Source organism: Maylandia zebra, linkage group LG8 (assembly GCF_041146795.1).
Source record: "Maylandia zebra isolate NMK-2024a linkage group LG8, Mzebra_GT3a, whole genome shotgun sequence".
Classification (NCBI taxonomy): domain Eukaryota; kingdom Metazoa; phylum Chordata; class Actinopteri; order Cichliformes; family Cichlidae; genus Maylandia; species Maylandia zebra.
Window position 1 is genome coordinate 17,010,405 of NC_135174.1, and position 114,190 is coordinate 17,124,594.

The window sequence follows — 114,190 nt, forward strand, 5'->3', positions numbered from 1 at the left end:
AAAGTTTTATAGCATTACAGTGTGTAGAAGGTGAAATAAAAGCCTTTCAAACTGAATTCGCACACATATACAAACACACTTGTATAAATGTAGAGTACATAATCAGCTAAAAGTCTGACTTCTCAAACAATTTGCTCTGCTCATGAATTTATTTTATTTATTTACTTTGCTAAAAGTACAAATCCACCTCCCCTTTCTTTTGTCAATTCAGTTTCAAACAGACTGAAACCAAGGCGACCTGATTACCAGATTTATCAAAATATGCCAGAAAACACAAACCAGAGGGAGGTGCTCGTCGCTGAAGGCAGCCTCAAAGCTAAAAACGTTCTTTAGCATATCTGTGCCCATGGCATGACTCGGATACCCTAGCATCAAGCTATACTGGGTCCTAGTTATAGCCATTTCAATAAATCAGGACAGATTCTTCAAGATCAGGCAGTCCATCAATGAAACAAATGATCTTGATGTCTCTGATAAGGGTAAAAGAATAAAGCCCTCTGGAAGGCGATCTGCCTCAATCTGCCGGGATCATGGAGGGCCTGTGGAGATGAGCAGATGATTCCCTTCACAGGCTGGCGTCATGTTCTGAAGTTTGTGCCAGATCCCCCAACTTAGCCTACACAATACTTATCCTTAATGAACTCCAGGTGTTGTTGTTTTGCGCCAGCTTGTGCTCCTCAAAAGCCAGTATGTCCTCCTGACCTTTCACTTTCCTGCTCTACTGTCTGGCCCACCTTGACTTTATCTCCTGATAAGTGTGACTAAGTCAGTCCTTTCTCACTGACTCAGCCCTCTGTCATCAATGTTAATGGATCTAACAGCCTAATTATGGTGACCATTTGGTGTGCAGGGAGCAGTTGAATCAAAAAGCTCGCCTACGACAAGTTATTTGTTAAAATCATCTTTAGGTATTCAGATGTGTTTCCTTCATTTAACTGTTTCTTTCAAACACAATACTTAAATTAGCTATGAAATGAGATGGCAAATCTAAACATGTTAGTCTAGTTAATATAAGTACACTGGGTTGGGTCAACCACGCTTTTGCCTTCAGATCTGCCCAGATGATTTGTGGCCCAGATTCAGGATGATGCTGGAAACATTCCTCTGAGATGTTGGTCCATATTGACATCTTTACATCACACAGTTGCTGCTTATTTGTCAGCTGCACATCCATGTCATGAATCTCCCATTGCATCACATACCAAAGGTGCTCTACTGGATTAAGATCTGGTGGCGGTTAGTTGAGTACAGTAAACTCACTGCAGCCTTTGAGAAGGCAGGGCATAAAAGGATGCACATTATTAGCAACAACTCTCAGGTATATTGTGACATTTCAATGATGCTCATTTGACAAAGTCTGCATGTCTAAATGCACTGATCCATGTTATTGGGTGATTACATAGGCATGTTAACAGCAGCTGAAACACTATACCCAAAAAAGTGGCCAGTGAGTCGTTTGTTAGTACTCTGTGTGACTCAATAAAATTGCAAAACAATGAGTGCCACTGTTTGGCTCGTATCTCAGTTAGAGTTGGCAGTATGTTATCTTAGGCGGGACCAAGATCCGATAAAAATCCTGCCAAAGTAAAGGTCCAAAGCCAAAAATTCACTTATCTCATTCTTTTTATAATAATTATTATTATTATTATTTCACCTCTTTTTCATCCATTCCTTATCTGCGCAAGAATTTGCTCTACTAAAAGTTTACTTTACTAAAAGTGCTAAAGTTTGAGAGCTGCATCCGTGCTGTATTTCTTCCTTGCTGGTGGGGAAAGTGGATGGGAAGGCATGTACTTTAATTAAGCTATTATAGTATGTAGTGTTCTCTGGCCTACTCTGCTCCTACAATAAGATCTTTAAATAGATAATTAGGGGGTTGTTTGGGGGGGGGGGGGGGGGGGGGGGGGGGGTGTTTAAGACTTTTGCACAGAATAATTTATAATCCCTGTTTTATATAGTGAATATGTTCTATATAGGATCAGCACACTCAAACTGGGTGGATATTTGTTACTGTAAAAGATGGCAGAGCAGTCCTTGACTAGAAAGAGAGAGCATATTTCTCCCATACTGGCTTCTCTTTGTTGGCTCCCTGTTAAATCCAGAACTGAATTTAAAATCCTTCTTCTCACATACAAGGTCTTCAATAATCAGGCCCATCTTATCTTAAAGACCACTTCATTCTCAGACTGCAGGCTTACTTGTTGTTCTAGAGTATTTAAAAGTAGAATGGGAGGCAGAGCCTATAGCTTTCAGGACATTCTTCTGTGAAATCAACTCCCAGTTTGGATTTGCGAGACAGAGACCCACTCTTCTTTCAAGAACTTGCATTTTTTGATAAAGCATATAGTTGGGGCACTGAATGCTCTTTTAATAATGCTGTAATAGACCTGGGCTGCTGGGGGCTTCCCAAGATGCACTTTACCTTTCCCCCCCCCACTGAATATGTGTTAATAGACCTCTCAGCAGTTAATCTTTAGTTATTATTAATCTCTGGATCTGTTCCACAACATGTTTGTCCATTACCCCAGACCAGGTTGTGGCAGATGACCTCGCCCCTCCCAGGTTCTGCTGGAAGTTTCTTCCTGTTAAAAGGTAGTTTTTCCTTCTCACTGTCGCCAAGTGAATGCTCATAGGAGCTCTTCTGATTGCTGGGGTTTTCTCTATAATAATTTAGGATCTTTATCTCAAACTATAAAGCACCGTGAGGTGAGATAAAATTCAGTTGAAATGGCAATGCAGGTAAATGCTGCATATGCGTTTGCCTGCTCTCGTCATGACTGTTTTTTTTAACACATCAAGCCAAACCGCAGTATTTCCCGTAACTGCAATATGGCCAATAGCACCTGAAGGCAGCATTGCTTTCCCTCATTTAGCCAACTGAGCCGTAGACAGGAGGACAATAACACTTCTCCTCTGTAGCAGGCCTACTGTGTGTGTGTGTGTGTGTGTGTGTGTGTCACTCTATTGGAATGTCTGGCAGCAGTTCCTTACCGTAGCCAGTCATTCACTTATTTATGCCGCATGCCCTATACATTGTTGCTACTAGCCCAGAATGATTCACTCCAGTCAAACGTTTGCAAAGCTCTTTACGACCATTTGGTTTAACTCAGGGGGCAATCGCAGAAATCATTTTGACAGCCGACTCCGGTAAATAGCTGCCCCGGTGCAGCGTCCGCATGCTCCATCAGCTGCCATCCTTTTTTTGTGTCTCACACACAGAGATCTCACCTCGGCGAAACAGCCGGATCACTGTGAGGCACTAGTTCAATCAAAAGACGAATAGTTTTGGAATCGCGCAATGCTTTCTTCCGACAGATAAAGGCGGGATTCATGGGAGTGTCTTGATTGTGTCATTGTTTTAAACGATTATCGTCGCCCGGGACTTGAAATGAGCGGTGGCCCGAAAAGCACGTGCTCAGCGTATTACTGCATCTATTTCAACTTGGAAAATGAGGAATTTTTTCCCAATCCCCCCCTCTCCTCACCCACTCCATTGATGGGAAATCTGATGCCATCCGACAGGAATGTGCAACCCTTCCATCCCTCCAACTCTCCTCCACCCAGGAGCGTGCAAAGTGCAAAACCTTTGGGAATCCCTGGTTCCCTGATGATTAAAAAAAAAAAGGGGAGAAAACAAAGGAGAGCGGGTAGCTCTTCCAACAAGTCAAATGTGACTTAAAGCTTCCCCACACTACTTTAAAATCTGATAAAAAATCTTTATCCTTTTGAAAATTAAAATCGGAAATCTAACTGAAGCATTAAATGCAATGCAGGATTTCTTGGGGAGAATATTATCTCCCGTATTTTTGTGGAATATAAGGAATATAAAAAAATGAATAAATAATAAGAAGCAGATAAAGGAAAGACGCACCACTCTTTTCATATTTACATATGTTTCAGATATCTTAAAAAAAGAAAAGAAAAGAAAAAGAAAACAGTTTTTATGCTTAACTGAAGCGACAGTCAGTACATACACATATCCCAGAGGGCACAGTCTCACTTTGCTGTGGAAAAGTCCTCCCATTTCTCACGGAGTTATCCAGGAAACCTTAGCACGTGGGCAAAAAAGCCTCTAGGCCTCGACAAACTCAGGCATGCTTTGAGTGTCATGACTGCCCGGAACAAACAGCGACAATTTTTTTTTTTTTTTAAGCACTGTTTTTCCTGGATTCTGTTGCAGGCGCAGGGCTGCTCCATTCTTCCACAGGTGCTGGAACTTTGTAGATACATCTCATCTGCAGTGCTGGACCAGGTGTTTCGTGGAAGATGACTTTTGAAACATAGGTCTGAAGATACCATGTAGGGAGGAATGGATTATGTTACTGACTTGATGCCTGTGAGACACTAGAAAACACAAGTGAAATCGTACTCCACAACCATTGCTTTTCTTTTTAATCACTCTCTCACAATGTGAAGCCCGTACTATGCGCCTGTGGCACTTTTACTTTAACTGTTGTTTATTCACTGTAGAGTGGACTACTTTTATTCCTCATCCTCGTCTACCAATCCACAGTTTTAAAGTGGCACTACTGATGCGTTCAAGGGCACGTCCTTATTTTTGTGGATCCTGCCCTCTGCCGTCAGAACATAACCGTTACATATGCATGACCGTCTTGCTGTCCCGGTGATGTCATAATGAAGAGACTGATTGTAGCTGAAGCACAAACGCAACTAATAGCAGAGTGGAAACGGAGCCATCTGCTGCTGTGATGAAACATATTTATCCAGATGCTGGATCTCTCCAGATATCTTGCTGGATGACACTGCCTCTTTGGGGCGTTTTTTGCCTTTAATTTGCCAATTTATTCTTTACCTCAAAAACAAAGAGCTACTCTGTTTTAGTTCAGCCTTTTCACACTTCACCTAGCTCGGTGCCTGGCTGAAGAATTACCCTGCAACTGTGCCTAAACCCAAGGCACAAGTCTTTGCTTTTTGCAAGATATGAATTCTACTGTGGTACCAATGCAACTCTGTTATTATGCATGGAAAAACACAGCCCTCACAACTGTGTGTTGTGTGATAAACAAAAGCCACAGTATGAACACACAAGTGTTCACTCAGCCAGGTGCTATTCTGAGCAGTACAGCTACCTGACTCAGTGGTTTGTTGAAAGCTTCTTTGCCCGTGGCCTGGTTTGTACCATTGTCGCCTATTGAGCCGTTAGTGGAGCATCATGGCTAACACCACGGGTGTTTGGACAATAGTTTAAGTAGAAACAAAACCTCTACACAGTTTGGGTGCATTCCGCAAACTTCTGTCATATTTAAATGATTTAATAAGAAGTGATGATCAAGTGCTTTATGAGAGAAAAGACAGGAGGCAGAGGGTAAGACTTATAAATTTAAATAAGATTTATTTTCAAGTTATAATATACTAAAAAGTTATTCATCACTGTGTGGAAATACATACATCTGAGCTTCTGTAAAACATTGCAGAAATAATAATAATAATAATAATAATAATAATAATAATAATAATAGTATAAAAACAGCTTCAGTAGGTTTTTAAGGCTTGTAGGTCCTGAGACTGTTCACCTTACCAGCTCATGAAAAACAACACATTGTGCTCACACTACCAGCATTCATGCCATTTAAACTAATAATAATAATAATAATAATAATAAATTCAATGTAAAACCAAAACACACTTAAGAAAATTAACTTGTGGACATTTGATGTGACCGTCACATGCATGAACAACTGACAAATGTCACAGTGCCTTTATTTTCTACTAGTTCCTTAAAAAAAAAACAAAAAAAAACAAAAACAGAGTGAGACAGCTAATATGTTTTTTTGAATCAGTAATTAATTTTGGCAATAAAACTGAGTTCTTCTTCTTTACATAATATCTCAGAGCACGGCTGGGATTTACTTCAACCACAGCAAATTCTGTAGATAAAATGCATTTTTATATTGCACACAAAGTTTGTTGCTTTAGTCTTCTACAGCTCACTGTGTCATGTCCTACAGGACCAACATGAGCCAGCTGGACTTCTTATACAACACAAGGAAATAGTTGTCGCATTGCATAGAAGCAACAGTGTGCACACTAACATTTACTGCATAAGTGGAATAATTATAGCAGGAACGGGTGTTGACTGTGCAAGTTGTGCTGCAGACACAGTTCTCCACAAGTTGAGAAAAAAAAAAAAAATCCAGAAAGAGGAGAGTGTGAAAAACAGCAAAGACAGCACCGCAGGATATAGCGTAGCAGTCTAGCACCACTAATTGCTTTCCCTTTCCAGCTGTATTGGACCCAATTAAATTGTGTCAAATACGGGACTGCAGTTGCGAAAATGACCTCACTGGTCGTGCCACTGGGAAACTTGTTGTTAAATGTTAGAAATACCAAAATAATTTCTACCAGATACAAAACATAGAGACAGCTGTGCTGGAGAGCCAGATTTCTAGACATAAATCATACATCAGAGGCAGAAAAAACACTCTTTAAGCGTGAAAGAAAAAAACAAACTACTGCTTTTAGCAGAGAAGCTTTTATATTTGTGCTTTAAAATATTTAAAGTCTCTAGAACTTTTGCTGGAATTTTATAAATCAACTAAAAATCCCAAAACTGCTTTACCAGCTGAACGCCTCTGGACTGAAGATACAATGTATCCACTTATAATCACAGGGCGAGTGCAAACGTCCAGAATCTTAGATGCTAGTATTGAGTTGCTAAGGCTATCATTAAAATAAAACAAAGAAACGAAAAAGAAAAAACCCTACTAGGCCAAAACCAGAACATGTGCCTTTATATAGAAGACTGAGTCTAACTGTTTGCAGATATTCACCTGAGTAATGAGGGGTTGAGCACGGTTATATTAACAAAACTGCACTTCATTGTGCTGTTTTACTTCTCATTATTTAGCTTTACCTCCTTGAAATAAATGAGCAAGATTTCATTGTAAGACACTTGAAGCGATCTTTGTGCGCAGTTGTTTACCAGCTGATTTGCTGAATTATTGTGACAGCTTACTCACACTTGCTCTGCGCTCTGGCAGAGACAAAGCGCAAATGACATCCCACTTCGAGCATCACAGAAAATATATTTTTGAACTGATTATGCACTAATTTCCTGCTAAAATGGCACAAGGTGATGACAGGATCTGACTCTCGTGTTGATAAAGAAATCAGTGCAGCCTATCGCAGGGGTGGGGCTTAGTGTTTTAGCTACAAAATTCTCTTAGCACCCTAATTCTTATTCATTTTCATGTGTATTTGCACAGTTATCTGAGAGTATCTTAGGACATGCTACTGGTTACTGAGCCGCTCTATTAAGGAAAGCTTTCCTACATAAGGCACTTTAAATATTGCACAGTGCACAGCTAGAGGTTGGGCTGCAAAGTTGAAGACAGGGAACCTGGAGAAAAATGCACAGGGAGGACATACAAGTGGTCCACTGACTAGCACTAGGAGTGCTAACCAACATCACACCCTGCTGAGAAATCCCTGAGAAAATAGTACAGCATGACAGTGTTGGAATTTATTGTATTGTTTGTAGTGACTAACTGCATTAAAGTGCTTTTCTTGAGTTTGTGGTTTTTTTGTTGTCATTGTCGATGGCAGAGCGATCATAGTCGTAGTCTTAGCATGAACAGATTCAAACATTTTTCTTTTTTTTGAGTAAAATCATAATAAAAATCTAAATTTGCACACTTTTTAGTACAATATGGTTATGCCATCCTCTCTTTGGCTATTTTATTCAGGTTAAAGTAAAAGGGGAGTAAATGGGATGTCCTTCATTGTATTTATACTGTGTACATATACACACAAGTTCCAGGGATCAGCGTACAGTTTTTAGGAGAAGTCTTTTTTCTCGTTTCTTTAAAAAAACCTAAACCTGTTGATTAATTTAAAAAAAGATACAAGCATTAAATTGCACAGGTTGACTCTTAGAATCAATGTGTATAGATGCACTGACTTCATTTCTGAATACATCACAAGCCAAAACAGCCCCATATTAGATTGGGTCTGATCTATTTCTGCTTCTAACTCTATAAAGAGCTTAAACTTCCACTCAGGTTTGCATATAAATAACAAGTAAAATAAGAAGTAAATTAAGACCATATGATGGTAAAGAGAAAAAAAAAATCAATACTTAAACTGACGATACGTCTGCTCATCAGTTCCTACAGGAACTATTATACCACTTCCTTATTGCTACTCCACTGGTGCTCACCGCTATGCACAGCGCTCCGCCGAGGCTCCACCATGTTGGTGCGCGGCTAAAGAAAATGAACTGGTAGATGAACGCCAGCACCACATCCACAGTTTTCATCAGGGCTACGGGTCCGGCCTTCTCAACCTGCAGAGCCTTTATGAGGAAGGTCTGGCCTGCGATACCCAGGATGGCGATCAACATCAGCAACCAGCGGTCGCGGCCACAGAATGGGATTTTCCATTCACCCAGGACGGATACGGTGATGATGCACTCGATTAACCCGATGACAGCATAATACCACACGGAGACGTAGTAGTGGACACTCTTGCCCAGCTTGCGAAGAATAACAAATGTACACGCAGCTCCAATTGCTCCTATACATAAATTAACCATTGAGAGAGACACAGAATGAATCAATCAATCTGCAGGATAATAAGAATGAACAAATCCATAAGAACCACTTTAGACTTGAAGGACAGCTAAAGGGTATGTTCGGCTCTATTGCTTCAGAGCTACAAAGCTATTATTAAACTGATAGAATTACTTGAATTAATGAGGTTAAATGCTGTCCTAAACCCGTATGTTTCAGGTTCATCGTGTGACATTTTGGATCACATTATTACTTATTGTTATGTAGTATTAACATCTATGCATTTCTAATCATTCCTGCTGATTCAAAGATTTAAATTTCGAAATGAATGAGTCCATAAAAAGTTTGCCAAACTGTTAGTCAGTGAGAATCCAATATGGGTATCATGCTTTGAAACCTAATGGACCTCTTTTACAGAAACTAATAAGCTGCTACAAAAGAAAGGAGACAGCTTTGAGCCCAGCCACAATTGACTGGAAACAATTTATCACCCATGTTTAGCATTCAGTCGAGCAGCAACGTGCTGGCTCTTAAAAAACATACCATATAAAGCCAACATGGAAGTGCCAAAAATGGCAGTTCCTTGAGTGGCCACTTGAGGCGGACTCTAATAAAAGTCCATCCACACAGACCCCAGTGTAACTTCACTGGTATGAAAACAAACAATTTTCATCAACATGGCCAATTTTTCCCTTCACTTTCATGTTTAAATCACTTCAGGGTTTCTTTTCATGCATTATGCCACTAGAGCATAGGTGTCAAACTCTGGCCCGCGGGCCAAATTTGGCCCGCAGCCTAATTACATTTGGCCCGCGAAGCCATACCAAATTACTATTAGAGCTGGCCTACTGGTATTATACAGCTAATATATATATATATATATCGTTTAGTGTTAGGCTTTGCTTGTTCCATATTCAGTTTTTCAGCAAAACTTGTTCGAGTCCATAACAAAAGATTCATTCTTATATCTGGAGGAAGATTTTTCAATAAATATTAATGTTAGCCCGTGACTTTGTTCCAGTTTTGAATTTTGGCCCACTGTGTATTTGAGTTTGACACCCCTGCACTAGAGAGTGGCATAGGAGGCTCTTGTGTAATTTGGAAAACCTTTTCACTCTGCAACTGAGTGTCAGTAAACAGTAGATGGATAATCCTAAGGTCCAGATACATCTCTCAGGTCTTATGTCAAGTCTTTGCCAAAATGTTTCCTGTTTCATTAGGACGTGACTTTCAGATACTGTTCATCTTATCTACCACATATCCATTTGTCCTCCATTCATTTTGCACTCCACCCTCTCATCCAAATGTGGTTCAGTTCCCCTGGTTGCCATGGTCAACTTGACCATGAGAGCAAACAAAATCCTCAGCAAAATACTCAGTGTAAATGTTTGGATAAATCATATCACCTCCAAATGCAGCAAAAGTCCCCTTGATGTGGTTCGTGTAGTCGCCCTCAATGCCATGAACATTCTCGCCGAAGAGAAATGGCGGTCGGGCAATGAGGATGACTCCGGTGAGGGTAAAAACAGTGAAAACACAGTCCCAGATTGTACATTTCTCCTTCAGGAAGATCCATGCCAAGAGGGAGGTAAAGACTGGATTACTGGAGGCAGGGTTCAATGAGAGAAAGAGTTAAAAAGGAAAAAAAAAAAGCATGGAAAAAGTGTAAATGTAGCTGATGAATTCAAGGAGGATGCAATGCATCTGTAGTGTTAACATAATCTGAAGTGATCTGTAATAAATGAGCTTTGAAGCAGCTCTCACCTGAATGTGATAACGGTGGCATCTGCCAGCGGCATCAGCTGAACTGCATAGAAGAGCAGTATCATGGCATTGGAACCAAGGAAACCCCGAAGCATCAAAACTAAACGTTTATCTCTGGGACCAAGAAAACCTGTCCTGGAGGAGCACAGATATGAGGATGATGGATGAAGGGATGGCTGAATGGAAGGATGACTACAATGACTGATAGAGGAAGTAATAAACTGAAATTTCAGGGAGGGACAGATGGAGAAAATGCAAGTACCGTAGGGAGTTAAGGGATGACAAATTAGTGGATGGCTAAGGAAAATGATACATTTAGGTAATGTGGGAATGACAGTGATGGATGCATGAGTGGATGCTGCTGAAAACAGGGAAGAGAGACAGATCTGTAAATGATAAATCAAAGTTAAAATGTATGTGGAGGATGAACAGAAGGATGGGTGAGAAGGTTCAATGCCTTTTTTAAGTTATATTTCTCAGTATTAAAGGAATCAAGCCAAGCTAGTGGAATAAATTGACAGGGGGAAAAAAAGAATTCAATTTTATTTATACGCCTCCAAATAACAACAACAGTTGCCTCAAGGCACTATATATTGTAAGGTACCCTACAATAATACATACAGAGAAAAACCCAACAATCATATGACTCCCTATGAGCAAGCACTGTTCCTGTTAAAACTCCCTTTTAACAGGAAGAAACCTACGGCAGGACCAGGCAGTCATCTGCCGTGACTGGTTGGGGTGAGAGGAGGAAGACAGGACAAAAGATATGCTGTGGAAGAGAGCCAGAGATTAATAACAAGTATGGGCACAAGCTAGATTTACTCTTTCCCCAAAGGGAGGGAGCATTTAATCGTTTCTGTTTGTCTGTCTGTCTATTAGTAGTCTAGGGTCCACAGTTTTTAAGATATCAGTTTCAAATTTTCTCTGATGACAGACACCAATAACTGCTTGAGATTAATTCCCTTTGGCCAAAAATCGGGCCAAGGTTAAGGTAACACCAAATGTGAAAAAAATCTGTTTGATTATATTTTGTTTGCCTGTTGGCATATTAGTCTATGTATGTGTAAAAATTACACCTCAAGTGGTTTGTTTAATATACTTGACTATACTTAAGCTCTGATTATGAAATGGGGAGTTAATTTTAGGTGGCTATATAACTTGATGTGGGAGTATTATTCAAAACCCTTTCCCACACTGAATTTAAATGCACATTTTTCCATCAACAACAGTGAGGGGAATAAAACAAATCTCTAACAATATTTTGTAAACCTCATGTTTGGACCGTGAAGTCAGTAAATCTGGTTAAAGGCGATAAAATGACAGATAAATTACAGGTGAGGATATGCGCCATCTCTTTGACTGTATCCTATTATAATCTGCTCAAACCAAAAAGATTGTTGGTTTGAAAATGTACAAACAAATACTGGCCTTAATTATTTCATATAGTATACAGCGTGTGTAAATCTTAAACCAGCTATTGTGCTTACTTGTGATAGATGATTACTGGTGCGACAAACAGCATCTGAAAGAAGCATCGTATGGCACTGATCTCTATAGCATGAATTCCCTCTATAGTTTTCACCAAGAGGGTGATGATGGAGAAGAAAACTGTGGACAGGAAAGCATAGAACAAGCCAAGACCTGGGCATCTATTTGGTTTCTCTGGGCCTGTGGAAAAAGAGAAAAGAAGGCATTAGTTTAAGTAAGTCTTAAGACAAAAGAATGTAAGAGAAGGGCCATGAGAGGAAAATCACTTACATTTTTAATTATAAAAATGTATTATGTTGTTCTTAATACAGCACTCCATATTGGATGGCGAAGCGAGGAGCAGAATATGTTATTGAACCCCATGTGGCCTGGGTAATTCAGCTGCAAAGATCACAAACAAAAGATATGCCAAATTGTGGGCTGTGGTGTTTGCAAACCCTGACTGTGAAACAACTGATACGTGTGCAGGGATAGACTTTCAGCCCGAGGTTAAACAAGTATTTTTATTTGTACTCACCAGTCCGTTTGCTTTCCAAACTTTGTACCAAGCCACAGGCGAGGAAGAAGATTGACAATGTTTAGTCACAGTAAAGCAGTACTGTAAGACTTGTTGTCATAGAATCATTTTATGTTAGGAATTTTCTTTGATTTTAACTACATAATAGTTTAATTACATACTTTAAGTCAACCTCTGTAGAAACTTAAGTGTACAGCTGGACCAGATGGGAGTTCAATTTTATACCCTGTGCTGTTCTACCCTAGCAATTATGCATCAAATACAAAAGTAACCAAAAAGTAATAAACTAAAACTGGTATGTAAAGGTCCTGAGGAAATGTCTTACTTCCTTGTCAATTTCTAATATAAACCCCCTTCTTCCTTGTACAGGATTATACCAGAGGGAAGACAGGACCAAGCCCTATACAAGTTAAACTAGTTTTAGAAAATTGACATCAGCAGCCATATGTATAAACCACCTCCTGTTTAAAAATAGGCACGTTTTTGGTTAGTTTTTTTTCTTTTGGAAAAGTGCACAGTCATGCATCCGTTTTATAGCACGATGGAAAATGTTAAGCTGGCTTATGAAACAACTGAGCCACCAGCTTCACCAGTCAACTAGGTTCACTACTGGGCAGAATCACTGTAAGGGGAACATTTTTCTTAATCATATTTTAAGTATAATTTGGTGTACAACTTTATTTAACATTACCGTTTTATTCTGAAATAAATAACATACAATGAAAATGGGCTGTTTTAACGGATGTTTTATTATCAAATACCCCCCCCCCCCCTCCCAAAAAAAAGATGTTATAAGTTTATATAAAAATTGCGCGTAATCCAATTTGACTGTATTACAGTTTATAGGCCAATAGCATACACGTGATATCGCCGCTATCACCGATACGTGACGTTGAACGATTGTATAACGTGGTGCTACGCAGGAAGTCACTGTTTGTGTATTAGTATATTATTTATTCACACGACGAAGTTTATCTGCAGGAGAAAGTCGTAAAAACGGGGGATGCTGACTACTTTATGCTAACTGTAAGTGCATGCGCGTGCGCTTCTACCTTCTGGGGATGGGGACTTGTTTCTGACGCAAAACGCCGGTGGGCACGACGTTTTCTCCTCGCCGCTGCTTTCCAGTGAATTTCCTCTTGCGCCCTCCAGTTGCTCATCATCATCATCTTCTTCTTCTTCATCATACTCGCACGAAGCTCGGCCCTTGCTCCGCAGATGAATCCTCTCTGGTGCCCGGTCGTTTGTGCCGGGCTCTTGTCGGTCGTAGGCGCTGTTTTTGTCATGGCTGTCATCTTTGTAAAACGCCACCGTAACGTCGTCCTCTACGGATAAAGCCCGCTCGTGCGTGCAGTGGTTACAGTCTGCCATGCTAAGATGCGACGGCTGAGCGGTAGCATGCCTCAGTGAGAGTACCGCGCGACTTCCCCGGTGTCCTGAGTGACTGAGAAGACGAGTAATCTTATCTCAGGGGGCAGGTTGCTAACGACTGTGTGGTGTTCAGTTTAGCCACAGGGGGGCAGAAGTGGACTCAAACCAAGTCTCCTACCTAGGCAACTAAAATGTTCCTAAAAGTCCATGCCCATTTCATACACTTACATTTTTGATTAAAGAAGTTCTGCATACTGGTGAACTAACCATTACAGAAATATAGATTTTGTCATTTCCGATACTGTTATTGTAATGGCAGCTGTGGCATAAACCGTGCAATGGTTGGCGATCTCTCTCTCCACACAAGCAAAAGTTTACAAGTTCTATTTGTTTGTATGTCTGTATTTATTTTATTACTTGCATCCTCGAACAGAAAAATGAGTTTTAGTGTTTGTCATTCATTTCTGAATGTGAGCCTAGTTCACAATAATAATGAGATTTCAGGATTTTATTTATTTAGCTTGAATTAATTTTGACAATATTTTTTTTTTATCAAGAAACACACATTTTACTCAGTAATAGATTGGTATCCTTGTGAAAACAGTAATGTTAAATCCTTTATTCCCACCACCATGTGGTGCCCCAATACAGTTTTCACCTCAGGACTGGATGCCACTGTGGTTAAAAAAAAAAAAAAAAAAAGGAACACTTTTTTATTATCAAGTGAAGAGAATCAGCTGAATACAAATCAAATCATAAAGACTAAATTCATTCAGTTTGTAAGTACAATTGAACAAAAAACAATACGAGAAGTTGCTTGCTGATTTAGTATTTTATTACCACTGTACATAAAATAAAATGCGAAAAGAAGGCAAAGGGACATGTAATATCCTCTATCCTTACTCAACTAGATAAAAGTGACACAAGTAAGTCTACAGCAGAAGTATCACGTTACACCAAATCTTATCACTATATCTACACCAAAAAAAGAAGCATCGAGTGTGGTCCCCTCTACATACAAAAGTAACATAATTTACACAATATTGTAAAAACGTAAACATTATTTTTTTGGCAAATTGTTCTCAGTGAAGTTTTTAATTGTCATCAAACTTCTTTTGTGTCAGAATAAGAGGCGCACGTGAAAGCATAGGTAGTATGTGCGGCACAGTGGTTGGCTTTTCGTTGCAGAGTAAAGACAACAATGGCTTTGTCAACGGGGGAGAAAAGGGGTAAGGTTGCAGTGAAAGAGAAAGGGCTGGGTGACACAGTGGGATGCTTCTAGCGAGGCATTCATCAGAAATCAACGCCATGAGTGTGTTGCGCACACAGTCTTGTTCAACTGAGAGCAGAGAGGAAGCAGTTCTTTTTTTTTTAAACTCAGTTTCTCACAGTGTTTAGCAGATTTGTCGTTCCATTTATTGAAGTGAAATAATTACAAGCTGCCAACTAGCTGCCATGGAAAAGACACGGTTCTCAGCAAGTAGTCCAATTTTTACCTGCATTTGGTTGAAAGTAGTATTATTATGAAGCTCAGGTGTCAAATACTGACAAAATGCTTTATTGCCAAGTACAGCACTACATCTATAATCATAGATTTAAAGGTGAAAAGGGGGTTTTGTACATTTGTCAGATTGTCTGTTTTCTGTAAGGTATCTGTCAAGCCTGTCAGTTGAATGGCTCATGTGACAGGATGAATGAGACTAACCTACACAAGCAAATAAATCAAGTACTTAAACACAACACACCTATTAGTATTGTAGGTTAATGTCCCATAGTCTATAATGTATTTTCCATTATAGACCCCATTTCCAAAAACAAAAACAACAACAACAAAACATGAATGGTAATCAGCACTATCAAAATCCTATAGGAGAAACAAAACTGTATGTAGATTAATAGCAAACTCATGTGTGAATGTCTTCTGCCTTTGGAGTTGAATAATAGACAAAGAAGATCACTGACTTCACAACTTTAAATGGAAAATAAGGCATTTCCAAATATTAAGGGATTGAGATATAAATACAGGACTTGCAGACCACTGCAGCTGATCACAAAATATTTATAAGTTTAGCTACAAACTAATCTACCAGGATTTTGACAAATCTCTCTTTTTGTTTGAGCAAAGGTGGAAATTGTTGATTGATTAAAATGGGACTGACGAGAGCGACAATCTCGGGGGAAAGGCATTTAGACGATGGGCCTAATTGCTCAGATCGATCATGAGGTGCTCGTATATCTGAGTTTTTCCCTTGAAGCTGGATGCCAGTAGGAACACCCGGTCGTCAATGGAAACCAGAGAAAATCCCCGAGGCGCCTGGATATTCAGCTCCTGAGATGGGACAAACTGGCCCCTCTTGGTGTCCCATTGGTAGACCTGCGTCAGTGAGTAATCGCTGCCCAAGATGGCATACTGCCAGTTGCCGGTGGAGACGGGCTGGAACACCATAGAGCCACGGGAAGGAAATGTCTGGACCTCTTTGAACATGGCACCGTCCCAGCGCATCACCTTGGAGTCCCCGATGAATCTTGTCAAGCATATAAACAGATCACCTTTGAAAAGGACAAAGATTTCAAGAGGCCGTTTAGTTTAGACATTCAGCCACTAAATGCGGATCTGACACAGGAAAGCTCACAAAAAAAACAGATTATGTAAACCCAAATATAATTCATTGTTTGCTACAAATATATATTCAGCTGTGGGAGACATTTCGAGCTACATTATTCATGCACATTCACTCATTTTATATTCACACATTGTGTGCTGTGATCTTGAGTCGTGTCTTCCCTGTCTGCTCACATAGCAGAGTTGGGCTGATCTCAGCCTTATGCACTGTTTTGGGAGAAAGAAGAAGTGGATGCAGATGTTACTCTGGGAATGGTGCTATTTGTTTTTGATGACAGATAAAGCTTTCTCTCAGTTTTTCTTTCAGCCCTAACTAGGCTAGCTGTTATGGCAAACCCATAATATTCTCATAATATTATGTATACACCCCAGATTGCCTGTTTAGAGAAGGCTGAGAGTGTCTCCTGGTAGGCAGAGCGCCTGGTGTACCACATTTCTCTCTGCTGGGAGGTCTAAGGTGAGGGAGAAACCATAAAGTTGGAATTGCAAATTAATTCCCTGTCATTTGTCTTTGGAGACCTGTGTCCAGTACGCATACGGAAGCTGTTGTAAACCTCGAAAGAAAACTGCTTTCCTTGAACTAACTTTTCCCTGACATCAGCTAATAGCCACTAATAGGTAACCTGTTAATATGAGAGAGAAACCCCCACCCCACACTATCATAATGTTTTACAGTCTGATTTGTGTGCAGGTTTTATGGCAGTGACATTGCCTCTTATCGCCTTCAAAATAAATGCCGACGATATGCAGCGGGAAAATAAAGAGTAATAAATCAAGTCTAAGAAAGTAGGTCATAAATGTTTTTATTAACCACACTTAAAAAAAAAAAGTTGAGTCCAATATTAAGCATGTGGTGCACTAAACTTAATGGATGCAACTAGAAGTTTGCACAGTGTCCTTTTGCTTGCATGGATCTCACCTTGAACTCGGAAGTGTTTGATGGAGAAGACGTCCTCCATGTCCGGTATGTCAGTCCTGCGGTCAAACTTTTTCTGGCTCCTGTTCCACTGGTACACGACAGGCCTCTGGGAGCTACTTGACAAAATCAGGTGGGGTTTGTTGGAGATCTCTAGATATTCTACATCTGTATCCCTGTACCAAGGGTGGAGTGACTGGTGGGAATAAAATCCATTGCCGTTCCATTTGTACACCGTTGTGGAGCCCGCCTACAGGAAGAACATGTACAAAACATCAGCTCAAGCCAACTACATTCAAAACCTGAACAAGCATTTTAATTAAGTACTCAATAGTGATTTACAGTTGAAAACAATTATAGCTCAACATGAAAAAAAATTAGGCAACAAACTTCAAATTTTGCATGAAGCCAAACACCAGAGTGTGGTGGTGTGTCTGTGCTTGTGTGCCTGAGTTGTCCCCAAGCATATGTGAGAGCATATGTGAACATTTGGCAATACAAGCTAATCAGCAGGAGCAGACACAGACCGACATGCTGCAGAGAAGGACGCCCGGGGAAGGACTGGCTGACGTGGTGGGAAGAGTAGATTAGATGATATTTATTCATACAGGGGCTGGATGCAGTAATAAGGACATGTCTACAGTATTGTTGTTGTTTTTAAGTCAAGTCAAAATTGATATCTGTTTGCACATTTTAACAACCCCAGCTGACCAAAGTACTGTACAAGTTATATAGAATATACAGTATATACAATGATGGCTAAATCAACAATAACTATGCACTAAAAATCAAATAAAAGAAGTAAATAACACTGTGTTTGCACACTAAAAGCCAGGATACTCTGCTCAACTAGATTTGAAAGCAAGCGAGAACAAATAGATTTTAAAAGGTGTTTTAAAATGATTGAGGGACGTGGCAGTTCTTAAGTAAAAAGGTAAGTTGTTCCAAAGATTAGGAGCCACCACTGAAAAGGCCCTAACGCCTCTGCTTTGAAGCCTGATTCTAGGAGAGTTCAAGAGCCGCTGGTTCAAAGCCCTCTGTGCTCCAGTAGGACTGTAGGGTTTCAAAAGTTCTGTTAAGTAAGGGAGTGCTAACCCACTGAGACTTTAAAAATCAAGTAATGCAATTTTAAATTGAACCCTGAAATAGATTCATTTAAAAAATAAACCGTCACTAGCGAAATGCAAATTTATGCCACCTGCCATGAAATACTTTGTTGATTTTGAGTGACAGTGAAAGAAAACAGAAAACAGGCCCAACCTTAGAGCTGTCAGCGATGACAAAGAAAGACTCTCCGTCGATCATGAAGGTCTCGATGTCGTTGGGTTTGCGAATTTTTAGGATGTCAATGTCCTGGATCTTGATGAACTTGCTGGCGGAGGTATCATGCTTGTAAATGTGTGAGCCCCCAAACAACTGGGCCACAATGACAAAGAGGTGGTTCTCAATTAGCATGGGCTTGCAGACGACAGTTGAGGTGCCTAAAGAGTAAAAGAGAGAACAAAATACACATTCAGTACATGCACAGAACCCAAGCAACTGTTTGTACTAGAATGTAAGAACAATTAGGCTCACTAACCTTTTTTTCATCCAATAAAGAGTGTCTAACTACAAATACTACATGAAACCCGTAGTTCCTTTTTTCAAGTACATCTATCTAAACCTTATCAAAACCATTTAATGACGCAATGTGGTAACTCTGAGGTTAAAGTAAATCTCTGTGACTGATAAAAATATTATGTGCATCACTGTTGGCAAAGATCTGACTGACACAAAGTAGTGCTAGGATCTGATATCTTTCTCCATCCAGGCACTCCATTTATGCCTGGATGCAGAGGAAATTTTCTGCATTAGCGGGTATGCTGTGTCAAACATCTCTTATTATACTGCTGGCTTAAACGGGTAATTATTTTGAATGGGAACTAGTAATTACATCAATCAGATATATACTCAACTGCAGTCACCTGAAAAAATGTATTGTGAAGTTCTACAGGGAAGCCAACTCTGACTGAGACCAATATAATCCATACAGGGTTTCTTATACATTTACATACTACACATTGAGGTCATTCCAGGTGAGAATATTTACACATTCCCGTACTGACTTGAGAAAAAACTCACTTTCAATGGTGTCATATGTTCTGAAGGTCATCTCCACGTGATCCCATTCTAAGAAGCTGCATGTCCCAGCAAAAGGCTGGGCAAACACGACATACTGTTCATTACCAAGAGTGAAGGCATCCACCGAAATGGACTCAAACTTCAGTGACTGATAGGTGGCAAACTCTGAAAGGTGGGACATAACAATTAAATAGACATGAAAGAAAGATGCTGTAGATGCTGTGATACAAGGAGATGTGCAAGAGGAAGGTACCTGCTGCGATGCAGTCAAAAGAGTGAGGCAGCAGGTCGTTGATCTTCTTCCCCTGGTGAATGGGTGGGCCACTGCAGTAGATTTGGTCTAGAGTGGCATTGGTGTGGTGCATCCACTCCACCAACCACTTGAGCTTGCAGTCACAGATCAAATTGTTGCCTCGCAGATCCCTACATGAATGGATCACAAGTAAAATACAGTTCAATTTTCTTTATACAGTTTCCTCAAGGTGCTTTACATTGTAAGGTTAAGACCCTCCAATAACACAAACAAAACCCCAACAACCAGATGGGCTCAATCAGCAATCAGTGGGAAGGAAAACTCCACAGAACCAGAACCTGCCATGACAATCAAGTAAAACACTAACGTTACAACATGAAATCGTTAATATTTATTCTTTATTTCTTGCTTTCTTTATTCTTTTTAAAACTTACAGGCCTCTTATTTCCAAGAACTGTTCAGTTTGCTAAACCACAGCACGTGTCCCATCTCCTGGGTAGTCTCTGCTTATCACACACTCTCAGTTTGAATAGCTATTAAGCTTGAATGTGGAGTCTAGTGAATCTAGAGACACAGGAATTAATCTAGCTGATTGTGTCAGTGTGACCTAAGCCAGTATCTAGTTCTTTTGTTGTGTAATTGACTTGCTGACCATTTACCCTGACATTGTAGCATCTTAACCCAGCCTTTCCTTTCTCTAGATTTCTCAACCGCAGTATGTAATAGCTTCCTCTATAATGATTTACTTTCTCAGACTATTCTCTCATTTTCCTTCTTGCACAGTTATTGTTTCTTTCTTTGAAAAGGAGGAGAAATACTAATATTGTTAGGTGACGGCTGTGTGCAGACAGGAATAGGACCCAAGGTGCAGACTCCGGAGACAGAACGTAAACCAAAACAGCTTTAATGCTGAACGCAAACATAACATAACTGGAACAAAACTCAAAATAAACTAACACCAGTGGATGGGCAAAACACACAGCAAAATAAACGGTAGATCGCAACACGGACACAGAGAAACACAGGGCTTAAATACACAGAGGGAGCAATCAGGGAATGAGTAACAGGAGGGAAACACAGCTGGGGCAAATCAGAACTGACGAGACCAAAGAAGCGTAAACTGAACACACTGAGAAAAGACAGAGACCTTCAAAGTAAAACAGGAAATACAACACAGACTCACATGCAGGCACTACAGAGGGAACAGAGACGTGGGACCAGGGCAGACACAAACACTGACTGAACACGGGGATATAGGAACTAAGGATACACATAGACGCGAACTAGACAAGGGGATACAGGTGATAGGGGAGACAGAGCAACTAAAGAAGACAGAGACATAAACCATAAGACAGAACTCAAAGAAACCAAAAACTAGAAAGTATAAATAATATAATAAACTCAAAAACCCTGAGTCAACGACCCAGGCATCCTAACAGTACCCCCCCCCCCCCCCCTTAAGGGCTGGCTTCCAGACAGCCCAAACCAAAACATCAAAACAAAAAAAACAAAAACAACCCAACCAGGGTGGGCGGCGGGGGAAACAGGATGGAGGGCTCGAAACAAACCAAACAAGGAGCCAGAAACAAAAAAAGAACAAACAACGGAGCCCGGAAAGCAACAGAACAAAACACAGGAACAAAGTCCAAAACAACAGCACCAAGGCCCAGGCATAGTCCAAAAGCAAACAAACAAAAGGGCTCACGAAAGGCGCATAGGCCCAGGCAACAGTGTCGAAAAAGTTCAGGGGGCCGGCCCGGAGGCTGACGGCACAACAGTCCAAACCCGGGCAGGTCAGGGGGGCGGCCCGGAGGCTGATGGTCCAAGAGCCCAGAAAACAGGTCAGGAGGCCGGCCAGGCGGGAGGCACCGACGGCGACCGAGCAGATCAGGAGGCCGGCCGGGCGGGAGGCACCGACGGCGACGTAGTTCAGGGGGCCGTCCATGACGGCGGCGTAGGTCAAGGAGCCGGCCATGACGGCAACAACATCCAGTCATCGGCCGAGCAGGACGCGCAGGCCGGACAAGACGGGCAGGACGCGCAGGCCGGGCAGGACGCGCAGGCCGGGCAGGACGCGCAGGCCGGGCAGCATGGAGACCTCAGGACCAGGCGGAGCTGCCGACTCGGAGGCCGGCCCAGGCGGAGCTGCCGACTCGGAGGCCGGACCAGGCGGAGCTGCAGATGCAGGACCAGACGGAGCTGGTGGTGGCTGAATGGCCTCGCCAGAACCATCAGCAGACACTGGGACGTGCTGGCTGGGTCCTCCCGGACCCCCAGCTGACGAGGCAAGAGGCTGAACGGGCCCCTCGGATCCTCCAGCAGGAAGAGATGGCTGAAGCGGTTCCCCGGGCCCTCCGGCTGACGTGGCGTGAGGCTGAACGGGCTCCCCGGGCCCTCCGGCTGACGTGGCGTGAGGCTGAACGGGCTCCCCGGGCCCTCCGGCTGACGTGGCGTGAGGCTGAACGGGCTCCCCGGGCCCTCCGGCTGACGTGGCGTGAGGCTGAACGGGCTCCCCGGGCCCTCCGGCTGACGTGGCGTGAGGCTGAACGGGCTCCCCGGGCCCTCCGGCTGACGTGGCGTGAGGCTGAACGGGCTCCCCGGGCCCTCCGGCTGACGTGGCGTGAGGCTGAACGGGCTCCCCGGGCCCTCCGGCTGACGTGGCGTGAGGCTGAACGGGCCCCTCGGACCCTCCGGCTGACGAGGCGTGAGGCTGAACGGGCCCCTCGGACCCTCCAGCGAAGACAGGAAGCTGAACGGGCCCCACGGACCCTCCAGCGAAGACAGGAAGCTGAACGGATGACCGAGGAGAGGAGCGACGGTGGCGTCGCTTCCTTTTAGATGAGGGAACAGGAACCCGTGGAGAAACGGAGACCTCCTCCTCATCCTCCGACCACACAGCCGCCAGAAAAAAGGCAGGCGAACGGACAGGCGAACAAGGTCCCGGCTGGCGTGAGGAAGGGGAGGAAGCCTGCAGTGACGATGAGGCAGAGTGTGCGTTGTCCTGCGGCAGCGGTGGGGAAGATGTAGTGAGGGAGAGAGCAAGCTCACTCGCCCTGACTTGCTCTCTCCAGGCAGTTATGGTGTTCCCCAACTCAGTGTCCTTAGCAAACTGGCTAAGCCGGGGATTATGCCGAACGATGGCCTCCACCGCGCTCAGCCCCACTGCCATGGTCCTTAAATCCGGGGACTGGGCGATGCGGTCGAGCAGGCTCACCAGCCGCTCCATCTCGCCGTTGAACTCTGAGAAAAAGGAGTCTGCAGGGTCCATGTTCTGGTCGCGATCTTCTGTTAGGTGACGGCTGTGTGCAGACAGGAATAGGACCCAAGGTGCAGACTCCGGAGACAGAACGTAAACCAAAACAGCTTTAATGCTGAACGCAAACATAACATAACTGGAACAAAACTCAAAATAAACTAACACCAGTGGATGGGCAAACCACACAGCAAAATAAACGGTAGATCGCAACACGGACACAGAGAAACACAGGGCTTAAATACACAGAGGGAGCAATCAGGGAATGAGTAACAGGAGGGAAACACAGCTGGGGCAAATCAGAACTGACGAGACCAAAGAAGCGTAAACTGAACACACTGAGAAAAGACAGAGACCTTCAAAGTAAAACAGGAAACACATAACACAGACTCACATGCAGGCACTACAGAGGGAACAGAGACGTGGGACCAGGGCAGACACAAACACTGACTGAACACGGGGATATAGGAACTAAGGATACACATAGACGCGAACTAGACAAGGGGATACAGGTGATAGGGGAGACAGAGCAACTAAAGAAGACAGAGACATAAACCATAAGACAGAACTCAAAGAAACCAAAAACTAGAAAGTATAAATAATATAATAAACTCAAAAACCCTGAGTCAACGACCCAGGCATCCTAACAAATATAGATTTAGTAACTACTTATGTTTTTCAAACTGTGTGAAAAGGACTAAACATACAGCATATAAATAGTAATCAAACACAAATACAATGAACCCTTGATGACCATATTAGTAATAACTAAAGTGTATATTTGCATTGTGAGGATGGATTAAGGAAAAACAGACTCACACTTTGGTCAAAGCATCCATGCCCTTAAAAACATCTTTGGGCAGTGTCTCAAGGTTGTTGTAAGCCAGACTCCTAATCAGCAAAAAGGAAAAAAATAATAAACAAAGTGATTACATTAGATGTAGAGTGCAACTCTTCTGACATATCCATTTCCCTTAATGTATTTTTCATTGGTTGGTGGAACAGAATGACTTGAGAAACAGAATAAAACCAAGGACATTACAAACAAATAAACATGTCACAAAACCTGACTACTTCTAGATTCCTCTCATGACATGTAACAGGTGCTTGAAATGGAAGGCAGTAAAAAACACATAAACGAATTAAGATGCAATATGTTTACTTTACTATACTATTTGTCCCAGATGTGGGATTTTTCTTTTGATACAGCAGTTTGTTTGTTTTTTAAATGTAAAAATTTAAATTAAAAAAGAGCAATCACACCGATCTGTCCTTCACATACCTGAATTGTGCATTACTGTTCTGCGTATTTTGTTCTGTTAACACTGGTCACACTTGTGTTCAATTTATTTTAAATCTTCTAAAAATATACAGGAGTTCATTTAGCAAAGAAAAGAAAAAAAGTACTATACAAAATAAAACAAAATACATTTCAATATTGCTTCACCTGTTCTGATTCACTTACATATTAAAAAGGAATGGGAAGAAGTGCACACTTATTTAATCCCGCCTCCTCGCCATAAGTTATCAGTTAATATTTATTTAGCTTCCTTACTGATACAAACCGCAGTAATAACAATGAAAATATTTCTAATATAACGTATATGACACATACAGTACAAATTATCAGAGCATTATGTTTTTGTAGCTCTATAAGCCTCCACACAACAAAGCCAATACTTCCAGTTTTGAAAAGTTAATTATACAAATATAAAATCATATCTTTATAACTATCTTTGAACTGCTTTATGTTTGGCCAACTCCACACTCAAATTGTTCCACAGTTTCACTCCATGCATAGAAAAACAAAAACTTGTTGTTTTTTTGTTCCTGGTATTACACAAACTCACAGCTTTCAAGAAGAAATCCATTAAATTACGGTATAGCTTCCTTGTCTCAAAAAACAAAAAGAAAAAACATGTGTTGAATGTCACCTGGTAGTTCTGAACTGCTTTTTTTTTTTGAAGAATAAAAAGAGAATCTAATGTACTTTTATAGTCATTGCCCCAGACCTCTGCACAACAGCTTATAGAATATGGAGTGATACAGTCTAATGCCTCCTTTGTCTTGTTCAGTATTGCAATGTTTCTTAATACTTTGGAATGAATATATCTTATCTGTGCTCTCTAATTAAGTATCTCATCTATTATTACCCCAAGAAATCTATTATATTGACTCTTTCAAAATGAACACCATTTATTTGAGTTTTTACATTTATACTTAATCTGCTCTTTCCAAAGAACAGTTTTATTAGGTAGTTTTATTCAAATGTAACAGTAATTTGTTTTTAATCATGCCCAAGCTTTAATTTAATTATTTCATTAGTTACCTCATCAAATAAATGCAGCAGATCCTCACCAGTGCAGAAAATGTTTATATCATCAGGAACAGTACCATTTTAACACTCTGGACACTTCACACATGTCATTGATAAATTAAAGAATCTAGGGCCCAAAACTGACCCCTGGGGTACACCACAGGCAATGTCCATGCATACAGAGCAACAACCATTTAATTTCACAAACTGCTTCCTGTCTCTTAAATAACTCCCAACCCAATTTAAAACTACCCCCCGACACTATAATGATACAGTTTTCTTACTAATATATCCCGATCTATTGTGTCAAATGCTTAAATCTATGAATTATCCAGCCACATATTGCTTTTTGTCTATAGAATTTGTGATGTATTCTATTGAATCTAATAGTGCCAGTGATGTTGATCTGCTTGATCTGAGCCCTCAGGCTCTCGGTGAGCAGTTTATGTTTATCTATATGTTTTTCCAGTCGATTGTTATACAGTTTTTCAAGATTTTCTAAGAATTGACATAGTAAAGAAACAGACCTGTAGTTTTTGAAATGGTGTTTGTTGTCAGATTTGTATAAAGGTTTATCTCTTGCTATTTTCATTCTGTCTGAAAATATACCAGTTTGAAATGATAAATTCCAAATTAAATCTTAAAATAGCCTTAAGAGCTTTCTTAACTACTGACTTATCAATATCATTAAAATCCAAGGATTTCTTATTTTTACATGTTTTAACCATTTCAAAAACAACAGCTACATGGACCATTGAATAATGATTTCTGTCTATCAAGGTATCCAGTTTTTCCTCTGTTATCCCAGGTTCAGTGATGGTGTAGACCTACGTTATACAACGCTGGTCAGTATTTCTCATATTCTTTTAATATTATTTTTATTTACTCATGTTTTCTATTATATTGCATTATTGGACAGTTTGTATTATACAGTAATGTAAATAATCTAAGGAATTCATCATACTTACTTGGCATCTTGTTTTTGATATATTTCACCTGTTTCTGTTTCATGAAATGGTTTTTAAAAGCATTTATTGATTCCTCTGTTCTGAATCGTGTGTACTTTTTTTCTGTCCATATTTTTAATCTTGTAATTCCTATCACAGACTGTAAAAACAGGAAGATGGTCACTGATGTCATTAATCAGAAGTGCGCTTACTGTCTTATTTTCAGTGTCATTTGTAAAAATGTTGTCTATGAGAGTGGCTCAATGTGATGTGATTCTAGTAGATCTGGTTACTTTAGGGACCAGGTTCATGCAGTACATTGTGTTAATAAAGTATATACGTGAATTCATAACCCTTCAGTTCAAAGTCCATTCCTTTATCCATGTTAATACAAGTTTCAGATATGGTAATGACACTGAATTGATGTAAAAACTGGTTTAGATAATCCTTGTTATTAATAAAATTTGTATATAGACTTCTACAGTTAAACTAGATAATTGACCATCTCACCCCAGCCCCCTGGTTGTACTGTTGATTTGTATAGTAGCAGCAGTTGTTATTGATAGAAGAGAAGAAGTTGCCTGGGTCTATTTCATATTCCAAGTTCTGTGTTAATTAAATGTTTTGACTTCAAGTTGATCATGTTCTGCACGTATGTATCTGACTGATGCAGTTGTTTTTTTTCCCCCAGATGTAGCCGAGTTGTTCCTTTCAGAGTATGTCATAAGTGAGTGTGTGGTTGTTTGTTACCTTGTATATAGTCTAGCTTCTCCGGTGCTGTCAAATGCAGGGTATTTTTTTGGCCAACAGTACAAAAAAACCTCCAACAAAAACAAACCCTGGAGCTAGAGACTGAACTTCAAAACACACAGAGAGATGTGAATGAAATGAAATGTTGGCGTAATCCATGAACACTGCATTATTTATATGAAAGTTGGTTCTCCAAGGAAGAGAGACCTTTTAACTTTACAGTTTATGCAAGAATGCACTAAGCAAACACATGAGGTTAGAGCAGAGTGGAAAGGATTCCAATATAACTCCTTGCAGATGCCCTTTAATAATGTATTTACTGTGTGTGATGCTCTTAAAGTGTCCTCTGATACTGCATGTGGTATCAGCGTTTGTTTACTTTTTTCTAGAAGGGAACATCTTCACTGACATGCTATGGCACTTTCTGAGTCATGTTAGCAATATAAAAAAATCTTAGCTGACAGTTTTAGCGCTTCATATTTTATTGCATACATTGTTATTGGAAAATGATTTAATTCTAGAGCAGTGATCCCCTACTGGAGCTTGGATCTGACCTTCCCTTTGCAGTGAATTATCTTGCCTACAGGAAAACTCCATTTGTAAAGTTATAACTTTGACAAAAGCAATTAAACTCGTTACCTAGATAATTATTCTTATATAGACAAGGTTTTATTATGTTGCTTTTATCAGAATATCTGTTGGTCTACAGTACCACACCATGGATTTGTTAACTCTGGCCTGATTCAGGTATTACTGTTTTTGAAGAGGGCTGGTGGACAATGTATCCTCTGTTTGATTGGTTTAAGTTTATTCATGTGTCTGAGTTTCCCAATTGTTATTCCCTGTTGTATTTTTCTATTCATTTTTCTGATGTCTTGTCTTTAGTTTTACTTCCCCTCTTGTCTCACTGTTATTGATTGTCTTTCTTTTTCTTCCCCCAGCTGTTTGCACTCCCCTGATTACCTTCACGTGTATAAATAGTCCTGCCTTTCCACTCAGTCTTTGTTGCAGTATCTGTTTACCTTTCTTGCATGTTTGCTGCCTGTTTTGTAGAAGTTTGGTAAAACTTGATTCTTAATTCTTCATCCATAGCACATTGAAGTGGATTCACTTTCAGTGTAAATCTTTTTAAAAACCATTTGCTTGTGATTTCTTGTAGATCAAACTATTTTCTATACTTTGCTGATGTTGGGATAAATGTTTTAATCTCTCCTATTTGACTTTTATTCCTCTTCATAACAATATATAGTTTAAAAGATGGTGGTGATCATAAGGATGATGAAGGGATGACAAGGAAGACCAATATGCTAAAATCTTGTTTGCCCTGTGCTGCATGATGTTAAAGGGAAAACATGTTGGAGAGTCACAGAGTGATAGGTCACCCAGTTTAAGGTTACAGCACAGTTATATTTAACTTGACCGATAAGTCACTCGCGCTCTCACCTACCTTTAGTTCTGGCAGGCTTTGAGGTGACATTGTCACTGTGTTTAGAAAAAACACTGTTAAGAATGTGTTAGCATATTTCGTATAGTTTTGTTCTACAGGACAGAATAGTGGTTTTATAAATTGTCTAGGCAGATTTTGAGCAGTTGTATCCAATATTCACACTAATAGCTTCTTTTTTTGGTTTTAGAAAAATCAAACTTTGACAAAATCAAGTCTATTTTACTGTCTAAAATATATGAACAGCTTATCTGCAATGAAACATCCAGACCTGCCCTTCTGCAACCTGATCCAGCTGATATCTTCAGTCACCTTGAGAAATGATTACTGGCAGCAGCGCTTTTGCCTACCTTTTCATTCCAGACAGTGACAAAGTGAAACGGGGACAGAAAAGGCAAACTGATGGAGGGTATGTCAGGATACCTCGAAAAATAATGTTCAGTTACTTTTTACCTCAGATTACTCGAAAAGTGAAACAGACGTGTGAAAGGGACAATGCAGATGTTAATGTGAAGAAAGGAAAAAGCCACAAGTTCTAAGAAAATAGAAAGGAACAAACGAGAGATGGGACTATTCCCTGGACAGGGATTAAGGAGAAGATAAGTAAAGACTGGAGGAAGAAAGAGGATAACAAGAACTGAGTTAAAGTTTTTTCAAACCAAAATACTTACAGATGTACTAGAGCTTTCAGGCCCCGGAAAGCATATGGGGATATTTCAGCAATTTTGTTGTTTTCAATAAATCTGTGAATGAGAAGCAGAATGAATGAGAGTAAGTCATGAAATCCTACACACAATGAATACTGACATCTATTGTGGTCCTGTAAGAAGATGAGATGTTTACTGCAATCAGGCTATGGAGAGTTTTACATGATCGCTAAGGCTAGTAAAACACTGGGAAAACATGTCAAAGTAAATTATACTGTAAACACATTCAAAATGCAAACAAGTGTTTTCAGCCATTTAACTAGCTGTGGTTGTAGTTGGATGGAGCACCCAAACAGGGAACATTAGTGTAAACATGCTTATGGGTAAAGCCTCATCGTTCAGATAGATTTATATGCCATCATGTAACCAAGCATGCACTACAGTAAGGTTTTGAGTGCAATATTTCCGCACAGGTTCACATAGTGCTGTTATTAATCAGCATGTGCCTCATATTTGTTTAATACAAAAAATATGCAATTATGATACAGTGTTTCATACAACAGCACACAAATGTTTTCTGCACATGAATTAAAAACAGTTACTTACAGGTATTCAAGATGTGGTAAACCTTGAAATGCATCCTCATCAATCAGGTCAAATGAGTTTGCTGTGAACAATCTGTGAAGGAAAAACAAACCAAAAAAGACATAGATAGATAGATAGATAGATAGATAGATAGATAGATAGATAGATAGATAGATAGATAGATAGATAGCTCTCATAAGAATAACATCAAAATTTGATATCACTTTTCTGCGTTCATACTTCAATAGATTTTTGACAACACCGCTGGCTGAAATGCAATAATATGACATTATATGAGATAATATTTCTCATAAAAAATGGCAAATATGACAGTCTTTTACAGACAGTTTCAAACACTCACTGTTGCACCTCTCTCCTGACCTCCTCCATACATGAATAGAGATGAATGAAACATTTCAAATTTAGATTCATCACTCTGTAACACAGATCGCTGCGGTTTTTCAGTTCATTTCTTGTGTAATTTGGCATACCTGAATCTTTTTCTGTTTCCCTATGAAATGCTCTTGACAGCCACCCTTCCATGACATTTCTGATGAGGCTTCAGTGAACAGTAGACGGATCAACTAAAGGGCCAGATGCATTTTTCAGGTTCTGTCAGGTCTTGGCACACTGTGCAGTGTGTCCTTTACAAAGTGTGTCCACAGGAAACAAATTATGCACCTTTGTGGCAGGCTAGTATAACAGTGCCTAAAAATGAAATTTAAAAGTAGCTCAACAACAAAAGAAACATTCCTCTGAAAAGGGTCAGGTAGAATGACTGGAATGAAAATGAGTGAAAAAGCAGCCAATCTCCAACGTAAACTTTTGAAAGGTCTTCGGAAAGCCTGGAAAACTGTTGATGAAGACCACTTTAAAAATTATAAAGATATTATATAGATAAAGTCTGGTTCTTTGGAAGCAAAATATAAAGGATGGAAGCGTTTAGACTAATGCAAATTGCCATATTTAAAGCAACTGTACCTAGATTTTTCTTAACAGCTGGTTGTTTGTGTTTCACAACTTAACTGAGATGAACTCCAACAAGATATTGATTTGTGTGGGCTGTGCACAATAAGAAAAGGTCATGGATGTTTACGTAATGTCAATGGCAGTAAGTCTATTGCAAAAAGCAGAGAAATTGGATGGGGGACTGGGATACTGTAATAGACAACACTCATTCACCACTTCTACCCACTGTGTATGTGGTCAATGAATGACTCAGATTAAACAGAGAAACAACCACTCACTCCTACATATTTCTCATAAGAAATGGCAAAGAATCAAGATTCTTACCCCCCCCCCCCCCCAACTTGTTTTTGAGTCACTTTTTAAATAACTAACATAAGAATCGTGTCCATCGGCAACATATTGTACACCTCATCTCCACCAGATTATTAAAAATCTTAAAGGGTTTTCGTTTATTATTAAGCTGGCATTTGGTTACTGTACAGAGCGGCTCTTTTCTTTTAAATATTGAACAAAAGTACCATCAGTATTATTTATTATTATGTCAAGGTTGAAATATTACAATCCTAAGATGTTAAAGTCTTTAAAATGAGGAAGCCAGTTACCCTGACATTTGGCTAATGCAGACTACAAAACAGTGGCACTGATCAAGCATGCCTTAATGGAGGTTAAGATGCTTCAAGTCACCTTTGCAGGGAAAAATAACAGATGAGGCAGTCCACTTATTCACTCATCTTCAGTTACCTCTCTCCTAACAGTCACGAGCTCGGTCTTCAGATGCGTGATGCTACGTCCTCCTACGTTTGAGGCTCCGTGCACATTTAGCCTCGACTTCACCGTCATCTGAGAGAATGAAGGAACCGGTGCCAGGAAAGCTAGACTGACGCTTGACAGCATGTTATTATGTGTGGCGTAGAGTACAGTTAAGTCTGACCTTGCTGTTAATTTGTGGATTTGCAAGAACGCATTTGCTCAATAGACTCAAGTCCTGTCAAGATACTAAATAATGAAGGCCATTAATCAACAGCACTGTTAGGAGAAGGTGAACACTCATGTGCACGCCTGTTATTTGACTACAGATTAGGGCTGAATTCTTCAGGAGAATAAGAGAACATGCTCATTGTTTATCTCAGCCACCCTGTTTCTAAAGAAGATACGCACACACACACACTGTTCCTCTTGCTGTTAGTTGCTCTAGCCATGTGGTCTATTGCATAATCCAGACACCATTACAGAGAATTCCCCCTTTAAAGCTGAATCTAAGCCTGTGTGCAAGTTGCCTGTTAAGACACAACCTTACTTTTAAATCAAGGAAGCAGTGAGACAGACAGGCAGACATAAATTATAAATAGACAGATAAATAAATAGGCAGACAGATTGACAGATACATAAATTGATAGATACATAGATAAATAGATAGATTAAAAGCTATTACTCACAGCAGGTGTAGGGTAGGTGTGTGCGCAAAGCTTCCTCCAGTAATTTCATTAAATCCAGACTTGACAAAAGATCTGATTAAAAGGAGAAACAAATCAAAGTGGAAATATGACACAGAATGTATTAAGCTTTCTGACACTTCACCACTTCATGCAGCATCACTTACAGTGAAACGACGTCGGATGGGAAAGTGTGGGGCACAGATCGGACACTCTCACATAGGGCATTATCTTTTGTGCAGGTGCATCCGTGGGGGCATCTGGGCTGCCTCACTCTCCGTCCGTCAGCTAAAGCCAAGCTGACAACAACGACCCAAACCAAGAGCGTCCATCCTTTCCGTCTTCTCCATCCCCTCACTTCTCTGCTCGGGTATCCCATTCCTTCTGTCCCGAGCCGAGTACTTCCACTCACGAACATGCAACTTACAAGCAAAATCTGCGACGTGTAAAGCCAATCGGGAAATATTAACTTGACGCTTTCAGATTGTTTTCTCGTTTTGCTTTTAAAAGCCGAGGTCCTCTGTCTTGTTTGCTCTTAATGATAGAGCGCTCTGAGGCTGTCTTCTATGCTTCTAGCGTCTCAATAGGAAGGCACCAGTCCAGTGGATTTGTTCTGCAAGGGGCAGGATTACAAATGCGGGGCAGATGGGACATAATAGCAGAAAACATCTCAGATTTTTGTCGTGCCTAAGTAACAGGCAAGGGTAAAAATCTGGCTTTTTGGAGTTGTCCCGTAGCCTAAATGCTTTGCTAAAAGAAAAAAAAGAAAAAAAGAAGAAGAAGATGACCTTAGAGAGAGAAAGCGAGTGGAAGAAAGAAAGAAAGAGAGATGGAGGGGGGGAGAGGGGGAGAGAGGCCCCAAGGTGCGCTTTTTTTTTTTTTTTTTTTTATCAGCGGTGCCAGCTATTATTTATGCGCGCTTCAGAGCCGTGCATGGCTAATGGGGGAGCAGCTATTCATGAGGCGCTCTGTGCAAATGCACCTGCCCCACTCATTCAAATGCTGCCTCTTTTCTTTCCTTCTCTGGCATAATAATGACATTAAATGTGAAAATATACGGTTAAATATACATCAAAAAGACTACTCAATCAGATATTTGTGCATAAGAAATGGCTGGTAAAGTCTGATCTCCAGACTATCATTACACAGGGGGGAAAAATGTAGAGCAGTATTTTATATTATGTTCATTAAAATGAATGTCGTGGAATAGCATACACGGGGAAACATATCATAGGATTTCATGAATAAAATATTTTCAAATAAAAATTTCCATCCGTTTGGATTGCGTGGTTTTTAAACTCGTTTTAAATCCTTATTAAAACAGACTGTTTGCCTGACATGTATGCAAAAAGCCTTTTGTGTTGTTTATCCAACTGGATGAGTACGCCTATGTGTGTTTAAATAGCTAATAGGACGACATATTTTTTCAGTAATAAATGACGAGAGCTGTGCCGTTTCTTTCCTGGATGAGGTCCTTTGATGGGTTCGGTGGGTTACATGGGAAGTCAGGGAACACTGCATTTTTGTTCCCGGATTGACTCATAACCCCGAGTCCGAATTAAACTCAAAACATTCACACAGTACAATGCCCTCTTTATTTTCCGTCCACAATTCAAATACATCCTTCAGTGTCACTCAGCGGAAGTGAACGATATGAATCAATTGCCGGTTGATCCGTGTAACTGGGCCATTTGTTCTAAAATGAATGTCGATGCTCGATGTTGTACTGCACCCCCTTTCATCCCCAATAGATTATTCATCTCACCTGGTGACGCTGACTTGCCCCCTGATAAATGGCTAATTAGATAAATTGGGTGATGGACAAACTGATAAATTAGAAAAGAATTAGATGCCCGATTAAAGAAACTGTTATCAGCCAATTACACTTACACAGAATTAGACTTTAGAGCCTCGTTATTGACTACAAACCAATGTAAGCTTTAAAATCATAGAAAAAAAGGAAATGATAAATTATTCTTGGACTTATTTCTTGATTTTTCTCAGATTCTTCTAAATATAATTCGTGTAGGTCTGCGTCATCATACCGCGACTTACTTCCTACGTCATCACATGGCGATTACATTTTGTAAACAGTCAGCGGCAGTTCATAGGGAGTTAAAAAAGAAGCCATGGATGATCTTGTGAAGGTAAACTTTTATACATGCGATATAGTCGCGTCTCTTCTTTTGCAAACAAGGCTGTGAGGACGCGTTCGCGTAGTTGTTAGCAGCCAGTTATCCCCCTCACAGATACGTGTGTCGGTGCTGCCTACTAACGCCGTGTTGGTTCCTGACTGCTTCACTGGTCACAGTCAGGGATGAGCGGTGTCTGTGGCGCGTGACAGGTCCAAAGCGGTCAAAGCACGAGCTAAAGCGCGTGCCTGCGTGAAATTCACAGCAGTCAGAGTCGCCGTGCACCTGCTACAGTGTCATAGCTCGTTTCTGATGACGGGACCTCCAAAATATCTCACTTTATTCACTATTTCATCCATCATTGAGCACTTGCTCTGCCACACCGAGTGAGGGAAAGCTATAGTCTCTCGTTGTAACAGTTACTCCATTTGTCTTCTTTTAGCCAGACATTTGGTGACTTTGAGAGATAAATTACACAAAAACAATTTTTTTTACATCATTAAAATGTGATTTCCGATTTCTGGGTGTGTTCTATGGGTAATATCGTTGCTTATATTGATAAATAGGCTTCAGCCAAATAGATTTCTGAAGGGGTTACATATAACATAAAGAAATGACCTGTTTTGAAAGTATTTTTATGACTCTGCATTATTGTACCAACCTTTTGTTCAACATTATTATCAGTACAGACCGTTCTGGCCACTTTAAATGTCTCTATAGAGGTATTTTGTTATATTTGTTGCACTTTTATTGCTACACCCAAGGCAGGATCTTTCTTGACAAAGACATTTTTAATGTCAAGGAAACTTTTCACATGGATAAATAAAGGCTATATAAAATTTACATTTCCAAATATTGATTGCAGCTTCTACTTGTGACAGGAATGTGTTTTCTGGGTAGAAATGACTTGATATCATCGAGCTATGCAGACATGTTTGACAGATTACAGGCCAACCGGATATTATTTTTTTCAGCAGACAATCACTTTTGGGGCGAGACACTGGGTCAAATTCATCCCATATCCATTAAGATGGACTTTTAGATCAACCAGTCTGGGTTAAATAAATGAAGAGATGATTTTATGGAAGCTCGAAACATTCATGAGACATGAGAACTGTCTGTGTTCCCACTAAATTTGGAGGCCGGCACTTGTGGAATAAAATAGAATGGGATCATTCTAGTTTTTATGTTTTCATGTCTTAATTATATCGGACAATTATGTGATAATAGATGCTTTTCTCCAAAAAACAGTGTTGTGAATACCTAAAAACCTAACAATAAAATCTCTCTCCTACTCTCTGTTTATTCATGTCAGACAGGAAACTTGTAGACACTTATTATAAAGGAATGCTTGGCCTGAGACAAAATTGACCTGGATCAAACTATAAAGGCATAGAATATGTTCTAGTTAACTTAAACCTGACCTGTTATGCTTCCTGTTTTCTTTATTTTCTGTTATATTTATACCCTTACAGTATTAAACATGATTAATGTTTGAAAGAATGAGGTGAGACTGCTGCAGCTGAGTTTCTGTTTTATGTTTTTTCCCCCACCTTTGGGTCTCTATGGTGTGAAAGTGAGGAGCCATCTATAATATGGTTAATTTAAGCACATAGGAGCTCAGTCCACCTGCTGTTTGAACCCATTCTTTATCAACAATCAAAAGAAAGTTGACTTAAACTGATGGGGTCTGTTTTGTTTCAGACACAGAAAGCACTGATCAGAGGAAATATGCAAAAATGCCCTCCCTCATTCAGAAATGCATACTTTAATGGTTTTATATATATGTGTGTGTGTATATGTGTGCAGCAGATGTTAATACATAGTGTCATGTTTACTCTAAGATCAGTCATTACCCTATTTGTGTCACAAGTTGCAATACATGTCTCACAGTTAGGATGTACAGTACAAGTGTACGCATGCATTTTTTAACTAATATGCCTAATTTTGCCAGAAAGTGTGTGGATGATTCACAAATCATCAGATATGATTCACAAATCACTTCCTGTGTTTCCTCAGGTTCACGGGGGCGGCGGTTATGACTCTGACTTCAGTGATGAAGATGGACAGGGAGAGTCCTCACAGAGAGGCCTTAAAAGGTCAAATGAAGGCTACAGAATTATTTAGGCTCAATGATACTTTTTCGCTTTATTCACATTTGGCTCAACTGAACTCCTGGTACTGTATCTGTGCTGACCAAATGAGATGGGATTGTACAGATGATAATATGAATAAACACAAGTGTTTTTAATCCATTTTTTTCACAAGCTTTCTGCTATTATGTGTACCTTCTACAGGAAACATGAGGAGGAAATCTTACAGAAGCCGTTTCAGAAAGGTCGCCACTCTAAGGTGGCTCACCGCAGCTTGCACTCAAATGAAGTGGACAGGTATGGTGACTAATAGCAGATCGAAGAAGTGCTAATAGCTTTTAGCTGCTCGCATTTTACCTATGCACACTACAGTTAATGTCACTTCTTATGGGCCAATCTGATTAAATGCTCTCAGTGGATTGTTTTTTCTTTGCAAGCTATCACACATGATCTTGTTTAGTTTTTTTGTCTTTTTTTGATTAAAAATGCATCATTTATATTTATATATATTTTTTTGTTTTGTTTAGAGAAGAAGCCCGGAACAGACGAGCCCATCTGATATCCATGAACGCCGTATCCTTTCTCAATTTATCATTTCTTTCGGCTGTGAGTAGACGACGAAGAGGCTGATGAAACGTAACTTTTTAAGATATTAAAATGTGATGCGGTGGGAAATTTTAGGCTGTTTACAGTTGCAAAAGTTAACATTGAACAACAGAATGACCTTAAGCAGATGTCTCCAGTTTGAGCGGCACAAGAAGTTTGTCGGTGATTACATACTGTACTACGGGGGACAGATGGTTGACTTCAAGCGCTCAGTGTGAGTAATCTTACTCACAGTCAACTCTGGGGAACAGTCAGCTTCTGTCACTCCAGGCAAAATAATGGCAATATGTCTATACATCACTGCAATCCAGTTAATCATTTCATTAAAATTGATAGTTGCAGAAGTTGTTTTTCGGTTTATGCGCGCTCATAAACGTTGTCATTTTACATTTATTCCCCGTAGAGCCAAGGACAAAACAGATCTAGACGTGCTGCGTGAAAACCATCGTTTCCTCTGGAGGGATGAGGACGAGGAGGACATGACATGGTGATCAACTTAGTGGCATCAGTAATAATGAATTAGTTTTTTACCTGTTCAGTTCTCTTCCGAAAAGTCTATACGTTACATTAGAAGTTAGTTAATGATGTGTGTGCTGATTTTCTTAGTTGCTTGTGGGGTTTTTTCTGTGGCAGGGAGAAAGAATTGGCCAAAAAGTATTATGACAAGCTGTTTAAAGAATACTGCATAGCTGACCTCAGCAGATACAAGGAAAACAAGGTGAGAGGAATGGAAATATAATTGATTTCTTATTCATTTTTAAACAGTAATACAGCTTATGTAAAGCAGTTTCTGTATGATATGATAGCATTTTTGAATATTTGAAAGCATTTAAAAATTGTCATATAAAAAAAGGCAGTTTCACACAAGGTGCAGGAATTAAAACCTGAAGGTAGCACTTCATGATACCATGCTTAACCCCTGGGGGGTCTTGGGTCGATTTGTGGCTCTAGGTCCGATAGTGTATGCATTTTTCTAAGACCCCCCAGGGGTTAATAAATTATACATTTATAGTTAAATAAACTTTAGTATAAAGTTGATATAAAGTGAATGCTAATGTTAGCTAATCATGAGTAATATTCATGTTACTTATGTAGTTTTATTTATTGCATTATGTCAACGAATGGATTATAATTACAGTCTGACAACTTAAGCACACATGACATTTACTATACTGTAGTAAACTACATGTGTCAGTTATTACCAAAAGGTAATAACTCAAGTTTAGCCCCCTATAGCATGTCTTAGTAACACACTTGGGCCATTATTTTCCCCAAAATCTAACCAAGCAGCCAGTTAAAATCAAAGTAAACAGAAGGTAAAACAGGGAAAGGATCAGGACACATCTCCAGGTTCACAATGTTGTGACTGCTTGCACAGTTAGGTTCAGAATCTGTTGGAGAGACAGAGGCTTTCCTCTGAACGTCACAGCAGTTGCCTTTAAATCAAACACTCAAGATGTGATGGAAGTGCCGACTTCAGCTTTAATTCGGAGGCTTTTACACAAATGTTTTCATTTCTTTTATGCAGAGTCTCTCATATTTGGAGGATCAAAATTAATTGGACAAACTGACATCATTTTAAATATAAATATTGTTTTTAATACTTGGACGAAACTCCTTTAGAGTCCATGACTGCCTGAAGCCTAGAACCCACTGATGTCACCAAATGCTGTTTCTATTCTTGAGATGCTCTCCCAGGATTTTACTGTAGCCTCCACGGTTTGCTGCTTGTTTGTGAGTCTCTCTGCGTTCAGCTTTATCTTCATTAAACTGAAAAACATGCTGCATTGAGTTGAGATCAGATGAAACTCTCAGGGTGCTTTTGCACCATACTTTGGGTCATTATCCATTTGTACTGTGAAGCACTGTCAAAGCCATCTTCTGTGGGTCTTTCAGGCTTTTTAGTGTTGCTGAGCTGTCCACTACTCCTAAACTTTCTACTGTCCCCCTGATAGGTTAATGTTATTTTTTGTCAATTAAAATAAGTCCACAGATCAGTCGCATCTCGATTGTTTGATTTCAAATCCACTCTGGTGGTATACGGAGTCAAAACTACAAAAATTATGAACCAATTTCTAAATCCTAGAAATCGATTTATCACTAACGCACCTACATGCGCTATAAGATAACATTACAGTGCCTGTAGATACCTCAGCAATCAGCGTTACAAGGACCTGCTCCAGTATTCCAAAAAAGATTACACTAATTATCCCTGCAGTGTTGCCATGTGTAAAGGTTAATATTACCTAAGTCTCACTAATCTCCATAATAGCGAGCCCATTTTAGCCTGAAGTTGGGGGTATGATGTGTTCTGGCGCTCTGCTCTGTCTCCAGTGATCGCTGAGCCTTTTTGGAGCGAGGCCAATGTTTAAAACTGATGAAAAGTGGCACACGTGTGGCCCAACTCAGTATCTCCTGCATTTGTGCTGATGAGTTTTCTGTGCACACATCTCTTTTACGCTTACACCTCCGACATGGCGCACAATACACAATACCTGGAATTATCTATGTTTATCGGAGGCACTGTAGGTAAATTGAAACATTTCAATTTAAAAAGTCCAAGCCGCTAAACACTAAAAGGTTGTGCACTTGATTTATTCACTAGTTATTCTAAAACGCCTACGAATAAAAATATAAAGGGCGAGTTGCAATACGTGGGGTCAAAAGGACACCACTTACTATAGATGTGTTTACATTAACAAGTTAATGTGCATGCACAGCATTTAATAATAAGAGTGCATGGGTGAATAAACACAAATATATGCAGTCCTTATATTCTCAGTTGTTTTTCTGATCCAACTGCCTTCGAAAACTAATAAGCATTAAAAGGTGGGAACAACACAGCTATGGCTTGCAAGCTATATGGATGGAAATGGATCTGATGCTTTAGTTGGTTTCGTGTATATGATTTTGCTCATTTATGCTCATTTAAAAAAATCTGTGCCCAACAGTTTGGATTTCGATGGCGGACAGAGAATGAAGTCGTCTCTGGAAAAGGTATGGCATACACCTGTTATATGCTTGCATGGTCCTGCTAATGTTGCTGTGTCGAGCACTTGCATTTGATTCGTAGTGAGAATAAGGAAGAGAATAAGCTGGAAAACAGCCTGGAGAGGTGGAGGTATGCTGCGGGGAGAGGAGGGATGCAAGTCAGTTGAAGCAACACAGAGTAGGTGTGTGTGTGTGTGTGTGTGTGTGTGTGTGTGTGTGTGTGTGTGTGTGTGTGTGTGTGTGTGTGTGTGTGTGTGTGTGAAAAGGGGACGGGTGCAACAGTCATGCTGCAAGGAGCAAAGGTAGTGAAGGTAGAATAAAATACCTGGGGTCAACCATCCAAAATAATGCAGAGCTCACAGGGTGGAGTGGGTGGAGACGAGTGTCAGGGGTGATTTGTGACAGAAGGAAGAACAAAAGGTAGAAAGAAGCCAAGCTGGAGATGCTTATATTTTTAAATGGGAGTGATCATGATGGACAAGATTAGAAATTAGGCACTTTATATTGTAAGGTAAAGACCCTACAATAATACAGTAATACGCAATATTAGCCTCCTAAGACCCGAACTCTTCCACGTCATGCATTTTTAATTTCTCTTTGGTATTTGGGCTGATTGGGGCCCGATGAGTGTAAAAACAAAGAATTACCAGATTATTATTTTTTTACCTTATTTTTGTTTTTAAGAAAAATAAGAGCCACATATGAGGATATTCATTTAAAATTTTGATAGAACAGTAGCAGTATAATGTCCTTGTAAGTGGATATCAGGCCCTTGTAGAGCAAAATTGAGTATTTTGGTCTAAATAACCCACATATGTAGGTCCTAGGAGGTTAATAATGAACCCCAGTAATCAGACTACCCCCTTTGAGCAAGGCGACGGTGGGACGGGAAAAACTCCCGCTTAACAGGAAGAAACCTCCAGCAGAACCAGGCTGAGGGAGGGGAAGCCATCTGCCACGACTGGTTGAGTGAGGGGAGGAAGACAGGAAAGGCAGCATGTAGGATATGCAGGGCGGTGGTGGTGATAGGGTGAAGGGAGGAAGATGATCTGCTGTGACGAGCCCTAAGGGGAGAAGTGATCTTAAATTGCAGTAAAAAGCATACTTGTTGAGCAAAGAGATCCGATTTAATCAAGAGGCTGGAACCGAATCCTTATTGCATAATATTCTATGTAATGCTGACATAAAGTCCGGATTCAGGGAGGTGTTGGAGATATTTTAATCACTATTTGTTACGTTTTTGCTTGCAGTGATGCTCTAAATTCACATTTTAGTGAACCTCAGTGAACCATAGTGAAGTGGGATTATAGCTTTCTCACCCACACCTCACATCCTTCTCCACTAGATGGAGACAGAGATAAAGACAATTCACACAGCAGTACATCAGCTATGATTGGTGCTTCCCTTCAGGAGTCTCTCCACATGTCAGGCTCTTTAAAAAAATCTGCCTGCTGCAATTTGGTTTGACTTTATGGCTCTCCAGAATGGCGTCATAAATCTTTAAACGATTTGACCTTTCATCTGAATTTTCTTTCCGTGTTTGCTTGTGGCTTCCCATCTTAAGCAGCCGCGGATTAATCTGTCCATTGATACCCAACACTGTAGCTTTCTGATAGCGCTGGACTAGCTTGATGGTTTGGCAGTGGTTCCATGATTACTGTTGCTATTATTGCTCAGGATTAGTACAACACCTCTCTGTCTACCGCTGCGTTTGTGTGACAGTGGTATTTATAAGTTTACCTGGAAGGACAATAGCTGCTGCTCAGCAAGGGAGCCTGCCTTGACAGCTCATTAATAAAGTGAGCTTCACACACATACACAATCTCATATACACACATACACATATGCAGAGTCATTTAACATTTAAATTATTATTATAATTATGTTTATACCAGTACAACCTCACAAACACACAAACAGCGTGTCTGGGAAAGCTGACTAAACCAATATGTTGTTCCGGATTAAGACAGTGTAATCTTGGACTCTGACAGTTCAAGCCATGTAGCAGTACTCTACAGGAAGTGGGATTAGATTAGGTCAGATGCACTGCACTTTAGCTGCCTCAGCTGTGATTTGTGGACATTAATAATTACTAGAGACATGCTCCTTAAGTACTGTTTAGAGCATGGGACTCTAAACCCTCTCCAGTGAGATCAATACTAAATAAATTCTGTAAGTTGGGCCTGACGCCCCCGTTCAGACGTGAAGAATACACTGGTGCAAATCTTTGTCATGGATTGAGTGTAACATGAGTTTGATTTGATTTGTAAGCTGATATAGGGTGTCATCAATCACAGACACTTGAATCTTGGCAACAATCTGTTGGCGAGTCATCAACGTGAATGTTTTTGATTTATTGTTCAATTACCAGCAGTTCCACTTGGACTAAGTGTTGCTAGTCCGAGCTCGTGTAGTACTGCTTCCCGTCAATTAAACTGATCTTGTACCACCTCCGATGGCCACTTTTTACTTTTGCTCTGGCATGAATACCTTTTTTGGAAACCATCCCCTTATCATCGCTGCTTTCTGTGCACCTCAGATCATGCTGGTGGATAATGCTGACTAGTCTCCATCCAATAAGGTTGGATCACGAAGAACACTGACCTTTCTTTTCATTGCTATAGTGTTATATTGGATCAAGGAGTGCACAGTACCAAAAGGTTTCATTCTCTCTTCTTTTTGGGGGGGATCACAGGTTATCCTCCCACTGGAATCTTGCTGCCGATTTTTTTGAAGAATGAGATGTACTTCTAGTCCTTGCTGATAACTTTCTTTCTCTCATCTCAGTGCCTTTATACTTCTGAAAGTTCCACATGAATTCCTGTAGTTGAATATAACAGAAAGCTACAAATGTCTCATATTAACAGATCTTAAAGGTACTTTCTTGGTTTTCTTTTTTTTTTCTAAACAGAAGTTGTCATTTGTGTTTGGGAGAGTAGCATGAAAACTTCTAGAGTTATACTTGGTTGCATACAAGCGAGTATAACTGTGGACTGTGGCTTTCCATGGAGGGTACATGGACATGTATTCACCCTCTGCCTATGAGATAGATATGGATAGCATTGCAATAGTGACATATTCATATAAACAATGAGCAAAGTTTCAGAAAATGAGTCGAGACTGCTATGAACATCTTTTTTTTTTTTCGTGCTCTTGACTGCAAACACACAAGCATGAACCACTTGCTGTTCATTTTTAAATATGCGGGGCAGCCAATCAGAAGACAGTTACTTTAAAGTTCAAGAATAAAAACATAAACAAAATAGCTGAGGCTAGGTTGTTGTAGGTGGGCCTCCTGTCAGGGTACACACTGACACAGCAGGAGTTAGGTTTGACCCAGCTTCTGCTGCCTTGGAATAAATGCCACTGGTAGCCGAAATGTGAAGCCACTTTTAGCAATATACTACTGTCACACTTCAATGAGTGGTTGAAGACTGGCAAAACAAAATTAGGGCCAGGTCTGCGACTGCTTGCAATCACTGGCGTTAAAACCACATTAAGATGTTATTAGTTTGCAATTGATTGCATGCAACTGCTAACTTGACCCCAATCTGTTTATGATAATAGGGCAATGAACTGTGTTGTATTGCAAAAATCTGCTGTTTAGACACAGAAATTGATGTTTCTAACATTCAGAGTTTAGCCAGAAATTCCTCTACAAGTGTTATATAATATCAAATTAAAATTACTGCTGGGATCTGCTAAGTCAAGTCAACTACTGTAAAGCTGTTCTCACTGGCGCACATTGCCAATAATCAGCTGGGGTCAATCTGTGTGCGTTTGTAAATGAGATTATTTGCAAACCTTCACCAATCTGTCACAGAGAGTCACAATCAGTCGCAGTCAGTCTGCAACTGTTTTGAGACAAGTTGCCTCCCAACTGGCAACCTATGCAACTGTTTTGCGTTTGAAAGCTGTCGACCACACGCTGTGGGTGTTGCAGGCTCAAACTGTGGGCGACCAACTGATCACTGCAGCAACTTGCAGTGAAAAAATTCAGTGCAGTTACCAGGCAACCACAGATTGGTTGATTTAATTATTTTACGGTCGCAAAAAGGGTGCCATGACATGCTGATTTAGTTGATATGATAATCAGTTTCCTTTTTTTGGCTTTTCATTGTTTGGTGTCACATTTTTACTTATTTCATTTTGCTCTGTCCTGGATTTTCTACTGTTTGCTTATCTAAACGTTTGATCCTGCCTCTGCTCCATCTACATTTATTTGTTGTTGTCAGGTTCATATAAAGCAACTACTCCACCCTTAAATGAGCAAATTCAAATAATGTTATATACTATCCTACATCCTGGTGGTTTCCTTTCAATTTAAATAAAACAAAAGTGACAAGCCAATTTAATTTAAGGGGTGAGATCGTTTCTGTTGCTTTAAATGATTCCTTCGGCTCGGCCTGTGTTCTAGGCAGGCTTTGCACATAGTAAGTATATCCTGCTGGGCTCTCATTTGCCAGACAAAATACATCAGCTCCAGAGAAGTAACTGAGTGTATTTTAAGTGTGAGAAGTGGAAGCTCATTATCCGACAGTGCTCAAAGCTTTCAGAGTTTCCCAGTCTAACAGCGGCCAGTGTCACTGTCTCCATTCCTATTGTTTCAAAGTGTGAGTGTCAGAGTGTACCCTACAAATGTCAAAATTTGAATATTTCTCTGTGTTTTAAAGAGGGACACATAGATGTAACACAGATATTCTTGTGCAGATAGAGTATAGAATGCTTTCATAGTACTTTGTAATGCTATTTAGTCTGAGCAGTGAACTCAAAGTCATTGTGGAAGACAGACCCCATAAAAACAAAAAGCAGGCTAAACCTGATCAAGCATCAGAGGTGGGAGTGGGTGGTCAGAGAAGCATCCATCTGATTCCTAGTTACATTTCCAATATTTGAAAAGTCTGCCTGAGGGAACCATATATTTTCCACAGGCTGCACTTTTATTGAAGGCATTTTACTTTGGGAATAGGCAAGGTTAGAGTCCTGGTGAGTATCAAGATTTAGCTGAAAAACAACAGCGGATGCAGACACTCACAGTGACCACCTGAAGTCTGCATCCTCACAGGCTTTTCAGTCACTAAATGATCTGAAGGGTCATTTTGAGTTATTTAAGAGTACAGTACAGTCCATGTACCTTTGAACAGAGTCAGCTCACTGTGCAGCAGTAGAAGCTGTTGCATGTGACAAGCAGTTTTGTGATGATCGTGATATTAAACAAACAGGTCAGCATTATGGGAAACTTGCGTATTTGCTTTTGCTTACAGCCCTGACCCTAAGAAACAGGAGTTGACGTGTATCATCTCTCTGTCTGTTTGTCTTATGGCAATAAAGTCCGCCTGCCAGCATCTCTTCATCTCTATTCATCAGTCTGTTTGCTGCCTCTTAGGAGTAGCAGTCTAAGCAGCCTCTCTCTCTGTCTCTCTGCTAACATCCTCCAGCTCATCTGGGTGGGGGGGACACAAAGGTGTTCCCAAGCCAGCCGAGAGAGCATGTCCTAGGTGTGCCCTCGCCTAGGAGGCGTCCAAGATGCCAAACGACCTCGACTGGCTCCATTTAATAATGAGAAGTACCGGCTCTACTCCAAACCTTTGCCGAATGACTGAGCTCCTTACCTTATTTCTAAGGGAGAACTCAGCCACCCTTTAAAGCCAATTACTCGATCTCATTCTTTTGGTCACTACCCAGAGCTCGTAGCCATAGGTGAGGGTGTGAACATAGCTCAACCAGTAAATCGACAGCGTCGCTGTTTTCACCACGAGCGACTGCTACAGTGCCCGCATCACTGCTGGCACCACACCAGTCCGTCTGTCAATCTCCCGCTCCACCCTCCCCTCGCTTGGGAACAACTCCTCCGCTTGGGGCACCAATTCGTCCAGACCCAGAGTGGGCACTCCACCTTTATCTGGCGTCACACTTGGAGGTGCTAATTCTCATTCCCACTGTCCTCACAAGTGACCTCGAACCGTTCCGCTGCGAGTTTCACGCCACCTTCTCATGAAGCCAACATAGCCAGATAGTCCACAAAACACAGAGATGAGATCCTGAGCCCACAAACGCAGAGACGCTCCGCAACCTGGCTGCGCCTAGAAATTCTGTCCATAGAAAATCAAAATCCCTTCATCTTACTAATTAAAAAGTAAAAGAAAACAAACTACAAGCATTGGTATTTGTGATTTTAAGAAAAAGTTTTTATGGGATTGATGTGTTAGACTTTTAAGTGTGTTCAGTGACTTCGCTCAGCTGGATGCCTGCCAAGCCCTTATAAGAAGAGAAAAACTGTCCATGTTTGTGCTCGGTTGGTTGTGTCCTGTAAATAGTTTTTCATAATAGTGGTCTTTGGCCTTTTCTGGCTGCAGGGGATTTTTAATGAATTATTTTTTTTATTTTTTACTGCAGCACCGCTAGTGACCACAGGGAAAAATGAACAGCAAGACTAAGGTGTGGTTCTGTGTGCAGCTCTGCTAATGTGTGTTTCCAGAAGTTCCACACGGTGCTAATCTAAGTTAATTGGCTCCCTTGTTGTAGCTTTACATGAAAGTGGATTGGATCTTTTTTGTCTAACCCAGCGCGGCACGTCCGGTCTGATAGCAATCCCTTTGATAGAAGGGGGGAAAAACCCAGACAAATGTGTCATTTCGCATCATCGTGTGGACTTGGCAGTTATCCAAGAGTGAATAAAAAGTGAATGCACGCTAGTTCAGGTCACTCCCTTTGACATCATTAAGTTAGTGTTAATCGTGCACCCATCTGTCCTGTGGTAATTATCCGTCTTGATCTCGGGTCGCTGGCTGGTGGCATTATTAACCAATGACGTAGGAGGACCGGAGTTTCCTCTCCTAACTGGATTCATCGGCTTTTTTCTTTTTCTCTTTCATGTGGCACGTGAGGCTCACCTGATGTGTAAAAAAAAAATACCTGGCGCCTCTCAACAGTTGAAATCCTTCTTTTCTTTCACCAGAAAATCCGATATAGCTCGCATCCATCCGTCAGTTATTTTTAAAAGCTTACCGCAGTTGGCTTTGGGTAAAAAGAAGCGGTGTGCCACCCCGGTCAGGCCACCACTCCATCACTGTGTATAAAACTTGTTTTATAAAGCAGCAATTCTCTCTGCATCCCAGTTTTTTGTTTTAAACCAGTTTTCCAAATACAGTACCAGGGACTTGTTGTAAGGTTTCAAGTGTGAAATTTCTGGGCCCAGGGACTGAAAACTATCAGAAATACGTTGACAAACTACTTCCTGGCCTTGATTGTATTTAGTTTTTGACATTTATTTGTCAAAGAAATTGCCTGGAAACAGATTTATATTGGCTCCACTCTCCCAGGGTCACATTTGTGTGTAGCTGGAGGGCTCCACACATTCGAACGCTCCATGTTGTAACCTTCGAATAAATCACATTCTTCTCTGTTTTACACTGAGCTGCTTCTCAAAGGGAGCAAGGGGAATCAGAATGATTTTCAAGGGCGCTTCTTTATTTTTAATATGCAAAGCAGAACCTTTTAGAGACTTTCTTTACACATGTTACGTCCGGCTTTAACAACAGATAAGAAAATCATTTTTTTCCATAGGCATCGTGATCGTCATTGAGGTCACAGGAACAGGATATGCTGACATTTTCGAGTAATATAAATACTTTTAGTGACATCCTGACGTTCTCTGTGACATCACCGAGGAGTTGATATTTGTGTTTTGACTGGAAATTGTTGGATTCTTTCACGGGTCTCTTTTGTAAGTACAGTGTCTTCCCCTGACACATAAACTCAAGTAAACCTCATTTGAACCGTAGCCAGAAGTGTCTTCTTCTAAGCTGACGTCACTGGATCTTAATCTCATACAGCACGTGAAGAGAGAGTCCGCCCTACGGCTCAAAGTGGCCCGAGTCGACGAGCCCTGCGTCATCTCACCTGAATGTTTACAGAGTCGCAATCCTTTCCAGGTGAGGGCAGGCATCACTTTCCTTTCACGGAGTTAGGAATTCGTGCCAAGACTGGATGGCTCTGACGCATTCGCTCCCTCTGCTGCAATCTGGAGGAACCCCGGAGACCAGATCAATGCCACCTTAAGCTCTTCTGGGGATAACAGGCAGCCTGTACAGCGGCTGGAGGGAGGCCTGAAGGGATGAGACGAGGGGAAGAAAGGGAGATGAGAAGGAGAAAGGGGATAAGGAGGAAGGGGTGTAGAGATAGACTGCGGTGGGTAAAAGTGAGCAGCAGGGTTTGAAGGTTGTCTGACAGAATCTTTTTGGAGATTCTTAGTCTGTCACTACTAAAACACATCCTTCTTATTCTGTTCGCTTTTCTAGTGTAAAGGTTAGAATTTCACACGATAATTCACAAGTTGCCTGCAGTTTGTTCGAGCCCTCACTCAGTAATTATATCAATTAAAAATGCATTTCTTTGCTTCATGAATTGGTGTTAACAAGAGAGCTTACAGAAAAAAGCGGGCATGAGTGTAAACATGTGAAATATTCAGATTTGTACATGTGAGCTTCTTCACGTTCCAGGTCAGTTCCAGTGTGGAAACAAGCACTGCGAGAAGGAGGAAGGCCTCAAAAGCTGGGAGGTGAATTTTGCCTACGTTGAACACGGGGAGAAGAGAAACGCACTGGTCAAACTCAGTAAGGAAAAAAAGAAGAGAATTATCTCTTTATTTTATAGCCTCATTTTTTGGAAAAGGTGTGGCTGTGGCCCAGCAAATGGTCCCTATCTATGACCTTAGTCATAATGATCCCCCTTCAGGTTATTATACTGCTGAAAATAATTACTGTAGTTGGAGGAGTCAGTTAAGCAGGAAATGAAAGACTTTTAACAAGCTGGTCTTACAGGTCACGTCCAGGTTCTTTCTCCTCACAAGAAAAAATAAATCCCACTTTGTGCCAAATTAAAATTCATTCTTTAGACAGTCCCTATTGTTTAAACAGTAATGAAACGTGATTTGGCAACCCCAGTGCCTCAGCTTTACTGGAAAAATATGATCCATAAGGATGATGATGCATTGGTTCATGAGCAGAGTTATTAGGAATCTTTTTTTGTGTTTTGGGAGAAAAACATGAGCTCCACCGGGTTCTTTCGTGCTTTCTTCTCTGTAGTTTATACACAGATGATTCATTTTTATCAACAGCATTCCCTTTGTATTAGAGGTGGGAATCACCATACAACTCGCGATACGATATTATCACAATACTTAACGCATGATACGATATTATTGCGATTTTTTAAAAATATTTTGCGATATTTAAATTCTGCACATAAAGGTAAACTTTATCAATATTCATTTTATCTAATATCAAAGTCTCACACTCAGTCTTTCTCTCATTTCAGTCAGTTTTATTGTTGACAAACTGAACAGTTTGTATTACAGTCTATTCCAACTTAACTGAATGCAACCATCTGGTACAATTATAGCTATTCTGAACTATGCAATTTATGAAAACTATGCAGCCCCTTCAGCAACTGAAGAATTTGAAAGTAAATTAAAAAAAATATATAATTTTACATTAAATAAAAAAGTTTTAAACTTAATTAAAATTAAACATGTCTTAAATTAAAATAAGTAAACTGTCATGTTTATTGCTGCCCAAAAAAAAAGTTAAACACATTTGGACAGTGAAGGAATGTCAGGACTCTTGCTCAGAAAAAGGATCAACATGCTCTGAAGTCAACATGCTCTGACTCCAGAGCATGTTGACTTCAGAGAAAAAATTGTTTGTAACAAAATATCGATTTCTGCTGTCCCTGTATCGATACATTATTAGCAAACAAAATATCACGATACTACACAGTATCGATTTTTTTCCCCCACCCCTACTTTGTATGTGCGCAATACTGTTATAGACTGCTGAGCAAAAATCTTGAGCCACCGCTATTTTCTTTATATGTAGCGAGGAAAATGGGTCCATAGATCTATTAAAAATGTGCAAAAAAGAGAGAGTTTGTACAGTTCTAACAAGCTTGAAAGTCAATATTTGGTGTGACCACCTTTATTCTTCAACACAGCCTGAACTCTCTTATTCGGGCTTTCTTCTCTTTTCTTTAAGTAGTCTTCACGAATAGTTCCCCAGGCTTCTTGAAGGACATTCAAGGCTCTTCTTCAGATGTTGGCTGCTTTTGTTCTGTTCTCTGTCCAGATCATCCCTTTCCTTTTGTCCAGTTTGATTGAATTTTTTTTTTAAGGACACATTGCATAACATGCTGGGATATGCCAAGGTTTAAGCTAATAGCTTCCAGCAAAAATATTACTACTTAATGACTCTTAACATTTTTTTATTAGATAGCGATGGTGGAGACAGAGGAGGGAAGACACGCAGCAAAGGGCCACAGGTCAGATTCGAACCCAGGCTCAAGTTACTGCGTCTTGAACGGTGTTAGCTTTGATCAAATTGTGTCATTTTTGCTTTTTTTCATCAATTCGACTAAGGAAATGACAATTAGTTATGTGTTTTTGCGACGGGATACATATTTAACAATTTTAAATCTGTCCTTTGATAAAGCTGTGTGTCATGTATAGGTACTAATATTGGTCCATCGGTTGGGTGAGGTGACTTTTCCCACATGGGAATTATTCAGAGTTCAGTGTTAAATTGCTTGAAAAAAAACAAACGTTCCTCTGGAAATGGAAGCTTCTTGGAAGCCAAATATAAAGAAATGAAGGGTGACTCAAGACTTTTGAAGACTCAGCACTGCATATGAATCAGGTTGAACATTTTCTAAGTGTACACCGGGGTGATGCTGCAGTTACTGTATCTTCTATAGAAGCATCATTTTCAACCACTAGTAGTTACAAAAAGTGTGAGCATTAACACAGAAGCACCCTGACACTGTCACTATAATAACAATCGCAGGAGTAACAGTGGATCTATTTTTAGAGCCGCTACAATAGATGTGAATATGTCGTGTTGTTTCTGTTCTAGGACTTTGCCCTGAATGTTCTTTCAAACTCAACTACCATCACAAGTAAGCCGACTTTCACTTCGCCTTTTTCATGAACATGTAGCTCTGTTTGCCCGTGAAGACTGATTTCTGAGAGTGCGCTCGTCTGCTAAAAGTAGGCCAGGTCACCATGGACAGTCAGCACGTGTTGTTTTGTTGCTTGCAGAGGTTTAGAATTCAAAACATGATTCATATCTCCTGTCTGACCTTACCAGAGTGTCATGATTTTATCACAGTTTTTTGAATCTGGAAGCAGCTGTGTGCATTATAGCGTCGCTTTAGCTGCTGAAGGATGGCTGGAAGTCTTGTATTAGATGTTTTCATTAAAGCCGCAGTTTACTCGTGTTTTGGATGTGCCATTCAACCCACACGAAGGGTTTCACGTAATAGCATTTGAAACAGTGACTTGGCTGACGGTTTGGTCAATTTGTGATTCTGTTCAGGAGGAAGGAGGTGAAAGCAAAACCAAAGACTGAAATGCTCTTGGATCAGAACCAGAAGCCAGCGAAAGCAAAAGCAAAGAAGAAAAAGAGATCGTCGTCACATTCGAAGAAGCACAAACACAAGAAGCACCGAGGTAAAACTCCTCTGCTCTTCTTTCTAAATAAACGTTCCTTTAGAACAGTAATAGGATGAAAAAAATACCCTTGGGAGCAACCTTGTTTGCATTATGTTCTTCGAAATTATGTAATACCAACTTTTCTTTTGTGTTTGACATTTAGTTTTTTTTGTTGTTGCCATAATTTCCATTTGATCTCATCTTATTTTATTACAAGAGCTCCAAGCTTTAAAACTGCTATTATTTGTTCTGTTTTTTCCTCTTTCACTAAATTGTTTGTGCAGCAAAAACATTCATAACTAAAAACATACAGTTTATCCTCCCCCACCACATTAAACTGGAAGTACTGCACCCATAGGTGGTGCTGTAGGAGTCAGGTTTATGTTTTTAGCAATTATGCAAAATGTGTTGCCAGCAGGGAAGTTGCATGCAGAGTGCCCTCTGGTGGACAGAATGTGCAATGTTAACGCTCATAACACAGTTGAAGGGTGTCTCTCCACTGTGGGGCCAACAGTGTGTCAAGTCATGCACATAGTATTTTTAAAGTGTTCATTAAGGTCAGCAAAGGCCGGTAGCTGTGACTCTGATCGTTGCCTCTCTGTGTTTCTCTATAGATCGCTCCACCTCTTCCAGCAGCTCAGAGGAATTGCAAAACTCGGATAAAGGTAATGTCACGATGGCCTGATGCACACAGACCCACAAACGCATTTTTAAAAAGATGTAGGGATGCACAGATCCCTAAACCTTTAGGTGAAATTTGCCATTTTGACATTATGATAGGTCACCTATCTTACATATCTTTTAATTTTTTCCAAATTTTCAAATTTCAAATAGCTCTTCAATGTTGGAATCTGAGTTTATGATCTCCTTCATCTGAGCGCTGAACTGAAACTCTCCTCCAAACTTCTGCAGTGAAAGCACCCTGACACTCCCATAATTCCTGTAGTTAATGTTGTAACAGATAGCAGATCCGTGTTTTTCTCAGCATGCTTTTTGTCTCCGTTCTTTCTTTCTTTTTTCTTTTTCTTGTTTTTTTTTTTTTAACTTTACTGGAAACAGCATGAAGTGAGGTATGACTTTGCCCCCTTGTCCCTGTTCTGTTTGTTCAGCCAAGGTCTGGCTGGATAAATGTGTTGGTAGGTGGAGGTGTACACTCTGAGGTTATGTCACTGAGTTCCACATGCAGGTCCATACACAAAAACTCTTATGCTTTCTTTCTGCATCACACATGCTCAAAGCAATTGTATAAGGTTGGAGAAGATTAAATTTCCGACTCTGGTATTTAGTGTAATGTATAAGCAGCACTTTCAAAGAGGGGGGAGAGATTTTTAATATCAGGGAAGCACTTTGTGCCCTAGAAACTTTATATTAATGCCAGGGAAAATGAATGGAAAAATATGCTGCTTTGGCCCAGTATAGCATCACATAATTAGTGGCTTATGCTGATAACATATTTGTCTACTACAACCTGCCAAAACTTGTTTCTGAATAAATTTGTGAAGGAGGAAATAGGCCACGTTCTTGAAGAAGAACTATTTTGTTTCTGCAGGGTTTAGAGTTTACTTCCTAAACATTCACTGGTTGATCAGAGTGACAAATTAAAGGAAAACATCAACTCTTTATATTTTATATTTATATTTATATTAATAAAGGGTTTCAGTGGGTGTGTTATGCGCATGATGGAGGTGATTTGGGTCAAAACACTCCATCCACTCCTCTAACTGAGGTCTTTCTCTATTTAAAGACCTAAAGAGGTGATCGTGGCTCAAGAGTTTGGAGTTCGCCTTGTAATCGGAAGGTTGCCGGTTCGAGCCCCGGCTCAGACAGTCTCGGTCGTTGTGTCCTTGGGCAAGACACTTCACCCGTTGCCTACTGGTGGTCAGAGTGTCCAAAGGTGCAAAGGTTACCGGTTGACCCAGTTTTTCTTTGCTGTGAGTGCGACTGACTGCTCTCTGAAACTCTCCTACTAGACTCTGACGCTGGGGATGAGCCAGAGGACCAATCAGAAGGCGACCACTGGCGAGGACCTGCCCCTGCAGTGGAGGAAAAGTCGAGGTGAGGTTAACAGTTAGTGCTCGTTTTAAGCTTCCCGTTTGTCACAGTTACATGGGTTACTGCTGTCTATATAGCACTATGAGAGCTGCTTGCACACACTGCGTAAAGCTGCTCACAAAATCTTGAACACGTTTATGTCAACTTCCACCGAGCTTTGATAGGATAATGATGGTAATGCTTCTGAGCCATTTCACTGGCAGCAAATGGCTTATTACTCGAAATATTGGCTGTGCTAGTTTGGGTTTTATAATCCGTGTAATGAATATTATTGATGTTATTATAAAATAACGTCAGGGAGAACATAAAGACCTGCCTCTTACAAATCTGACATTCGTATAGATTGGGTTCTACTTTCAGTCAAGAAAGCGATAGTGAGTAACTTAAGTGCATTTCAGGTCTGTTTGCTTTGTTTAAAAATGTTCAGTCTCTCTTGCTTCTGCCCCTCACTGTGTATTTGTTTGTGTTCTGGATCAGTGTTGTCAACATCATTTTATGCTGTATAGAGAACTGACACTGACCGAGTTATGCTGGGGTCCCCCCATAAGAAGCATCTCACAGTTTGTGTCAGTATCATGCATGACAGGAACTTACATTTCTGTGTTTTGCTTGTTGTGTCTCTTCAGGGAGGAAGAGTTTGATGAGTACTTTGAAGACATGTTTCTTTGAATCCGCTGGAATCAGTGGCTTCCCTGCTGCGACTACACTTCTGTGTCTTCTGAATACTTAAAGGTGTTCTGTTTGAGTCTTGACTGTATGTAGGTTTATTTCACTGCGAGTTCCATTACTGCCAATGAAATAAACATCGTGTTTACATGGCCTGTCCCTGTCACCTTCTCTTTATATCTGTTTTTGTTTTTAATGTTGCAAATTTTACCATTTTAATGTCCCTTTTTACGACCCAGCACATACAGGAAATGCTCTTTTTCTTTCCAGCCGTGGAGCTTGCCCCTTGCTTATGATGCATAACTTAATTAAGTCTTAATTCAATAACCTTGTCCCTAAGTCCCATTTGCAACTAAACCTGCATATATGATTGTTTTGTGAAGTGTTGCATAAGAGTCAAACCTTCTGCTCCTTAAAAAAAAAAGGATTATCTTTAACTGCAGAGGGGAACTACATGTTGCTGGGGATTAAAGACCTTGGCTTAAATAAAGACAATTACCACATACTGCTCTGTCTGTGTCCTTTTTTACTTTCTGCTTTCTCGAGAGCACTCTTTCACTGTGTGATTCATGGCAATGTAAGCTAACAGGTAGTTAAGTACAGTCCACTGAGCAATTACAGCTTGTATTGGAGTTTAGGCAGGATGCGATTCAGCCTGCAGCTACACTTGTACACCTTTTCAGCTGATCAATTGTGCTGTCAAAGTCCGTTTTCTTGGATATGTTGCTTATGTTTTTCCCTCGTGATTTAGAAGTTGAAAAGTAGCACCAATTTTTCGCTCTCATTGAAGAACCCAGAAAAAGTCCAGTCTGTATTCAAGTCCAAGTTTCCACAAAATAGATTCTCCTCAAACTAGATATTGGTTACTTGTGTCTTAACATCAGCTGAATCTCAGCCATCCGAGTTATAATAAGACACTAACTTTTTATTCCAGTAGAGGTGGACTGTGAAGAGAGTTGCACTCGCCGACCTCTAAACTCTCCGGGGATCGAAGGGTCGCGTTGGCGCAGAAGCGTGCGGCGAAATGATAAATTACTGCTCTGTGTTTCATGTCACATATTTCACATTGTCAGTGGAGGCCTCAGCAGCATCCTGTCCTCTCTATGCAACGCACACGCTGGATTGCACTGCTGCAGCCGCTTTTAATTGTGTTATTTTCCTACACTTCAATGTGCAATTTCCAGCTTTCTCCAGGCGGAATTTGCACACAGCAGGTCACAGGCACAACACTGAGCAGAAAAGTGAGATGGTACTGAATCGGGCAGGGATCACAACCAATCCACTGATCCTCTTTCCCCAATGGCTCATCCAGCTTTGGAGCCTCTAAGATCCCCCGGTGATATATGGCTTTCCGACGAGCACTGTCGCAGCTAAGCCCAGAGGATCTCAGGTTCACTCTCTGCCTGTGTTTAATTTTAATCGGCATAACTCAACTTGCGAAGAAGAGAGAAAACGTCGCCTCTGCACGTGCTGTCCTATTTTCAAGCCCAAAAAAGCGATGCTCTTTACTCTTTTGCATCCATAATATCCTTTATTTGCTTACACATATTACATCTCATGACTCATACAGAGGTCATTTCATACATCAAATGATAGAGCTCTAATGTCTGAATGACAGTTGATGGATTAAGTAGAAAGTATATAGTGCTTTTTTGTGTCACACAAATGATCCAAAAGAAAAGCCAAGGGGCTGTTTTTTTTTTTTTACATAACTGGAGACAGAACTGATGGTGTAAGATTTCATATAAAATGTGTGCAGCAAGATAAGATTATGAAATCACTGAAACATATCTCTCACATTTCGTAAATGTTTGTTTTCTTGCACAGTTTTGGATCCAGGGATTACAACGGCTCCTCGCTTCACCTCAAGCAGCAGACAAGGTAGTTTCCAGGTACTCCCAAAGCCCTTCTGATAGGATCAAGTGCCTCTGATTGATGCCACATTGATTAGAGGAGACATTGCGTAACAGGGAGATGAAAGCCACAGCCGCAGTGCTAACAAGAAAGTGCACTCTGCTTGCACTGTAAACTCTTACGTTTTCAGCCCAGATCGGTTCAATTTGGTTTTACGTGGGTGGCATAGATTTACACTGAGTTGAGCAGTTATTGCCTTATTTGTCTCACGGTTACATCAATGAAGAAAGAAGGAGACGACTTTGGCCTGTACCACCGTACAATCAATGATGCTCTAGCTGCATCTTCACAAAAACAAGTCTCTGCACATATATATGATAAGCCTTTTTTTTTTACCTCCTCAGTAAGACGGTTATTTAAAGCTGTGTGGATCGCAAACACTGGCAGGCAATCAAATCCTCTTACAGAAGAGGTAGATCTACTGCAACGCTCGCCTGCTTACAAGAAGCAAAAGTTGCCTTTACAACCTTCAATAAGTTTATACAATTTACATTTTACAATTCCTATGCCATAAACTATAAACATGTGAAATCATTCACATTTAAAAAGACTTTTAAATGGAATCGATAAGAAATTGTAAGTTCAATCTTAATACCCGTGTAGTAAAATTGTGTCTTTTCCCAGTTCAGCGCAGCTCAGAGGAATTCATCAAAGCTGACGATAAAGTTCAAAACACAGACTCGACGTCTGGATGTGATTCTAGTGATAATTTGTCCTCTTTCAAAGCTCCCCTCCATCCTCCTTCCAAGACAGTCCAAGTACAAAATACTCAAATAATCAAAAAAAAAAATATAAGTATATATAGATATAGTTGCATATTAAAATACAAACACCTTCACACAGCTTCTTAGTGCCTTTTGAGGTAAGAGACATCGGTCTTTATTTCAAGACAGTGCGTTTCTCACTATTACATGCATTCCTTGCTTTTCACCACTAAAGCATTAACAGATCCCTCAGATTGCAGCTTTCCTACTCTTAATGTGAAGGAATTCATTTCATACATTCCCTTTAGCCCCTTTCCTCAGGTCCGTAGCCATGACGTTACATTACCCTCACTTTATCACGTCTGCCACTGTCAAAATAGCAGCAGCTAAGTGCGTTGTGCGACCTACAGTATTAAAATATACTGCGTGTTAACTGACTGCCAACAGGAGCGCTCTCTGAATTGTCTACTGCAGCACTGTACATGCTTTGGCATGTGTACACCCCACACGCTGCACCCTATCTGAACTACACATAACTAGTTTTTCCTTCCTGAATATTTAAGTTTATCCAGCCACACTTTTAAAACATGTCAGAAATATTTTTGGTTAACGCTAAGGAATTTTTGCGACAGTATGATTTTTCTTTAAAAATGTCCACAGCATTGTTCAGCAGGAAGGAGAAACGTGTCTTTCAAAGTCGAACAGCTTCTCTTCCAGGTTTCACGGTGAAGTCTCTGACTCTTCCCTCCTTGAAGAAAAGGTTAGGTGGGTCTATTCCAAACTGCAGTGCAGACCAGACCTGGCAGGCTACACAGAACCAGACTAGACCATACAGGGCTGGACCGGACTACATGAATGAAACAGCGAATAACCAGAACTATAGCGGTGTAGGCGAGACCACACCGAGGAAAAAGCTTCGATGAGATGAGCTTTCAGACCAGGAAAGACTAGTGTTGTCTAGATTAGTCCTAAACAGACTGTATCAGTTCAGATCCAAGCACTGGTGGAACTTAACAGATGGTGCACGTCTTTGATTTCCCTCCTTCGCCGCCGCCACCACCAGCTAAATATACAAAGAAGAAAAAAAGAAAAAAGAAAGATGAACTCTTCTGTCGAGCCAACAGATTAATGATCGCACAAAGATATTCTTACCTTTCTTGGCTTCCTCTTCTTCTAGTTTCTTCTTCTCATCCTCAATGGCCTTCATCTTCGCGTTGTATACTTCAGCCAGCTCGTTCCAGTGTGCCCTGTTATTGTTCAGGCCGTCAAACATAGGCTGGATCTCTTTGTGGAACCTTGAGAATTCCTGGGAAAAGAAAAACAAATGAAATGTAAGTATGTGTTACTTATGTTATATAATAACTGGAAGAATGCAGTTTTTTCCCCCCTCTTGCACTAATATGTTCTGCCTCTTACAGCACCGGCCTGCAAGGACAGCAGATTCATGGATGTAGCCTTTGTGTTTATTCTAGTGTAAATACCATCTGGTGACAAATTAACAGCAACACTAATTACTTATACACGCTTTCCAGTGATGTAGAACTGGTGCCCAAACTTGAACCGAGAAAGAAATGGCTGGGCTTAAAGTCAGAACCAGAAAGCATGCTGGGTATTTGAAGGACGCCTGCTATAAATTTACTGATCAGGTACAGACAGAGTCCTTTGTTTCTTTGTGCCATGATTAGGAAAAATCCCAAAGGTGATCACTCAGAACATGCCTGTGTCTCTTCTCTGTGGACAAACAGACCCAAACCACACCAGCACGGTGTCCCCAAAGGTCCTGTAGTTTCTTTAAATTTCTTCACCTGTCGTGTAGCTGGCCTTCTGGGCTCAACAGGTAATCTCAATACATCCTGTTACACAACCTAAGATGGTTGATGCTGCTGTGCTGCTTTCTGTAAAGCTAATAATGACACTGCGTGTGAAATTGCCAGTTTGCAATCGGCACCAATGTTTTTGCTCCTGCGCTGTGCAGTGACGTTTTGGTGTATCGTTTTGGTGTTCAACTTTATCACCACAGAGTCCTCTCTGTTCTAATTATTATTTATGAAATATGGGAACACTTACACCTGGCTTTTCATCGAGCTGTTCAGGAGGGCTTGAAAATAAATATTATTGCCTTGGAAACACTATAAAGGCTCCGAGTAAAATTAATGACTGTGCTAAGTTATTTTTGTTTGGCTCTGCCTTTCTTAAAGGCCCCTCACAGTAGGATTACACAGTTGCAGTAGTATTAGCGCTTGTTTAAAAATACAGATAAACTACTGCAACATAGACCAGACTTCCTTTCTTGTCTGTTTCACTACCAGCCTCCACTAGTCATCTTTTGGCACGGCGGCACAGTGTAAAAAAAAAAAAGAAGTTTTCACCTTGTACACAAATGAGCACACAAAGTCGATGAAACCACACTGCATCTTGGGGAGCTGTTCGGCACAGTTTCTGTCCATCATGGGCTGAGAGAGACAAGAGGAAGAGTTTTCAGGTGAAAGAGGGTCAAACAGTTGCTCTGTAATGCTAAAAAACAAACCAAAACGTGAACGGACAAGAAGAAAGCCACAGGAGGGGGTGCGGCTCTTACAATTGGTTGCTGGTCCAAAACACTTCTCTCCAAATCGCCCTGTTCCCAGAACTCAGCAGCCACCATCAGAGCCACCTGCAGACAAAACAGGGCGACAAACAGAACAAAGCGTGATGATGCAGGGAAATCAAAGGCACGCAGTGGCGGAAATACAGCATGAGCGCGTCGAGTTATTTTCAGTACTCTTCAAACTACACATGGGATTTCACCGGCTCAGGTCAGGATGTCTTCTAGCAGCTATAAATATGGAACTTTTTTTACTGATATCAAACAGAATAACACAAATAGCTTATTTCTTCCCGTATTAGTGAGAGTTTTTATTTTCTTGTGAACTTCACCTGATATTTTGAAATCAGGCCATGTCAGCGCTGCAAAGGTCACCCACCTTGCTCTGTACCTCCCAGGGCTTGGTGATGGCTGACAAGTCACAACCTGTCATCATCATGGCCCTGAAGGTGTGAGACAAACACACAGTCAGAGGGACAAAGAAAAAAAAACAGGACGTGCAACACGCTGATGATTTGCCGTGGCCTGCTGTCTCAGAAATCTCCTCATCTTTCTAAAATCAACTTGACAGACTTTTCTCAGCACGTTAAATCAGTTTACATACATGACGATTTCCTTCCTGATGGGGTTGGTGGAAACAAAAGCCGTGGCCTCTTTTTCGTCTGTCATTGGCTCCGTGGCATTCACGATGTTTTGGAACATGGTTCTCTTTCTGTGTGGAGAGAAACAGGTCACATCAACTGGGCTGCTTTTTTACAGCTTTTGCGATCACGTCTTCGACTAGCCGTTGTTTTACGTCTCGCATTAACTGTGGCTGCAAAACGGCCGATCTGCAGCAAACCTACTTGAAGTAAAGCGCCAGATCTGTGGCGATGATGCAGACGTCGAACAAGTGCTGCACATTCTCAAACTGACGCTTCTGGAGGTTGCAGAAGATGTTCAAGCTCTGCGGGAGATCATAAATAGTGATCAAACGCGTGTGTTTTTCCTTTTTAAATATCACAACTGAAATTACTGGACAAGAAAAAATGTCGTACCTCCTCCCCCATTAGAGTCTTGCTGTACTCCAAATGGTGTCTCTCCATGATGGAGGAGCCATGAAGTCTGGCCAGAGGAGATGAACTCCTACAGGGGGAAAAAAGAGACAGTTTAGACACTGGTCCATATATTGCCAAACACGATCATAAAAGAGTCGGTTTGACTTGCTTTGTCTGGTAGAGGTTGTTGGTTCCTCTGTGGTCGATATCATGGCAGAAAGCAGCGGCCACCATGGCAAAGGCATCGAGATCAGTGTAGTATTTCCTTAGCTTTCCTGTCTGTAGTAAAAGAAAGAGTCAAATAAGAGCTTAGAAAAGTTTAAAAGGCTTGTGCTTAATCTATGTAGCAAGAACTGGATGTTGTGCAGGCCTTACCTGCAGCAGGCAGAACATAGTGTGGCCTACGTTGAAACCGTGCCTCCAGTTGTGGTAGGTAATGGCACGATAACCCTTCCTCACGGTGTACATCCACCTGGTCAGTGTCTGAGGGGGAAAGGGAGGGTTCGGATTTAAAAACAAAGCAAAAAGGAGAGGAAATTGTATAGCTGGTGCACTTTCTTTTCATGCCTAAGGAAAGCAACTCTTGCCCTACAGCACTACAGAGAATCACTCATATTTGTAACTGCAGTACAGCATGGCACGCTTCGACAGTCTAATTAAGGATCGCATCCACTTCTTTGTTCCCAGTGAAACAGAGCCATGGCAGCTTGCCTGTTGCCAAAAAAGATTCACAGATGATGGCACGAACATTCTGTGTCCCCAAGGCTCGTCTCTTCTCTCATTATTAATAAAATAGCAGCAGTTTTAAGTTCCAAAGGATTTGGAACATGATGATCATCTTTATGTTTGCATCAGAACTTTGCTTCGGGAGCATTTAAGGACAAGAACGCCACGTCGAGAAATGATAAAAGAACTGGGAGAGCAGTTCGAGCGCGTCTTGTTTGAACAGGTTTATCAAAGCAAGCGTCTGATTATAGGACTCACTTCTGCGGGAACTTTAAACTTCTCGACGACTCCGAGTTCGAAGAACATGCGAATGCCGGCTTTGATGAGGTCGAACTCGGTCACGGGGAAGTCGCTGAAGGAGAACAGGTACAGATTCTCGCCGTTGACGTTGTCTGCCACCGGGATGTTTGCCCTCTGAACAGAAACACATGACATGCGTGGCTTATTCCCTGAAATGCTTACAGTGTCTTTCTTGTGGACCAACTTTATTTTGGTTCAAACTAAATGAAACGATTGACTGATGAGCAGCTCACCAACAGTTTGTACATCTCTTTCTGGTCGCAGTCTTCAGGATCAGCATCAAACTTCTCCTTGGTGTTCTGGTTGTAAACGAGAGAACAAGCATTTCAGCTGATATTTACATTGCATGTTATGTTATACTTTCAGAGATTTCAGACAAGTACTCCCAGAAGTACCCTTGTAAACTCTTGTCAAATCTTCTCTTGCCAAGTGGATATATCATCCATTAGACCTCCTATCAGTTCCCTAATAGCTGGTAATGTAGGACTGCTACTCAATAAGCTTTTCACAGTGCATTACCTTTTGACTACTTTAAATCCCTGCTTAAATTGCTTCTCGAACAAATGCGGAGAGGTCAGAGGTAAGTTTCGGGAAAGAAAAAGGCAAGGTGACGCTAACCAGAATGGACTGCAGCTCATCCGTGGTACATCTGGTCTGGTACATGAGCATCTCCTGGGCGATATCCTTCCTCCACTCCATACGGTTCAGCTTGTCATAGGTGTCACAGTTCAGCACTGACCAGCCGAGGAACTGTGTCAGGGCCTGGTGCAAACAACGAGATCAAGAAAGCATGAGAAAAAAGAAGCAGGATCTACTGAGCTGTGACCCCGCATAACCCTGATTTACATCAAACTCCTGTAAAAACACTTTCCCTCGTGTAATATATGCGTAGTAATACAGCCAACATGCAAATTCATGCAGTTTTCTGCTACAGAGAAGGAGTGCTAAAGATTTACATACAAACAACAACATGACATTGTGTGTGAGGGTCACAGCGAGGGTGAGAGAGGACGCCAACCTCAGTGATCTGTTCGTCATATTCATCGAACGGTTTGCCGTCTTTCCTGTTGAAGAACGTGGCGATGCCCACGATTTCTTCCTTCTTGTTGACGATGGGCAGCGACAGGACGTTTTTGATGACAAACCCCGTCTCGTCCACAGCCTCTTTCTGAAAGACACGGCGATGTGTTTTATACGTTTTATGTTTTCGTGTAATGTGCATTAACCATCCAAGCACAAAGAGAGGAAAAAGTCCCGCACCTGGAAAGTGAAGTAGTCGTCTGCAGCCACATTCATCATGTTGCAAATCTGCAAGCAGTCACAAAAAAATATTTTCACATGTATCAACAGTTTTAATCAATCTATCTTTGATTGTTGCATGTGGCCTTTAAAGTTTGCAGATTGTATTCCACATAAATGCACCGGTTATATGCACAACTGGTTTTTAATCAGACCGCATCAGTTGTTGTTGGGTACACAGGTTACTTTCATTCTTTGCTCGTTTTGGTAATTCAGCTAAAAAGAAAATGTACTTACAAAGCCATTCTCTGCCACATAGGTTGGTAGGCCGCTAACCAAAGCCCAGTGATCGGCTGGGGGACCACTGCAAAAAGAAGCACACGCAGCAAGGTGAATTTGAGTGAGACACATATTAAACAGTGGGCACTCTTTCAAAGCAGACTTACTCATATACACCTTCTTGTTAGTCTTCAAATAACATTCATCAGACCCCCCCCCAGAATTACTTCTTATCTAAATAGAAGATTAATGTTGTGGGCAAGCGTGACTGCTTCATCTATTTTAAAATGTACTGACTACCTGCAATTTTGACCATTTTGTACATGGACTAGCTAGGACTTTTATTTTGAAAAATATAGCCTCTCAAATTTATAATGTTCTCAATTACAAGTCAAGGACACATACTCGCAAAAAAATTATTTGCTCCCATAAACATGAGGTAATAGTTTTGAGTAAAATGCAACTGAAATATAAAAATGAAATGTTTATTTCTTAAAATAATTCATTCTTGTGGTAAACTGACTCAAGTACGTTTTATTTGACCAGATTCCAGTCGATTTAAAGTTGTAGTTTGCACTTATGTAACACAATTACCAGGACAATTCACATGTAATCAAATTGTTTATTAAAGTAATTGTACTCAATTTAATTAGTAGTTTGACTTGTTGTTAAATTACTAATTAAATTACAAATGAATATCATGATCCTAACGCACTGCTGTGCCAAGACGAGCTCTTTAAACTCTCTATAGGCTCCTCGTTAGTGACTTTATTTTTTTTTATTATTCATTTTGGGTAATGTAGTGATGCCAGAGCTGACAGGCGGGAAGGAGAAGAAGTGATAAAGAGCAGAAAATTACTTACTTAAAGTCAGCGGTTTTGGGAAGTGCACTTTGGCTTTTATGTTGTATATTGAAATGAAATGTTTGAGTGCATTTGTATGTAGCCGGTGTTGCTCACGGTATGACTTTGATTTCTTCTTTGCCTTCCAGGAGGTAGTCAATGATCTTGTAAAAGTTGACTTCCTGTACAAAAAGCAAATGATCTTGATGATGATCTTTGCAAAAAAAAATGTAATTAGGTAAAAATGCCACATGGAAAAAGAGAGCTGATTTAATGAAGATATAAATGAAAGTCTTACCCTGCCGTCTGGTGTTTTGGGTCCTTTATAAGGTTCCACATCTCCAAGTTTCACCGGCCATTCATCATAAAATTCCTGGAGGAAAATAAAACCCAGGAAATGACTGCATCGGGTTATTTATGTGTGCAGCTACCTAACTGCATAACTGAATCAATTCTGCAAAACCAACCTTCTCTTTGGTCATGTCCAACAGACAGACTGAGTATCTTTCACACTGTAGATAGGTCCTTACGGTGTACAGTGCTTTGTGGAACTGTCTCTCAATGTCTGTCAACTCCTCAAACACTTTACTGGCTGACCAGAGCAGCACCTAAAGTCAGAAGTAAAAACGTGAATGCAGGAAAGCATGTGGGGGAAATGCTTGTTTTTGTTTTTTCTTTAAATACAGATTTTAAAGGAGACAGAATCATCAGTGATTTTAGACTGAACACACGGCACAGTTGGGTTTACCTGACTTCTCCTGGATTCCACATTCCACATGTAGGCTGTGTAGTGCTGCAGGGCGATGACTTGAGCAAAGTTCATGTACTTGTGGAAGAGCTAAGGACCAAATCAGATTAGACAGCAGGTTCAAAGCTGTGACACATGAGAACCTTTACTGCTACAGTGCAACTTCGCAACACGATTTTGCGTATAACGGTAACTGTGTAGGAATAATATGATAGAAAGCAGGTGAAATCTCATTTCACTTTGATCCTAAGTGCGTGGGTTTTTTTTTTTCTTAAATGCTGGAAATTACTTTTGTATGGTGCAAGATTTTCATCTTAGGAGTTAAAGGCTTTGCCCTGCACATCATCAACCAATTCTCTCCTTCTGAAAATCATCACTGTTACCAGACACTATCGCCAGACTCCCAAGAGTCTGTAAAAAAACCACAATTTCCTTCTGACCCAGTTTAATCTTCCAGTAATTGTACCTCATTGTGAGCGTATGGCTTCAGAGGCAGTAGTGAATGGTCTCTGATGCAGACTACAGAGATAACAGAATCATACTTAAATCTTTATGCCTTACTTAAACGTTAGTGCTCGAAAGCAATCGCACCGAGTCACTCAGGTCTGATTGGCTCCCACTGACATAATTGAAGTGTTTTGCACCCCACTGGTAAGATGTAATTACGCCAATAACCTTTATTTAGCTGCACAGTTCAAACGGCTTGAGCGCAGGGTTTTGAAAGTAAAAGAAGAGCAACTATGCATGTGTTTAACACAATTACTGCCAAATAAGATGCAGTTTAGACGTTAAGACAAAGAGGGCGTAATAATCGTTTGATGACACTCTAATAACATTATGTAATGCCACACGCTGAAAGCCATTAGGGATAAACCCATATATATGTATGTATATATATATATATATATATATATACACACACACTTAAGCTTGTATCCTTACCGCCTCATCTTCTGGAGTGAAATGCTCTGCTCCTATTTTGTTTAGCGCCATGACGACTCCAAGGCACTCTTTTTCAGCCATCAGAGGGAAGGTCATCATGCATTTGGTCTTGTATCCAGTCTGTTTGTCCACGAAGTCAGAGAACTTGTTATTCTGAGGGGAGAGAAAAAGCAAATAACTTTCAGCACGTCTTATTAAACCAAACTATTTATTTGAAACTACAAAGGCCGTGAAATTTTCATATGTTCATCAACTACCAAAACCTTTCATTTTCAAACAAACAACTACATTACATTTTTATATAATTAGTAACTGTCTTCAGTTAGAAGATGAAAACAATCAGTGCTGCAGGCACATTTTTGCAGTAGATGCAGACACATGACAAATAATTCTGATATTTACCTGGTTTAGAAAAAACATGGCACGATGTGAAAAATATGTGAAAAATATATGTTTCCTCTCTGTTATTAGCTTATTTCGGTATTTACTATAGCAGGACCCTTATTAAATATAAATAATACAGGGAAGATGAATATAAATGTAGGAAATAGATACAAACTATGATATTGCCTCTTTTATATAGTAGCTGATTTCTGTATGAAAGCCTTTATTTAAAAAAAAGAAAAAAATATTTTATTTAGTCATTATTGTTATTATTTATTTATTTTTAACCTAGATTATTACTTTTTCTTTGAGTTTGTTTTGTTTATTTATTTTAGCACAAAACGTCACAACTCCTCACCTTTGACACATCAGGAACATTCTGCGTTTTTTTGGAGGTGGCGGTAAAACCGACAACACCGATCTCCAGAGGAAACACGATTTCGGTCTGCGGATCGACCAGGTTAGCCTCATACTTGGAGGTCGGAGTCACGTCAAAGAGGCTGGTGGCGAGCTCAAGTGTTCCGTTTCTGCCTCGACACATGTAGAAACTGAGCCTGTCAGCCTGTATGATGAGGGCCACTCTCTGCAGCACTTTGTGGAGGGCCTGCTCCATGTTCTCCGGCTTCTGCAGCTCCTTGACGAGCTCGAAAATGATGGCGGATTCTAGCACGGCGTTAACATCCTTGAACGAAGCGGTGTCTTTGATGTCCACGTTGGCCTCAAAGGAGGCGGTGAGAGCTTCAGCGCGCAGCTTCTTATCAAAGTACTCCTTTGCAAACTGCGGGTTGTTTTCCAGATATTTTTCCACACTATCCTTGTCTGCCATTTTTTCTTTCTTTTTTATGCCACAGTCCCCCCCTTTTTTGTTTTTGTTTCTTTTAAAAAAGCATCACCTGCAGGGAAAAAAGTGCCAAGCTGGAGGGTAGGAGCTGTGCTGGGGCCTGCAGGGGTGGATGGATCAATAGTGTCCGTTTGAGCCTCTGTGCATCCTCCTCCGCGGTCCCCAAAGGGAGTAACGCATCTCGTGGCAACCGACAGACAGAACAGGGCAGAGTGCGGCTAAGAGGCTGAAAGGATCAAAGTGGCGCTAATTAACGTGACGTCATGACATTAAACCTCCTGCTTTAAGCGTCCTTAGGCCGCAAATCCCAGCCTGATCATTTTATATTGGGCAATCCTTGCTATGTGAAGCTGGAGGGAGGAGAAACAGATTGTTGTCAGGTCAGATGTCAGACTGGGCATGGTGGAGAGGTAAAGAATAACAAAAGGGAGCTGTCACTGAAGAAACAGGGTGTCAGGCATTTTGGCGAGAAACTAAAGTCCACAGACCTTAGTTACCTTTAGGACAGGAAATAGCAACACAGGTGTTACCAATAATGCTAATTTATCCCCTGCGGTTCAATAGGACAGAAGCTTCATTAACGTCTTAGTAAGATGCTGTTACCTGTATTTATCTGATTCGGTTAAAAATAGCTGCCATGAAATTGGTTGATACTTGCATCCCTGCAGCTGTAGGGGGATTAAATAGCTGGCCAGCACCCCAACTAAAAATTTGCCCCCAAAATAAGTGTTTTTTTTGCCCTAATATTCATTTCTAGCTGTATATAAGAGTCACATCAGTGAGGATCCATCGTCTAGTGGTTTACACATTCAGCAAACAGGTGAAAGGTTGCTGGTTTGATTCCAGCCTGAGACACAAATCCCCTGTGGGGTTGTGTCAGGAAGGGCATCCGGCGTCCAACTCTGCCAAAACAAAACATGCAGAGCTGCATGCTGTGGTGACCCCGTGTGACAGCGAGCAGCTGAAAGTAGCTTTCTACGAGATACACAGCAGTATTCTATCACTTCCTCCACCAACCTACAGGCAAGCCATTCCCAAATTCAGTTTTATTTATACGGCACCAAATTACTACAACCGTCTCACCTCAAGGTGCTTTGAGATATAGACCCTATGATGATACAGAGACAACAAAAAACAGTCAGATCAAGTCACATCAAGAGTGCTGTGGCCCACTCAAAAACCACAAACTCTCATGGGGCCCACTCAATCTTAAATCTTCACTCTAATCAAAATACAAGACAAAGTGATGTTTTACCTTGAAAATATTATTTAATAAGCATAAACAACACAGACTGTTGGCTATAAATTACTGGCTAGTGCTACCCAGTAGTAATGTTGATATCAATGCAACACCAAGCAAATGCAGAGCCAGTATTGCTGATATCAATACTGATAGTAAAACCTTTAACTTCAAAAGGCAGCTTGTGTAACTGTGTTATGATCTATTACATGAATCATCAGCAGTTCGCACATTTTGAACACATTTTAAATGACCATCAAATCAATGTGACTTTTACTTTCCACAACAATTAGTTAACACAACAAAACAGCTTTTTCGGTGCTTATTATATTTTGAAACTGTGTTTTTTGGGTTGGGAGTTTTTTGGTTTTGTCTCTTAAGCACTTTGGGTCATTTTTCATAGTGAGTGTTTGAGGTATATTATTGTAATTTCCAAATAAAATAATTAATTCAACACAACTCAGTGGCCTACATCCTGAAATAATAGGATAGAGACTGGTATCCTATTATATTGATTGATACTATTGTGCTAGTATCACTACTACCAATACCTGCATCGGTATTGATACTATCAATATTTAAATAGATCTGCCCAGCTATACTACCCAATGCATGAACCACTCACCACTGGGACACAAACTCCAATAAATCTAGGTCAGAGTAATGAGTAATATCAAAAACTAAACATCTCCAATTACCAGTTTTAATTCACTTTTTATATAAATAAATACATTTATGTAAATATGTAACGGTGCATACTAAGTAAGCAGTTTTGAACTAAATTTATGTTTTTCTGCAGTCCACCAGGAGCCCGGCCCACACTTTGGGAATCCCTGCTACAGGCTAATGTGCAGTCACTGTTAACTGTAGTTATGAATTAAATTGAGGGCTTTCCTAGCGAGCCAACCTTGCTTTAGGTTTGTCACTGTTGTGTTATTGTGGTTGCTGCTACAGTGGAGGAAGTAGTTTACTTAAATAGCATCAGTCTCTGGCAGCGATTGTGTCCCTGGCCATAATCGTCTATTTAAAGCTCACAGTGTGTGGGCAGCCTACCTGCGCTCTAATGAAACCTTCGTGGAGGCATCAGTGCTGGAACTGGAAATTGGTCAATTAGCTGAACTTGGATGGGTACAAAACAACCATGGCTGGCTATTATTAACCGAACGCCACTGTCTGGTTAGCTGCTGGCAGGTCTTTGAGAAAAGGAGTGTCCCATTTTTTTTTCTACTTATTTATTTATTTTTTTGTTTCTGCTGTAAGGATTAAGGAGACAAGCCTATCAAAAGTGAGAACTACAAAAGGTGTGTGTGTGGGCGTGCGGATTTAGCAGGGTTTGTGGAAATAAATTAGACTAGTCAATTTCACAGCGGGAGGAGGTGGTTGGCTTCTAGTGTGTGGAGGAGGAAGGACAGGCAGACAGAAAATCAGCTATCAGATGGGTATTTTCTTGGTTGTGTATTCATATGTGTTTTCTACAAATATATAAAAAAACATTTTTATTATATTTTGTGTGTTTTGAGTACTTTTCAGGATATGACACTATGGACAAAAGGACCAGTTATTTTGATCTCTCTGCAATTCCATTCATTCAGTAGTAGTTCAGTAGCTGAACATTTGATACCAACATAATTCAGGTCCTGTCGGAATGTATTTGCACATTTATTAGACGAAGCACTGTGAGATCAAACATGTCCAAACACAAATTTTCTAACCATTGCACTTTATCTGCCCACCAGCACGGACGGAAAGCAGCTAGCTAGTACAGGCCTCAGGTGCATAAGCATTATTAGGAATTGTTTCTTTCTGGATACAAAGACACCAAATTTGCCAGTCTAATATACTTTTTCTTTCAAATATGCCCTCATTTTATTCATTATCCTTTCTTTTATTTCCTTTTTTGTAAGATTTTTTCACCTTTGATTAATAAGCACACACTACTCAGGTGTTTGTTTGTTACTTTTACATGATCCATGCATACTAGCAAACAGAAGGAGATGTTTTTATGTGCAGTGCATGCTACTGTAATAAATCTTTTTGATCTTTCTGATAGTAGTAGGATATCAATGAGGAGGTAAAGTTGTGTTTAAAGGAGTCATTCTTCGTGACATGGCAGTATGCATTGCCAGCGGATTATCATTTAAGCACATTTTTATCTATTAAAGCCATCCGTCTTTTTAGTCAGTTCAGGTTTGCATCTTGGCTGGAGCCTATCCCAGATGTCATAGGGCGAAAGGTGGTGTACACCTTTGACAAGTTGCCCATCTATCATAAGGGCTAACACAGAGAGACAGAAAAGCACTCACACCTACAGCTAATTTATAATCACCAATTAACCCAACAGCATGTTTTGGACTGTGGGAGGAAGCTGGAGAACCTGGAGAGAACCCACACAGGTACAGAGAGAACACGCAAATGCCAAACAGAAAACCCACCTGGCAGCTCAATGGATTCACATCCAGGATCTTCTCAATGTTCTTCATCCATTGGTGCTAACCATGCCCTCTATTAAACATAAACCTATATTTAGAAAAGGATCGGCCATGGCAAATTATGCACACACCAGGCAGCTCAGCTGTCACACATGAAGTCACACTGTCAAAGTTAAATCAGTTTTGATTAACACCAGGTATCTTCAGGAGTCCTGAATTTGTCACAGCTTTTATTTTATTATTAGCTCATCTAGCCAAAGGACCCATGAGCTTGTGGAATCCATTGTGTGTCAAGAGAACGAAACAGTATTAGTTTGAATTTAATCAAAATTACATACAAGGATCTTATACAGAGTCTTCAGCCAAATTGTGCCCAAAGTCCAGGTCATATTGTTATTTTACAGACACATTTTCACTCCTCAGACTATTGGCTTGTATGTTTATATGTGTCTATGTGCTATCTCCATACAATCTGGGGCATGGTTAACATTAGATTCTTGATGTTAATAAAATGTGGATACCATAACTGCATATCGTGATCATGGAGTGTTTTTACTACCACTTCTAAAGACCCTAATGATATCACACATAGATGATATTCTTAATGTAACACTAACTATTACCTTTTGTTAATGTCCACATATGGTAACATTACCAATAACAAATAAATCATGAACAGAATTTGTAGCAAAATCAGAATGATTTTATAAATAATGCAGACAGCCGATTTGTGTTGATAATTATTCATTCACTGTTTGACATCATTGTGTTTTTGGACCTTAAGCTTCACAGATGTGAACTTGTTTTACCTTGGTTACACAATGTGTCCTCTCCCCCCAACCCCCACGTGCACTATCCTTTATATATCCCAAAAGGTTGATTATGTACATCTGGACGTAGCGTTTTCAGTGGGAGAAATGTTTCGTCACTCATCCGAGTGACTTCTTCAGTCTCTGTGCTCAGTATCCTTTATACGCTTACATAGGTTCAAGCTTCAAGGTTCTTTATTTGTCACATGCATAGTTATACAAGTATAACACACGCTCCTCGACATGTGCAAAAATGGGGGGTGGGGGTGGTAGAGGAAGAACATTATATATATAGTATATACATTAGGTGAATGTGCAGTAGTAGCAGCAAGCAGGTGAATTCTGTACATATGTAGAGGAATAGAATAATAACAGAAAAGACAGCAATTAAAAAAAAGATACTATAAAATAATTATGAATGCCAGTAATTGGAACATAAGAAAGTTGTAAGCATTTTGCTAAATAGGTCGATTAATGATTAAAAACCACTGCACTTAATGGATCCTTGTGAATGATTGATCTGTTTGGATAAGATGAGATGAGATTTGCAAATTGCACTCCTAATCATTTAATCGTGATCAAATCTGTACAATGTATATCCAATACATCTTGACATTGTCAGTCCTACATTTTGGCCCTTAAGGGCACAGGTAGGGGTGGAATTTGATTGGATTATGTTACAAGGGGACATACTACTCTACCCAAATTCAATCGGCGCGTGTTCAGTGCTTTTGCCCTCTTCAAAGCTCCAAAGTTCAGATGGGGACTGTGGATGTAGCCATGAGGTGTTTTACTCAAGTTCCAATTTTATACAGGGATTTTTACTAACTTACTTTTCCATGAGAAAAAAGAAACTCGCTCTTACTTCAAGCACTACATTCCTATTCACCAGCACACAATAAATGTTTAACGCACAGACAAATCTGGCAGTGCAATGTATATAGCTTCTTGGCCAGCGTTCACAACTGTGAAATGTTACAGCACCTCTGGCCAAATTCCAGGAGCTATTATTTCTACTCAAGAGTGATTGCCCTGTTTTTCAGCTGGCCAGCTCTTTGGTTATGCAATCTGCAGATGTTTGGCTTCACTTTTGCTCTTCTTTATTCAGCTGAGCTCTCAGAAGACCGGTTTTACGATCTTAGTGAAAAACAACAGCATCGATGTATTTAAAAGAAAAAGCCCCAGCAGACGAAAAACAGACCTGTCTTAGAGAGTAGAGTAGGTATTTCTTTTTTATGCCAAAGTGTATTTTAACTGTGCAAACCTTTCAAAAAAACAAAATAATGCAAGCGTGAAACATTTGGGAAACATTGTTCATGCCTGATGGCAATCGAGCACGATCCACTTTCTTCAGCACAAGAACCGATCGATAAGCTTCTTTTGTGTTCAGCTATGATCGACAGCATTAAGCGCTCTGGATTTCATTGACATGGATTAATCCCAAAGGTTAAAATACATAAAGATCAGCTTCCATATATGTTGTGCTAACAGTTCCTATCATTATTGACCTCCGTTTGAAACTTCAGACTTTGCTTTGAGAAAAGACGTAATCACCTTTCTTTCGCATTGATTATTTTCTGCCGAGCGTGGACTCTGAGCTCCAGTTACACAAACACGGAGCTGGAAGATGAAAACAACTGATGCAATAACACAGATGCTGGTCAAAGCGTGCTTTATGATTTCTTTGGCAAATACAGAAAGAACCCTCCCCCCTCAAAAAAAGATATACATGTAGATCCGATCTTTCTGGTTCTACCAGTCATTGCATTGATAAAAATAGGAGATTGGGAGGGGTGGTCCACCAAATGTGCAGAACACATAAATCAATAGGAGTGGGGTCTGCGGTTATGTAAATGTTTGTCCAATGGAAGGCAAACTCGCTGTGGGGAAAGCAGGGGCGCTCTGGGTCTCCAGAAGTTATTATGTAATACTGGCCAGCTGTATTTAAGGCCAGTCCAGACTGAAAATCAGAGGATTTCTTTGGAGTCTTTGTGGTATCAAGGTACACACTCATATGGATTGTTTTTTGGGGGGTTTTGCTTTTACATTTTCAGTCAAATATTTAAAGATATATCATTTTTTCTGGTATTGGTTTTATTTTTTAAACACTATTGTAGCCCTGTGGAAGTACTTTTTGGAGTTTCATCACATTCTGCTCGTCTTGAGGACTTGCAGTGCAGTGTGCATGTCTGTATTTCTGTTGTTGTTCTCCATTATGCCTCCTTTTTTTCTCTAACTGTCTGTGGTCTGTGCCTTCTTTCTCTTCTTCTTTCCTCGGAGGTAGAATGCTTCGGTACGTTGTAGCCCTCTCTCTCCTGGCACTGTCCTGGGCACAGGACTGCCAGGTAGCCAACATCAACGTCATGCAGAATTTCGACAAAACTAGGGTGAGTTGAAAAATATTAACTACGTTGTTATTTAAAAAAAATGTTTTACATAATTTCTGAGTAGTACTATTCCACCGTGATTTTTCTTTAATGTGTTCTTCTACTCGTAGTATGCAGGGACATGGTATGCTGTAGGGAAGAAGGATCCAGAAGGCCTGTTCTTGCTTGATAACGTCGTAGCCCAGATAAATATTGAAGAAGATGGCAAAATGAGTGCCACCGCCCAAGGCAGAGTCATCATCCTCAAGTAGGCTCTGTTCTGTGGAGGCTTTTGCTTTGAACGTGTGCAATTTGCAATATGAGATTTTTTTTGTCTCGCATTTTTTGTAATGACTTATTCTCTCTGTTTGACCTCTAGCAACTGGGAGATGTGTGCCCACATGTTTGCCACATTCGAGGAGACTGCTGACCCTGCAAAGTTTAAGATGAAGTATTGGGGAGCTGCATCCTACTTGCAGACAGGAAGTAAGTTATGAAGTGAAAAGCACCTTTAACTTTCATGTTGAATCAAATTTGTCTTTGTTCAGACTTTAAAAAGAAATCCTTTCAACAATGAACGACCAGACACTGTAATTGTTACTTGATAGTCACCACCAAGGGGGTTTTGACCTTAAGCCAACTGATAATATAACATAATTATCAACTGCTGCACTTAATTCGTGACCCCGGACACTGGAAAATGAATAGTGTTTTGTTGAGTTCAATTTTAACGTCAGGGGGTATGACTATGTATTTACTGTGTTATTAAAGAAAAAGGAGGTTAAGTAATAATTTTAGACACGGGATGCAATCACTAAAACATCAGTATCCACCACTGGATCAAACAGCTGTATTATTAATATTACTTTAATGTTTTTTTAAGTGAAAAAATATACATATATATATTTTTTTTTTTCTGTTATTTTGGCTTCATACTTTCTTTGTTGTTTTTTGTTTTTCTCAGTATGTAAGTTGAAAATTTGTAAATGAATGGTTTTGCAAAAGTAACCTCTCCTCCACACTCTCCGTGCTCTTAGATGATGACCACTGGGTTATTGACACTGACTATGACAACTACGCAGTCCACTACTCCTGCAGACTAGTGGACGCTGATGGCACTTGCCTAGATGGGTACTCCTTCATATTCTCTCGTCACTCAACTGGCCTAAGGCCAGAAGACCAGCCAGTTGTCCTCCAGAAGAAGACAGACCTCTGTCTGTTGGGTAAATACAGACGGGTTGCACACACCGGTGAGTTGACTATGCTTTGATTCTTTGATCTGTGGCTTTTATCAGTCCGTCATTCAATAGGGTAAAAGACCAAGTGAATAATTGACTAAATTAAAAGGTGAAAATTCTTGTGGTCAGTGTCTGCCTGGCCTATATTGCCAATATTTTCAGAAATATAGGAAAATAAAATGCTCAGTACTAACGCATGCAGGAGATAAAGATGTTTAAGCTACCATATAGTTAATAATGCTACTTATCTCCCTTGTGTTGCAGGCTTCTGTGAGAGTGGCACATCTCTTGACCCACAGTGACACTTTGCTGATCTTGGATTGAATCCCACTGCTTAGTCACCTCTTCTGTCTCCATCTCTATTATAAAAAAGCAGCACATTCTTCTTTAAAAATGAACCAAAATTGAACTATGAACAGCCACATTTATATAGCTGCAATCTCAAATTAAAAGGAAAGATGGTTGTTATTGTTCTCTTCCTATATTCCCTCATGAGTACCATTAAAACAAACAAACAATCAGAATGACAGAATTATGCAATCAGCCCTCTCTCAATGTGACAAACAATTATCTGTTAACCTGGATTTTTAGCAGTACTGCAGCTCTGGGTAAGAACCACTATGTTTATTATAAAGAAAACACTGGTTCAGTGTTCTAATGAATGCACAGTATCTTGTAGTCCTCGAGGAGATATTGTTTTTTAACTATACATACACAGATACACATTAGCTCATGTGCTATATATTTATAGGGTCATAAAAGAGCAGTTAAGTTGTTTCTTTTTCATATGACGTTTGCTTCTTGATCCAGTTTTTGAAATAAAACATTCATACCACTGTGGCTCACTTCATTCTTTATTGCCCTTTAAATATTTATCTACGTTCCTGGATCGCAAATAATGAATTCGTGTCGTTGCTTTTGGATTCTGTCAGACAAAACACATCAAAAGTACAGCCAAGTAGAATTTTTTGCTTTTTTAAATCTTTTATAATTGCGCTACAAGAAAACAAAGCAAAAGGGGAAAAACACAATGGTACAAATTAAGCTTCTAGCTATGGCTTCTTATATGTTTGTTAAGCAACTAGCATGGAAAAGTGGGAAAATATATTTATAATTTACACATACTGCACATTCTGATCAGTGGTGAACATCAGTTTATTTAATATGATTTTTGTGGAAAACAAGAAAATGATGCTACCATCTTTTTTTTTTTTTGTAAATGGGTACGAATTGCTAAATTAGTAAGCATGGGGTGTGAACTTCTTTATGCTTCTGCAAGTGAAGTTGCCATAAAAAGAAATAACACAAGAATCCCTGCTTTAGCTGATAAGCTTTGTGAACACTGTACATGCAAAATAGCAACATGCTAGCTGACATTTGCATAGGTTAAAGTTTGCCTGGAAAACAACTGATCTTGTTGTATAGATTGATATGAACCCCTCCAAAATATCAACAACTAAATAAAAGAAAGAAAAACTAAACAGGGGAAGATGTGCTGGGAAGAGATTTACATCTTTATTGCACATTTTTTGTACAGTACAGTACAGATCATGGCAAAACTACTTTGGTGTACATGATTGAAATAAATCAGGTTTAAAACAAAAAAACAAAAACAAAAAACAGGTAAACTTATTGATAAAAGTTGGACTCTTGGATCTTCTATGAGAGCTAGCCCAAATAAAAACAACCACATATAAGATGCACAGCAGTGTTCGTTTCATGTCAACTGGTCACACTGCCAAGGCTGCAAGAATAGACACCTTAACCTCTTTTTCCCCCTACCGGGAGGACCTTTGGTAGTCCCTGCCTTAAATAGTTTAGTACAAGGAATTAACTCATGCAATCTAATTCCAGCTTTAAATGGCCGCAGGCTTGAAAAGTCAAGGTGGAGATGGAAGTGAGCTTCACTTGAACAGGAAAGAATACAGGGACAACCACCCACATGTGACTAGATAAGCTCCCGACTGCTGTACATTTTAAGTCTGGTTCAGTTCAGGCAAATAAAAACTTGGTCATGGTTTGGGATACTTTACACAGCTGTTTACACGTTAAACAGAGAAATGCTTTAGCAATTGCACAAACATCACTGACATAACCGAAAACACATGGCTAATTAGGTAACATAACACTTTCGCATAAAGCCAGGCAAAAAGAAACACGACTACTGCTGCCGATGATGATGGAGGGAAAAGAAGAGGAGTTTAGAAAGTGTGTGTTTAGCCGTTTCATCAGTGGAGTATATTAGACAGGCTTGTAAACTTTTATGCAAAATAACATAAACAATAGTCCCTCGATAGAAAGAAGGCCATTACAAAAGCAAAACATTGTCTGGTGATACACACTGAAGCAAAATAAAACTAAATCACTGAAAAGAGACAGTAGTTCACCAATTAAAAACAAAAACAAGAATAAATACTGTGATATACACACACACACACACACACATTTACACACCAAAACAACACTGATTCACCAAGAGTTTAACAAACAGCAAAATCTAAACAGAGACCCCAGATGTAACTATATGGATGGAGTATTAAAGTTTTTAAAAAAAAAAAAAAAAAAAAAAAAAAAAAAAAAAAAACTGTAAATAAGAAGATGTTTGGTGATTTTCTAATGGCAAAAAGAGCTGAAGTACATGTTCGAGCGATTTGCATGTTAAGAGTATCCTGCAAATCCCTTCTATTTAAAAAAAACGTATCTACACAAGCATTCAAGTATCGGACCTGTTTGGATATTGAATGAGAAAAAAAAAAACAGAGTAAAAAAGCCAAAATACTGTTATAAAATAAATTTAAAAATCATTTTTTAATGGACACCGTAGACCCCATCATTCTTGGAAAATAATGCACAATATGTCCCATGATTTCTTACATAAATGAATATTTTATACATTTATGTTAAATGATCATTAAGGCGGTATTTCTAACTTTGCGATAAAAGAACAGGATCGAATGCAAGTGGTCTCCAGTGACTTCAAGAAATATCTTATACTCTGTTATCAGTGCTATGTTTGTAGAGTCAGTGTCTAAAACTGCCTGTTCATTGTTTTATTTTACCTAGATTCAAAAACACAAATTTCCTGAATGAATCAGAAATCTTGTAGAGTGATCTTGTGTTTGTTTTTACCCCTTTGAGTAAGCGGAGGTCCGGACATGCACACTGAGAATCACTCATCTATGCTGATGTGTTAGCTTACGCAAAGCAGTAATCGATGTGAGTCAGCAGCTCCCTGTGACGACTGGTGGGATAAGGGGCCCGACACTTTGGGCACTCCAGGAAACTCTCGTCCAGGAGGTTGGTGACTTTAGATGGGGATGTAGGGCCAAGAGGGTTTTCAATAGTGAGACGCTCAAACTCGAGGCTATTATACGAGCTGGGCTCTGAAAAGCGAGCATTTGGCTGCTTCTGAAACACAAAACATGACAATACATTCATTTAGCAGAAGCCCTGGTGCTTTAATTGGATACAAAAATGGGACTGAAGTCTTGCATGCCAGTGTTCAACAAGAGCCATCACATTTCTTCCCCATTATTAAAGTCTAACACTTACAGCAGATTCCAGCTTTGCAATCTGATCACGGGCCTTGCGAAGTTCCTTCAGCACCTTATGTAACTGGTGCTGCATGCTCTGACGATCAATTTTTTCATTCTCAAAGTCCTTGGCAGAGAGTTGGATCTTAGGAGGGGCAGAAATAAACAGGAAGTAGAGACAAGTGGGAACGGTTTGGATTGCAACTCTTAAAAAACACAGCTCAAAACTGTTACAACTCCACATCACATACTACCCAGAAGGGCCGTGCTGACAGAATTTCCACTCATAAGTGGGTGGTGAACATTAAGGTTGTGCAATCAGTAATTACTGATCTCAGTTTTTTTGACTTCTCACAGTTCCTAGTGATTATATATTTGTTTTAATAAATCCAGCCACTCAATTACAAAACAAAGACTTCTATTAATAGGAACAATTTGGGTAACATATAAACACAGAGTGTTACCTGTTGCTCCAGTGCTGCAATTCTTCTCTGCTCTTCCTTCTGGCTCAGGACGGACTTCTGCAGCATATTTACCTGTGAAGCACATGATCAAGGCAAGGCAAACACACTTGTATAGCACCATTAAAGAGTAACACACATGCTATCATTCAGTTCTTTTCTTTTCAGATAACCCTGGAGCTGTATTTTATTTAAATATGCTGGTACATCTATTGTGCTCTTGCACTTTACTTATTAAATATAATTGCTAATGGATGAGGTCTTTCCATTTTATATGCAACCCTATAAATGCAGACTTTTTTATGCATTACAAATGTTTTGAAAGAAAAACTTTGATAAATAAGTAAATATTACTGAATACTGACTAAAGGAGACAAATCACTGAATGGGAATCTCACCTGCAACAGAAGCTCAGCAGATCTCTTCTTCTCCTCCTCCAATCTGATATCCATAGTCTCCAGTTCCACCCTCATTCTGTCTGCACGCTCAGACGACACCTTTCTCTCCTCACAGACTGCATGTCTGGATGAATGGTTTATTTATTCCATAAAAGTATCAACAATATTCATATTTGTAGTACTTAGCAGCAGTTAAAGCCATTAACAGTCACTATGTGTGGATTCTTAAGGGCTCTTCAGTGTCACCCCTCTGTATTCAAGAACCTGGGCTTGTAAAGTACTTTGCATAAATTGCAAAGCCAGTTGGAATCCATAAATAAACCAACCAACTGTTTATTCAAAGGAAGTGTCCCATTTAACTTTTAGTTTGGCCACATCCGCTTTAGTTAGGTGCTAGGACTTTCTTTACCTGTTGCTAAGTCGCTCTGCCTGAAGATCCATCTTGGCCTCCTCCAGCTCTTTGCACTTGTCTTTGTACTTCCTCAGTAAGGACGACAGCTCGCTGCACTTGTCGTCGTACTTCTTCTGCAGTGCCAACATCTCCTCCTGAACCCTGGTGACCTGCTCCCGCTGAGAGTGCAGCTCAGCCTGAGCTTTCAAGGCCTACCAGGTGCAGACAAGCCAAATTGTAGGATATTTTATATATTTCGCCTTCTTCATTCTTTAAAGGAACGCTTTAGCTCAATTACAAAGACATCTGAATTCAAGAAATGCTTAGTGAAACTAGCCCAGTTGCTTTCTTTTAAATAGATGTGAATTTCAGTGAATTTGCACATTGTTTGATAGAGACTGAAAGTATTATCAGCATGAGCAGCACAAGCCACAACATGGAGAATATATAAAGAAAGGGGAGCAAGCTGGCAAAGTTGTTAATCAAAATGAGTAAATGGTGATTACATGAAATCTGTTTGGCATTTACCTGCTCCCGATGGACACCGAGCTCCTGTCTGGCTCTGGTAACCTGCTCTTTTTGGCTCTCCAGGTCTTTCTGCATCCCAGACACCAAGTGGTCATATTGGCTTTTCAGCTGAGATTCCTTTTCTGGATCTGCCAAGTTGGCAGGAGCTGAGACAAGAAGTGTTAGTAAGCAAATGAAGAAACATTATTTGCAGTGAAAATGTTAGGATTATCTTTGTGAAAGCTGTATGGAAAGCTCAATCCTGACCGCTACTGGATTTGAACACATTTTTATTCTGACATTATTACCCATTAAATCATTTTCTAATTCAAAGCCTGTTGCTGCATTTTATTTAACTTAAAAAACAAAAAGTACATTCATTTTCCTGGCTTGCCCCTTTCACTTTCCATGCCACATGTGTCTCAAAAAAAGCTGCTTGTTAGGCCAAAAGAAAGTTTTCCATTTACTGTATGATTGTTGTGAATAATAAAGGAATAGTGAGCAAAGCCAATTCAGTTCCCCCCCACACTTCCTACCCTCTGGACTGGCCTCTTGTTTGGTTTGTTGCTGCTTTGCCTGAGCCAGCTGCTGCTCCAGCTCTAAAGTATGGGCCAGGACAGACTGCACATAGGCCTCTCTCTGCTGGTCGTACACCAGCCACTGCTGGTTCTTCTCCAGAGCCTGGTAGGGAGAGAGGCACAGCCTACAATGACAAACTGCATCCTATACACGATATGTGAACTTTTCAGCTGCTCAAATTCATGAGCACATCATTCGGTAGCAGGATATACATGATACGGTTACAAATAGGTGAACATCATCTTGCTGGACTCACATCTTTCAGTTGATCTTGTATCATTACGAGGTTTACAGCAGGTGCCTGTCCATTCTGAAAAGAGAAAACGTCTTTAGGTTCACTTGAGTTGGCATCAACACTTACATCTGATCTAGCCATCATAAAAATGTTAATACTTTCATTCAGAAAAGATTGGGTTTCATTTGTATTAGCAAATCCTAATGATAAAAGGTCTATCCAATATGCATCCGAGCTGTGGAGCTGCTGTCTGCACCTGTGCTTTCCTTTTACTATAATTGTTCTGGACATAGCAGAGTCTTAAAGCTGAATTTTTTTTTAAAAAAAAGGGGGCTCAATTCAAGGCAGCCAAAGCTCACGGAAAACAAAGAGACCCTGTCATTCCTCCAGCAATACAAGAACCAAATCACGTGATGATTGTAGCTTGTTTGTCTGTCCATTTGCCAGGAGATCGCACAAAAACCGAAGACAATGAAACTTGGTGGAGAATTGCAGCGTGCAAAGGGAAAACAGAAGGAGGCACTCTCAGAGCATCCTCTGGTTTTATAGTACTGCAGGTCAGCTGAGTTGTATGTGCTGCATTTGTGTTATTCAGTTTATCCAGCTTCAAGGGCAAATACTCACACACTAAAAACTTCAGGTTATACAAGGTTGAGACAACAAAGGTGTAGCGGGTTTAGGTTTTTCCATCTTCTAAATGAGAATGAAAAGAAAAACACTATCGATAGTTATCAGCACAAGCACTGGTTTTAATAGACTATGAGAGACGAGGCTATCAAATCTGGTGCAAATTCTATTCATCGCTAGAGACACAGTCATCTCCCAATTCTGTCACCCTAACTCTGATGCCTACATGGCCGATCCCACCAGCAGATCCTATAAAACCTTCACAGAGATGTTGGAGTTTGCATCTAAATGATCATCTCTGTGCTAAAGCTCTGCGAGGAACGTGATGGATTTGAATGTGCAGCCCATAAACTATGCCCACTAACAACTTTTCCAAATTCAAGAAGAAGAGAAATAGGTGGCGTGGTCAGATTATATGTAGTAATTTAAAACCTGCTAAACGAAGTGGAGAGTATTGCTGTAAAAAAAACAAAAACAAAAACATAACCTTGAAGATATTAAGACATAAGATTTAAAAAAAAACAAAAAAAACAAACCCATAAAGCTCTGCATGAAAAGACTACAAAGGCAACAAGTACCAACTACTCCTCCCACATATCAAGTAACTCAAGTATTGCACTGTAATGCTTTCCAGCCTTGGACTCAAGTTAGACTTGAAACAGTATAAAAACAATCTAAGAGCATTTACATTCAACCAGCATTACAACTCTTCTTGCGACCTTCATGAGTAACAAAAAAAGGAAAAAAGAAGAAGAAAGAAATAAGAAATCTCTGGGCTTCTTGTAAAAAAAGAAACAGAAAACTACTTTTGATTTTGAGTAATATTTGACCCACAATGGAGAGCAAGGAGATAAAAAAAATAAATTTTGTGATAGTGCTGTTTTGTACATCACTGAATAATGTTTTCTGTGTGTGTGTGTGTGTGTGTGTGTGTGTGTGTAACGGATTATGATTAAAACGGCAGGAGTTTGATAAAATATACTGCGGGTGAACTCCATTTAAAACACAGGCTGAATTGATTTTTACATTTGTAGTACTATGAGCAGGGCTTCAGCACCCCCATCTCTAGAAAGGTACTTTTGTCCATAAAGGGAGGTATGACATGACTGAGTCTTCCTCAAGTCCCTACTTGTGATTTTTGCCACCAAAGCCTCTTCAGAAGCCAAGAGGAATCCTGATGGGCAGCAGGACCAGCTGCACTCAAAGCATCAAAGGGCTACATTTAAGAGCCTACAGTGACAAGGGAAGTGGCACCTGCAGACCCACTGAAGGCTCTCACACTGCTGAATATGAATCATTTGATGCTTTAGTCAAAGTGCTATTTGAACAAAGATGCTATTTTGTCTTTCATGACACTATTGTAACGGCTGTGATGCTACCAGGGGTGTTAATAGTTGGCAAAGAAGACAAAGGGAAAAACATTTTCATTATAAGCAACGTGTAATGTGAGACTTTCATTAAAACAAATTATTAAATCTGCTGCAGCTAATGTCAGATGATGAAGAATATAATTGGAGGTCACACAGTGCCACCTAATGGACAAATAAACAGCTGCACTTGGATTTTCAAACAAACTTCAGCTCATGAAGTAGTTATTGAAGAAAAATAAATAAATAAAAGAAGAGAAAAAGCTCCTGGTGAAATGTGAGGGAAAAAAATGAAAATGAAAGTCTAAGGTGCATCAACCTCAGATCAAAACAAAAGCCTTATCATGAGCAAATATTACACATATTTTACTTTTAGTCAGCCTCCAGTTTTGTAACACAAGTCAAGCAACAGCTAAAGCTGAATTTAATTTGACCAGATTGTTACAAAACAAAAGAAATAGCTCTACTGCATCAGCACTATAGATACAGAAGAAGGGAAAAAAATAAATCAGAGGAGGATATTAGAATGGGAGGCAGAGGACAGAAAGCTGTTGCAGGATTTAATCCGAGACCAGGGGGAAAATTTGCTGTCAGAGGAAGGGATATAACTACTCAAGCAACTCTGTTCCTTTGCGATTTCTGCCAAAAAGAGGGCGCAACTTTTTCCTCAAGTTTTTCTCTTTTTCTTCACACTCAAATAAAATGATTTGTGCTAGCCCAGGCGTACTCATAAATGCAGTCACGGTAAAAAAGAAAGTGCATGTTGGGTTTTACAAATTAAGACAATTAAAAAAAAAAAAGTCAGGTTCTTTTCAAGTTCTACATTTTTAAAAAGCCTCAGATAAAAAAAAAACAAGATGTGATTTACACCGTGTATTTTTTTAACAAAAAGGAAGCCAAACTGTAGAAACACTGTGTGGGAAAAACTGAATAGAACTTGCGATTGAGTAGCTTGTAAAACCACATTTAACAGCAAAAGATTGAAGTAATTGCTTTCTGCATAACTTTATCAGTCTCTTACATCATTGTATCTGAACTTTATGTGATTTCAACACACTGATTCCTTTCTTAGCTATTCTGTTGCAGATTTGGGACTATTGTTCTTCTGCGTAAGCCAATTTAGGCCAAGCTTTAACTGTCAGACAGATGGTCAATTCGATCACTGCAAAGCGCCCAGGCTCTGTGACTACAAAACAAGCCCAAATCATCACTCCTCTATCACCATGCTTGACAGCTGATACGAGGAGTTGGTGCTGATACGTTTGGTTTTCACCAAATGTGGCGCTGTGCATTTGGTCTTGTCCCTCCAAAGTCTTGTTATTTGCTCAGATCTAATTTTGCAAAACTAAATTGTGGTTTTTTTTAACAGCTTCTCTGAGCATTGCAAAGACTTACCTTAGGGGACAGTGGTATGCACTTATCAGTGTAATAAAACGAATACCACTGTAGTAATAGATATAAAAAACAACTAGAGTAGAGTACAGATTAGTAAGGCAACTGGCCGTTTGTAAAATGAGACACTGACCCTGGCTAATAAAATCAGAGGTTATAATATCAACCTACCGCCACCTGAGTTTCCAGAGTCTGACATCGGGCAGAAACAGTGACCAGCTTGTTTTTCAGATTCTCCGTCTCTTGTGACAAACTCTGGAACAACGTGTCTCTCTGCTCTGCTTCTTTCCTCCGCTGCTCCAGCTGGGCTTGCAGCGACGCCACCACCTGAAATGCACACAAAACAACACGAAGCAAACAACTTGACTAGCCTCCAAAACAACCTGTAGCCAAAACAACACAATTCTCTTCAAGCAGGGATGGTTTGTGTTTTCCAGGCAATTATCCCCTTCACACAACTAACATAGCACAGCTGGCTGATCCACACAGCAGCTCCAATTTCTTTCTTTCTTTTATTGGTGCATTTCTTAATGAAGGTTAACAACCGCAAGGCTAATGTGATTAATGTCTGGGTTACATAAAATATTGATATTCTATTTGTCAGAGTGTGTCATTTCCATGTTTCCAGCTAGCCCAAATTAAACTCCAACAAAACTTCAAAAATAGACAAGAGCAAAGTCTACAGCATAGCAGTAACTTGTTTTGAATGTTAATCCACGCAAAAAGACCCACTGCAGACAGATAGCTTATGAGTCAAGTGAACAGCTCATAACACCATGTGTTAGTATGCCGTTTCTGTTAGTCGTCAAAACTTCACTTTGCTGAGCTGCTGTCAAGATGAGATAGAAGCCATTTCCCCCCAACTGTTTTTGTGGCAGCTTACTGGAATTCTAGTACAGTTTTTTTCCTCTCTCTTTTTGACAGTTGTCTGCTGCTAGCAATACATATGCCACCAATACAATGCCACGAATGCAACATATCTTGAAAAGTCGAGTACTTTCAAAGATACAGCTGCAAGTCTATCTTGTCACTCTGAGCAGAAAAGTGTCCAACTATCTGACCACGTTCACAGAGGACTTCTTGATGGATAGAGCTATAAGAGTCGACTGTATATGTGATTTTTAACTGTGTATTTCTGTAGAGAGGTGTTGTGTGTACCTCTCCTCCTTTAGCTGACAGCTGCTGTCTCAGAGTTTCCAGCTCCTGCTCTTTCACCAGCAACTGCTGGTTGTTCCTCTCTCTCAAGGTCTCAAGGGAAAGAATCCTCTGAAACAACCAATATTATACACACACACACACACACACACACACACATATATATATAAAAAACAAGGAAGTGCTACAGGTGCTTAATGTTACTGAGAAAGCCAAGATTTCCTTTTTACCTCCAGCAGCTTGCTTTTGTCCGCATCAGGCGGTTTGATGTGCCGTTTGGCCAGGTCATCAATCTTTTTTCTCAGGTGAACATTTTCTTTCTTGACTTTTTCCAGCTCTGCCTCAGCCTTGGAGCCAGAGCTGCTGGATTTGAAACCCAACTTGGCAACTATGGTCTCTTTGGCACTTTTAGATGTCATGGCTGCTTCTGTTGTTACTAAGTGCAGTGCTCTGGGAAGAAAAGTAAAGTGACTGTGCTGGTGTTGAATCCACCAGAAGGTACGCAGTTTAATTTCAATCAAAGAATTTCGTGCAAGCACTCCAAGTGAAGAGCAGCTCAAAACACACCCTCAGCTAAGAACACAGCGAAATGAAAAACAGAGACAGAAGTGGAACTGACTATTAATAATACATTTTACAAAAGCAAGTTGAGTCAAAATCGACACACCCGTCGTGCTTTCAATGAACATCAAAATTTCCTACATTTTTTTTTCCAAATTTCATTTATTGAAATAGGTTTAATTCCTCACATTTACCTTACATAGTGCCAGGAAAAGAAAATCCTTTCATGCTAATTAAACATGAGAAAAATAAAATAAAAACATGACAGCTCTACCAATTCTCGTGCGCATGTCAATGGTAGCTAGCAAACACAAATTAACGTAATATTATTTTTTCTGTCGTACATGTAGTGTTGAAAACAAACGCTATAGGCATGCACACACAACCAAAGAAAATATTTAATACTTACAAAGAGAACACGGAGACGGAAGTTATCCACTAAATATCGTCTGTTTTGTGGCGAGACCGTTTTAAAACGACACTTTCGTTTCCTGAAGTTTGAATTGGAGCGCGTTGACGTCACACCCGTGACGTGCGCCGCGGTGCGCATGCTTATGTAGCCTTGGATATCCCGGATAGTGAAGTGTTGGGCGGTTCAACGGGGGGCAAAATAATCTCTGTAAAGGTAATTTGAAACGCTATTTATTTAATGTCATGCATTTACATACTAGAACCCTCAGAAGTCTAACCAGTTTGGAAGTAGAGTCATAGTTTATTTATTTAGCTTTTTAGCCAACGGCTCCTCGTTTCGTTAGCCCGGGCTGTCTGCTGCACTTTATCAAACGAACAGACAGATTAGCGCTAGTTTGGCTTGTTGAACCTGCATGTCAGAAACAACAGGCTCTTGCCTTTACAATATACGAAATATTTAAAGGCCATTTTATTGAAAGCTCCGAGACTTATGATTTCTCAGTGGTTGATACTGAAGTAACATTGGAAATCTATTCGGATCAGATACTGTATATGAACAGTTATCTGAATACATCTTTTTTAAACCTCCACTTCAATGGGTTTAAAATAAATGAGATTTAATTGACAATGAGGAATTTCAGCTTTAGGCCATTTAGCATTTCGGATTTAAAAACACTTTCCACTGGGTTTAACTAATGTTGTGGTGTGCAATAAAGAGCCATTTTTAAATTTCATCCATCCATCCATTCGCTTCCGCTTATCCTTTTCAGGGTCGCGGGGGGCGCTGGAGCCTATCCCAGCTGTCATAGGGCGAGAGGCAGGGTACACCCTGGATAGGTCGCCAGTCTGTCGCAGGGCTAACACATAGGGACAGACAACCATTCACACTCACATTCACTCGCACATTCACACCTAGTGACAATTTTGGATTATCCAATTAACCTATCCCCACAAGCTGCATGTCTTTGGACGGTGGGAGGAAGCCGGAGTACCCGGAGAGAACCCACGCAAACACGGGGAGAACATGCAAATTCCACACAGAAAGACCCCGGCCTGATGGTGGAATTGAACTCAGGACCTTCTTGCTGTGCGGCAACAGTGCTAACCACCGTGCCACCGTGCTGCTTTTTTAAATTTATTATTATTATTATTGTTATTACTATTATTATTTTGCCTAATAACCATCAGTTAATCTGTGATTAATTTCATTCACAAGGCCTAGTTTGAGGGAATCCATCCATCTTTTTCTGGTTATCCAATTCAGGGTTCCAGGGGGGCTGCAGCCTACACCCGCTGTCATGGGGTGAAAACAGACCTTGGGCAAGTTTTTCTATCGCAGGGATAACACATAGAGAACTAACTTAGAATCACTATTTAACCTAACATGCATGTCTTTAGACTTGGGGAGGAGTACCTGAGCAGAACCCATGCAAGCACAGGCAGAACATGCCAGAGGTGTGGACTCGAGTCACATGACTTGGACTCGAGTCAGACTCGAGTCATTAATTTTATGACTTTAGACTTGACTTGAAAAAATGTTCTAAGACTTGTGACTTGACTTGGACTTTTACACCAATGACTTGGGACTTGAATTGGACTTGAACCGGTTTACTTGAAAAGACTTGATATTTTACCCCAAATATAAAATTTAACATGCATATTATATGGAGATTGAAAATGTGACGTCATTCACGGGTAGAACCGCAAAGGATTTTGGGAACTCGTGGCAAGCGGTACTAGCGCACGCAGGCTTTCAATTAAAATCAGTTATACAGCGATAAAAAGAAACACAAAAATGTCAAGAAGCTGTTGTATTATTAACTGCAATAGCATGACAGCCACGGGAAGCCGACGGGTAAAGAGATCGGTTGTTATCGGATTACGTCGTTGAAGAGAAATTGTTCGAGCCATGTTTCCGAAGTAACAAAGACGCGACGGATGGCCTGGATTGCAGCCATTCAAAGATCAAATATAACGTCCTAGAACACTCCAGCTCACAGGTTAGTCTGCTCCAAGCATTTACACGAAGGTCAGTCTGCTGTTGTAGTTAATGCTCATTTTTCTTAACATAATTGGTGATATAGGTTACAAGCAAGTCTGGCGCTGAACAGAAATTGTCGCGCTATGCTCCTTTGTTTATTGTGCATAAATAGTAAATTATCCTGACACAATATTGCGTTTCGCCTCTGTTATTATGGTACACTGACAAAAACACATACTTTTATTCACAGGATAAAACAGGTTTTTTGTATCACTAATTGTCCAGTACGATTACAGCATACAATATTATTGTCACTGCTACATTTCTGTGATGCTACCAGAAATTATTTCCACTACTAATTAATTACCGTTGAGCTCAAAGGTTATATTAATAAACGGTTAACGAATGTGTATTTATGACAACGATTTGTGAGACTGGTAAACTTATGATACGTACGATGGTCTTTCGTTCTACACGGTGCATTTCAAGGTCCTGCACCCATCCGTCGGTAAACTGTACCTGGGCTTGTTGCAGTGACCGGAAGTTACTAAACTTCATGAGTGTATGCACTCACTCCAAGAACCGTATGATTATAAATATGCATATAAATATGCTACGATGAGATAGCTGACTTCATCTAACTAGCAAATGTTTTCCAGGCTACGTTGGTGATACAGTTTTTTTTAATGTGTATGATATTTTTGTCATGCGATTTTAAAGCTGGTCCTACAACCGCATCCAAGAATAACATGCAGCGTATCTCAGAACTGTCGGTGAAAATTATTCTTGGAGCTAGGTTTAATTGAGCTGCATTTTAAAGAGGTGCAATTTCACAATTTGTGTATATTTTCTAAGTTCACTATTTTGTATGTGTTGAGAAAAACACAGATTTTAAAATTACATGGTCTAATATTTACATTTAGCATAACTGCAACATTATTTTTTCGTTTGTTTTTTTTAAAGACTCGAAAGGACTTGAAATTCAAAGTTTCAGACTTGTGACTTGACTCGGACTTTTACACCAGTGACTTGAGACTCGACTCTGACTTGCCTGACATTACTTGAGACTTGACTTGAGACTTGAGGATAAAGACTTGAGACTTACTTGAGACTTGCAAAACAATGACTTGGTCCCACCTCTGGAACATGCACTAGTAGATTCAAACGCTGGACCCTCTTGCTGTCAGGCGATGGTGCTAACCACCACTGCACAATCATGCTTAGCAGCTTAAAGAAATTTTGTGTGCAATTATTCTTGGTCTCAAACTGAGCAAGCTTTCTAATCTTAGTGCATCTTGAAGCATTGCCCTCAGCTTTACACTCCTGAAGCCATCTTGATTGTAGACTTGAGCAGTCATAACTCCTGGCGAGCATTAGACTGGCTAGATATGGTGAAGGCTTTTTCTTTTCCTTACAACAAAAATAATTCCGCAACTATGTATTTCAGGGTTATTTCTGTGCTCTTCAAGGCCTTTGTGGTGCTACTGTTCATTTTATATTTTTATTTTTTAACTGTAATGATGCTCTTTAACGTCACTCGGGGCCACATACTGAAAGATCCCGTGAGCAGCTACTAAATGCAAATTCAGCACTTGGAAGTCAACTCCTGACTTTTTGTTTCCTTAATCTATTTAGGAAATGGCAAAGAATCCCCGGACATCTGACCACGACTGTCTTTTGAGATTGTAAAAATCAGGGGAAAGTGTCTGTATTTTCCAAATAGATAACCCATTATTCAAACCCCTTGAATTATAGCTGGTCACATTTTGATTGCCTCATTTCAAGCCCATTGTTGTTGTGTACAGAGGTTGTGTACAGAAAAAAATATGCCACTGTATATTTTTTTCTTTTTAAATAACCTTGTTTTAAACAGCAGCGAAAAACAGCACTCAATATTTCAGCTCATGCCTTCATCAGAGTAAACAAACGTAATGAGGAGTCGGTAAACATGAAATAATCAGCCTTGTCACTCATATCAAGCACCGATTCTTGCAGTCAGTTTCGCACACATGCTTTCTGATTCTTGCTGCATTTCATGTAAGATCAGAAGATTCTGTGAGAATCTGGCAAAATGTGTCCAATAAATTTCCACTATCTCTAAACTCTGTAACTCTTTAACACATATTTCATCAAGCCGATATGTGCACACCGATCACGAGCAAAAATCGGTTTATAAATGCGAATGTAATTATTAAGTCAGCCAAAAAGACTTTGCTTTTCCAAAGTAATGCACCCAGATTGCCAATTTGCATTTGGGAATTTATTGTCAGCCAGGAAATAAATGTGTGTCTCTGTTCCAGAAAATGTGAAGTTGGGCTCGTTTTCTCTGCACTTTCTGTTCTGGGATCTAAAGTTTTACTTTTTGCCTTGTTTTGTTCTCCCACATACACGATCTACAACCACAGGGGTCTTTAAGCGTATAAATAACTCTACTAGTAGGGCAAGTAATGCACTTCCAAACAAAAAACAGTCCTGAATCGAATCTTTTTTATTCTTTATGCTCAAAATGTTTCTTCAGTGGGCTATTGTGGAAATGCGTCGGATCTTTTCAAACAAGATAAATCTAAAAAGCCCTTCAAGGTTTTCTTTGAATTTATTTGAAGTAAAGGGCAAATTCTTCAAAATTCAATATGGATTTGATCGAACAAAGGTGAAAACTTAAATACGCAGAGTATTTGTGCAAGTAAATACACAGCAATGGTTTTATTTGATATACTGCTAGCAGCCAATAAGGCTTCACTCTAAAAACAGTCAAATCATTTTACTAAGATAAGACCTTGTTGGACACTTGACCTTGCATCCTAACCAAAAACACAATTTTTATTAATCTGGAAAAAATGGTGAAGAGGCAGCTGGGTTTTAAATTCCTTACAAGAAAACAGCTTGAAATCAATAGAGCTTTCTTATCAGTGGTCAAGTGTAGCTAGTGGTGGACAATTGTGAAGTCTACTGTTTATTTTCAACACAGCATGGATTTCATATGTGAGCACAAGTTGAACCAAAGTTGCACAACGTTAACTTTGACTTCATACAAGTGAACAGAAAATGTCTTCAGAAACAGATTATTGCGTTAATTCAGGCAAGCCACAAAACCCACCTCAGCACACAGTCAGTGCTGTCTACAGCTGCCCACACTGGAAGTGAATTGCTCATCATGCATTGCTTTGAGGCTGACAGCTGGTTGATTTCTGACATTTTGGGCTTTGGTTAGGAAGGTGACACTCTGACGTACTTACTACCGGGTCATATGTCAATTATACTTTATATTTTATACTTTTACTACATTTACTATGGTTTTTATGTTACTATGCTGCTTCTTGTTTTATTGCTGCTGGCCTCTGTGAGCTACCAAACAAATTTTGTTGTATAACTACAATTAGGGCTGTTTGATATAACGATATATATCGGATGACAATATAAAAACGTCTATCGTTTCATTTTAGGCTATCATTTGTTTCATGGTGTCCCAAAATAAACTGTTTACGGCAATATTTTTTCATCGTTTTGATGGTCACTGTAGTGGCTCTATTAATTTCTTAAAGTTCTCTCTTTCTCTTATATTTTATATAACCACACTACAGACGGACAAGCGCCTGTTTTTATATGGTAACAGCATCGCGTGTCCGCTTGTTTCTGTTCCACATAAACCTTTCACAATAAAGCTCAAGATCCTGTTGAGACTTTTCAAAATAAACTGAATCACGTGAAAGAGCAGATTATTATGAGAAGTAAAAAAGAGCTGCCAGGTGCTAAAAAATAAACCTTAGACTCAAACGTTAGAACAGGCTTTTCCCCGCAGCACGCTGTGTAATGAATGCTCACAAAGAAAACAGCGGCCTTTACAACTTATGTCTAAAAATGTATCGTTTCATGCATCGGTTAAAACACTGGACTCCAGCTACATGACGCGCAGCTGGAAACACTTCCCGCAAGACGAGCTGCCCGAGATTCACAGAATTTACAGAAAATGTTACCTTTTTGTGATTTATATCGTTATCGATGATAGAATTCTTATATCGGAATATGAGATTTTGGTCATATCGCACAGCCCTAACTACAATGACAATAAAGTTCCTTATCTTATCTTATAATTAAAGGTATTCTTTACTCCCACTGGTAATCCCTTCAGTTGCTTGTCAATCTATCATAGATCCTAACCACATCTGGTTGCCAGCGGGTATTTTACTCATGGTTGGCTCTCTTCCACAGTGTGTTTTTTATCCTGTCTTCCTCACATTCAGCTGATCACAGGAGATGGCTGCTCCTCCCTGAGCCTGGTGCTACTGAGGGAGGAGCAGCCATCCTCCCTACTGGTAGTTCTTCCTTTCAACTGTCACCAAGTGCTTGCTTAAAAGTGGTTGTTTAATTTTGGGGATTTCTCTCTATTATTGTAGGGTCTTTACTGTACAATACTGTATGTTGTTGTAATTTGGCACTATATTAAAAAACTGAATTGAATTAAAGTTCATTCACTTGATCTGGTTTCCAGTTGCCACATTTCTGCAAATCACTTTCAGTTTGTATATAGCTTAATGGGTGATTTTCACATTGGGAACGATATTTAGGTGTCCTTAGTCCGCTTGCAGTTGCTGTTTTAAGGTTCAAGCCGCATTGTAACCTACCCCTCCATTGCTGTTCCTCTTTTCTTTTGTCGGAATCTATTTTTTTCTACTCTGGGGTCTTGCTGCTATTTTTCCTACCTTAGCCTTTGAGAAAGGCAGTAGGTCCCAGTCTAGACCCATGCTGTCAGATATACTCTATTGGTCCTGATTGAAACATTTTAGACTGTTGTTTCTGTTCTCTCTACTTTATTTGATTGATAGTATTGATGGGTATCCTGTGTTCTGCATGATGTAAACTTCTAGTAGATAACTATTCATAGCTGTAATTATGGTGTTTGTTTTCAAGTGGTTTCTTACCATTTATTGTTATAGGAAAATTGGTGAAATAAGTTTTTTTTCAATTATAAAATGTCAGCAGTTGGCTGCTTTCTCTTTCAGCTTATGTGGATAAGCATGAGGCCTTCTCACACCAGTAATTGCATTCATCGTCCCAAGATACAGTCAAAACAAGGTGTCTATAGTTCTGGTCCTTGGAGATAAGCAGAGAGATGGAGAATTGCAAAAGTACCAATCAGTATGGAGCTCCAAAGGTCTGGAGCTAGATCTGCCATGCCAAAGCCAGAAAACTCTTCCCTGCAGGTTTACTCAGCCAGTTAATTAAAGACAACAGTAAGACAACAGAATGGCAAGAAACATGTCTCCACATTAGGGAATCTGTAAAAGGACTTTCCGGATGGAGTTAAACATGTCGGTTCATTTTCAACATCTGTTCCTTGACTGATTAGCAGAACTGTCTGTCCCCAAGTTTCCTCATCACAGCCAGGGAGGAACTCGGCTCGTGGATCAGTCCCCTGGTGAGCCATGTCTGCATCATCAGCAGAGTGCACGCACTTCTACCATTTTGCAGCAGAACTCCTGCTGCTCTGCATCACTGACTGGCCTTGCTCCTATCGCCTGGAGCTGGGTTTCTGACCTAAGCGAGGTACACTTCTACACACAGCCTTTCAGCGGAAGAGATTTTGTGCCCACAAAGAGCCATAATGCGTGAGCCAAATCATCCTGATTAGATCAGATCAGATGAAACAAATGAAATTGGCCTGAAGGAAGTAAATAGTGAGAATTTTGCACGATCTCCTGTGTTCCTATTCTATATTTTGCTCCTGTACTGAAAACACAAAGGGGTGGAAGAGCTTAAATTTTACATTTTTTCCTGTGAGCATTATTCAAGTTAGGTAGTCTGGGTAGGATGTCCCCAAGTCTTGTGGCTCTGTAAAGTTACATAATAAAAAAACCCCATCTTCAGACACCCTTAGTTCTGAAATATTACAAAGAAAAACGCCAAACCATATGTGCATAATAAAAATATTTAGCCTAAACTTTGGATTCAAACCTGCAGTACTTCTGCAAAGTGAATTTCTTCATCGCCCGATTTGGTGTAAATGACCAAGAAAAGATTGAGATGGTAAACACTGAGCCGTTGTACCGGAAATAAAAACTTAACTGACACCATTGACTGTGACATCAGCTCAGCTGTGAAAGACTATGACAAATATAAATTTTACAGAGGAATCCACCTACAGATCAGCAGGCTGCCTGTCCAGGCTGAAAATGAAAACCGCGACGCATTCCGCCGCAGATGAATTCTAGTAAATCACTGACATTTCCTGTCTGCACGACAGAGCATTTTTAATGTCTATCACTTTGTTTGCCTATTAATTGCTTGAAATATGTGTTTCTTTCTCTGACAATGCACCACCTTTATAGTTATTTCTTGGCTCCTGACAAGAAATAACTTGCTGGCTTCTTGCTTACTGCAAGAAGAAAGAAGATAACAGTGATTTTTAGCTGAATTCTTGTGCACCAAAGCGAAAAGGTCCTGAAAGTCTTTTTTTTTTCTTTAAAGCAGCTTATTACTGTGACTGATGGCGTCCTGCATCAAGATGTATTTTTTTCATAACCTGTGATTCTGTGCTTTTCTCATGAGTTTGTCTTGGACAGGGCTCAGATGATGAAAAACAATGACATGCAGTTCTTGTGCATCAATCAGGAATTTAGCAGCATTTAGTGACAGCTGTGAGCTTTTTGCCTGTCAAACATATTTAGATTTTTGTTTATATTTAGCATTGTAGAAAATCTGAAAGGCAATTTTAGGAGCTACATTAGTTATGTGAGTACAGGTGAGGAGTTGAGGACCTAATAGGAGTACAAGGCAAGAAAAATTTCAACAAAAATACAAAAAGCTCCAAAAAGGGAATAGTAAATGTACTTGTGCTCACAGTATATAGCACCTTTTGTATTCTGTGCACTCAAAGAGCTTTTTACTACAAGCTACATTCATACAGTGCTTTATCCTATGCCTTTAAGCACTTTTTTAAATGTCACACGCACAGTCACTCTGATGGGTGCCATTATGGGTTCACTATTTTGCCCAAGAACACTTCAGCATCCAAAGTGGAAGAGCCAGGGATTGCACCACAGATGATTGGTGGAGAACCCACTCTACCTCTGAAACCACATCCAAACAGAAAACCAAAAGCCATCAGAACATTACTCAACAATACAAACTTTAAGATAAAACTTGTGGGTTTGACAGTAAAATACTGGCAGCGGGCTCTCCAGCACTTTACTTTTAAATTGTACAGTGACCAGACTGTAATTTATGTACTTTTTTTTAAAAAACTGCTGCTAAAATAAATATAGTGACAAAAGGTTTGATATTCTTTTCAGCACATCACGTTATTTTAGTACAACCATAAACTATGTACACAAATGGCAAAATGTTGATCCATACCGAAAGCTTACCTTATGTATCAGTGCCAAAAGCTCCTCAGTGTTCACTAATGATTGCATTAGCAACAATCAAGCTAACCTTAACCTTGCTAGCAGATGATAAGCAGTGATATATGTTTAACGTTGCTTTTAATGCCAAATTTAAAGTTTCTAAACATAAAGACTAAAAAATTTAAACTTACAACCACTAGAAAACCTTTCACTCACTGCTGAAAATTCTCAGGACTGTTAGAAACCCATTATGCATTTGTGAATTTAAAATTTGTATTATAGGCTCTATATTAACTAAACTGCCACAAGCTCCCAGAATGCATTGTTATTTACAGCATATGACAGTGTGGAGGTAAGCATCAACGACACAGAGCTCTCAGTTCTCACTCCTTTATTCGTCTCCAACATCAACTGCGCATATCGCGCCATAAAACACAGGAACACACTTCCTATACACTGGGTATGAGTGGAGCCCTCTAGTGGTCCACCACACATGCCCCCCCCCGAACACCTAGCAGAACTAGTCCAGGACCCGGGGCTTAAGCAAACGGCCGGAATGGCTGAACTGGGGGGGTGGGGAACTGACAGAGGGCAACCCAGCCCGGGAGCGAGGCTGGCACTGGCGGTCAGAAAAAGCTACAGACGACTCGGACTCCGTTGATTTTGGGTCGCTCCTGGGGGAAAAAACAGAATCCATCAGCCCGGTGGCAGGTGGGCGGCCGCGGCGAGGGGCCTGGGCCGGGACCACCTGATCCTCTTGCATAACATGTGCAGGCTTAAGTCTGTCAACAGAGACAACTTCCTGCCGACCGCCAAAGTCCAAAATGAAATGTTTGTTGCCTGGTTTAAGAACCCTGTATGGCCCGTCATATGGTGGACGCAGCGGAGTCCTATGGGCATCGTGCCTGACGAAAACGAAATGAGCAGAGTCCAACGAACTCGGAACAAAAGTGTCAGGCAGGCAGTGGTGCACAGAACCAGGAACAGGAAATGAGTCTCTTGGGGGGCGAAAAGGCAACAAAGAGGTATCGAAACATGGGGGAGGGCTCTCAGGTAAGAATTCCCCGGGGACCCGGAGAGGCTGGCCGAGGACCAGTTCAGCCGGGAAAACCCCGAGGTCTTCTTTAACCGCGCTACGCAATCCCAGCAAAACCCACGGAAGACGGTCGACCCAGTTGCCACTTGTTAAGGAAGCCCGGAGCGCGGCCTTAAGTGACCGGTGAAACCGTTCGCACATCCCATTAGCTTGCGGGTGGTATGCTGTGGTGCGGTGGACCTTGACTTCCAGGCCGTCAGCCATAGCAGACCAAAGCTCGGAAACAAACTGGGGGCCCCTGTCCGAGGTAATGTCAGCAGGGGGGCCGAAACGTGAAACCCACGTTGACAAAAATGCCCTGGCCACCGTCGCCGCTGCCGTGGACGCCAGGGGTACCGCCTCCGGCCACCTGGTTGTGCGGTCCACCACAGTCAAAAGGTGCGTGAAACCCTGTGACTGCGGCAAGGGACCAACCAGGTCCACATGAACATGATCGAAACGCCTACCCGGGACACGGAAAGGTTTGAGGGGTGCCTGTGTGTGCCGGTGGATTTTCGAGCGTTGGCATGGGATACAAACTGCCGCCCATTCTTTCACCAGCTTGTGAAGGCCCGGCCAAACAAACCTGGTGCTGACCAGCTTGACCGAGGCCCGGACGCCGGGATGAGAGAGGGCATGCACCGAGTCAAAAACACGACGACGCCACAAAAGGGGAACCACCGGGCGGGGGCGGCCGGTGGAAACGTCGCAAAGAAGGTGCGGACCGCCGTCCCACACCGGGGTGTCCTCCAGCACGAGGCCCGTTTTTGTTGACTGAAGGGCAAGGACGTCCGGGTCAGCACGTTGCTCGGCGGCCATGGCAGCGTAGTCGATGCCGACATACACCAGAGAAACCAACACACGTGAGAGACAGTCAGCGACGTGATTGGACTTACCAGCCACATGCTGAATGTCTGTGGTAAACTCTGAAATGGCCGCCAACTGGCGCTGCTGGCGTGCGCTCCATGGGTCAGAGACCTTGGACATCGCAAACGTCAAAGGTTTGTGGTCAATGTACGCAGTAAAGTTGCGACCCTCGAGGAAAAAACGAAAATGTCGTGTCGCGAGATGCAGGGCCAGCAACTCCCTGTCAAAAACACTGTACTTGCGTTCAGCATCCCGGAGCGTACGACTGAAAAAGGCAAGCGGTTGCCAGAGACCTGAAACCCGCTGTTCCAACACCCCACCCACTGCCACGTCAGAGGCGTCGGTGAGGGCATAGCGCCGAAGAAGCAGCTCTTTGAGGGCGGCGTAGTTCCCTTGGGCGGGTGGGTCCCGGAGAAGCGCCATCGCGCGACGGGTGGCCAGCGGGTCGAGCGAGGCCACCACATGGTGATACTTCGTGTCGTCAGCCGAGATGCCGCGAAGGGCGAACTGAGCCTCCACGTGTACAAACCATGATGGGGGGTCATGGAGCCAAAAGTCCGGCAGTTTCAGCGCCACAGCGAACGTAGCTGCAACAGGAGGCGGAGGTCCGGCGGCCGCTGATGCATCCATAGCGGAGTCTGCGTTATCTACGGCCCGTTGCATGCTCGAGTCAGGGGTCACCAATGTGGAGGTAAGCATCAACGACACAGAGCTCTCAGTTCTCACTCCTTCTTTATTCGTCTCCAACATCAACTGCGCATATCGCTCCACAAAACACAGGAACACACTTCCTATACACTGGGTGTGAGTGGAGCCCTCTAGTGGTCCACCACAACAGTACTTTTGAAAGACAGCCTGCTTACTGTAAAATCACGTTAGAATTCATACAGCAATTTGTTACAGTACAGATGGCATAACAAAGGCAATACATGATTAGGAAATAGGAAGGGAATGAGACACAGGCGTATACAATTGATAGGAATAAAAAGAATAAGGGAGGAGAGGGCAGCAAAACTAACACAGGACATGAAAGAAAACTAACCTTTAAAGTTAAACAGGCCATCAAGTAGCTAAATCATGAATGCAACAAGACAAAGACAGGCAAAAAAGAAGCACTAAGGAGACCAGTACTGCTACTAAAAAACACAAAAAAAACCCAAGATGATGCAAAAACTAAAACTCATTACTGAAATACAGATGAAACGTACACACACAATAAAGGCTAAATAGAACTGAGACTTATAATATCCTAAAACAACAAATTAAGAGAGAGCGAGCAGAGATTCAAATCAACCAATCGGATGATGAAATTCAGATGCATCGTATGTCATCACTCTGTCACTTTGAGTCAGTTAAGCAGTAGTCGGTAACCATGGTGATGGCTTTCTGTGTGGCTGACTGTAACCAGCTGTCATAAGTTCTCTGAAATGGGCTTGGCACTTCTCTTGCAAAACAGCTTATCCAAACTGTAACTCAACTCGACCTAGTTTAATAACCCAGAGTACCCTAAGAAGTTGATCAGTGTTTTTCCGTTTTTTGTGGGGGTCCTTCGTGTTAAAATTGTGTGTCATGGGTTCCGGTCTCTAAGAATCCTCGATCGAATTATAAATGATCTCTACGGGTAGTTAAATAGCACTCCTCTAATTCAAATGCCTACAGATCACAAATTGTAAGTCTGTCAACTTCGAAAAAAAGACATTGTTTGGAAGAAAATGAATTTTCCTTCCATTTGGTGCTAAAAATTAAGCCTGCAGAGTAGAAACTGTGGGCTCAGCAGCAGGTCAGAGAGGGAAAAAAAAAGAAAATAGATATTCTGCTTCTCCAGCTCTGTTGGTTAATTTGTGCGTAGTATCAGGTGCAGTTTTAAATCTGAAAAAATCAATTGGAACTACTTCGATTTCAGTTCTTAATTCATGAGGCAAATAAGCAGAAAATATAACCAATCAGAATAGAAGTCAAAACATTTAAGATTGAACTCATAATACTTGTATCAACATAAGGTCTGCTAATAAGGACAATACAAAACAGTGACACATTTACTATGGCAATTACACATACAACAATTAATTAAACATTCCAGTGATATTAAGAGTTTATTACTGTATAAGTGAGAAGCGCTTACTTGCATACTGTGTATTATTTATGTTCAGCCAGTTATTAAAAGTCTTTCAGAGCTCAAGTTGTAATTATATATTATGTGGGGTGATGACTTGCAACGAATAAATTAATAATTGTTTGTCATTATCGTCGCTTTTGCTTCCTTTATTGTTATTTAAGTCCAGCTTTCACGCCCTTCATCGCTCTCCCATCACTCCTTCTTCCATCATCACCCTCTGCAGCCTTCTCTCTCCCTGCCTTTCATTACTTTGGCTCTCTTACACTTCATCTCTCTCTCCCATCATGCCTGAAAGACTTACGAAAAAAATACGTCTGGCTAATCACCAAAATGCACACAGGGCAACATCTATTAAAAATGCAACTTTAACTGACGCAGTTTTCATATCATCTAACTCTTCACCAGTCCTTAGAAGGGCTGGTGGCCGCCCCAGCTGACACTGGACACAAGGCAGAGTACACCCAGGACAAGATGCCCATCAAGTCATCATCCTCGCATTCATACAGACTTCTGATTTGAAGCCACTAACTTCACCTAACATGCATGTCACATAATGTATGAACTCCTGCAGAAATAAACGCCCACTACAGCGGGGAAAGCACTCCACAGTTTAGTGCCCCAGGTTCAGGTTCACACCCAGGTAACGGTACTACCCACTGTACTGCTGTTAAATAAAATACATGAATTTAAATGTAATTTCTCAGCGAATGTGAGCGACATTTGTTTATCCTTCTCAAAGAAGCACATTCATCCACACCTCCTTATATACGGTGTCCTTGTGAACTCACAGTTCCTGTTTGAAACCTTCCCAGTCTAATGATTAAATTATTGCTCTTCACCCTCCACAAAACCAGCCACAGCCATGCATGTTATGACACTGTGCACACTAACAAGCCAGGCTGGAGGAAAGCAGAGTGAGGAGAAAGAAGCTGGAAAGATTGAGATGTGACTCAGGCCATGAGTTTGCAATCAATTAGGGGCCTAATAGATATTCCCCAGGCCTCTATGTTTCAAGGAGAAAAAGGAAACTTATTTTCAATACCCTGACAGCTTGATTAAATGTTCCACCCAATGACATTAGAAAAGGACCGGGATGGATATTTTTGTGTTGCTGTAAAATAAGCAGCCATTATCACACCAATGTAATAATAATGTTCCACAGAAATGCTCATTACAAAGCATAATTAATGAACAACCAAATCCTGCCAAGCCCAACTCCAATGGATTCCAGGCTTGATTTCCCCATGCTGTTCCATGTGGGCAAATTTAACTGAGATAAGGCTAATGAACTGCTCTGCTTTCTGCTAGAGAAAAACGAAGCTCACGCTGTTTGAGACTTCTTTTTACACTTTCGACAACCAGAGAATAAATTAAAGGAAGTTATATTGTGTCTGGTTTGCTTTTTTCCCCACCCGACTGTAGATGAACCAAGTCCAAGTCTGACTCGTCAAGGACCAAATCTCAAATATTCCCTTCAAAATGTTAAAGAGAAAGTGTAGAATATAGTCTTGAAGGGGAAAATTAAGAACACACTTAGATATGATGAGGCCTGAAATTTAGAGTCAAAATGATACTTAAATTTTATTTTTTAATTTAATACAGAATGTTTCATTTTATAATATTAACCTATCAGTTTGAATAAATCTGTGGAGGCGATTTCAGAATACTTTTTCCTTTATTAATGAAAGCATGCGCTCAAGCTGCATCTTCTGCAAAGGTCTGTGCAAAAGCTTTCCCTGCACGATGTGAGAATTTTCTAAAGGGCTTTGCGTGGTGTCAGGAATACTTGACTTGCTCAGATTTTAAGTGGCACACAAAATTATCAGCAAGGTTTAGGTCAGGTCACTGCGACTGCTACTTCTCCTCCGAGATAGCTACAAGGCAGACTTCTTGAGTTCTTTAGTACTAGTCTCGACAGTGTAGACAGAATTGTTTTCACCTTTTGAGTTTGTGTGTGATGATATCAAACTATGATGAGGACCCGGGAGGTTTGAAGTACTTTGGCAGGTGTCTTTTTCTCTCGCTGTCTGTCTCGCTGTTTCTCAACACAACAGTGCCACAAATATACAGTCATGAAACTTTAAGTTATGGTGGGTAAGATCAAAAGCAAGACAGTTCAAAAATTTGTATAGTCTGAGCCATGTGTACTGAGCACTCCTCTAATAATTTAGTAATGACAGTTGAGTACTCCAAAGATGGCAAGTTTTGGTGTTCATCTTCTAATGCTGTGATTACTTTGGGCTGCCCGATTGTTTCTTTGGATGGAACTTTTCCAGTCCTAGAGGGACCCGTAATGCTAGCTTTCAGTCTAGCCCTCATTTGACTGTGACCAAGCCCCATATGACATTCTGACACTTTTACTTAATTCTGATGCCACATTATCTGGGTAAACTGAGGACAGGTCATATTAAAAGTAAGTAAATAATGGCTACAAGTGGATGGGAAGTGCCCTCAAGAAGCCTGTCATTTTAAATTTTTGTGTTTTTAGCGCGATAATTAATCTATTAAAGTTGGCTGAACTAAGAGTTTATAAGATCTTCGTGTCTCTACCCTTATTTTCTGTACGGAATGGCTATAAGAGTGCCGATTGACATCTGTATTATGCGATAAGCCATAAGTGTGGGAGTTTAAGGAAACATACATTGAATCATATTTAATAGTAGAACCTTTGCCTATCTATATTTTACATGATGCCTCTGTCTATATGATGTCTTGATCTTATGAAACACATTCATCACGTTATTACTAAACATTTATATCTATCCCCAAGGCACCATTTTTCTTCTTCTTAGCAGCATGAAAATGAGCTTGACCCTTCTATAGCTAGATTGCTCATCATTAACAGTATGCAGTGTATTACCATTGTGCTGTATATCCTGAATAACAGCCATGCAATTTACTGCACTCAGGTTCTATTTAAAGGACTGAGAGTCCAGGTTTGAGAGTCCAACTGAGTTGTATAACTGTAATTTATAGGAGGCAGGGTTGGAGGGTCAGCTGCCAAACAGCACTGCATTAATGAGATTTGATCAAACCCCCAGCACAGACGGTAAGCACGCACTGACATTAAGAAGTTAATGTTATTTCAGTAGTTTTCAGCAGCCTTCTTTTCCCCTGACTCTGCACGTAGTAAGGTCCACAGCTATGCACTGAGCTGTACACACATCTAATAAAGGTTGAAGACATGGAGCAGGGCTTTGAAGTCTTTATTTGAAACAGTTGTCAAACTGTAAAAGCAAGAGAAAAAACTGGCGATGGAGAGATTCAAAGAAAAAGAGATAGTTCTGATAAAGTAGGATTTGCAAAAGTAGCTATTAACTGCCACGGAAACACAACAGGGTAATTAACTAAACGGGTTAAAAAGAGTAATTATCAATTAACCCAACATTAATGTAACAGCTACTTACTGTATTCACAAAACAATAGTGACATACAGGTAGTTGCTGGCTTGCTTAGCGGTAAATTGATAAAAAACATGGCTAATCAGCAATCACATAACACCTCAGGTATACCAAAAAGAGTGCCTCTAAAGACTATTCTAGTAAGGGCATTCAGGGTTGGAGTGTAGATGATTTGCTGCTTAATATTTCATTGAGATTCCCTGCCTCTGCTGTCTGAGTTCATGAAGGTTTAGCTTTTAACAGGAGATTAAAAATTAAATGAATGAGCAAGTAAAATACTACACTTAAATATTAGGCAAATCTTTAAAAGGCTAGAATTACTGGTTATGTGATCGAAACAAAGAAAGGTGAAAGAAACTATGCTATTTAAGCTAGCTAAAATAGTTAGCATTTGAAGGCTAGCTACAAATGCTGAAAAACAGTTTGAATAACTGGTAGACCTAAGAAAGGGTGAAAGGGATGTTAATGTTTGTATTTTGGAATTTATTAGAGTTGTGGAAACAAGTAGTTTACGTGAAGTTCATTTACAATAGCAGAATCCCCCCCATTTTGCTACTGTGTATACCTATGCCTAACAAGATTTAACTTCTGCTGCTTTCAACATAATTATAGTCAATTTGTTTGTCTTTTATGTTATCCAAATTGCTTCTTTCTGTAATTGTTGTCAAGGGTTTTAATTTGACGTGCTACGCTTCACCCCATCTATCAACACTAAATGAGATATGGCAAAATTAAAGGTTAATACAATAATTTAGGTAATGTAGTCTAGCAGATATTTAACTCAACTTTGGCCAGAAATTTTATCTAAACACTAACTTTTCATTTGAACAAATGTCCACTTCATATTAAATAACATTTATCTTAAAGTCAGTTCAAACGAACATATCTGGATTAGGTTAAGTAGGACTGTGTGGGTACACTGGACAAAAAGATGGAAAACTTGGTTTGCAGTGGTGACTGTTTTATGTAGGAGTAAAGCAAGATTGTTTTAAAATCTAAATCTGCCCCATCCAGCATTGCCCATAAATTAATCAGAACCTATTTCCTCTATTGTTTATTCCATTGTTCTTGAGAATTTTAAATGAGCTGTAAACATGAAACTGAAAAACAAGCGAGCTGTGCGTGATCGATAGTACGATCAGCAGCCAGCGGAGAGCGGTTTACACTATCACAACTGGCTCACACATTACTGAGAAATCTTAGTAGGTATAGCCCACTACACTCACTGAAACCGAATGAAGTTAAATACCTTGAAAGATGACAAAAGACCAAAGATCAAATATTAAGGAAACACGTTTTGCTTCAGAGATTATTCATGAGATTTTCCTTCTGCTCCACATTTGTTCTGACGCTTCTCTTTGTCTGAGGTGATTCAACCTAAGTCTAAGTTGAATTAAGGACATTCAGTTCTTTTTCATTTCCCTTTTTCCTTCTTAATAAAAATGTACCTTGAAATCATTGTTTTACCTGTTTGAGAATTCATGCTAGATAATCTTTTCTTTTGAATGGTGATCTGACAACTCTCGGTGGTGGAGATTTTTTTTCTATTAAGAGGATGAAAGATTATTGTACGATTCTTGCAACAGTGAAAAGAGACCTTAGGCAGCTGGCGTTATTAGTGTGAAAAGTGAACCTTGTCTACCTCAGTGTGTCTTGACTAGTCAGTCTCAACCACAATCAGTGAGCTCTCTAAGCCCTTTCTTTCACCAATCCTCCGTAACTCTAGTTGATTTGGCTGTAATCGTAATGACCGTGAAGAAAGTACTAGGTTTGCATGTACTAAGAAAGGCACAAATCACAGTGATGATGCATATGCAGAATTGTGCCCAATTACCAACACCTCTCATGCAAATGTGGTTGTTGCAATTTTGATGCTCTCTGAGGCTGGATTGTGCACGAAACACCTCATTAAATGGAAGAACAAAGAAGGATAATCATGGAAGGCCTGAAAACACCCAAAGAATGTTTAGTTCATTATGTCACTGCTGGTCATTTTAATATATTATATTGCTGATTGCTGATGTTTTTTCCTACATTTTTGTCCACATCATCTTTTTGTACCCTCCAAATGCAGGTACTCACATATACCATTAAATTGCTGTAATTAGAAGTTAAAGCTCAACTTTAATGCTGTGTTAGATGCTAGAATATTCCTTTTGGAGCTATAGTGGTGTTTCATAATTACAAGTAAAGTAAGGAACATTTATATATGTTACATAAAAAAAACCCCAAACTGTATTTATCTCAGATGATCTGCAGCCTTTTTAAGCTTCACTTTAGTACCTCTAATCTGATTTAACCTATGGCACACACAGTAAGTTACATAGTGTCACATCATCTCACTATTATTGAAATCAGTATGCAGTTTTAAGTTCATCTCTGTTTATCAGACCAGCTGAATGTGTAATGGCTTTAAGTCTTTATATAGTTGAAGTGAAGTTTCCTTTGGCGATTTGTGTGCAAACTTGAAAATTGACAAGCTGCCATGAATAGACAGCTGCAGAGCTCCTTAACTACAGCAACATAAATATATGCTAGATTTTCTTCAGGCAAGGGCCAATAAAATCTACTGAGAAGGATTTCTGCAAATGTACAGATCTGATGTCTAAAGCTGCAACAAGTTGCTCACTTTTTGATGAGACTCGGATGAGCTGCTTAATGTTGTAATACCAGCACATGGTCTAACGTTAATACAGTCTAGCTTGTCAGTCCTGCAGCTAGTCTAAAGTGATTCAGCATAGACAGAACACTCAATGATTATTAATGAGGGGGAAAATATATATATATTCCTCTCTTTCTGCTCCTCATTCACTCCCTGTTTGTCTCGTCAGTGCATTTGAAATGTCTGAAGCAAAGTGTGTCCATAGTGACACACTTTGAATGTCAAATATTACTGCGCGCTGATGAAATGTTTACAGCCTTGCTGTCAACTTCATGTATGTGCAATAGCCAAATGGTTACATAAACATGTAAAACAATTTATGATGCATAACCAGACTGGGTAGTATATCAATTTTTTAAACATAGCATTTCAAATGGGGTTTTATGTTCTTATATAAGTAACCTAAGACCACAACTTAAGAAGGCATATGCAGACAGAGCAAATACAAATTAGGAAAACATCTTCATATCAACATATTACATGCCAGAAGTGTTCACAACATCAGCAAGGTCGGCATGTTTGACAATGAAATTTCATTGGATGCAAAAACGGATAAATCCATTTGGGCTTGTTATTCAATGCTTTATGATTCCTTAGGTTGTCGGTTTGTTAATGGTGCTAAGAATATGTATGTTTTTTTTTTAATTTAACATATCTTATGTGTGCATCCACAGTGGACTGGTAAACATACAGGGAGTACAGAATTATTAGGCAAATGAGTATTCTGTCCACATCATCCTCTTCATGCATGTTGTCTTACTCCAAGCTGTATAGGCTCGAAAGCCTACTACCAATTAAGCATATTAGGTGATGTGCATCTCTGTAATGAGAAGGGGTGTGGTGTAATGACATCAACACCCTATATCAGGTGTGCATAATTATTAGGCAACGTCCTTTCCTTTGGCAAAATGGGTCAAAAGAAGGACTTGACAGGCTCAGAAAAGTCAAAAATAGTGAGATATCGTGCAGAGGGATGCAGCAGTCTCAAAATTGCAAAGCTTCTGAAGCGTGATCATCGAACAATCAAGCGTTTCATTCAAAATAGTCAACAGGGTCACAAGAAGCGTGTGGAAAAACCGAGGCGCAAAATAACTGCCCATGAACTGAGAAAAGTCAAGCGTGCAGCTGCCAAGATGCCACTTGCCACCAGTTTGGCCATATTTCAGAGCTGCAACATCACTGGAGTGCCCAAAAGCACAAGGTGTGCAATACTCAGAGACATGGCCAAGGTAAGAAAGGCTGAAAGACGACCACCACTGAACAAGACACACAAGCTGAAACGTCAAGACTGGGCCAAGAAATATCTCAAGACTGGTTTTTCTAAGGTTTTATGGACTGATGAAATGAGAGTGAGTCTTGATGGGCCAGATGGATGGGCCCGTGGCTGGATTGGTAATGGGCAGAGAGCTCCAGTCCCACTCAGACGCCAGCAAGGTGGAGGTGGAGTACTGGTTTTGGTTGGTATCATCAAAGATGAGCTTGTGGGGCCTTTTCGGGTTGAGGATGGAGTCAAGCTCAACTCCCAGTCCTACTGCCAGTTTCTGGAAGACACCTTCTTCAAGCAGTGGTACAGGAAGAAGTCTGCATCCTTCAAGTAAAACATGATTTTCATGCAGGACAATGCTCCATCACACGCGTCCAAGTACTCCACAGCGTGGCTGGCAAGAAAGGGTATAAAAGAAGAAAAACTAATGACATGGCCACCTTGTTCACCTGATCTGAACCCCATTGAGAACCTGTGGTCCATCATCAAATGTGAGATTTACAAGGAGGGAAAACAGTACACCTCTCTGAACAGTGTCTGGGAGGCTGTGGTTGCTGCTGCACGCAATGTTGATGGTGAACAGATCAAAACACTGACAGAATCCATGGATGGCAGGCTTTTGAGTGTCCTTGCAAAGAAAGGTGGCTATATTGGTCGCTGATTTGTTTTTGTTTTGTTTTTGAATGTCAGAAATGTATATTTGTGAATGTGGAGATGTTATATTGGTTTCACTGGTAAAAATAAATAATTGAAATGGGTATATATTTGTTTTTTGTTAAGTTGCCTAATAATTATGCACAGTAATAGTCACCTGCACACACAGATATCCCCCTAAAATAGCTAAAACTAAAAACAAACTAAAAACTACTTCGAAAAACATTCAGCTTTGATATTAATGAGTTTTTTGAGTTCATTGAGAACACTTGCCTAATAATTCTGCACTCCCTGTATATGACAACTTTCAGCATTTAATTGTATGTCATAAAATGAAGATTTGAATTGGCAGCCTAAAAATACACAAAAAGCAAAGGTTAGGATTACAGCAGACAAATGTGTTAATTATCAGTAGTAGCAGCTGCTCCTTTATGCACAAGGGGTTGCAATAGTTGGTAGCTCCTCGTGTTAGATTTGAGTTTTTAGCATGACCTCTTGCTTGCCAAGCGAATACAGGGAGTGCAGAATTATTAGGCAAGTTGTATTTTTGAGGAATAATTTTATTATTGAACAACAACCATGTTCTCAATGAACCCATCATGTTTTTCTTGAAGGATGCAGACTTCTTCCTGTACCACTGCTTGAAGAAGGTGTCTTCCAGAAACTGGCAGTAGGACTGGGAGTTGAGCTTGACTCCATCCTCAACCCGAAAAGGCCCCACAAGCTCATCTTTGATGATACCAGCCCAAACCAGTACTCCACCTCCACCTTGCTGGCGTCTGAGTCGGACTGGAGCTCTCTGCCCTTTACCAATCCAGCCACGGGCCCATCCATCTGGCCCATCAAGACTCACTCTCATTTCATCAGTCCATAAAACCTTAGAAAAACCAGTCTTGAGATATTTCTTGGCCCAGTCTTGACGTTTCAGCTTGTGTGTCTTGTTCAGTGGTGGTCGTCTTTCAGCCTTTCTTACCTTGGCCATGTCTCTGAGTATTGCACACCTTGTGCTTTTGGGCACTCCAGTGATGTTGCAGCTCTGAAATATGGCCAAACTGGTGGCAAGTGGCATCTTGGCAGCTGCACGCTTGACTTTTCTCAGTTCATGGGCAGTTATTTTGCGCCTCGGTTTTTCCACACGCTTCTTGCGACCCTGTTGACTGTTTTGAATGAAACGCTTGATTGTTCGATGATCACGCTTCAGAAGCTTTGCAATTTTGAGACTGCTGCATCCCTCTGCAAGATATCTCACTATTTTTGACTTTTCTGAGCCTGTCAAGTCCTTCTTTTGACCCATTTTGCCAAAGGAAAGGACGTTGCCTAATAATTATGCACACCTGATATAGGGTGTTGATGTCATTAGACCACACCCCTTCTCATTACAGAGATGCACATCACCTAATATGCTTAACTGGTAGTAGGCTTTCGAGCCTATACAGCTTGGAGTAAGACAACATGCATGAAGAGGATGATGTGGACAAAATACTCATTTGCCTAATAATTCTGCACTCCCTGTATTGTGTGTTGGAGGACATAAAGTTGTGAATCTTCACGACACATTTCTTTTTGTAGCCATTTTAGTGTATTTTAAATAAAATTTGAATTGTGTTTTAAAATAAAAAATACTTTGAAATCAACAGATAGCAAGCTCGATCAGTCTGTCTTTCTTAATAACTACATAATATTAAACTTTTCATCATTACTTCTTTTCCCTATATTTACTACTAATTTGCAATTTTCTCCTTTAGTTTCATCAAAAAATGTTGCTGTTTCTGCTCGACTCAACTCTTGAATGATATTTGGTGTTAGTTTTGAGGCAGCTTCCATATTGATTAATTGCCATTTAAATTGTTTCATTTACCTGATTGGTCAGATCACATTGCTGTGAGATTTTTGATGAGATTTAATTGATTACATACCTGATTTGCCATGACAAGTAAGAAGATGAGTTATGGGGGAGCACACACAAAGCCAAAGAAGTAATACTGTACCTAATCACCTGCTAAATCGCTACAGTTTTGGTTCGTTTCTGATACTCTCTAATCACTTGCTACATCTTCTATTTAAACTGCACAATCCTCTTTCCAGGGTTTTTATAATCCGGTTATATGGAGAATGACTCGGCAAGCTTTAAAATTCTCCTGTGGGTTAAATGTCTAATTTTACTACACACAATACACATCCCACATTTTGAGAAATACCCAACACATTTAGCAGAACAAGTGAAACACTTTGAACCTCCCGAAAAGGCAAACTGGTGTGTTAAGGAGTTGTTACTTGGCAGAGGATTGCTTGAGAGTCTTACATTCTCCCACAGAACATGCTGTTAACTTGTGCCTAACTACACAATGTGCCAATGTTATCTCTTATCCAGTAAAAAGCAGCATTAAATCCTCTGCAAAATGAGGTGTTTTCATCATTAACGCTTCTCCTGGCAAGGTCTACATGCACCTCCCTTCACTGGTGGCCTATTCTTCAGCAGTGTGACTTTTCCCTTCCTTCTACATCAATTTCAAATTCTCGACACTTAACCTTGTCAGGATGGAAAAGATTACCAGAAAGATACCACCACTGAGTTGCCAAGGGCAGCTCTGCTGTTATCCTGCTGGAAGAAGGCAGAAGGTGGATACACAGTGTTTATACAGGAATGGGCATGGTCAGCAACAATACTCAGATAGGCTGTGGTATTTAAATGGAATTCAAGGGCTCAGAGTGTGCCAAAAAAATATCCCCACACTGTTACATCACCAGCAGTCTGAAGCCTTAATGCAAAGCAGGATGGATCCATGATCTCATGTTGTTTATGTCAGATTCTAACAGCACGATGCAGGTGTCACAGCAGAAATTGAGACACACCAGACCAGCCAGTGTTTTTCCAATCGTCTGTTGTCCAATTTTGATGAACCAGTGTAAACTGTTGCATCGATTTCTGACTCTTAGCTGACAGGAGTAACATGTGGTGTGGTCTCCTGCTGCCATAGCTGTCATGGTCCTGGGCCATGTTGGCCCAGTGTTCTTAGTTTTCTTGTATTTTTGTATTCAGTTCCCTGTTTAGGTTCTGTTTCCTGAGTTGCCCTATTATGTGGTTCCCTGTGTGCTTTCCCTTTGTGACTCTCACCCCCCCGTGTGCCCCTCTATGTATTCATGAGCCCTTGTCCCCTTTCGTGTTTTATTCCATGTTTTCCCCAGCCTGTTATGTCTGTGTTCTCCCCGTGCTCTCTCCTCTTGTCTGAACCTCTGTACTTCCTGTTTTACTTTGACAGTCTCTCGTCAGTATGCGTCATGTTGTGTTCACTCCTGCCCTGTCTCGTTATGATTATCTGTGTCAGCTGTGTTCCCCGTGTGCTCCCACTTCCCTCGTTAACCCTCTGTGTATTTCTGTCTGCGTCTCCCTCTGTTCAGTGTGACGTCGTCCCTCATGCTGTGTGTGGATCTCCCTGTGTCTCGCTGTAGTTCTTAGTTTGTGGCTTCCCAGTTTAGTTTAGTTTGTATGTTTGTTCTGCCATTCCAGCATTAAAGCTGTGATTTTGAGTTCATCCCCGTGTCTGTGAGTTTTGCGTTTGGGTCCTCCTCCTGCCTGCCACACAGCCGAGCCGTGACAGTACGACGTCACCACAACATGGACCCAGCAGACTTACCCGGGGAGAGCGATCTGATACGTGTCCAACGCCTAGTCGAGTGGATAACCCACACTTCCAATACAAGGGCAAAGATTGTGGGGATAAATGCTATCGGAGCAATCCTCAAAGGAAATTCTCATCTCCGCCAGGTCAGAGGATGTCTGGACTTATTGGCCAATTTGAATGAAGCCCGGGAGGCGGCGCGAACTCGGGAAATATCAGACTTGGCCCAGCAGCAACAGACAACAGCCACCCTGGAGCAGCCGCGTCAGTTTCACCGGCCGGATGAGGTTTTGCCCGGCCCTTTGGAGCTATCTGCGGGGAAGAAGCGTCGATCACGCCGCGGGCGCGCCACCCCACAGCCGGACGTTCGGACTTTTACATCGCCGACTGTGGTGAATAAGGACTCTTTTTCTGTGTCGAACCGTGGGACTATTCGTTCAGGGGTTGTGTTTTGTGCTACGGACGGTAATGTGAACAGTTTATCAGCTGCCCAGCCTCCTGACGCTCTCTTAGCTGCCCAGCTACAAGCTGCGTCTCCTGTGTCCCCGCTAGCACAGCCATTAACTCCACCACACGCTCCATTTTCACCTCTACCATCGCTTCAGTCATCAGTTCGGTCTGCCACTCAGTCGCCCTTAGTTCCGTCATCCACACTACCACCTGTTTCTCTTCCACCACAACCGTCGCTTCACCCAGCCACTCAGGCTGCTACTCAGTCAGTCATTCAACCCATAGCCCTGCCGTTAATATGCTCTGTAGCTGAGCCACTAGCCGCCCGACCCGCAGCCACTTCAGCCACTCCTCCACCCGTCACACCTCCACTACAACCATCACTGCAGTCTCTAGCGCAGCCTCCCTCGCAGCCCTTCACAGCTCCGTTAGCTCCCTCGCAGCCACCCTCAGTGCAGTCTCCAGTGCAGTCTCCAGTGCAGTCTCCAGTGCAGTCTCCAGTGCAGTCTCCAGTGCAGTCTCCAGTGCAGTCTCCTTTAGCACAGTCTCCTTTAGCACAGTCACCCACTCAACCACCAGCACCACAACCGTCACTACCTCTAGTTCATTCCCCTGTGGAGTCATTAACTCCACCACCTACTCCACTCTCACCACCACCGTTACTACAGACATCAGCTCAGGTCCCCGTGTGTCCGGCAGCTCAGGTCCCCGTGTGTCCGGCAGCTCAGGTCCCCGTGTGTCCGGCAGCTCAGGTCCCCGTGTGTCCGGCAGCTCAGGTCCCCGTGTGTCCGGCAGCTCAGGTCCCCGTGTGTCCGGCAGCTCAGCTCGCACCTGAACCTTTGGCCCAGTTCCCCGTAGCAGTGCGGTTTTTTAGCCAGCTTAACATTCAGCCAGGGGTCCCAAACCTCTCTGGCTCTACATCAGCTCCTGCTGGGAGCTCGGATGAGCTCATCCAGGACTCCGCGGCTCCCACGCCGCCATCTACCTCGTCCGCTGGGGGTTCCAGTGAGCCCGGCCAGCACCTCCTCGTCTCCGCTGGAGGGTCCGAGGGGCCCGTTCAGCCTCCCGTCTCCGCTGGAGGGTCCGAGGGGCCCGTTCAGCCTCCCGTCTCCGCTGGAGGGTCCGAGGGGCCCGTTCAGCCTCCCGTCTCCGCTGGAGGGTCCGAGGGGCCCGTTCAGCCTCCTGTCTCCGCTGGAGGGCCCGAGGAGCCTGTCCAGCCGCCATCTGCGACCGCCTCGTCATCGCCTGGCCCGGCTACATCCGCCTGTGCTTCTGCTACGCCTGGGCCGGCCTCTGCCTGTGCTTCTGCTACGCCTGGGCCGGCCTCTGCCTGTGCTTCTGCTACGCCTGGGCCGGCCTCTGCCTGTGCTTCTGCTACGCCTGGGCCGGCCTCTGCCTGTGCCTCTTCGTCCTCGCCTGGCCCGGCCTCTGCCTGTGCCTCTTCGTCCTCGCCTGGCCCGGCCTCAGCCTCTTCGTCCTCGCCTGGCCCGGCCTCAGCCTCTTCGTCCTCGCCTGGCCCGGCCTCAGCCTCCTCGTCCTCCGCCTCGTCTGGTCCAGCCTCCTCATCAGCCGCCTCGTCTGGTCCAGCCTCCTCATCAGGCCATGGCCAGCACGCCTGAGACTGGAGGGCCGCCGCTGCCTTCTGCGCGGTCGGCCTCCTGAACTGCTCCGTCGTCTCCTTCGCCGCCGCCGCTGCCTTCCGCGCGGTCGGCCTCCTGAACTGTTTCCACGTCGCCGCCGTTGCCTTGCGCGCGGCCGGCCTCCTGAACTGCTCCGTCGTCTCCTTCGCCGCCGCCGCTGCCTTCCGCGCGGCCGGCCTCCTGAACTGTTTCCACGTCGCCGCCGTTGCCTTGCGCGCGGCCGGCCTCCTGAACTGTTTCCACGTCGCCGCCGTTGCCTTGCGCGCGGCCGGCCTCCTGAACTGTTTCCACGTCGCCGCCGTTGCCTTGCGCGCGGCCGGCCTCCTGAACTGTTTCCACGTCTCCGCCGTTGCCTTCCGTGCGGTCGGCCCCCTGAACTGCTGTGTTTGGGTTATTTTCTTGGGCTCCGGTGTTTGCTGTGCTCTTTTGTTTTCTGTTCCGGGCCCTCCGTCCTGGGCCCCCGCCGCGGGTTATTTTCTGTTTGGTTTTGTTTCTCTGTGTTTGGGCTGTCTGGAGCCAGCCCTTGAGGGGGGGGTACTGTCATGGTCCTGGGCCATGTTGGCCCAGTGTTCTTAGTTTTCTTGTATTTTTGTATTCAGTTCCCTGTTTAGGTTCTGTTTCCTGAGTTGCCCTATTATGTGGTTCCCTGTGTGCTTTCCCTTTGTGACTCTCACCCCCCCGTGTGCCCCTCTATGTATTCATGAGCCCTTGTCCCCTTTCGTGTTTTATTCCATGTTTTCCCCAGCCTGTTATGTCTGTGTTCTCCCCGTGCTCTCTCCTCTTGTCTGAACCTCTGTACTTCCTGTTTTACTTTGACAGTCTCTCGTCAGTATGCGTCATGTTGTGTTCACTCCTGCCCTGTCTCGTTATGATTATCTGTGTCAGCTGTGTTCCCCGTGTGCTCCCACTTCCCTCGTTAAC

At 40.9% G+C, this 114,190-nt stretch overlaps 6 protein-coding genes across 6 annotated transcripts; 2 read left to right on the forward strand and 4 right to left on the reverse strand.

The window, feature by feature from the left end:
* Positions 1-5,327: 5,327 nt before the first annotated feature.
* Positions 5,328-13,777, reverse strand: slc35g1 (solute carrier family 35 member G1). Its single transcript, XM_004567514.4, has 5 exons — positions 13,356-13,777; positions 11,786-11,966; positions 10,296-10,430; positions 9,938-10,134; positions 5,328-8,535 (listed from the first exon to the last, which is right to left on the reverse strand). Exons 1-5 carry the CDS (start codon positions 13,672-13,674, stop codon positions 8,123-8,125), a joined length of 1,245 nt encoding a protein of 414 aa, XP_004567571.2. The 5' UTR covers positions 13,675-13,777; the 3' UTR covers positions 5,328-8,122.
* A 714-nt stretch (positions 13,778-14,491) lies between these two features.
* On the reverse strand, positions 14,492-32,764 carry lgi1b (leucine-rich, glioma inactivated 1b). The gene is made up of 10 exons (XM_024803582.2): positions 32,100-32,764; positions 31,936-32,007; positions 29,552-29,623; positions 28,970-29,041; positions 23,660-23,731; positions 19,588-19,757; positions 19,335-19,499; positions 18,474-18,694; positions 17,217-17,463; positions 14,492-16,224 (listed from the first exon to the last, which is right to left on the reverse strand). The coding sequence occupies exons 1-10, from the start codon at positions 32,348-32,350 to the stop codon at positions 15,875-15,877; spliced, it is 1,692 nt and encodes a 563-aa protein (XP_024659350.1). The 5' UTR covers positions 32,351-32,764; the 3' UTR covers positions 14,492-15,874.
* Positions 32,765-33,988: 1,224 nt separating this feature from the next.
* On the forward strand, positions 33,989-54,462 carry fra10ac1 (FRA10A associated CGG repeat 1). Its single transcript, XM_004567512.3, has 14 exons — positions 33,989-34,079; positions 36,084-36,163; positions 36,362-36,454; positions 36,685-36,730; positions 36,901-36,977; positions 37,167-37,250; positions 37,397-37,481; positions 39,715-39,760; positions 48,256-48,369; positions 50,662-50,704; positions 51,124-51,257; positions 51,854-51,904; positions 53,210-53,294; positions 53,918-54,462. The coding sequence occupies exons 1-14, from the start codon at positions 34,062-34,064 to the stop codon at positions 53,958-53,960; spliced, it is 999 nt and encodes a 332-aa protein (XP_004567569.1). The 5' UTR covers positions 33,989-34,061; the 3' UTR covers positions 53,961-54,462.
* A 1,006-nt stretch (positions 54,463-55,468) lies between these two features.
* Positions 55,469-66,700, reverse strand: pde6c (phosphodiesterase 6C, cGMP-specific, cone, alpha prime). Its single transcript, XM_004567511.4, has 22 exons — positions 66,015-66,700; positions 65,273-65,425; positions 64,331-64,420; positions 64,050-64,190; positions 63,881-63,955; positions 63,700-63,764; positions 62,759-62,825; positions 62,483-62,530; positions 62,241-62,390; positions 61,841-61,984; positions 61,456-61,521; positions 61,181-61,336; positions 60,572-60,679; positions 60,366-60,475; positions 60,197-60,284; positions 60,005-60,105; positions 59,764-59,871; positions 59,539-59,602; positions 59,154-59,228; positions 58,945-59,028; positions 57,728-57,881; positions 55,469-57,638 (listed from the first exon to the last, which is right to left on the reverse strand). Exons 1-22 carry the CDS (start codon positions 66,480-66,482, stop codon positions 57,586-57,588), a joined length of 2,568 nt encoding a protein of 855 aa, XP_004567568.1. The 5' UTR covers positions 66,483-66,700; the 3' UTR covers positions 55,469-57,585.
* A 6,125-nt stretch (positions 66,701-72,825) lies between these two features.
* rbp4 (retinol binding protein 4, plasma) lies at positions 72,826-75,414 on the forward strand. The gene is made up of 6 exons (XM_004567510.5): positions 72,826-72,977; positions 73,260-73,362; positions 73,473-73,609; positions 73,721-73,827; positions 74,379-74,591; positions 74,844-75,414. Exons 2-6 carry the CDS (start codon positions 73,261-73,263, stop codon positions 74,879-74,881), a joined length of 597 nt encoding a protein of 198 aa, XP_004567567.1. The 5' UTR covers positions 72,826-72,977; position 73,260; the 3' UTR covers positions 74,882-75,414.
* Positions 75,415-76,072: 658 nt separating this feature from the next.
* On the reverse strand, positions 76,073-86,304 carry cep55l (centrosomal protein 55 like). The gene is made up of 12 exons (XM_004567509.3): positions 86,195-86,304; positions 85,455-85,674; positions 85,228-85,335; positions 84,241-84,396; positions 80,705-80,758; positions 80,406-80,550; positions 79,891-80,036; positions 79,381-79,574; positions 78,972-79,095; positions 78,577-78,648; positions 78,132-78,257; positions 76,073-77,987 (listed from the first exon to the last, which is right to left on the reverse strand). The coding sequence occupies exons 2-12, from the start codon at positions 85,641-85,643 to the stop codon at positions 77,775-77,777; spliced, it is 1,527 nt and encodes a 508-aa protein (XP_004567566.1). The 5' UTR covers positions 85,644-85,674; positions 86,195-86,304; the 3' UTR covers positions 76,073-77,774.
* Positions 86,305-114,190: the final 27,886 nt, after the last annotated feature.

What these genes read in the sequence shown, in the direction of transcription:
- slc35g1 (XM_004567514.4), bottom strand. Translation starts at nt 13,674, where the DNA reads ATGGCAGACTGTAACCACTGCACGCACGAGCGGGCTTTATCCGTAGAG. An exon ending in CCAGTAATCATCTATCACAA is followed by an intron (nt 10,431 to 11,785) that starts GTAAGCACAATA and finishes GTGCTCCTCCAG; the next exon opens with GACAGGTTTTCTTGGTCCCA. An exon ending in GCCACCGTTATCACATTCAG is followed by an intron (nt 10,135 to 10,295) that starts GTGAGAGCTGCT and finishes CCCTGCCTCCAG; the next exon opens with TAATCCAGTCTTTACCTCCC.
- lgi1b (XM_024803582.2), bottom strand. Translation starts at nt 32,350, where the DNA reads ATGTTCGTGAGTGGAAGTACTCGGCTCGGGACAGAAGGAATGGGATAC. An exon ending in ACACCTACCCTACACCTGCT is followed by an intron (nt 29,624 to 31,935) that starts GTGAGTAATAGC and finishes TTTCCTTCACAG; the next exon opens with ATTGTTCACAGCAAACTCAT. An exon ending in AACATATGACACCATTGAAA is followed by an intron (nt 18,695 to 19,334) that starts GTGAGTTTTTTC and finishes TTTACTCTTTAG; the next exon opens with GCACCTCAACTGTCGTCTGC.
- fra10ac1 (XM_004567512.3), top strand. An exon ending in TGAAGTCGTCTCTGGAAAAG is followed by an intron (nt 39,761 to 48,255) that starts GTATGGCATACA and finishes TTCACGTTCCAG; the next exon opens with GTCAGTTCCAGTGTGGAAAC. An exon ending in AAACGCACTGGTCAAACTCA is followed by an intron (nt 48,370 to 50,661) that starts GTAAGGAAAAAA and finishes TTTCTGTTCTAG; the next exon opens with GACTTTGCCCTGAATGTTCT.
- pde6c (XM_004567511.4), bottom strand. Translation starts at nt 66,482, where the DNA reads ATGGCAGACAAGGATAGTGTGGAAAAATATCTGGAAAACAACCCGCAG. An exon ending in TGGACATGACCAAAGAGAAG is followed by an intron (nt 63,956 to 64,049) that starts GTTGGTTTTGCA and finishes ATTTTCCTCCAG; the next exon opens with GAATTTTATGATGAATGGCC. An exon ending in TTTTGGACCAGCAACCAATT is followed by an intron (nt 59,029 to 59,153) that starts GTAAGAGCCGCA and finishes TGTCTCTCTCAG; the next exon opens with CCCATGATGGACAGAAACTG.
- rbp4 (XM_004567510.5), top strand. Translation starts at nt 73,261, where the DNA reads ATGCTTCGGTACGTTGTAGCCCTCTCTCTCCTGGCACTGTCCTGGGCA. An exon ending in ATCCTACTTGCAGACAGGAA is followed by an intron (nt 73,828 to 74,378) that starts GTAAGTTATGAA and finishes CCGTGCTCTTAG; the next exon opens with ATGATGACCACTGGGTTATT. An exon ending in CAGACGGGTTGCACACACCG is followed by an intron (nt 74,592 to 74,843) that starts GTGAGTTGACTA and finishes CTTGTGTTGCAG; the next exon opens with GCTTCTGTGAGAGTGGCACA.
- cep55l (XM_004567509.3), bottom strand. Translation starts at nt 85,643, where the DNA reads ATGACATCTAAAAGTGCCAAAGAGACCATAGTTGCCAAGTTGGGTTTC. An exon ending in ACAAGAGGCCAGTCCAGAGG is followed by an intron (nt 80,037 to 80,405) that starts GTAGGAAGTGTG and finishes TTCTTGTCTCAG; the next exon opens with CTCCTGCCAACTTGGCAGAT. An exon ending in TTGCAAAGCTGGAATCTGCT is followed by an intron (nt 77,988 to 78,131) that starts GTAAGTGTTAGA and finishes TTTGTGTTTCAG; the next exon opens with AAGCAGCCAAATGCTCGCTT.